The sequence below is a fragment of the Acinonyx jubatus genome, chromosome F2 (assembly GCF_027475565.1).
Source record: "Acinonyx jubatus isolate Ajub_Pintada_27869175 chromosome F2, VMU_Ajub_asm_v1.0, whole genome shotgun sequence".
Taxonomy (NCBI): Eukaryota; Metazoa; Chordata; class Mammalia; order Carnivora; family Felidae; genus Acinonyx; species Acinonyx jubatus.
In genome coordinates this window covers 55,872,007-56,016,185 of record NC_069394.1, presented here as the reverse complement: position 1 = coordinate 56,016,185, position 144,179 = coordinate 55,872,007, and the positions used below count along the sequence as shown (strand labels likewise).

Genomic DNA, 144,179 nt, shown 5'->3' with positions numbered 1-144,179 from the left:
TGCATATGGCTTAGTAGCCTCTCCCGTAGAGAGAAGAAGAGTGGAGTAGACGTCCAACATTCCAGATTTTCAGAATTCTGCTAGAGGCACTGGCTTCTGTCTTACTTGTCTCAGAGCCCAAAGGGAATGCTGCATGCTGTAGATGCTTGGCAGCCAGTGCTATAGACTGAATGTATGTGATCCCCCAAATTCTTATGTTCAAACTTAATCCCCAGTGTGATGGTATTTGGAGGTGGGGCTTTGGGTTATGGTTAGGTAATGAGATGGAGACCATATGAATGGCATTACTGCCCTTACAAAGAGGTGCCAAAGAGATCTTTTACCCTTTTCTTCTTACAAGGACCCAGCAGGAAGGTGGCCATCAGTGAACCAGGAAGAAGGTCTTCAGCAATTGTTCAATCTGTCTTGATCTTATAGACTTCCCAGTCTCCAGAACTGTGAGAGATAAAGTTTGTTGTTTAAGCCGCCCAGTCTCTGGTACTTCTGTCATAGCAGCCTGAACGAACTGTTTAGTTCTTTGTTTAAAGAACAAAATGCTGGGGTGCCTGGGTGGCTCAGTCAGTTAAGCATCCAACTTCTGCCTAGGTCATGATCTCACTGTTCCAAGTTCAAGCCCCGCGTCGAGTTCTGTGCTGACAGCTCAGAGCCTGGAGCCTGTTTCAGATTCTGCGTCTCCCTCTCTCTCTCTGTCCCTCCCCTGCTCATGCTATCTCTTTCTCTCCAAAAAAATAAACAGTAAAAAAAAAAAAATTAAAAAACCCAAAGAACAAAATGCTAAGAACGAAAATGAGTTGAGTGGCATGGTGTTGCTTCAGAGAATTTATGTACAGAAGACAGTTATCAAGAGAACAAGAGATTACACGTTCCTGGAAAACAACAAAATGGCATACACCTCCAGTTAGAAATTTACCGAGAGGGGGAATGGCATACACCTCCAATTAGAAATTTACAGAGTGGCTCAGTCGGTTGAGAATCTGACTTAGGCTCACAGTTTGTGAGTTCAAGACCCACATCCGGCTTGCTGCTCTCGCACAGAACGTGTTTTGGATCTTCTGTCCCCTCCACCCCCCCACCCCCCGTCCCTCCCCTGCTTGTGCTCTCTCTCTCTCTCAAAACTAAATAAGAAAAAACATTAAAAAAAGAAACTTACAGAGAAGATATAGCCATAGAAATGCCTTGAAGAGCCCTCAGAATCTCTAGCAGGGCTGATTTTTTAGGGTCCTTCCTGTATAAAACCAATTTATAAAGACTGGAGGAGGTGGCTGTTTTTTCAAATGTGTGAATATCATCAAAAGTTACAAAAAATACAAAAACAAGAAAAAAAATGACCCTATTAATGGAACAAACTAAATCTCAAACACTGATTCAAAAGAAACAGAGGTATATGCATTACCTGACAAAGAATTTAAAATAATAGTCAAAACGATGCTCAATAAGTTCAGAAAATCAATGCATAAACTAAGAAATAATTTCAAAAAGAGATAGACAATATGAAAAGAACCAAACAGAAATTTTGGGGCTGAAGAATGCAATAACTGAACTAAAAAAACCAAACAAACAAAAAAATCAAAAACACTTGAGGGTTCCTCAGCCCACATTATGAAGCAAAAGAACAAATTGGCAAATTTAAAGACAGTCATTTGAAATTATCCAATTGGAGGAGGAAAAAGAAGAAAGAATGAAAAAGAGGGAATAAAGTCTAAGAGACTTATGGGATACCAATAATATATGCATTATGAGACTCACAGAAGGAGAAGAGAGAGAGATAAAGAAGAAAGCCTATTTAAAAACAATAATGGCAAAGACTTTCCAATTATAGTGAAAGAAAAGGATATCCAGATTCAAGAAGTCTCATAACTACACATAAAATGAAACTAAACTTAAAAGAATTCTGCAGTGAGCTACCTATAATCAAATTTTCAAAAATCTAACACAAAGAGAGAATTTTAAAAGTAACAATAGAAAAGTAACTCATATACGAGGGAACCCCCCCCCATAAGATTGTCAATGGAATTCTTAGCAGAAACCTTGCCAGAAGGGAGTTAGATAATATATTCAAACCTTTGAAAGAAAAAAAATGCCAACTGAGGATACTATATCCAGCAACTGTCCTTCCAAAATTAAGGAGAGATAAAGATTTTCCAGATAAGCAAGGGATGAAGTTTATCATCACTAAATCTGCATGATAAGAAATGTTAAAGAGAGTCCTCTACACTGATACAAAAACAAGGGGTACCTGGGTGGCTCAGTTGGTTAAGCGACCGACTTGGCCCAAGCCATGATCTCGAGGTTCATGTGTCCGAGCCCTGCGTCAGGGTTGCCTGTCAGTACAGAGCCCACTTCAGATCCTCTGTCTCCTTCTCTTTCTGTCCCTTCCTCACTCATGCTCTGACTCTCCTTCAAAATAAATACACATTATAAATAAGTAAGTAAATAAACAAACATGTTACACAGCAACAAAAAAGCCTACAAAAATATAAAGCTTTCTGATAAAAGTAAATATATAAACAAATACAGAATACTGTAATACTGTTACAGCAGTATGTAAATCACTTTTAATATAGTATAGAAGTTAAATGACAAGAGTATAAAAATAACTATGACGATAAAAATATGTCTGTGGATACATTAATAATATAAAGTGGGGCAAGGAGAGGTAAAGTATAGACTTTTTGTACGTGACTAAACCTAAGTTGGTACCATCTTAAAATAGATTGGTATAACTATATGATGTTTTATGTAAGCCCCATTTTAATAACAAAGAAAACACGTATAATATAGACACACATAAACAAACAAACAGATAAGAAATCAAAGCATGTTGCTATAAAAAAAAATCAATGAAACAGGAAAATAACAAGAGAGGAAAAGCAGGGAAAAATAACCACAAGAAAGATGAAAAACAACTGAAGAAATGTCTATAGTAAATCACTATTATAATTACTCTAAGTCGATAATTATTTTAAAAGTAAATGGATTAAACTCCACAATCAAATGACAGAGTAGTTGAATGGGTTAAAATAATAACAAATAAGATCCAACTACATGCTGTCTATAAGGGACTCACTTTTGTTATAAAGACAGGCGTGGGTTGAAATTGAAAGGATATTCCATGTAAATAGCAATCATAAAAGAGCAGGAATGGCCATGCTTCTATCAGACAAATAGGCCTTAACTCAAAAAACTGTCATAAGAAGGACCTTATATAATGACAAAAGGGTCAATTCACCAGCAAGATAAAATAATTATAAGCATATATGCACCCAACACCGGAGGCCTCAAGTCTGTGAAGGAAACATTGATAGAACTAATTAAAATATACAACACAGTAATAGTAGGAGCTTTCAATACTCCACTTCCAATAATGGATAGACTATCCAGACAGAAGATTACAAAGGAAAGAGAAGACTTGAACAGTACTGTATGTTCATAACTGACAAATACATAACATTCTGCCCAACATCAGCAGGATAAATATTCTCCAACACATACAGACCATTCTTCAGTGTGGATCACATGTGAGGTCACAAAACAAGTGTTAACAAATTTAAGAATATTGAAATCATGCCAAGTATCTTCTCAACCACAATGGAAAGAAACTTGAAACCAATAGTAGAAAAAAACTGTAAAATTCACAAATATGTGAAAATAAGACAATATGCTTTTAAATAATCAATGGGACAAAAAATCAGAAGTGTAATTATAAGTATCTTGGGACAAATGAAAATGAAAACATAGCATAGCAAAACTTACGGGATGCAGCAAACACAGTATTAGAAGGGAAGTTGATAGTGATAATTTACATTAATAAAAAAGAAAGGTCTCAAATAAATAACCCAAATATACGCCACAAGAAACTAAAAAGAACAGGCAAGCCCAGAGTTAGCAGGACAGAAAGAATAAAGATTACCGAAGAAATAAACAAAACAGAATAGAAAAACAATAGTGAACAATACTAACCATTGAGTTTTCACAAAGTTGAACAAAATTGACAAACTTTTAGCTAGACGAAGATAAAAAAGAGAGAAGAATCAAATAAACAAAACCAGAAATAAAACATATTACGAGTGATGCTACAGAAATAAAAAGACCATGATGAACAATTATACACCAACAAATTGCATAACTAGAAGAAATAGATAACTCCATAGAGACATCCAACTGAGCAAGACCATATCATGAAGAAGGAAATCTGAGCAGACCTATAACTACTGATTTGATTGAATCAATAATTAACATCCCCTACCACCCAAAAAGGCGGGGACCACAGAGGTTCATTGATGAACTCAACTGAACATTTAGAGAAGAACTCATGCCATTCTTTTTAAAATTGTTCCAAAAACATTTAACTGGAGGGAACCTTTCCAAATATTTTTGTGAAGCCAGCACTACACTGATACCATGGCCAGAAAAAAAGCACTAGAAAAAAGGAAGCTACAGATCAATATCCATAAAGTGAATGCAAAAATTCTTAGCAAAATAATAGCAAACCAAACTCAACAGCATATCAAAAGGATCATATACCCTGTAGGATTTGTGCAGGTGGAATTTATCTTTGGGATGCGAGGATGGTTCAACATCAATCAGTGTGATATACTTCATTAACAGAACAAATGATTAAAACTGCATGATTGGGGCACCTGGGTGGCTCAGTCAGTTAAGCGTCCAACTTCAGCTCAGGTCATGATCTTGCAGTTCATGAGTTCAAGCCCCGCATCGGACTCTGTGCTGATATATCAGAGGCTGGAGCCTGCTCCAGATTCTGTGTCTCCCTTTTCCTCTGGCACTCCCCACTCTCACTCTGTCTCTCTTTCTCTCAAAAATAAATAAACAAAAAAAAATAAAAACAATAAAAACTTATGTAATCATCTCAATAGATGCAGAGAAAGCATCTGACAGACTCAACAGCCTTTCAAAAAACACTCAACAACTAAGAATAAATGAAAATTGCTTCAACATAACAAAGGCCATATATGGAAAGCCAACAGTTAACATCATACTCAATGGTGAGAAACTGAAAATTTTTCCTCTAATATGAGGAACAAAGCAAGGATACTCTCCATCCACTTCTACTCAACATAGTACTGGAAGTCCTAGGCAAATAAAAGAAATAAACACATTCAAATCAGAAAAGAAAAAGTAAAATTATTTCTGTTTGCAGATGACATGATCTTTTATACAGAAAATCCTAAAGATGACTCTCTCTCTCTCTCTCTTGCACACACACACACACACACACACACACACACAGAGTGAGAGAGAGAGAGAGAGAGAGAGAACTATTAGAACTAAGAAATTCAGTAAAATTTCAGGATACAAACCAAGACACAAAAGCCAGTGGCATTCTTAACACTAATAATGAATAATCTGAAAAATATATTTAAAAAATACCATTTATAATAGCTTCAAAAAGAATAAAATACTTAAGAATAAACTAAACCAAGGAGGTGAAATATTTGTACACTGAAAACTACAAAACAATTTAAAAATTGAGAAGACTGAAATAAATGGAAAGATACCCTACATTCATGGATCTGAAGAATCAATAACTTTTTTAACATCCATATTACCCAAGCCATCTACAGATCTAATGTAATCTCAAATCAAACTCCCATTCCAATAGCATTTTTGCAGAATTAGAAAAAGCAGTCCTAAAATTCATATGGAAGCACAAAGGATCCTAAATGGCCAAATAATCTTGAGAAAGAATAACAAAGTAGAGGCATCACATTTCCAAATTTTAAAAACACATTGCAAAGATATAGTAACAAAAATAGTACGGTATTGAAATAAAGACAGATATAGAGACTAACAGAACACTATAAAATGCCAAAAATAAACTCATGCACATGCAGTGCATTGATTTTCCACAGGGTGCCAAAAAATACACAATGAGAAGAGAATAGTTTGTTCAACAAATAGTATTGGGAAAACTGGATATCAATGTGTAAAAGAATTAAATTGAACTGACATCTTATGCCGTACATCAAAACTCTTTCAAAAAGGATTAAGTATATAAATTTAAGACTTGAAACTGTAAAACTCCTAGAAGAACACTCAGTTAAAACTTCATGATGTTGGTCTTGGCAATTATTTCTTGGACATGTCACCAAAAGCACAGGCAATAAAAGCAAAAATATATAAGTTAAGGTTAAATCAAATTAGAAGTTTATGCACAATAAGTTAGACAATCAACAGAGTAAAAAGGCAAACTACAGAATGGAAGAAAAGATTTGCAAACCATGTAGCTGATAAGGAGTTAAATCCAAAATCTATAAGGAACTCATACAACTCAGTAGCAAAACAAAACAAAAAAATAACCTGATTTAAAAATGGGCAAAGAAATTTCTTAAAAGAAGTCAAATGGCCAACAGGTATATGAAAATGTACTCAATATTACTAATCATCAGAGAAATGTAAATCAAAATCACAATAGATATCACCTCACTTTTGTCCAGATAGCCATTATCAAAAGAAACTAAAAATAACAAGTGTTGATGAGGATGTTAAGAAATTGAAACCATTGTGCACCGCTGATGGGAATGTAAAATGATGCAGTTGCTATGGTAAATAATACGGAAGTTTCTAAAACATTAAAATAGACTTCCCATATGATCTCAGCAATCCTTCTCCTAGGTATTCACCCCCACCCCCCAAAAAAACAAAAATGAAATTAGGATCTTGAAGAGATATGTGTACTGTAATGTTCATCTTGTCACTGCTTACAATAGCCAACATGTAAAAACAGGCTAAATGTTCATCTGTGGATGAATGGATAAAGAAAATGTATTATATCATGGTATACACACTCTTTCTTAAAAAAGAAGAAAATCTTGTCACCACAACATAAAAATGGACCTTGCAGACATTATGCTAAGTGAAATAAGACAGTCACAAAAGGACCAATATTGAAGGATTCCACTGATATGAGGTATCTAAAATACTTAAACTCATCAAACCAGGAAGTAGAATGGTAGTTGCCAGGGTTTGGAGGCTTGTGGAAATAGAAGATTGAAGTTCAATGGGAACAAAGTTTCAGCCATGCAAGATAAAAAATTCTAGAGTACTGTTGTGTAACTTTGAGCTTATGGTTAACAAGACCGTACTGTTCACTTAAAATTTTGTTCAGGAGATAGATCTTATATTATGTATTTTTACCACAATTTTAAAGATGTACATTAATTTGAAGTCAGCAGATAACATGTTATTTGTTGGTCATGGCATTGGAAAAAATTAGATCGAAAGATGGGTGATGAGGAAATCGAAGTGAGAGGATTTTCAATAATCATCTCAAAATGGGCAATAAAAAACAATTAGAAGGAAATAAATTATACAAAATACCGTAACTATGCTAAACACAAATCAATCTCTTCATTGTATTTGCAAATCTTGGTTGTTCAAAATTCTTCACGTTTCATTCCAGTATCACTGGTCATCGATCTAAATAGAATACTGTTCAAAATGAATATATATAAAGAATTGGAACATTGTATCTATCACTGGATTGAACATCATTACTTTAAAAAAGAAAACATTTTAGCTCCTATACTATTCTTTCCAAAAAGGAGGTTGGCATGATGCATGTCTAGTGTGGAACCAAATACACAACCTTCAAAAGAAATGTACCAACACGGACTCAGTCTAACATAGACCATGTATAAGTTACTTTTTGTGGAATAGAACTTCAGCCTATTGATGTTGACAGTCTGGTCCTGGTTGGTTTCAGTGTATTCATGCTCTATTAAAGTAGAATCAAGTTAGCATATGAGAACTGCTGCCCCCAGTCAGGTGACCAGATGGCCAAGGGAATACCTTTTCTCTTACCACTGTAGCTTCTCCTGCGTGACTTTTACCTCTTCTCTCCATTCCTCCATCTTCCCAGAAAGATGGTAAGAGAGACTCTGGGCTTGTTGTCACCACCACTGATGAATCCACACGGTGAATCCATAGCTTCTCTTTCTTTTTTTTTTTTTTTCTGGGAACTGATAACATTTTATTTAAACAAAGAAACAACTGAAAAACAGGCACAGTTTCTAATTTAACCTTGACGGCAGGACCCTTTAGGACTTTAAAATTTCTCTATAGCTACAAACTGGATATAACACAAACATCCACACACACCAAATATGAAGAAACAGCCTGAATCCAGAGTGCAAAGGAAATCAAATTGTTAATAATGCTCCTTTTCCCAACCAGTGTTTCAGGTTGTATCATATTTGGCCAGGGTTTGTAGATGCAGAGGATGGGCATCATTTGTAAGTCAAATTGACACTGACCACAGTGTGCCACAGAGGAATATTAAAGATTCTTATGATCACCCTGGCAGTGGCCTCCAAAAGTGAATCCATAGCTTTTCTAACCACATTTCCACTCTTACTTCTCTAATCTTGATGTTCAGCCATATTTCATTTTTCTGTCCCTTCCCCTAAGCAGGCAGTTACTGCTCTAACAGTTACACAGTTAATGCTGTCTCATATTCTTTGGAATAAAGCCACTTTAACTATATACTTTAATTTTGCTTAGTACTTTGGGTATTGCCATAATTACCATTTGCATAGTTACAACTTATCTTTCTCCTCCAACCTGTAGAAGACATAAAATTTAATGTGTTGTGTGTATGGCTGTGTGTGTGTGTGTTGTGTTGTGTCTGTGCATAAAAGGAGAAACAGGGTTGGCACATAATGAATGTCCTGATAAACTGTGACGTGCTACTCTCAAATCCCCAAACATCCCGCTCATTTTTCTTAGGGATTTGTAATAAACTCCCGTACTGTTCACGAAAACAGTAAAAAATATATATACATAAAGAATACATAATTATTTATAGAATTTGGAAGAATAGAACATTTTGGCACAATCATATCAGATTATACTTTTTTTTTACATTTATTTATTTTTGATAGACACAGCAGAAGTGGGGGAGGGGCAGAGAGAGAGGGAGACACAGAATCTGAAGCAGGCTCCAGTCTCAGAGCTGACAGCACAGAGCCCGCCTCAGGGCTCGAACCCACAAACTGCAAGATCATGACCTGAGCTGAAGTCGCACGCTTAACCGACCGAGCCACCCAGGTGCCCCTCAAACAATGCTTTCATCAGAAGTAGTTACCATTTGCCATATTAAAGCAGGTTTGGGGGACTTGTGGGTGGCTCAGTGGGTTGAGCCCTAATTCGAGCTCCATGTCAGAATCTGTGCTGACAGCTCAGAGCCTGGAGCCTCCTTCAGATTCTGTCTCCTTCTCTCTCTACCCCTCCCCCACTCATGCTCTGTCCATCTCTGTCTCAAAAATAAATAAACGTTAAAAAAAAAAAAAGCAGGTTTGGGAGTGACCTTGAAAGCCCTTCTTCAGATTCTACTCACCAGAAACTGCAAGATCATTCCAGGTGCATATCAATAGATATGGAAATAAAATAGGAAACCTACCATTTCTAACTCCTTGGGAATGTAAAAATACAGTAATTGTTTTTTATATCTTCAGCAGTAGAGTTATGTGATTCAATGCAAGCAATTCCAAATAGCTTTGCCTGTCTAAACAAGTTCCTTTGTGCGGAAACAATGATTTACCTGAGCTACATGTGGTTAAATTAAGCTGGAAAAAGGTGGCATTCCTGACAACAAAGCCAGGGAACTGAGACTTTGTAACTTTTTATCCATGCTGAAAAAATTGCCAACATTAGTACACCCTTAGAAAACCAGAGAAAGGATTATTGGTTTATCTCAAGAGCAGAAGCGTATTCTGTGAAGATATTCTTTGCCTCAATAATCCAAACAGAAAATAATCCTGACTGAAAGAAGTTGATAGGAAAGTGGGAAGACTCACTCAATCCTGAGTCTGATTAACGCAATGATAAAAAGGAAAAGGGAAATGCAAGTATGAGAAATTTTCTCAAGTGAGTTGGAATGATGGTAAAGGAGTCAGGTATGGTCCACACCTTTAACATTGAACATTTTGAAGCTTCATACTGAAAAACAATCTACAGATACTTACATGAGACAACTACAAATATGGGAATAAATATGCATTGATACTTTAGGAATCTGTAATTAAAAGAATGTTGTAGTTGCTGGCTAAATTTGGATATGTTTTCATTCCGCTCAACTGGAAGCAATTCACTGTAAAGAATTTATTACACACACACAGGATTTGTGTTCTTTGAAGTAGCTTAGATAACATGTTAGTTACAAAAGTTAATTTTCTACTGATAAATCACAAAATACATAAGCATATACATGTATGAAGGAAAGGCCCAACAATCAATAAGCTGTAAGTATCTGGAGATACGCAATCACTATATGTGCATGTTAAAACCTTCTTTGTTTATATTTCTCTTACATATAGACTTTCTAAGCGCTGCGTTCATATCTCTCCTGGTCACAACCCATCTTACATGCTACCTAAAATACAAATTTTAATTTCCCTATTAACACACTCTCAGTACATCTTCTGTGTACCATATGCCTGCAGGCAGCTCTTAATGTCTTTTACCATCTGGGCTGGGCTGCTGTATCTCAAAGTTTCTCCTCTCCTCTCTTTTTAAGTGACTATGAACAATCTTTTAAAGGCAATGCAGTCAGAATATCACTGGACATGCTACCAGCTGCTTTGTTTCCACTTTAGGCTTCACCTTATCTGAGGCTTCTGCATTATTAAAGCACAGTTTATGGCAAACATGCATGAAATATGTTCCTAATGAACTTGAAAATATGAAATTTTAAAAGCAGTATTGAAACTCAAAATTTAAGAATTAAAACTGGCTACCTGGCACATTCTACTTTGTGGGGAAAAAAAGCCTCAGACGTTTTCATGTGGTTAATGTGAATTCTAGAATACCTCTTCATCATCCTCTTTGTATGCCCATCAACCTAGTTAGATGGTGTGGCGAGGCAACCTGCCAAAACATTTCCCAGAGCATAACTGAAATTAACTACCCAAAGGGTGCTTCTAGTCTAGATCCAGGTTTTGCAAGTCACTGGCTGTGGGCAGGGTTAACTAATCGAGGGCCCATGATCACCACTAACAACAAAACAAAACAAAACAAAACAAAACAAAACAAAACAATGATCAGTGCAGGTCTAGAATACATGAACATTGAACGTCCAATTTCTTCCATGCTCATGGATGGCTGCTAACGGATCTCAGTATTATGTTTGAGTGGGAAATACCGTACTTCTCCAACTGACATTAGAGGGAAAGAAGCATCCAGAGCTCACAGCAGGCAAGTGTCCAAGCTGTTGTGGGTTAGTGAGGACGTGTAGCAGCCCCACCTCTCTTATTGCTGCTTGAAAAATGCGGGGTGACAACTATACCTTCTCCACCCATTTTGAATCACTTTTTGAAAAAGTGTTCTGTGAACTTGTACATTTTTTTAACGTTGCTTCATATAAACCCACACTCTTCACAACTCCCAAGGTAGAGTATTTCTTATTTCTGTACCTCTGCATACCTAACTGATACTGTATATCTTTGTTTAGAAGCTATGGCTTCTATTAAATTTAATTACTTACCCCTGTGGCTTTAAATTGAGGGTGGCTATAAAACAAAGACGGCTTCTATTAAATTTAATTACTTTCCCCTGCGGCTTGCATAGGAAGGGTGGCTTCTATTAAAAACTGCATGGTATAGGTGTGGCTGCTAATCAAAGATGCTTCTAAATGAAGATATACACTCTGTGGCAATAATTAATCAAAGAAGAGGATGTTAGATCTAGAAATAGGATCGCCTGATAAATGCCAATCCAGAAATTTATTACAGGTATTGTAGTTCTGAAAGAATTTTCATAACTTACGTTGTTCTGCTTTTCTTCATTAAAAATATAGGTTACATCTGCACATACTATATAGGATATATTAATGTTTTATTGAGGAAGGTAAATATTTTTAAACATTGCACCCTATCAGGTAAAGAATAAGGCTTTGTGATGCTTTTAGCTGATTTTCCCCTTTTGATAGTAGCTGAATAAAGAAAATGGCTTACAGATTTAGCTATGTATATAGTTTGAAAGTAACAACTGAAAAATGATGTTCATAATCTGAATTGCAATGAAACCAATTATCTGTACTGTGGTTGTTCACATGGGAATTCTCCTAAAGGTTTAGTATTTCTTAAAAGAAATTAAAAACAGCTGTAAAAATACCATAAAACAAAAATAGCAGCTGCAAAAGAGATTAACATTCCTAAATTTCATTTGAACCTGATATGTTATTTTTCCAACAGCAACATATATATTCTGATTTTTAAATCTATCTTTATGAAATTTTACCTTTAAAAAAACAGGACTACTGAATACATTTTTGATATTGCCATCTTTCACATTCACATGAATTTTATAAAATTTTCTCCCTTACGATATTATTATTATTCTTTTTTTTGCTAATCCTCAAATATGAGCTATCATTGTAGAATAATCTAAATTCACTTAAGATTTAAACATCACTAAGTAAACAAATTACAGCAAATTGTGCCTCTCTCCTTTCTCTTTCGTTGTTTAAAGCTGTCAACTGCCTTTCACACTGAACCATGAAGACCAAGGACCTTTTTAAAATTTTATATAGTGTCTGCTTTCCAATTAAGCAAAGAAGCAGAGATAAAAGTATACCTGTTTTTTTTATATATACACATATACACATATATGCATATATATGAAAACTCACTGCAATTTATAAAACAGATCTAGAGGTGGTGACAGTATAAAACAGTTAGTTTTGCTTGCTGTTCAAAACATATGGCAGCAACTTTTCTAGACTCGCGCCAGATGGAGGCCTTTAATCGATCCGGTCTGTTATACCGTATGCTGTTTCTCCATTAAAAGAGGTTCCTCCTTCTCAATTTATAAATAAATTGCTAAATTTTTAAGTGCAAGAAGCAGGACTTTGTAACATAGAAATAATAAATTGAGAATCTCTATTTTTAAAAAGGCAACAAATTATTAAAATTAAAATTCTCTGAAAGTTACATTTGTATTCTTTCAGCAAAACTCTCGTCAGCTGTTAGATTTAACACACATTCAGACCTAGTTGATGAACCTTATTTGTTTGGTTTATTTTTGGTTTAGTACCCAAGTGCTTTCAGACAGGAGTACTATCCTTGACAAACTTTCTAGGAAATATTGCCAATATTTATAAAGTCAACTAATTCAACTCAGTAAAACTTCAGTAATTACTTAGCATTACTAAAAGCAAAAATCACTTTTCAACTGGATCTCTCATTAAAATACCTCCAAATTTTCTATACAACTTTAAGATCTATGTTTCCAAAGAAATAAGTAAATCAGTCCATTGCCATTTTTAAAAACTGGGAAGAAACACGACTTTAGATATAAGGTAAAAAGGTTCTGTGTGTATTAATACCTGAAAGACAAACGTAATAGAAAAGTACTGCTGTTATAACACAAGAATAATTATAGTTTATTTTATCTTAAATATGGTAGCGAAGCCAATTTTCTCCCTCTCACACACACACACACACGTATAATTTAAAAAATATGTGAGGAGCTGAGAAATAAGAATATAACATTTTGGAATAGTTTATTGCTATTGTTCCTTTGTTATAAATATTATTTGTGACATAGGTTCGGATTTTGAAGTAAACTAAGATGTATTCATAACAGAAATCAAATGAAAGCAACTACTCTCTGGAGAAATGTGCAATCCTTTTGTAAAACCCAACTTTAATGTAGACCAGCACTTAACATATTCACAGCTTATAACAACTTATGAAATGGGTAAATGTTGAAACAAAATATCAACCAGATCTATTCTCTTTAGCATGTTTATTTATGACTACTTTCTTTTGAAAGAAACCAGGAGTATGATAATGGTCACACACAGACTAAATAGGCTGCATTTTCATGAGCAGTAATCCCATACAAATACAAGAGAGAAAAGCCATATTTTTCCAATATAATACTACAAGGGCAAATGACAGCCTTACCTGATGGCTGATATCTTTTATAGTACAACTGTGACATATTTTATGCATCACAAAGAATGATCAAAGATGTCTCTAGAGGCTCTCTGTCATGGAATGTGGCCCCACAGGCCCTGCCTGCCTTTAAATCAGGCAATAATGCACCTTTAAAATAAGTTGGGCATGCTTTCCAGAGTGATGATTATTTTGGATATATCTGAGCATGATTTTGATTTCTCTTTCAGTTATGTGATTTCTAAAATTATATGCATGTTTCATTTGGTTGTGAAATGAAAAGTGACTAAAATAAACATGAGGTTGTATATTTTTAAAAGTACATGCTTAACATACAGTTCTGCTTGTTTTTACTAGTTTTGTAATATAATGTAGTTTAGAAAAGAAAATACAATTCAGAAATTAACAGAACCATTTCCATTTGTTTCCCATTAAAATGTTAATAAAATAACTTCAATATACTTTTTGCTCTTACATAGAAAATTTTGCATTATAGCTATTTTTTTACTAAATTTAAATGACTATTTAGATTTTCCATACAAATTGAAAATAAATTGGAAAATTGTGGCAATCACCCAGTTGATTTTAGCACACAGTCACTAATCTTCTAATATCTGGGTGATTTCCAAAAATGTTATTTTCCTAAATACCTTGAAAGGTTTTGATGAAATGTCTTGTTACTCAGTCTTATCTAGGTAATTAAATTCTCTCCTCTGTTTGGAATTTGTCTCCACACAAAACCAAAGACCAAAAGAGAGAGAGAGAGAGAGAGAGAGAGAGAGAGAGAGAGAGAGATGCTTTAATTACATTAAACCCTGCTAGATACTCATAGTGAATATTCTGCCAGGACTACATATTTTTAAACAAACAAATAAGTTATCAGAACCTCGTTATCATTATTAGTTAATGGCCTTTGTTAATGAGAGAAGGCCATCAGTTGCATGAATCAGCCAACTGCATTTTGTTGCAGTGACAGAATTATATTTGCAAAGAAATACCTCTGGCTACATGATAGTACTTTCAATGAGATTTTCATTTAGTGATAGTTCTTGGGGACTGAAGAATTCTATGTCTTGGGTTAAATTGCTTTTAAACCTGTCCTCAAAACAACAAAGTGCCAACCCAGAGATTATGAACTCAGTTAACTGGTCTTATTGGCAAAACTTCTCAAAACAGTGAAGGAGTATCCAAAGAATATCATTTATTTCTAAAAACTGCGCATACCTAATGCTAGTAAATGTGCTCTGCAATCTATTTTTAGATAAAAGATTGTTATCATATTACCTTCCTACCCTTTAAGAACAATTTTTATTACATTAAAATTGTAATTCTATTCACTCTTACCTTAGTTAACTATATAGTTATATTTGAATTGCTTGTAATGTTTGTTGGCATATTAATGGTCTTATACAAAGTCAGTTTCCTTGAAATTAATTGTTAATGAAAATTTATTGTAATTTGTCAGAATATATAATTTTTAACTGTCCCCACTGCACCTGAAACCAATAAAAGGTCATAAAAAAAAGGTAGCAGGAAAAATGTATTTTTATAAGAAACTGTTATTCCTTTGGCTTTTCAGAGACATGAAATGCACATTGGTTCCTGATTTTACAAGATTATCAGCTTATGTGTCCTGACTTTTCTGAGATTTAATTTATCTTCTAGTTAATATTTATAACAATGTTTTATTTTGAACATAGCAGTAACATGTCATTATTCACAGTGCACCTAAAAATACGTTAAAAACTATAAAATATTAAAACCATATATGATTATTTGCATTAGGCAATCATAAAAATATCTTCTTATACCTGAAAAATGCTTTAGCACTGGATAATATTTTTTTTACTGGTCATCTTTCAAAATCTCATTATAATGAATAAAGCTCAAAATAATAATTATGAGATGCTATGTTACTAGGTGAAAATTTTCAGAATCAATATTTTTTATTACAGCATACCTGTTCTGTTTACAAGGAGTCCAGAAGAGCATTGTAAAAAAAAAAAAACCTATTAAAATACTTTTAGTGAACAAATGTTGAGACATTAAACTATTTTTAGGAGAGAAGATGAGAAAGACAAAATAAGTTTCTTCTACAATCTTCACCATTAGCTAGTATGTATATAGTTTCTTTGGTTTTATATATTTTTAGTTTCAACATTCACAAAATGAGATCTTAATAAAATATTTGGGAGACCTCTTCCAGATCTAGAATTGGGAGGCTTTAGTTTGAGAAGGAAACCTAAAGTTCACCCAGCCTTGAACATCACAAGAGTGCATAGTAGTCCTACTACCAAAATATTAAAATATTATATATACTGCATATATTTATAGGTCACAGAATTCTTCAGTATGTTTAATCTCAGCTCATTCATAAAACAGCCCCACCCAAAACAAGTTCCATTATCCTTTTACAAGATGATGACAAATCTTAGATGCACTCTTCTCTCTAATATCTCCAGGAAGTGGCCAAGTGGGAAATAGAAATGAGGTCTATTTCAAATGTGATATTCTTTGCACTGTTCTGCCTTCTATAGGATTACTTAAATACCCCTAGAAAAATAATAACAGCTTTTGAGTGATAAGGAGCTCCTTATAGTATAACTCAGCCTATTTCTTTTCAAGGCTTCCTTGTGATAAAATGCTGTAATAGTTAATAATTACTTCACATTGATCCAAGTATCGCTCCTTGTTAAATGCAGCCATTGTTCTACCTTGCAACTGCACCATGCTGAGAGCTTCTCAAAGTGGGGTTCACCACTTAGGTCTCTGTACCTTCAGTAACATGTACAGTAACTGTAACACAGAAGATGCTCAATAAATACTTGTTGAATATATTGCTTCAGATTTTTGAAAGAGATCATGTCCAAAAACTTATAAGTTTCTGCAAGTGTTATCTCTGCTTGCAGGTGAAACGTCTCCAGCCATTGAAGCATGGATTAAGACAGTGTTGTCCACAGATGTACTGTCAGCACCGGGAACAGTATCTGTACATAGTTGGCATGCACCTATATATATGTACTGCATAAAGGCGGGAATAAATAAACCATAACTCATAAAACTGTTTTCAGACTAGTTTTAGATCCCTCTTAGAAGACATTCAAGCTTGTCAAAGTCCCACTGAAAACTTGCCATTCAACACTAACATATGAGGCACTGTGTGTAGTATAACCTCTCTAAGAATCAGTAAAAGAAGTGATTTTATCTGATGTATGGACTTTGATTAAAAAGAAAATCTAGGGGTGCCTGAGTGGCTCAGTTGGTTGAGCATCTGACTTTAGCTCAGGTCATGATCTTGCTGTTCCTGAGTTCAAGTCTCATGTCAGGCTCTGTGCTGACAGCTCAGAGCCTGGAGCCTGCTTCAGATTCTAGGTCTCCCTCTCTCTCTCTCTGCCCCTCCCCCACTTGCTCTCTCTCTCTCTCTCTCTCTCTCTCTCTGTCTCTCAAAAATAAATAAACATTAAAAAATTTTAAAAAAAGAAAAGAAAATCTAGTCAGAAACTGTTTTGCTTATACAACTTATCTACTTAAATCCAAGACAAGTCTATATTAGAATAGCATAAAAAAAACTGTCATTAAACTAAAACCACTGGGAAACACAGAAACTAGCCAATTAAAGACAAACTAATTCAGATAAATGTATTTTTAGTTTTTTGGGTTTTTTTTTGCTTTAAATTATGCCAAAATTTAAAATAAGCAATTCTGGGCAAGTAAAAATAATTTTATTTGACCACTTAATAACTAATAACATAACCCAAGAGGTTTAACTTCAAAGTAATAAAACTACTCAAATCGCACCTGAAAATTCGACCTGTCTATACCTACTATTTAAAAATTCTTGTATGTGGAGTTATTATAGTGATTATATTTTAATATTATACCTGGAATTAGCCTGCTTAATTAAACATTTTTCTAATAATGCGTACACTATTCTCATTTCATTTTCAAAGTATATTTCAAACATAGTGGCCTTTGTCAAAAGCAAATCATTCAAAGTCTCATATAAGGCCCACAAATGTATTTCTACATCATTTGTTTCAAAAAAACTCAAAAATATATATTTATAAGATACAGTAGTGACCCCTTAGGAGTCATTTTAACTATGGAAGCAATAGTTAAACAGGACATCCTGAATAAATTGAGAATTAGTGCTTAAAGGCAAATTGAAATTACTCTTTTCATAAATAATGAATTAAAATATCACAGCAACTACAATAAACATTCTTATATTTAAGATCATTAAAGGGTGAATTTGAAGAGTGAATAATAAGTTTCACCTCAAATATTGGGTGTATTTGTTGCAACAACTGTGAGTCCCAGTACTTAAATCAAGGCCCAGAATTAGGGGTCCTTGTGCTAGGAAAAAGTGCCTGAATTTAAATTTTTCTACCTGGAACTTAACTGTATTTAGCCAAAGTAAAATGAGAAATGCAGACAATTAGCAAGGTAATGCAATAAAAAGCAAGCACATAAACTAATACATAGAGCCATGTTGAAATATTCACAAAATTTAGGAGGAAAGGTTTTTGTCTTATGTTTAAAAGGAGCATGTTTGCATTTAATAAAATAAAACGAACCATCCAGAAAGGAATGGATTCATGAAACAAGGGGATAAATTCATACAAAGAGATTTATTTCACTTTACAAACCGTATTCAAATTACTCTTTTAGAATATATTTTAGTCTTTAAAAGTAATTTTCCAGACACAGTGGTCCAAGTTTAGTGATTAAGCACCAGAGCTCTTGCCTTGCCCTATCTTTTCCACCTTTCTACCTTCTCGATAAAGGTCATGTATGTATGTATGCATGTATGTATTTATGCATGTATATATACCTTCTCTATAGAAGTCATGTACGTATGTATATGCATGTACTTGTAGAAATTTGAAGGGAAAGTGAAGCATTGTTTGCCCAGAACATTTGCTTACCTAGTGTCTTAAAGGTCTTTCTGAACAAGTAGAAAAACAAAACAAAACAAAAACAGTCAAATTTGACATAATTTGAGGCTTCAGAGACACAGGCACTCACAGATCCTGCTGATGAAATACAACAGTTTGGGTGAATCTCAAAAATATTATGCTGAGTGAAAGAAGCCGATCTCAAAAGGTTACATTTTATATAATTCCATTTTTATGACATTCTTGAAAAGGTAGGGAGGGAGCACAGAGAGCAATGGTTGTCCTGTTAAAGGAGGGAGAGTGTGAGTATGGAGCAGCAGCATGAGGCAGTTATTGGGGGTAATATAACTCATCTGATTCTGAACTTGGAGGCGGGTCCCCACATTTATGCTTTTGTTAAAATTGATAGATCTTTATTGTAAAAAAGTAACATATACTGTTTTTCAATTCAAAAAAGATAAAGTATATTTATATATTGAGGATTTAGTCATGTGTTCATATATTCTTTATCTATACACTGAAAAAAATAAGAAGCTATACTAGAAACCAATTAAAATGATAGGCCTTGGTGGATGGGGATGATTCAGGTCAAGACAGGAGACCAAATGAAATGTCTTAATTTCTTTCTTGTAACATTGTTTTGATTTTGAGCCAGTATTGAGTTACCTATTTTAAAAATACAATTAAAATACAAAAATAAATCAGGTTCTTGTCTCCTTGCTTCCATTTTTTCCTCCAAAGGGAACAAATTATTTGCTTAATACTTTTTAATTACATAGATACCATAAAAGGTAAGTGTTCACAAGTTCCCCTGGATTCTCTCTTTTTTTGAGTATAGCTGACATACAATGCTACATGAGTTTCAAGTGTACAACATAGTGATTCAACATCCTTATATATCTCACCACAAAAAGAACTACCTCCTGTCACCATCAATGCTGTTACAATACCATTGACTATATTCCCCGCGTTGTACCTTTTATTCCCATGACTTATTTTGCCATATCTGCTAGCCTGTACCTCCCACTCACCTTTACTCATTTAGCTCATCCTCCTCCCCTCTGGCAACCATCAGTGTATTCTCTATAGTTAGGGGTCTGTTCTGTTTTTTAATTGTTTGTTCATTTGTTTTGTTTTTTACATTTTACGTATCAGTGAAATCATGTAATATTTGTCTTTCTCTGACTTATTTTACTTAGCATAATTCTCTCTAGGTCCATCCATGTTGTTTCAAGTGGCAAGATCATATTCTTTTTATGGCGGAGTAATATTCTATTGTAAATACCACAACTTCTTCATCTATTCATGTATCAGTGGACACCTAGGTTACTTCCGTAAACTGGATATTGTAAATAATGCTGCAATACACATAAGGGGGTGTATACCTTTTCGAATCAGTGTTTTTGTTATCTTTGGGTAAACACATTGGGCTTAATTTCTTGAGCAGTATTTTTCATTTTACCCTATGTACAGCAGCAGGTGCCGCCCCATGTCTGGGAGGCATTCATGTATCATTCTTTTAGGAAAATTCTGCTATGACTGAGTTAGCTGGTTTGAAATAAAATTGGGGGAAAAAAGAAGAGAATTTATTTGTTAAAACACTAATACACACAACCATATGTTTTGGCTTATTGTCTAAATAGGCTTCTATTCACTGTCTTGTAAAATCATCTTGTGTTTTGTAGTATGTAATACTAACAGGTTACAGAATGAAACAATAACAGTTAAACTGCTTTATCTAGACAATGGGAAATAGATTATTTTCTACTTACTTGATCTCATTGGTTCTTTTAGCCTTGCCTAAACTGTTCAAATGTAAAACTTCTTTAAAAGAACCTATTAATATCCATTGGTAGTCATCTTTTGGTATCTTCTTTGAAAATTAGATAAGTGAATCTCAGAACCTAGATCACTAAAAGCATATTTCCCCATATACTTTGATAATAGGCACTACATTTTGCTCCTTCAGTTTTTAAAACACAGTTTTTGATTGATTGATTAATTGTTTTTGCCAAGGTATTGTTTGAAGGAAGCTGTTGACTCCAAATATATATATATATACACACACACACACATATATATGTATATATATATATACATATATATGTATTTATATATATGTATTTATATATATAGCTTGTGTGCTGCAGCTATATTATTATTTTAGGTTTGGTCTTCAAGCTTTCCAAAGTGGTCTGAAAAAAAAAATTCAGTTTGGAGATTCCTGTGTGTGGCTTTTCTCTTGCTTAGTAAAGATTTGTAAATATCAATACAATTAATGCGCCTGTACAGGAAAAATCAAAACAAAGCACAACACAATGGTGTGGTTCCAGTTTCCAGAGTCCAAATAAGCTACCATTTAAAAACATAAAATAGAATGATTTAAAGACATACTGTATTAAGTTGTCATCAACCATCTTAAACAAGCTGTTTCCACAATATTCTTCATGAGTGGAAACAGGGAGCTAGAGAATTTTCGGCATGATTTTGCAGTCTGTGCATACTACTAATTAATAGCAATACCTTCAGTGTATTATGTTAACAAATCAGAGTAGGCAAGGAAGACACTGAAGAATGATAGGCAAGCGACTCATCAGTATTTTATCATATCAAATCTTGACTCTTTTAAAACCCAAGCTGTCTCCCTCCCTAGCTAGAAAGATAGTATTGTGGTAGATTGTATATGAGGTCTTATTACAAAGATGTCAGTTTGAGTCTGAAACATAAACATGTTTTTATTCATACATTAGTCCTTATAGTGATCAATGATTGTGTATCTAGTATACTAGAATTTGTTTTTGATCAGTAGAAAAGCAATTATTCATAAAACTCAAAATAGAGGCAAAGTTGTGAAAGAAAAGAAAAGAATTATAGGTTTCTTACAGGGAAGGTAATTTTAATATAGACGAGATTGGCCCAAGTTCTGCCATTTGGATTGATAGATTATCTAGCAGAACTATCATTTCAATAATCTCAATGACAGTATAGCACTGGATACTTGGTACAGTATTATAAATTAAATTTACTGCAAATGTTATTGCAGAGAATATGGAAAGAGATCCATTATTTGTGTTTGTGAAAGTTTAGATAGGAAAAATTTAAGATTCTTTGACAAATCATAACAGAAATGATCTATATGATACAGCTATATTGCCAGTTGTCAAAAAATTCACTTTAGCCATTACTTCTTCATCAGTATCCTTGAATTATAGTGACATGATTCCTCTTGTGAGAGAAAATATTATATTAATCAACTTGAATGTTACCCCTGTAAGGTGGTGCTTTGCAGTGTTTGGCAAGGTTGGATGCAGTTAACTTTTTAGAGAAGTGGATTAGCTTCTGTTTATTTTGTCTAATATTGAGACCTTGTAGCTTGTACAACATAAGGTTGTTGGTGATCCCTGCATACTGATAATAAAACTGTAATTATAGCAAATGAGATTTACTTTATTTATGCTGACCAATATTCACATGCACACATATATCTTTACTAACTTATCAACTACTCTTTTATACATATCTCAAAGCCATATACAATATAACTAAAATATATGTCTATCATCTACCTATCTATATTTTTGCTTACCTAGTTAATTACCTAAAATAAAATTAAAATCAGCATGTATTTCTCAGGTATATTTTTTATCATCAGAACATTCATCCTACATCATAATTATTACATTGTATCTATCTTAGCTGATGGCTTCTAAGCCTCATAAGAGGCAAGGACCCTGGGCCTTCAACACACTGCCTGAAACAGGAGAGAATAAATCAAAGATTGTCAAACTATCAATTTCACCTTCCTCTACACCTTCCATTGGATGTGTTCACGTACACCACCCACAAGCCATCTTTTCTACTATGCAACGAAGTAACAAAAGACATGACCACACCATAGTACACGCTAACATTTATTGAGAGCGTATGACATGCCTGGCTCTTTTCCAAGAATTTTAACCTTCCTCACAACCGCATCAGTAGATACTATTATTGTGTCTGTGTTAAGAGGGAGGAAACCGAGACACAGAAACTATGAAATATATCCCAGATAACACAGCTAGGAAGAAGAGCCAGAATTCAATAGCATATTTCAAAGGGATATAGTGGAAAAGAAAGTTGAAATTTAACTCTTCACATCTTAGTTTTCTAAGCATATGAAAGCCTGTGGATGTCATACCATGACATCCCCAGGATCCCTTCCGTACTGATGCCTCTAAGAAACTGTAGTGTGTGCACATCCGAAAGGTTACAAAACAGTTTTCTAGTTGCTAGTATATCTGGCATTTTAGGATGTTGCATAACTTACAATATCCCATGGCAGACTTCAAAACTTAGAATCCATTAGATAACTAGAGGAGTTATCACACTGGAAGATCATCTCAATCAAGTTTTCCTGTTATCACTGTGATGTTTTCCCAAATGTCTCGTAGACTTGGAAGAATGAATCAGTAAAATAGCAGGTTCTACATAACATATTGATGATGTAAGCATGATATAAGCACTTACATCAGAGCATTCCATATACACACAGTGCTACTCGAGGGGAAAAACTCATTTCTCAAATAACAAACACCACATTTCTCTACTACGTTGTTGACTATAAAATCTAAAACACATTCAAGGAAAATAATAATAATTAGGCATCCTTATATAAAATATGTCCCCCAAACTCCTATCCACACCCTCCCCCCACCACACCAGATTGTGGGACAAACCTTGTGATAAAGGAGGAATAGATTTGGAGAAAAGTAGAAAGCCTGGAGATGAGCAGGGCTAAAGATAAGTAGAAGTTAATGGAAATCAAGGAACAGAAAAACAAATCCATTGTTATGAAAGTTCCCGGCATCTTTTCCGCAATACTTGGGAACTGGTGATTTTGGAATTTAGAGTTTTTTAGATTTTAGAACAAAAAATATACAGAAGAGCACAGAGCTCTTAGAGTAGACTCCAGATAGCACCTTCTGATTAAACACCTCAATATATCTACAGTAAATGGTTATTTATATCAAATGAGGCAAAGATGAAGGAGGTAAAGTCAACATTTTGCTCCTAAATGAGTTGTCGCTAAACTTATTAAGCTGTTTAGATTTATAAGTCTTGCTTTATTTTTGATCACAGTCGTGTACAATTTTCCTTTGATAGCCTGCTTTAATTCTATCACTCATGAATCAATGTGTGTCTTTTAACTTTATGATTTTCATGTGTACACTTTCTTCAGGTCAACCTTTAAAATTTACTACATTTGCTGAGAATTCCTTCTTTTTATTCCTTTTAATCTTTTTATCATGAATTACACCCCTTCTCATTTTCTGGGTTCTACTAAATGGATTCATGCATTGTTTCTGTCTGAGAACTTTGTTGACTTCCATTTTCTTTCCCCCTAACATTAATTTTTCCAGGAAGAAAGACTCTCCTAACCAGCATAAAACCAGGGAACTATATATCTTAAATTAAAAGGTGACATTTGGTCAAGGCAATTATGTTATTCAGAGTCCTAATAATGGTGGAATCATAGAAAGGAAAATATAGATCAAAACCGTTTTTAAAAATTGGAGTTTTGTATTCTCTTTTCTTCAGTTGTTTTACTTACAGCAGATCATAATTATGCTTTTGACATATATGCTTTTGAGAATAGTTACTATAAACAAATTTTCTAATTTTCTAAATTTTAATTTAAATCTGAATTTAATGTATTTTTTTTGTGTGTGTATGTGTGTGTATTCTTACCTAACAGTGAAGAAAAAGATGAACGTGAATAGAGTGATATCTATTTTTTTCAAATTTTCATTTAAATTCCAGTTAGTTAACATACAATGCTATATTAATCATTTCTGGAGCTTACAATTTGTATATGAAATAAAATCTCATTTTTTTTTGTAGTGAGAAATTTTAAGGACATGAATGCTTTCTGTTGTTTACCTAAAAAATGTAAAATTTGCTGGTCATTTCTACCCTGTACACCTGACATAGCTGTTAGTCAACCTAAATTCTTCAGCCACATATCCTTCATTCTGTGCTCAAACTAACAACAACAACAACAAAAAGTAAAGCTTTAGATTTCACAACAGTTATAACAACTACCATTTTATAAGTTTAATTATATGTATATATATTATATATATATCATATGAAAGAGTTAATGCACATCAATTTCTAATAACATTTCTCATATGTAAAAAGACACATTTTCCAGTATAAATTAAGATAAAATTGTAAATGCTATGCTCTTCCATTGTGTAAATGTATAGAGTTATAACATAAATCATTATTTCCTCTTAATTCTGACTCTAACACAGACTTTTGAGTATCTAATATCTCAAAACATGTAAAATCTCCAAAAATATTTTGTAAATACATTTCAGTTAGAAAAATATTATGAATATCGTGTGGAGACACTATGTCAAAAATTAGACACATAAAGAGGTGTCAAAGCTTCCTGAATATTGAAAAGCATTAGCTTGGGCATCACTCCAATTCATAAATTGGATAGAAAGTAAATGCACGTTTTATAAAATACCAAGTAGTTCTTTACATGGTGCTCCTACCATGGATGCTAAACAAAACTTACTGGGCAATAATGTAATTTGACTTAGAAAAGAAACAAAGAAGGGTTCTTGGGTGGCTCAGCTGGTTGAGCTTCTGACTTTGGCTCAGGTCATAATCTCCTGGTTCATTTGGGCTCTGCGCTGACAGCTCAGCCTGGAGCCTGCTTTGGATTCTGTGTCTCTCTCTGTCTCTCTGCCCCTCCCCCGCCCCCTCTCTCTCGCTCTCTCACTCTCTCTCTCTCAAAAATAAATAAACATTATAAAATTGGAAAGAAACAGAGTAGTGGTCCATTGGAACAGAAAATTATGAAGACAACTCAAGAAGATTTTAGCTTTTCCACTGAAAATTAAATTATTTAGAAATAATAGCATTTGGCACTTCAAAGACCTGTACTAGTTTTCACGTTACTTTCCACAGCTCTTAAGTTGGAATATTGCCTATAAATTGGATAGAGAAGGGTTATTTTTCCTTTTTCAATTTAAGAAAAAGAAGTACAAAAAATGCCATTGATTATTAAACTAAATGAACAGATGAAGATTGTGGTCAATAGTTTTTTTTTTTTTCTTGGTCTCTTTAGTCTTTCGTATAGCTGGGTCTTAATTCTATTTTGTCAAATATTAACACGGCTATTCTAATTACTTTGTTTTGTTTTTAATGACTTTATTTATTTTTTTAAGAGTAGTTTTAGGTTCCCAGTGAAATTGAGCAGAAAGTACTAAGATTTTTCATAGACTCCCTGCCCTCACATGTGCACAGCTTTTCCTATCAACAACCCCTCCCCCATCCTCAGGAATATTTGCTGACACATATCAGTCACCCAAAATTCATTGTTTACCTTAAGGTTCACTCTTGGTTTTGTCCATTCTCTGGATTTGGACAAATGTCTAATGACATGCACCCATCATTAAAGAGTTTCACGGCCCTAAAAACCCTCTGTGCTATACCTCATTCAATAGCTGTTGATATCAAAGGTCTTGTCCTAGACTAACAAAAAACATTTCATAGGTCACTCATGAACGTAGGAGAATGTTATACAGTTCTAAAATTTGATTTTGAGATAAAAGAAGTGTTTTGAAAAATAAATGCCTGGTTATACTATAGAAACCTCTACCATTGGTAATGGAGAAGGCATCTGAATAAAAGAGTAATTTGTGAAGTAAAGTTGAGGGTAGAGCCTTCAGGAATATTGATTTTAAGTTAATAAATCACAAATCTAGTGTTTGCCTACATTATTGGCCAGTGAATAAGCAGCGTAGAGTTAAATCAATGACCCTGGATCCTGGACTCTGGCAACATCTTTATTAGGCATATGCCTCCAGTTTGTGTGTGAACTTAAAAAGAGTAAATTTTGTCTTTGTTTCTTGGTCCTTTGATTCCGCACAGTGGTAAAGCCCCTTTGTTGTTGGCATGCCTTAATTTAAATGTATAGCTGTTCTCTTTCTGTTTTCACTGCAGGCTCAAATATCTCTCAAATGCCAATCTTGTTAGAAATCATGGGGAGCAGTCTCTTCTTCTGCTTAGTCCTCAAAGTGGTGTCTTTTCAACTTTTAAAAGAATTATCTATTTACTCACTCTTCAAATATTTATCAAGCATCTTCTCAGGCATAGTTCTAATGATTTAAAATGAACTGGTGAACAAGAGTCTCTTGCCCCTACTCTAGCACTTTCCCTCCCTCAGCTCTCCCTTACATCTAGATTCTAAGCAGACTCATTTCCTCACACAGATCCTGTTGTCCCCTATCCTATAACCTTTGCATGCAGCCTTCACTTCCTGTAATGATCTTTCCTTTCTCTCCAACCCCCTCCCCACACCTGTCTTCTGTCCTGGGCTTCTTTCAGATCTCAGCTCAAACATCACTTCCTCAGGGAAATCTTTTCTCATCTTCAACTCTCACAGATTTATGCACTTCTTCTTCTTTTTTTGCAAACTTATTTCAGTGGTAGATTTGTCTTTAGTTGTGTAATGATTCGATTAACAATTATCTCACTCTGCCAGACTGTGAGCCCCACAATGGCAGGGGCTGTGTCTTTTTTGCTCACTGTCATGTTCTCAACTCTTACCACTGTGCCTGGCACAAACCAAGGCTGCAAATAATATATGCTTAAAGTCAGGAGAGTTGATGGTTAAAACAGAAAAATGGAACACTTCCAAGACCAAAAATGAATATTTATGGGACTTGGGACTTCAAAAGTTATTCTTAAGATTTTACCTTTTGTAAAGTTTATTATGAAGACCACTTTTGACTAAGATATTTTTAGGGCTTTTTTTTTTTTGTATTTTACAAAATTTTATTAAGAAATCAGAGGGATATCCTAAATTAATTTGTTGAATTTCTTATTAACATTGTGAATTAATGTGGTTGTCCTCTAATAGAATTTAAAAGATAATACCCTAATTGACTTTGCGATTTTGTTGTTGAACACTGGTAGGATATTCCAGGACAGCCCCAAGTTGTTGAAACGTATTTTTTAAAAAGACTGCATAATTTAATGTATAACTTAACTACATTATTTAATGGTATGTCATTAAAGACTTCATATATATAAAACACTATAATTTTCAATTCTACCAATAAGTATAAAAGTCCCAATTTTGGTTCAGAAGATGTGTTTATTGGGAACACAGAAAAGAATATTGCAAGTTTTAAATATATCCTACAGAAGAGAAGAAGTTAAAAGGAAGGCATGCATATTCGTATTACGGGATATCCACAAGTTTAAATGTTTCAGAGAAGTTATGGAGATTAAAACTGAGAAAAGGCCACGGTGTTTCTCAACAAGTTGCAAGTAACCTTTCAAAGAGCAGTTTCTCATGCAGATATGGGGATAGAAGCAAGATAGTTGGTATTAAGAGAGATGCTACTGAGAAAGTTCAGTCTCTGAGTATAAATGTCAAGGTTCAAGAGTCTGGGAAGCAAGAACAAGTTGAGGATTTGAAAATAGAGTCAAGTAGTTTTATTTGGAATTAAAATTTAAAAAAAACAAACAAACAAAGAAAAACTTTAAGAGGAAAGAAGCATAATTGTCAGTGTAAGGTCCTTGACGAGAGTGAAGCGCGAGGTCTGAGTACAGTAGAGGGTGTAGTTCTCAAGACTTGGGAGAAAGATAAACTGGCAAATGTGAAAACATTTATTTGCTAAAGTGAGGGCACAACTCCATGATACTTAACTGCCTTATCCTCTACAGCTCTCCACTATGGTTTGCTTGCCCTTCTGATTCTTTTCAGTCTCCATTGGCTAACCGTTTCCACATACCTTCATGAATGTGGAACAGAATTAACCAAGGTTTCAAAACTAAATTGAAGCCCTTTCTAACTAACCCTATTACATTTGATATTTTCCTTTCCCAGCACTGTATCCCATTACATTTATTTGCATATTGTTCTAGAGACCGTCAACCATGAACTTCTTCCTACTTTTCACCTCCCAGTGCATAATTTTCTCCTTTCTTTCCATTGTAACAGAAGAATGCATTCTTCCAAGGGATATTGTCTCCACCACGTCTTTGAATCCAATACCTGTTCTTCTGGTCTATTTGTCCTTTTTCTTATAAATTTTCAGTCCCTCACTGACTTGCAGTCTCCTTGCAGATCATACACATCAAAGCCTTTCCAATCTTGTCACTCATGCGTGCTCACAGATGCCATGTGCACCTACACAAGACACACCTTTACACACATTCTTCTGACCCCTGTGTTCTCACCCAGTTGTTCTCTTTCCCTTTAAGCCAATCTCCATGAGAAAGTTCTACATTTGTTGAATCTACTTCCTTAAGTTCACTTACTTTTAAATCAACAGGAATCTAGATATTCTCCCTATCTATCTCCCTATCTATCAATTAGACATGCTTTTTTCAAAAGTAATTTAGTATCTTCTTATTTGTCAAGTATCTTTTGATACTTATTTTCATTAATCTCAAAGCAACAGCTGACTCTATCTTCTGCCATGACAATTTTAAGGCTCTCTCTCCTCTATCACTGTCCCTGAGTCCTCCTTCCATTCACACTCTGCCCTCAACTCTTCTCATTCCTCATGCTATTCCTAACTGATGTTATTTGTACCAAAACTACAATTATGCCTCTCTGCAGAAGACACCACAGGTATGGCCCCAACCTAATTGAGCTATTGGCACATTCTTCAGAATATTTCCCAAGTTCTTCAAATACAAAATTGAAACCTGGATTCATCATCTCACCCTTATCCTCTTAAGGCAGGCCTCTTTCGGTGTTCTCTCAGTGAATTCTCCTCCTTGCAATCAAGACAAAATCTTCACTTCCATTTTATTGCTTTTTTTCCCTCATATTCTTCCCACCCATATGTTTCTCAGCTATAAATCCATCTCCTTGTGCATACTAAATATCTTTAAAATCTCTTTTTAATATAATCTCCTTTTCCTATGTATTTGAAATTTACAAACCATACTCATAACTGACCTTGTCTATGGTATAATTTGTCCTTTATCAATTGCACTGTTTTCAGTTCAGAACTTACTCATCTTCACATAGAATATTTTATTATCGTAGCTAATCTTCCTTTCTCATAGGTGTGGCTTCTCTAAAATACCCTGCTAGGGAAATCTTTTCAATACAAAATTTTGATCATGTAATTTGCTGTTTATAAGTCTTTAAGGGGTACACTAGAGCTGATTAGTCCCTCATCCTGTTGATGAATATTTTTCCCCCTACAATGGAAAGTGTTATGGAGCTATATGAACTGAGGTGAAAATAGGTTCATAATATGCTAACAACAACAAAAAAGAGACTAAAAAATAATATACAGAACATGAATCTATTTTTAAATGCATATTAATATATATATTACAGAAACTGAAATATACAATTTATATATATGTATATATATACATATATATATATATAATTCACATATATGATATATAAACTGGGATACATAAATTTCACTCAAACTTGCAATCACAAAGAGATGCAAGGATCTTTCTCCCATCCATACCAGCAAAGATTGTTCACCAGGTCCTATTGATTCTGCATTCCAAGTACTTTTACAATCAGTCCCTTTGTTTCTATCATGATTTCTAACTTTAACTCAGCTATGCAGGCTTTTTTTTGTCCTTTTCTCCAAAAATAGTCATGTGTTTTCCTGTTTGTCCTCATAAATTCCCAGGGTTTCTTTGTCATATTGCCTATCATAGTCTCTTGGGTTTTAAGTATATACTTTTTGTTTCTCCTTTACTAGATGCAAGGAGTTGACAGCAATGGCCACATCTGATATGGGGCTAAATTCAACACAGTGCTTAGTACATGGAAAGCATTTAACCATCATTTGTAAAATATATTAATAAAACACACAGTACTGGGCACATGACATTGCTTATGGTAATTACATTGACTGAATGTTTTGACAAATGCTTTTTAAGTAAATTCATGATGTGCGATAATTGTGACACATATAAAGCTAAAAAGCTGTGCTTATTTAAAATCTCTTAGCAAGAAAAAAAAGGAAATGTTTGGTATTGCCACTTTATATGGGGACTAGTTGGGTGAGAAGAAATGTGGCTGTATCGCTGAGGAAGAAGGTAGAATTTCAAGTATTAGAACAATCTCGTGCAAATGATGCTGAAGAAGGCCTCGCTGGAAGACATGGAAAATAATATATTGATGACTCTCAGGAGAGTAAGAGTAGATGTAAAGGAATCCATATTTTTACCCTATGGACATATTTCTTTTCTCTCTCTCTCTTACTGGCTTCACCCAATTTGTATCTGTAGTTTCCAAGTTGATATACATAATGTATATTATGGCATTTAGTACTTACTTCAAACAAATAAAGTGTTCTTTTTTTTTTTTTTTGGTCAGGTTTGTAATGAAAAATGCCTGCTCATTGCAAAAAGCAGATCAAATAGATTGACAACACAAGTAAACCAAGGACACTGTCGGTAGAACTGATACATAGATTGAAATAAATAAGGGAAGAAGGAATAGGGTCTTGCTCTGTTCTAATGGAGACCAGAATGTGCTGAGAAGATCAGAGTGATATTCAGAGAGAGGAGTGTTTAGAGGGCTCTAGAACAGGAAGATTCATTCATTCATTCATGCATGCATGCATGCATTGAGTTTCTATTATGTACCACATTATGGTTAGCCTGGGGAGTGAATCAAAGAGGTAAGCAGTGAAACAAAGAGGTAAGACTGCTACCCCTTGTGGGGTCTACACGAATATTGAACTGAAATGTGTGTGTCAGAGGGAAGACTGATCATTTAAAAGTTTACAGGCTCTATGAGTACAAACTTCAAAATTTGCCTGTACCCATTTTTTATTTTAATGTTTATTTTTATTTTAGAGAGAGAGAGACAAAGAGACAGAGAGACAGAGCGTGAGTGGGGAGGGGCAGAGAGAGGAGGGAGACACAGAGTAGGAAGCAGGCTCCAGGCTCTGAGCTGTCAACACAGAGCCCTACACAGGGCTTGAACTAACGAACTGAGAGATCGTGACCTGAGTCAAAGTTGGACACGTAACTGACTGAGCAACCCAGGGGCCCCCACCTATACCCTATATTCATTTTTAATAATATAGACAAAATTGAAACCATAAAAGTGTCTAACAGGTGTAGATTATGAAATGATATTATGTAAATTATGTTGTTAACATATAGTAAAAAAGATAAAATTACAATAAATTTAGAGAAAATTTCATATTAGAAAATAAGGTATGCAGTATGGTCATATTTTGCAGTATGGTCAAATATTCCATTTGCTGTATGGTCAAATTTTAATAACAGTTACAAAATCTATGTATAAAACAAGTGTATATGTTATCTATACACACAGTATATGTCAAAAATGAATTAGAATAAATAATAATTATAAATAATAATAAATAATGTATATTATGGCATTGTGTTATAAACAGTATTTATGTGTAATTATATTTAGGAGAAATTGTAGATCTCACCTCAAAATGTTGCAGTAGGTACTATTTCTGACTTTTCCCTGATGGTTTATCTGGAATTTCATTTTTTTTAAATGAACACATTTTCATTACTCAATAAATTCATTACAAAAATAAATGGGCAGATGACCAAAAAGTTTGTCAGAAATTGGGTGTAACACTGCACTTATGGAAATGGTCCTGCCTTCCAGATAGTTAGAGACTTCTGTAATCGATTCATGATAGTAATCACAGCATTTATCCATGATGTTGCTGAGGATGATTTTTTTTTTTTTAGAATTTGGTAAACAGAAGAATTCATTGGCTCCCATTTAATTTGAGTTCTAGCACCTACTTCCTCCTTATCTATAAAGCACACAGTTTTTCACCTTTTTCTATAATCATGGATAGAAACTAAAAATTGCAAGGATATATCCAAAATTTGTTTGCAAGGCTACTATATGGAAGACGTGAAGGAACTCCAAAAGGACTTTGAGTTACTGAGAAGGAGCTGGCTATATAAGTTCAAAGTGTTTCTTCTTATATTAGGTGGATTTAAAGGAGGAAAATATGGGTTTGGCATGCTCTCCTGAACAATTGTTCAAATGTCTTGGGTTTGGCAAAGTTAAAACTGCGTTTTCCCATTCCCTTTTTTCTCGTAATTTACAAAACCATGTACACTTCAAGGGAAATTTAATCCATATGTTCTGATTCATTTGCACTTAACTTGTCATAATGTTGTTCATGAAAGTCATCCTGTGTCCAAGAACGTTTGTGAGATTATTTTTAATAAGTCCCCTTCTCCCCCTGTCCTAAGGAGCTACATTTTGGCATTAGGTAGCCAAATGGGAACCACAAAAGCATGAAACTTGAAATCTATGAATTTTAAATGGATTCATACTTGGCCAAACTTTTCTCTCCTATTTATTTGTGTGTTGTAACAGGGAAGCTAATAGTATTAAGCTAAAGAAAAGTAGCGAGACTATACAGATTTTGTTGTTTAAAATCAGCTCTGATGAATACCTTTCAGTGTTTTGTATTTAATAAATATGTTCTCCCAAATAAGAAGTGTGACATCTCCACAGAGAAAATATTATGTTTCTACCAAGACAAATTAAAGAGCAGATGCTAGATTTATGAGAACTTTTGTCAGCTATCATTCTTTAGAGCCGAAAGGCAGCCACCAGTAATGAGTCTAACACAAAGGGCAAGAGAACCAAGACTCAAGGAATAGCACCTTCTAAAAGTCATAATTGCTTATCCTGCACAGGATTAGTTTCTATGCCTCTTGGATAAAGATGAAGTCATAAGCCAAGGATAACCTTAAAATATTTGAAGTCAAATTGCACGTGGCCATTTGGACCCTCATGTCAGAACATTTCAGATTTTTTTTAATTAAATAAATTACTAATAACTAGATACTGTCATTTTTATTACCGGTGCTTCTAAGTATTCTTCCAGCAACATAATACAAGACTTGTTCATTGTGGTCAAACAATCCCCAGCACCCCAGGTATTTCAAGGACACATTAGGAATGGTAATGTGAAAAGCAGAATGTACTGCATGCACACTGTTTAGGAGATTGGGATGCCATTAAAATCTCCCCAGGAACAGTGAACTAAGGTCTAATATAAGGCTAAGATTGTGAAAGCTTAAGTTTTAAACCAAACCTAAAATTTCAGCCCACATCTATTTAAATTGATGTTAGACCACCTATCCCCTGGGAGAATGTATGCCTATATTTGCTGTGCTGTGAACTATTTTAGAGCAAAAACATTGTATATTCTCCAGTGAATGTTTATGCGCACATCTGGATATATGCAGAAAACTAATGTAATTAATGGACTATGTAACATAAATTACTGTATTTGAAATATCACTCTTTGATTATGGGTGAGTGAGTTTGTGGTTACAAAATTAGGGTCTCAACAAGACACACATACATTCACAAACACACATACCCCATTCCACAAACCACCAACTTCAGTAATAACTAAGGAATTTAGGCCCTTGGACCAGCTTGAGCCTGTTGATTTATTTCATTTGGTCTGTCATACATATTTCTAAAGGGAGAAACTTATCATGTAGCGTGTGAGGATACTTTCAAAATATTATAGAAACTAGTAATTACAAGAAAGGTAACATTACTACATTCTTCATCATTTATATAACAAGTCAGTTTTATAGATGGAATAGTCTCTCATCTAGCAATTAATCTCCAGATAACTTTGCATGACCATTATTCATTCAATTAATCTATTATCTATCTATCTATCTATCTATCTATCTATCTATCTATCATCCACCTATCATCTATTTATTATATTTTCTTTTTGGAGCACCAATATTGTGTCAGGAATATCATTAGAATTTAAGGTGGAAATGGAACAGGATTCATTTACAAACTGAGCAATCCCAGTCTTGAGATTATGCTGGTAACTCATTCTTTGAGTGCTCCATTTGAACTAAGTTTGGAGCATTGAATGCCTCAACAAATTAAGAACTAACTTTGTCCTGGAATCAGGAAAAGGACTTCATAGAGGAGAGGTTGAATGTGGTGATTTTATTTCATGTTCTGGGTCATTGATTTAACGATGGAAAAATTCTATCTTATTCTCTCATAGAATATTATCTTGACTTAGATTATCCAGTCCCTATATTTGTTGCACCCTTGGAGTATGGGTTATTTTCTGCTACATAATACTAGAAAGAGATTGCCTTCAATGACATTTCATTCTCTGACCTTGGGGACTGGAAAAGAATCCAAAGGCAATGTCTAACTAAAATACTTCCTTTTTTCTTCTAGACACTTTAGATATAGGGATCTCTCTATTATACAACAGATTTTCTAGTACCCATGGGACTGAACGAGTATAACTGCACACGAAACAAGTTCTAGCAAGGCTTCCTCTGTCTGGGTTCCTTTCCTAGAGCACTGACATGCATGGGTGATCCACACTACAAACACCTACATATTTAAATGTATCCATTCCTTTATTTAAGTGGTCAAAAATGAATTTAAATTATCTATCATATGCTTGGTGCTGTGCTAGAATTAAAGACAAAAAGAGGAACTTCCTATAAGTAATATTCCTGTCATCTAGTCTATTATTTTTATATGTACCATATAAACATTAAACCTTATTTTCATAGTTTCATACCAGGAAAGTCTGCTGAAAAAAAAAGTCCCAGATTTATCTTTTTACCAAAAAATATATTACCCCATGTATCTCAAAATGTTCTCTCAAAAGCATGTTGTCTCATAGGTAGATGACTATACTTTCTGAATAATCTGAAAACTCCTTCTTATTCAAGGCTGAATTTTATTTTACTTATTTTTTAAATTTAAGTTCATGTTAGTTAACATATAGTGTAGTATGGTTTCCAGATTAGAATTTACTGATTCATTAACTTACATATAACACCCAGTTTCACCCCAACAAGTGCCTTCTTTAACGCCCTTCACTCATTTAGCCCATCCCCCCACCCACCTCCCTCCATCAACCCTGTTTGTTCTCTATATTTAAGAGTCTCTTATGGTTTACCTCCCTTTCTGTTTTTATCTTATTTTACTTTTCCTTCCTTTCCCTTATGTTCATATGTTTTGTTTCTTAAATTCCATATATGAGGGAAATTGTGATATTTGTCTTTCTGCGATTGACTTATTTCACTTAGCATAATACACTCTAGTTCCATCCATGTCGTTAAAAATGGCAAGATTTCATTCTTTTTAATCATTGAGTAATATTCAATCATATATATACATATATATAGAGAGAGACATATATATGGATATATATGGACATATATATGTATGTATATATATGTATATATGTATGTATACATATATATATGTATGTGTATATATATATATGTGTGTGTGTGTGTATCCACATACATGGATGGATGGATATATATATATACATGTATATATGCATACATATATATACATATATGCATACATATATGTGTATATATATATACATGGATGGATGGATATATATATATATCCATCCAGTGGATGGGTATTTGGACTCTCCATAATTTGGCTATTGCTGATAGTTCAAGGCAGAATTTTAGAGAGCTTGGTGTAAAGTATCATGTTGGTGATAAGAACTAATGGCATGTCTTCAGTATCTATTACAGAAAGTATACAACTGTGTTCATCAAGCTATTATTTCACATCAATGGAATTACTAGTCAAAAATGTATATGAAAAATCATTCAATTAATCACCACCTCTTCTGGACCCTTACTTGCTTCATAAATACTCCTTTTGTAAGAATGTTCACACTGCATTATTGTGAGTCCTTTGTGTGTCTTTTTCTAACTAGCTAGACTGTGAAGATGAGGGTCCTAGCTCTACTTCACCACTGCTTGGTGCAGAGCCCGACACAAGCGCAAACTTACTGAGTCTTGTTAGAACTAGCGCATTGGCTCGTGTCCTCGATTTTATCCGACACTGGCATCAACACTCTCTTGAGCTCCTGCTCATCACTCTATCCTGAAAGTAAAAATGCACATTCAAAATTAGTGACATTCTAGAAGAAGGTCTACAGTTTCCACATTTTGTTTTAACAGTTTCAAATTTTTTGTTTTAACAGTTTCAAATTTAAGTCCCTATTTGTTCAATGTTTAAAATCAATTTGAACATACTCATAGTAAAAAAGCCATCAATAAATTCCATATACTTTACTTCTGGTCTTTGCACAGTGGGTGGGTGGTTTTCAAACTCTGCTGTTATATGTTAGTGGATGGGCTAAAGATAGAATCTTGCTATTAACTCTGAATAGCCAGACTTATGTAACTTAAGCCCACAGTTAAAAGGCATTTAAACTTCGTGCGTGGGTGTGTGTAGATGCGTGCACATGCAAAGGAATTGTGCCCGCTACACAATTGCACATGTAATTCAAGTTCTATGATTTCAGTATGAGTTATAGGAGTATGACACTATAAGAATATTTATGGCTAACAGCTTTTGGTGATTTTTTTTTCTGCCAAAATGTGTTTGCTTGTTCAAATTCCTTTCTAGTGAAGAATAGGGTTATAAATGTAAAGGCAGGGAAATGGAACTAGTGATAAAATAAGCTTAGAGAAAAAAAAGACTTAGAGAGAAATTGGCAGTAGGTCTTTTTAAAAAACAGCTGTATGCTTATTTATTAACTAATACAAACAAAAAAGAAGATTTTAGACTATAATAGGATCAAGTTGGAATTTTTAAAACAATGTGACTGAAGACAACTATCAGCTATTTTATTTGTTTTTGTGTTTCTGCCTAATTTATCAGATTTTAAATTCATTATATATATTTTAAAATACTTTTAAATCTAAGATCTGGCAAACAAAAGGTTTTTGCCTCTGAGAGAGAATGCATATCTGGGAGATCAGAAAGAAACTAACAAAAGTAGACGCTTTAAAGGTACAAGAAATAAAGCAAGGGGATGCATGTTGATACAAAAGATTTTATTAAAACCCAATGTCACTTAAATTTTCCATTTACTAATAGTTCACACCTAATTTTATTAAAAGTACAAACAATACTGGAAAAAAGTTGTAGGACTCTGAATATATCGACTAAAATTTAGGGTTGGTATTAGGTAATTACAGAAAGGTATTGAGGGAAAATGTGAATGCTGGATCCCTGAACACAGGGATTTTGTGTGTTCATTCATGTATTCCTGCATCTACAGCAAAGCCTGGGAGAACAGCACTCAATAAGGAGTTGTTGATAGATAGGTTCCAAAGAGTATCAGGACTAGACAGTGCTTGATCATTAGATATAGCAAAACTATTGAGAATCTATATATTATTACATAGTTCTTTGAATAAATCTGTCTTTACTTCTTTCAAAGCCAAGGTCATAAAAATATTCTCTGAACAGGAAAAGTTCATAGACATGCCAATGAATATTCTTTAGAACTACACTCTCTAATTGCAATTTCCATATTTTTAAAAAAACTTTTTATGGTTTTTTAATTTTATTTTTGAGAGAGAGACACAGAGTGCTAGTGGGGGGAGGGGCAGAGAGAGAACGAGACACAGAATCCAAAGCAGGCTCCAGGCTCTGAGCTATCAGCAGAAAGCCTGATGTGGGGCTCAAACTCACGGACGGTGAGAACATGACCTGAGCTGAAGTCGGACACCCAACTGACTGAGCCACCCAGGCACCCCGCAATTTCCAGATTAATAGAAATGTTCTATAAACTGTTTTGCCCAATACTGTAGCCATCAGCCACAGGAGGCTATGGAGCCCTGGAAATATGGCTAGTGCAACAAAGTGCATTGTTAGTAGTCATCTGCCTGAGGCTATGCCATCAACACAGTTTTAGAAAAACACCTTATGAAAATTTATTTGATTTTACTGCTTGTATTTTTGAGTCCAGCAAGTATGTTACTTTTCTCTTGTCTTTTAATTCTACTTTGGTCAATACGAAGAAAATTATCTGTGCCAAATATTTGTATATAATCTGATTATACCACAGTTCAGGTTAGGTTTTTCTCATATTCACCTCCCTCTACTTATATCTTAGAAAAGCAGAGGGGCACCTGCTTAAGCGTCAGTCGATTAAGCGTCTGACTTCAGTTCAGGTCATGATCTCACGGTTCGGGAGTTCGAGCCCCATGTAGGTGTGCTGTCAGCACAGAGCCCGCTTCAGATCCTCTGCCCACCTCTCTCTGCCCCACTCACTCTCTCTTTCTCTCTGTCTCAAAAATAAATTTAAAAAACATTAAAAAATAAATAAATATGCAGGCAGAGGTAAGGAATAGAAAGAATTATAACAGTCATATCTACCATTACCCATGTTATACATTTTCAAACAGATTTTAGTTATTGAAGACAGACACTCTTGATTTTTTTATTATTTAAAATTCTCAATTTTTCAAAAATAGCCATAACAAGTAATTACTTCAGTAATTATATATCAGGTTTTTCTTCCATGTTTAATGGACGATTTGGCTTTAGAAAAGAGTCTTACAAAGGTTTTAAAAAATAACAAAGACATGCTTTTATTTCTAATGTTCTATTAATCCTATTATGCCATACTTATCACTCTGTTCTTATTAGAAACTTTATGACTGTCATTGCATAGACAATTGGATTTTTAGAGCAAAAGAAAACCATAGTAAGGAAATAGGACTTGTTGCAAACTGCCATTTTTCATTGGACAGACTTAATTGTTCCTAGCCACAATAAACAGAAGGCATTGTTGAATATTATTGGCCAGCTTCTCCTAGAATTTCTTTCACTGGATGGCAAGAATATCATCTTGGACAGAGAATCTTAAACACTTTTACATGTATAAGCACAATGCACTGCCAAGAACACTAGGGTATCTTTCTGTTTTTATTAGCCTGGCTTCTCTAACAAGTCCCTATAAATTCTGTGCCTTTCCAGGGCCACAAAGAACTGGGAAATAGATTACTTTCAGGGTTCGTGTATCTTTATGCAGGCTTTCATGGAGCAGCTGGACAATGATTCTTGAACGGGGCCCATAGTGTAACAATAGCAGAGATGATATTATAAAGAGTCAATTTACTATTCAGCATATAGCTGTCAATAAACTGGACCTATTTTCTGTGGATAAAACTGATTACTCTGCAAGCCAAATAAGGATTTTGCCCCCTGATGTGTTGGTATATGTAGGATTTCTTTGTATTTTAAAGAGATTTGGGGTTGTTTCTATTGTAAACAATATTTGCTCGTATACATTCAAGCTGTTTTTCTCGATTTCTTTTAATGTAATATATTAATAGCTGCTACAGAAAAGGTAAAGAACCACAGTTCTGGAAATCTTATTCACCTACTGTTTTGATCAATGTAACAATGGCTGCAAATAATTCTTTTTAAAAATAATTCTAATTTATAGAGCGGATTGATGAAACCCTGTCCAGTTTTCTTACAGAAAATGAATTTATAAGTGCCCTCAAGTAATACTTTTATAGGTTTTTCACTTTTTTTTGGTCAAATGGAAATCAGAGATTTTTTTTCTTACCAAATTTGTTTCTTACATAGTTTCAAGGTTGTTTCTCAAAGAACCTAATGGATTCTAAATTACAGATACCAAAGTCCTTTGGGGGTGAGGGTAGAATAAGAGAGTTGTGGAACAAGAAGGGGAAAGGAAGACGAGAGAAAGAAAAAAATCTCTGAGCAGTGCACTGTGTATGCTTCATAGGCAATCTTTTCTAGTATTGAGCTACTTTAAAATTATAATAGAATCCATTGAAACATAGCTTTTATTAGCCCAAAGATCTACATGACTCTTAGCCTATTTTGCTGCTTGGTCTTAGTGATTCATAAAAATAGAAGTATTATCAATGAACTGAGAACGTAATAAATGGGAATTTCTTGAGCCATCTATAGCCTTAGACCAAAAGCCCACATATACGAAGGTCATACTCATCATTTTCATCCTTCCAATTCCCAAAAGACTCATCAAGAGTGTCGTATGCTGCTTGTTACTGTATACAATTAAGAACTCGTAAATGTTGTCCATGTTATTTCCACCTGTCTGCTAAGAAGTGCTTAAGGGTGGTTCTCAGCCTTCTCTCCTACCTGAGGTTAACCTCCCATCAATTTTACACCAAAAGGATAAGAAAGTCCCAGGCTGCTGATTCATTCCTGGGCATGATCGTTATAGGGTTTATATGACATATATGCATTTTCTGAACATTATCAGAGGATTCCTGATTTGATTTTCTATTCTCAGAAAAGTTAGCTCTGCTGTGAAAAACACTTATGAAAACAAAAATTTATAAGAAGTATTTGAAAATTTATTTTCTGTGTATATCCATGCAATTTATTACACTTTCACATCTCATTAAAGATCCTAAAAGAGGCTTACCTACAAACAGAAGAATAAGTTATGGTACAGGATAACAGACATTTTAAATTTGAAACAATTATATAGACAGAGAAATATTAGGGGAAAAGTTATGTTTCCTGATGAGATATAAACAAACAGAAATAAAAAGAAATATAATGTTTTTCTGGATGGCTTGAGTGAAAGAACCATATTTATCACAACAGGGTTGAAGTGGTGTGGTGATTATTTGGCAGGTGAATCAACAGCATTCAATCATCTAAATTTACTTTTTGAAGAAAGGAGTAGGGAAAAATGCAAGTGATGGAATTTCAATGTGATATCAGGAAACGTGTGATAATCAATGTTAAGTATTAGCCATACATCTCTGTTTTTTATGTCATCTTCTGTATCTTTGACAGTAACCTTGCTTTGTCAGTCCCCACTTGCCATTCTTGTACCTTCATTTCCCCTTCTTCTGGCTCTGCTTGTCTCTCCTGGGCTATAAACCAAGCCCATGCAGAAGAACCTGGATTCCCACTGGTTTCTGCAGAAGGAGAGAAGATGCTTAATGGAGTTGGGTCAGAATTATCTTCTTATTACTAAATCTGACCTCCTTTTCAAATCCCTCTTTTTTTTCAGAGCTACTAGTCCCCAAATTACATCCAATGGGTTATCCCCAACTTTCAAACTTTACTTTTAGTGTCCTGCTTCTCAATCTTCGCTTTCACCTGCCATGGAATTTTAGTGTGTGAATCAGATCATTAAAGTTTTGGAAGCCTCTCTTTTCATAAGGTAGGCAAGAACAAACAAAAAATTCTTTGACTTATAATGGAAAATTGATAAGATCATAATATTATTGATATTAGTCCTTTCATGCTATAGCATTAACAGGGTTTTTATTTGTTTGTTTGCTCTTTGGTAAGTTTTTCAGAGGTCTATATCCATTATTGCTAGTATCAACCTGTTGCTCTATGTTGTATGTTTGTCCAATTCTGTTCTTACTTATGTTACAAATAATTCTATATTTGATATTTTTGCCTTTAGTCATTGCTCCGAACAATTCTTTTGTAACAATATTTTATAACTTTTTAGCCAGTCATAAATTGTAAAAATTTTCCACTTCATTAAGCATTTTTCATAACATAGTTTGTTTCCATAATAATCACATTTGCAATTTAAATTATTTATTTAGTTGATTTCCAACTGCTGAGCTCAAGTTGTTGCAAGACTTTCTAAAGCATACAATTAATATTCTCTTATGTATTTTATGTACCCTTCTATGTATCTTTATATATTTTCAAAATTTTTAGAAAAAAAGTCACTATAGCAAAGGCTATAAATATACTCTTCAGTTCATATAATGCAAAATTACAATCAAGAAAATCTGTAAGCTATATATGCACATCAATGGGTATAGTGCCTGCCATTTTGCATCCTTAACAACACAAAGAATTAAACTTTAAAAAACTCTTTGGACAAGTTAATAAATAAAATGATATTTTTCTTTAATTGTATTTAAATAATGTTTGTTGCTAATTTGTTTTCTTTTCGGTCTTGCCTATTAATACTCATACCTTTCTACCATTTTCCTGAGTATTGCCCAAGGCTATTTGACTTCATAATTTATTTTGATATTTTCTGAAACTTATGCTTTTAAGTGTAAAATTCTTAGCCTTTACGTTTTTTTCAGTAAACCATTCTTACACTGATCTTAAACATTGTTCTATACTTTTTAAATTTATTTTTCCTAAAATTTAACTTTTGATACAAATGGATATAATTAACTTTGGAAGATTAATATAATTAATTGTGTAAGATTTGCATATTTGCTAATTTGAAGAACTGATCAAAAGTAAAAACAAAAGTAAATTATATTCTCCCAACAGATTTGCATTTCATATTTATAAGATATTAATAATATTAGCAAAATATAATATTTTTAAATCTATAGCATTTTAACACCTGATGTCAGGAAAGGCATATCAAGCATTTTAGTATTTTCTTAGCTATTCTTGCATAATTACCATTTACAGTGAATTTTAGGATAATTTTGGCTAAACTGACCAATTTCCATTTCAAATATTTATTTGTAAGCTATTTGAAGAAAAAGATATCTTGATAACATTTAGTCTTCTCACCCAGCGACAAGGTGTGTCTTTCCTTTTGTTCATCTTTATTTTGCTGCAAGAAAGTTCTTGGTTATCTTCGTTCTGTTCCTAAAAAGTTTCTTTTTGAAATATTTCCTATAAGTAATATAATTTATGCATCTATTATGGGTCAGGACTTTTTCAAGTCAATTACCAGTTAACATTTAAAAATTACTAGTTTTAATATTTTTTTATAAATAGCCATTATACAATATTCTTTTATTAACTGTAATGGCTTTCAGTTGATTCTGTTAGATTTTCCAGGGTAAGGAAATATCACATAAACATAATGATAGTTTTTTCTTCTACATCATTATTACAGTTGCTATTAATTACATATCACAGTTTAATAATAGATTTGAAATAGCGTATCTTTTTCAAAACTTGTTTAATGAGAAATCTTCTAAGGTTCCACCAGTAACTATGATGTGAATGTTTACCGAAATAATTTTTTGCAATGTTGATCATGCATTCTATATTCATTTTACCAACTCTCATCAGAGAACAGATATCAAATGTTTAAGTGCCTTTGATGATGGTGATATAAAATCAAGTGTTAGATTATTGGGTCACTTGATGTTGTGGATGAAAATCATTAATGTAATGTAAATAAAAAAAAACTACAGATACATTGAAACATGCCATATAGTATTGCCAAAATAGGAAATAACTCAATAAGAAATCAGATCCTGGCATTTGAAATGTTTGCCTTTGCAACTCTGGACTAAATTTCCATATGTCAGATCACCATTTATACTGCCCATGAAATCGTAACACCTAGGGTTTGATACTCAAAGGCCAGTCACATGAATCTCCATATGTATTATATTCCTTTAATAAGTGCTTTTTAGCTACAACATACTATTCTTTTATTATAATGCTGCTAAATTTTTCTAGTGTTTTATTTAGACTTTGGGCATTTATATTCATTCGCAGTGTAGGTCGATGTGGCAGTTCATGGCACGTGTTATATACAGCAGATGCTCTATCTAGGGAGAATTTATGTGCAAGGAGTACCATCAGCTGCCAGCCTTCAGTGGCATGGCCTTTGTTTCTCCCTGCAGCATTCACTCCAAAGCCACATTCTTTTGGGCAGCTCTGGTCAATGACTGTGGATACTAGGATTACTAGGCTCTGACCATATCAACCCAATTTCAGAGTTTCCCACGGGCATTCTTCATGTTGGAGCTTCCGATTGAGCTGGACAGAACTTTGTTGGGCTTACACTGCTCTGCAATCTTTTTCCTCAATCTTTTTCTGATCCCTGCCTCCTTCTACATGTATAATACAGGCATCCTAGGCTGAAGAGTTTCCTGTCTATCCCTGCTCCCTCTTCTCTTTCACAGATGTTTCCCCAATTAATATCTGGCACTTAATGGTAACTGCCTCCCATGGGTCCCAAATAGACAGTCTACAAGTTTCCTTATTCTGCTTTTTGGTAAAGACCATTTACCAATGTTATCTTGGCTTCATTAAATACATTTGGTAGCTTTCCACCTTTCTTATGTTTTTAAACAATTTATATAGCATGAGAGTCATATTTTCCTTAGTTTTTAAGAAATAAATATCTTAAAACCTTTGGGGCTTCATTAATTTTGTTGATCATTTTCTGAGAACTTATTTTCCCTTTTTCTATCATGATAGAATTTTGAAAGCTTCACTTTTCTTGGATCAATTTCGAAGGTTTATGTTCAGCTAGAAATTCACTTATTTTCTCAGGCCTTTTTACATAATTTCATTATTTATGATTTTCAGAGATTCTGCAGTTACACTATCCTTCTTAATCCCAATCTTGTATATATGCAGGTTTGTTTTCTTGATTTAAGTGGTGATACACTTAATTTTTAATGCTTTAATTCAATTTCCCCTTTTAAATTTACTTTTCTCTTTCTTATAGTTTTCCTTATATTTATTTCCGCACCATTGTATATAAAGATAAAACTATAGATAACATGAATTATGATTTTTGCTTAGAGCAAAAGAGAGCAAAGAATCCTCATCCTAAGTAGTGGAAAAGACTAGAACTAGATGAATGAATCCATCTTTGGAGGGTCTCTGGGTCAGAATTCTATGGAGACCACACAAGATAGGAAAGAAGGCTCAAGAGAGAAAACCAGAATTCAAAAGTTGACAACAAAAAAGGAACATCGGCTTTAGAGCACTAGTGTTCAATAAAGGATAATGTTTCACAAGATTTATATAATAATGAGTACAGTAAAATCATGCCAATTCTATTTTTTAAAATTTGATTCTTGTTAATTCATATAATAATTAACAACATTATTTAGCATGTTTTTGATTCACTATCATGATCTCAAATGTATTTAGCTTATTTAGCCTGTCCTGAAAGGCAACATTCTTTCACTTATTCATGGAATCCAATGGTAAATTATTTTATTTATCTTGTGTTTTCTGAAGCAAAATCTATACGACTTATGTGAGAAGATTTAAGAAAAATAAATGCTATGAACTGGAAAATTTATCGTGCTTATTTGAAAGTATTTTATAATCAAACAGAATGCATATTTAATGCTACAATTATTTTATTGTAAAGGAACTTATTTCTTTTGTGTTTGTTCCACAAATAGTCTTATTTTTAAAATACAATTTCTGTAAAAACGTAAGAAGGCCAAAAAATACTGACATTCATCTCATAAAGACAGAGACATCCTGTCACTATTTTGGTTTATACATCAGAAAAGGAAGAGTGGAAATAATTATTCCAGAGAACAACTCACCCTTAGCTGGCCTGTGCATTCAAGCTGGCTGAAACTTTTGAAGCTATTTCAAACTGAGTCACACTGGGAGATTCTTTGAGTTTCCTTGTCCTCCTGGATGCCATTTTCCTTTCATTTTACTTTTGTTTCTTTATCCGCGCATTTTAATCCATTTGTGAATATGCCCGTATTCACTTCGTGCTAGTTGTTCATGCTCTCTCCTTAAGCAAAAAAATAAAGATAGTTTGCTCAAATTTTCATTCTTAGCTAGCACATATTTTTCCCAATGCCTCTGCATAGATAGAGCACACATATTCAGGAATATTTACATTTTGAAATATTATTCAACAATTTCATTGTTTCAAATATTATTTTAGGAACGACAACTATATGTTGGGTGTGTGATACAAGACACGTTCTGGGCAGGACAATGCTGTGAGGCGGGAAGTTTTTGAGTGAATAAGCAAGAGCTGGAATCCCTGTTGCCCCACTTCATAACTGTGTGACCTACTGCAAGTCCTTCAAAATTGGTAAACTTCACCTTCTACACAGAGAAAAGAGACATTTTAATGGCATATGACTTACAGATTTTTTTTTTTGAGAATCAAAAGATGGAATACGGGTAAAGTACTCGCCAATCCTGTCCAAGACAGAGACGATTCCCAATAAACTCTAGTTACCATTGTTATTAATATTCACTTTTAAAATGAAGAAATGGATTAATAGATATCAAGTAATTTACCAAAGTTTACACAGCTGATTTGAGATTTTATTAGGGTCTGAGTCTCTCTTAGCCATCAAAAACAAGATGACTTCTCATTTTCTGGATCCTAACCATAATTTCTGGATGAGAAACATAAGGAATTTGGCATATCCAGGGGGCATGGTACAGTCGTTGTCTGAGTTCATGAAAAATGGGTTTCCATAAAGAAAACTTGTATTAATGTTTGCTAGTATATCTTGGGTGTTTGGAGACAGATTATAACATTTCATGTTTCTGAAAAATTATATGGGAATCATTACAGATTCTGGATCTGTACAGATCCTGGACAGATATCATATGAGAAGGCTGAAAAGTTGCAAGCCCACAGGTAACTTTAGTGAAATCTTTTTCAATGCAATGGAACAGAAGCACATTGAAGTGAGTTCAGTTATCAATGAGAGATGAAATGGAGCCTAAGAGTGTATGCAGTTCTTTCAATGAGCTCAATGGTGACTAGAAGAAGAGTTTTAACTTGAGAAAAGTACGTTTATTATTTATAATACTCTCAGGGTAGTGTGTGTGGATTTTTCTTACCCAAAAGACACAGTGGACAGCTGGCTACTACTGTGGTAAAGTGATTCTTTATGGGCAACCGCTCGTAGGCTTACCAAATCAAGTACAAAAACAGATATTTTCTTTCTTTTTGAATTTAAAACAACGAACTGGCAACACACTTTTAATTCTGAAGAAGAGAATCAAAAGGAGACTAATCCAATGCAAAATTTCTTCAGACTTGCCATTTTTAAGTTGTTATAATTAATTTTGTCATGTCAGTTATATGCTTTTCATATAATTTATAAGGTACATATGATTTATAACTTGTTACTTAAATGAATTGCGTTCTCCTCCTCCACTGAAAGGCATTATGATAGTACAGTGGTTTAGTTAAAATGTGTTATAATGTACAGCCAATCATATAAAAAATTGTATAGGTAAAGGATTTTTGTTAACTCTGTTTTCTTTAATCATTTGCTCATTTACAGCATCTGTATTTTACCCTGGCTGAAAGTGATCTAGATTAGTTGGGATACCAAAGGAACTGAGGAACACTGGGAAGAATATGGTATTACACACCAGAAAAAGAGGAATCCTGATCAAATAGCTTATACAGAAGTTGTTTCTATTACTCCAATTTTTTTTTAATGTCTTGTTGTTGTGGGCGAAGGGATGAATTAGTCAATATCCTACTATTTTATTGCTATGATACCAAACTTGTTTTGAATTTTTGTTAACTTGGTACAGTTTTAGGCCTAATAGAACAGTCACATCCTGCACAAAACAGCATTAATGAAAAGATTTTATTTATTTATTTATTTATTTATTTATTTATGCAATGTACCACTAGCTATTGTAACTTTTTCTGCTCATATCCTTGTCAATTTGTTATGGGGATAGTCCCCCTGCATCCTTGGAATGTACTGTAAATCTCTTCAAAGTATACTTTCATTTATGATATAATTCACCGGTTTCCCTAGGATCATAGTGAAGGGTATATTGGACTAAACTTCAGATAACTAAAATTATGTAATACCGGGAAACGGAAGGGTGCCTAGGTGGTTCAGTCGATGGAGTGTCTGACTCTTGATTTTGGCTCAGGTCACGATCTCACCTTCTTGAGGTCTAGCCGCCTACCTGGCTCCACACTGGGTGTGAAGCCTGCTTAAGAATGCCTTTCCCTTTCCCTCTGCCCTTCCCCCACATTCTCTCTCTCTCTCTCTCTCTCTCTCTCTCTCTCTCTCTCAAAATAGAAAATTAGGAAAAAATTGGGAAATTGGAAAAAAAACATTATTTTTCTTATCACCAACTATTTGGTGATACCAAATTTTTGCTTGAGTATATAGTTCTAATTGGACTAATTAGTCCTAATTAGGACTATAGTTCTAATTGGACTATAGTAACTAATTGGGAACCCCATGCACCCTCTATTGGATTCTGTTAAAATTTGTAAAATTCTCCAAAACTTGCTATATTTCTGATTAACCTTCTTTAAGGGTCCCATTCCCCTGAGTAAGGAAAGCTATTCCAGTTCTCAATGAACTCTCCTTCCTTTTTTTTGTCTAGCTTAAAATAGCCTCTTTCAGTTGATTCCTCAAGGATTACCCCTTCTGCTTCTACCTCTTCAGAAAAAGGAAAAGACAGCATATCCTCTAGGTGTTGGTGGAGTGGTATAGTAAACAGCTGTACCTAAGATCCTTGCATGCTCTACCAGTGACCTACATGCTTGTCCTGGTCACCTGGGTCTTCTTTGCTTAACCAGTCCCTAATTTGGCTCTCCCTGGCACTGCCCATCCTTTGAGGTTGGCTCAGACATCCAGTTCTTGCTTTTCCTCTTTTGCTTCTCTTTGTGGTTTCCTCCCCTTCCACCCCCACCCCATGAAGCAGCACCATCAGTTCTTGCAGAATTCAGTACTTAGGGATTCCCTACATTGTTGAACTAGGCATGGGAAATGGGAGACTTTGACTCAGGCCATCTACCTGGGCAGCGCCCTCAGTTATTTCTGCTCTTTAGCAAAGGCACCACACTGGACACATAGGAGTTCTCCAAGTTGTGTATGATCCTTCTAGGCATCTAGGGTTCCCATATTTGGATAATTTTACTACTATTTTTACCATTATCAATCTAAGGTTGAGAAGTGGGGACCCAGAGGAATGAGGACCCTTGCATCTAACCTCTTGTCCTTTGCATCCTGTCTTCTTTCTTCTCCTTCCCTGCTAATTTACTCCATAATCCATTCACTAATGTTTCCCTTTGATATGTTAATATGTAACAACCCCTCCCCCCTCCCACACACACACACCTTGGGCATTCTCACAAAATTTTCCTTATCTCTCAAAAGCCTGACTTTCATCACTATAATCTACTCTTCATTTTAACAAATGCTCATTAGAAACACAAAACCAAGAAATATGTTATTTCCAAATTTTCATTGTTTTGTTTTGTTCTCCTCTCTGGGGTAATCCATCTCAATCTCACAGACTACTTTTAGTGATAGAAAAACTAGGGTGAAAATAAGACTAAATCACTGATAAGAGAAATCAACCCAGGGATGTTTCTAGACACTGTTCTATTATGCAGTAGTTTTAATATTATTTGCCTTAACCTGAACGATTTGTCTAGGCTCTTCATTTTACTTTCACTTACTTGTATTTAACAATATAATGGTGTCAAGTAAGTGAAAAGTTTACTTCAAAATAAGGTATGCAAATAGAACCATATGCATGAAACTCATCTAGGATTTTCTCTGCTTTGGACATTATCCTAAACTCTGGATTTTTTGATAAGTTATGCATATATTTGTTAGACAGAAAAATAAATTGTCTTTTGATAATATTAAGTCATATAGGTTATAAAACTATAGACTTCATTCAAAACCAAAATGTCTCTAGGTAAAAGAACATTTTATTTTTTTCAGGCTAAGGCACTGTCAGATTGAAGTGCAAATGTGCTTCGGAAATATGCCTTTTATTACATATATAAACATACTGAGTGATCATTGATTGAGGATCTCAGTCCTGGTGAATTTACATGATAACTTGTAGTTTTTTGTCCTGAAGAGACGCAGATACTTTCTCTCTGGTAAAAAAAAGACAACTCCAAAAGCTTATGGTTTATTGTCTTATAAGATGTGAACCTGTTGTTTATCTATCTTTTGACTGGCTATTGAAATCCTGATTTCTTAAATTCTCTTTTGAATATGTTTCTGTTGTTTTCATTCATTGATTAGCTTGATAAAGTATTTTACACGTGCTCTATTTATATTTGAGTAACGATAAAACTTTAAAAATCAAATTTAAATATACACTTGATTCTTGTCATTTGCTATTGTTCTATTCTACAAAGTTGCCGTGAATACTAGCTTAGTAAACCACATCTCCTAGGAGAAATAGGAGTTAGGTTCCTTGTGAACTTCTGATCACAATGTTTTCACTAACAGATCAATACATAACTTTGTTTTATGTGTGTTTTCTGTTAAAAGACACCTTATTTAATGTGTATTATAGATTCATTAACATTGAACCCATGCCAACAGAACTGAAACTCATGGCTGAGAGAAACTTATGTAATAAATGTATATTTCCTGTGAAGCACATCATGGACGTCTTGTGCTGGAGACACCAGTCAGCATTTCAGTACTAGAGCTAGGGGCCATTTTAAGAGGGAAATCACCAACAGAACGCACAAAAATGCAAAAAACGTGGCACTAAATAGACCATGAAAAGGACACTGTTTACAGCATGAAAGCTCAAACAAGACAAAGTATTTCCTTGTTTGACCTCAACTGGGAATGTGAGCTGCAGGCAACTAAAATGTTTTGCTTTTCTGTGCATGTCTGTGAATGACCACAGAAGCACCAAGAGTACTGATTTTGGGTTTACAAATGAATTTTAGCAAGTAGGTGAATTCACAAATACAGAATCCACAAATAATGAAGATCAGCTGTCTGGGCATGCACACACACAAACTAATAACTATCACATTCAGTGAAATTATCACATTTATTCTAAAAGAACAAAAGCAAAATAATGAAAAAAAATTAAAGCATATAAAGAGTGTGCCTCTCCAACCAAAAGATGTTACAAAGAATAATTATGTTAGGATAACTTTTTTACTTTTTTAATGTTTCAAAAATATCCATCTCTAAAGGACAAGATGCAAGCATTTTTCTCTCCTGTTCATTTTAATAAGTAATAAAACACAACTATCTATGAAATGAATAAGTAATACTCTGAGTCATTTTATGAACATGATTCTCAGATTAAGTGAGCTTAGCGGTGTTGGTGTATAATAACAAATAGAAATGTTATGGCTTTTTGGTACTGAGTTTTGAAGTATTATTTTTCTGAGGGGTGGAAGAATTATTCTGTTTCTCAACTTGATGAAAAGACTTACATAAAAGTAGAGTGTATTTTGTAACTTCTATTTCTTCGATTCAGATTCAGTTGCAAAATAACTGTTTTTGCAACTACGAACTCATGAACTATCACTGTGATCCTACTCCTGAGAACTTTTATATTCGTTTATATTCAAGTGAAGAAGTTTAATAAGACCTTTTAATGTCCTCAAAACTGAAGGGCCATTTTAAATTTAAATAACCTTACTACTTTTGTGTGTCGTTAAATGGTCCTGTCTTTTGATATTTTTCTTATATTTTTTGCTAGAGATTATTAGCTAATCTCAAATTTCCAAACATGTCATCCTAATTTTGTTGTGGAAAACTGGCCTCCTTACCTCCTTACTTCAGAGCCAGAATATAACGTGAAGACAGAGTTTGTGTGAAAGAGGAACAATAGCTTTATTGCTTTGCCTGGCAAAGGAGGCAGGAGGCGGATGCAAGCTAAGGTCTTCAAAAAACTGCAAGCCTCCCTTGAGGGAAGGCCCTGAGGAGTAATACAGGGAAACACAGGTTCTAGCCAGTTTTGACAGAAATTCTGCCAGCCTCCTTTGCAGGTATTTAGGGTGGTATGGAGTTTCTGAAATAAAGGCTAAGAAAGGAGAAGAGATTTGCGGAAGGGAGGAAAAAGGTTACTGTAAAATTGAGCTTCGCTGAAGCGTTAGTGCAGCCATTTTGATTTTTGTTCCACTTGATGCTTTTAAGCGGTTTCAGTTTTACTCAAAATATGGCCAAGTCTTTTTGAAAAGTCTCTATAAATATTTTCTATATTGCAAAAGTATTTCTTTGATTCTGACTATATTACAACCTCATTTATTGTTTTCATTTCCTGAACTTAAAACTTTGAGTGCCTGGGGCTCAATCCTTGACCCATTATCTTCCCTGCCCATGCACACTCTCTGGGTGATGTCACCCTATTATGGCTTAAATACCATCTATATCGTTGACCTGTCTTTTAAACCCCAGACCCAAATATTAACTGCCTATTTAATACTTCTAATTAATGTGTATTAGTTAGCTCAGCTGTAACTTATCCAAAATTGATCTCCAGCCTACCCCTCCTAAAGTGTTCTGCATTTCAATAAATGACAACTTCTTTCTTCCTGTTGCTCTTGGCAAAAACCATGAAATGATCCTGGACATTTCTCCCTTCTTCTCAGACTCCACAGTAAATCTATCAGCAACCATTGTCACATCTAAATTCAAAATGTTTTCAGAATCGAATCTCTTTTTACTAATTGTATTGCTAACGACCAGGGCTAAGTCTTCAGCACCTCTTGTCTGGATTATTCTAATAACCTCCTCACTGTCCTATCTCCTTTCATTCTTTTCTCTTGTGTGTTTGCAGCAGGGCAGCTAGAATCATCTTACTCCATAATCATGTCACTTCTCTATTCAAAATTCTCTAGCCATTATAATGGCCTATAGGAGATACAAGATTTGCTTCCTTTGACTTAACTTTCCTTACTCCTCTTTCATTCTGTTTCAGCCATGATGCCTTCCTTGTTGTATGAGCCAGTGACAAGACAGAAACACAGACAATTTGTTAGTAACTTACTCCTGCAATCTTGAAGCCTTTTTTTTTTCAAGATCTTATGTTTAAATAATCTCTGTACCTAATGTAGGGCATGAACTGACAACCCTGAGATCAAGAGGCACATGCTTTACCCGCGGAGCCAGCCAGGTACCCTGACCCTTGAAGTCTTTAATTCAATGCAAACTTCTTAGAAATCCCAGGATGATCTTATTTCAAATTGCAAAAAGGTTCCCATTTTCCTATCCCCCATACGTGCTTTATTTTTTTCTTTGTGGCACTGGTCATCCTCTAACTTTATGGGTAGATAAAAGATAAATAGAAAGATAGATATGATAAATAGACATTTATCTTATTATGTTTCTCTCCCTTCCAGAATGTAAGGTCCTTGAGGGCAGGGATTTTTGCTTACCTTTTTCTATTGCCAAAGCCCTAATTTTGAGAGCAGTGTTTCTAGTTTACATTCAATAAATATTCGTTGAGTGAATGAATTAGTAAATGAATGAATACTTGGCAAATGTCAGGAAAAGCAAAACTTCTTCTGCATTTTATTTTCAATATTCTTTCATCATCTTCTAATCAAAAGAAATATTGTGACTGTGTGTGTGCGTGTGTGTATGTATCTTAAGACTTTATTTTGAAGAGCAGTTTTAGGTTTACAACAAAATTAAGAGGAAGGTACAGAGAGTTACTACATACCCCCTCCCTCACACATGCATAGCCTCCCCCATTATCAACATCCTCCACCTGAGTGGAACATTTGGCACAATTGATGACCCTACAACAAACATTGCAACATCCAAAGTCCATAATTTATACTAGGGTTCACTCCAGTGTTATACATTCCGTGGATTTATACAAATACAAATGACATGTGCACATTATTATAGTTTCATACAAAACAATTTCACTACCCTAAAAATCTTCTGTGTTCCATTTATTCATCCTTTTCTGCCCCCTTGAACCTCTGGCAACCTCTGACCTTATTATTCTCTTTATAGTTTTTCCTTTTCCAGAATGTCATCTAGTTGGAATCATATAGTATCTAGTCTATTAAGATTGGCTTCCTTCACCTAGTAATATGCACTTAAGGTCCTTCCATGTCTTTTCATGGCTTGATAGCTTATTTCTTTTAGCATTGAATAATATTCCATTATCTGAGTATACCATAGTTTATTTATCCATTCGTTTACTAAAAGACATCTGGTTGTTTTCAAGTTTTAGCAATTATGAATAAAGCTGCTATAAACTTCCAAGTGCAGGTTTTTGTGGACATGACGTTTTAACTCCTCAGCATGATTGCTGAATCACAAGGTAAGGGTACATTTAGTTTTGTAAGAAACCATGAAACTGTTTTCCAGAGTGGCTGTTCCATTTTACATTCCAACCGGCAATGGATGAGAGTTCCTGCTTCTCCCATCTTCACCAGTACTTGCTGTTGTCAGTGTTTTAGATCTAGGTCATTCTAATAAGTGTGTAGTCATATCTCATTGTAGATTAAGTTTGCGTTTTCCTGATGACATATAATGTGGAGCATCTCTTCATGAGCTTATTTGCATCTGTATATCTTCTTTGCTGAAGAGTCTGTTAAAGTCTTGGCCTATTTTATATTAGGGTTTTTTTAAAGTTTCCTTCCTTGTTGTTGAATATTAAGAGTTCTTTATGTATTTTGGTTAAAAGTTCTTTAGTAAATGTCTTTCATAAGTATTTTCGCCCATACTGTGGCTTCCTTCTCATTCTCTTAAAATTACTGTACTTTACTCTTTCTTAAAATTGTTTTCTTGAGCAGTTTTTAGAAACTCTATTGCACATGGATCTGTTCACTTTTATTTCACTTGAGGTAGTGAGACATTGTTTTTTTTAAGGAATGGAAAAAATGACCTTAATCATTAAATCATTACATTAAATCATTGCTGGGCCATTGTTTATTTTATTTAATTGGATCTACATGGACAAAATGAATCAAACATGAATCAAGTTTAAAATAGTAGCAAACAGAAAAAGTGCTTCACAGTTTACAGACCATTCATGGAAAACTTAAATTTACATTGAACAGCTCCAAAGAGAGAGGAAAAACTGACTGACCTAAATTGGACATTTCTGTTTGATTAGGATCTTGTCTTCCTGTGTAGATACAAGCATAGAACTACTCCTCCCATATATTGTTTTTTTACCACCATTAATTTACATTCAAACACTGACAAACAAAGCAACAAATAAATACCTATCTGCAACATAAGTTCAGATTTTTCACACAACGTCTTCACCATTGGGTTGAATTCAGAATTTAGAACTATTTCCACAGAAACTGACGAACATAATACTTGACAATTTTATTAAGCATTGTAAATATCCTACAGGCTTGCCAACCGTGTTCTTTGGCAAGTCATTCTTGACTGGAGATTGTTAGGACTAGAAAAGGGAATGGAGGCAGCAAAGGTACAGACCCATGTGCTTGGCCTTCCCATTATGGTTTCTTATTTTATCTTTCCTTGGCAGAGAAAAATAGTTTTTGGTTTTGGGGACTTTTTGTTTGTTTTTGTTCTTTTTTTTTTTTAATTCCAGTTAGTTAACATATAGTATTGTATTAGTTTCTGGTGTACAATGTAGTCATTCAACACTTTCATACAACACACAGTGCTCATCACAAGTGCACTCCTTAATCCCCATCACCTATTTAACCCATCCCTCCCCAAACTTCCCTCTGGTATCCATCAGTTTGTTCTCTAGCTAAGAATCTATTTCTTGTTTTGCCTCAGTTTTTCTTTTTCTCCCCTTTGCTCTTTTGTTTTGTTTCTTAAATTCCACATATAAGAGAAATCACTTGGTATTTGTGTTTCTCTGACTTATTTTACTTAGCATGCTTTTTAGCTCCATCCATGTCATTGCAAATGGCAAGATTTCATTCTTTTTTTATGGCCGTGTCCATTGTATGTATATACCGCATCTTCTTTATCCATTCATCAATGAGTGGACACTTAGTCTGTTTCCATATTTGGGTTATTGGAGATAATAGTGCTATAAATATCAGCGTGAGTGTATGTATCTTTTTGAATTACTGTTTTGTATTCTTTGGTTAAATAGCTAGTAGTGTGATTGCTGGATCGTAGGGTTGCTCTATTTTTAACTTTTTGAGTAAACTTCATATTGTTTTCCAGAATGGTTGTAACAGTTTACATTCCCATCAACAGTGCAAAAGAGTTCCCTGAGAAGAGCATTTTAAAAGCAAAAAGTTCATATTGAACTGTGAATTTTCTTAACATATGATGGCATTCAATTGATTTTAATGAGGTTGTTTTTTCTAAAATTGTGGTTATTTAGGGCATTATTTTGAGATTGCTTTTCTCAAGAGTTGTGTCTCTGAAGTTAAAGAGACCTGAAGATATACATGTTTTTGTGTCGAAACCAGACTAAGAACATTCCACAGTGAGAGAGAGTTTAACTGACATGATATACAGGTAATGCATCATGGAAACATGCCTTTTTCTTCCTTTGTGTAAAAACACAAACTGCTTGCCTAAAAACATTTTCACTAAGCCCATGTATCCACTGGGACACTAGCACATCATTTAATTTCAAAATTTTATATTGATTTGTGAAATATTTCTGAACTAGCCATACTAATGAAGAGTAACATGGATTCAGTACAGGTGTTTTTAATACAAGGTATTTTTGAAGGAAATTTCCCAAACCACAATATTCTTGACCACCCAAGATGACTACATGAGTAGTTAGTTAGTTATACCTGACCCCTTACCATACTGCATAGCAAGTTTCCCATAACGCTGTTTTTGAATGAGCAACCAGAGAATTATATTGAGACTAAATAAAAAATGAAAAGAAGACAAGCAACAATTAGTCTAGCATGGCGGAAATATATTTTTCCTTTGCTCATTGTTGGGCCACATCCTAAAAGTGTGTTAAGCCTAGTGAAATTGAAATATGCCCTAAGAGACCACAGAACACTTGATGAGAAGCAGTGGAGTTAGCCACGTGTGAAGTTTTGAGGAATTTTTCAGATTTTATAGTTTCCCAGAAAAAACAATAAAGCTCTTATTAAAGTCCAAACATTTAAATGGAAGGCAAGTGTTGTCTCTTTTGTTCCTAAGATGGCTGTGCTGAGTAGTAAAGAAGTTCTGTGGGTAAGCCCTTGGGAATCAAGAGTCCCATGCAGTTTTGTCTCATGTGCTACCTTATCTTTGCAATCCTGATGCCTAAATGGTGAGTATACAGGAAGCATGATAAAACACCTTCCCTTCTAGAGACCCTTCTTGTTGAGTGTGTATTCTAATTAGAAGCATGAAGTAAAACAGAATAAAGGTGTTCTTGGTCTTAACATCTTAGTATTTAGCTAGCTCTTCCATATCCTCAGACAGGGTTTGACCAAGACTAACAACAACAACAAAGCAATAAAATCATGTTAGGATAATAAATAAAACAAAGTCTATTTAAGCAATGTGAGTTAATGTCACTGTCTTAAAAAAACAACAACACAGAAATATTTATTTCTCAATTCTAATTTTATGCACTGATGTCACAGACCATATTACTTGGGACTTTATAGAGAGATTTGTATATATCTGTATATATTTGTATATCTGATCTCTCTCTTCTCAAAGTTTACAATGTAAGGAACAGGAGAGAGTTAAAGACAGGCAGAGAGAGAGGAGGAAGAGAGAGGCTTATAGCACACACAGTCAGTGTAGTAAAAAGAGAGAGAGAGAGAGAGAGAGAGAGAGAGAGAGAATATTAAGTTCCATCTTTAAACTTAAAAAAGATTAATGAACCCCCCAAATGCTTGTTTGTATTACTAAAGTAATATTCTGTTTTTCTTTTCTTTCCTTATCTCTTTCTTTTCTTCCTTCTCCTCTTTTTTTCTTTCTTAATGTCTTTCTTTTCCCTCCCTCTCTTATTTGTTTCCTCCTGTTTTATATCAACAGAAAGCAGTAGATTAGTGTAGCCATCCCAAATATTACTTTTACAATAAGAAAATAGAAATTTGAAAAGTACTCAAATTACCAAATTAGAATCTAAAAGATAGTAAATTATTGCAACACATACCTGTGAGGAATAAGGATTTATGATAGAGATAGAAAAGATGAGGAGTAACTCCCAAAGTCCAAGAATAATTCATATTTGGTTAATAGCTAATATTTTCTCCATTTTAAAGATGCAATAACAGAGGAAAAAGTGTAAAGAATTTGACTCATCGGTAGTGAATACAGGGAAGGAAGGTTGAAACATTCACCCTTTTTTTTCTTTAATATGAATACTCAACTTGTTGTGACTTTATTCTTACCTTTGCAAGAAAAGGTACTTGCAGGAACCCTTTTTCCTCCTTATTTCCCTTTCTTCCCCCCAATTCCCTTTTCTTTCCCCTTTCTACTATGATTCTTTTTTCTGCATTTTCCTCCTTTGGATTCTGGGGATTGGGTATTTGACAAATATTTATAAATACAAATAATTCAGCTTTCAAAGAAAGAAGACCAAATTTACATTAATAATGATAGTCTACCAAGAAGAAACAAGGTTTTTGGTTAATAGGGACACATGAGAACTAAAACTGAGAACCTGAGATTCAGGGGAAGGGAGAACCAGAGCCTGGAGTGTGGTTCCTGAAGGGAAACTGTTTCTTTCCAAGTATGCAATGGGTAGACAAGAGCTCCTCACATTCCTAAAAGCCTATTTGATCATAATACTCACCACCCAAAAGCTCATGAATAGAACATGACTCCATTCCTTCTAGAGATTGCAAAGAGGCTTTCCTCTTTTGCTATCTTCGTTCTACTTTACTGAGTAGAACAACAAAGACTTCACTGAGCAGTTAGAATAGCCAGAATGAACTCTGGAGGAATGGGAACCACTATGTTCATATTTAGGCAACAGAATAAACTACTAAGGGAACTTCGACATCTCTTTTTACATAAATTTTTCATGTAAGAAATTGAGCTTGTACATGGAGGTATAAGTTGGATAAAACTCAACCTTCCTTTAACTCCATGAAATGTTATGGAAATAGATTTAAAATAAAAACCACTCATTGGAAATACTCAATGTCATGGGGAGCCTGAGTAGCTCAGTCAGTGGAGTGTCCAACTTCAGCTCTCACAGTGTATGAGTTCAAGCCTTGCATTGGGCTCTCTGTTATCAGTACAGAACTAACTTTGGATCTTCTGTCTCCCTCTCTCTCTGCCCCTTCCCTGCTCTCTCTCTCTCTCTCTCAAAATAAATAAAATAAATTAAATAAATTTAAAAAAAATTTTAAAAAGAAATATTCGGTATGCATCAACTAAGGAAATACTCTATTTTGTCCACTCACGAAGCTCTTGACGCCAAATATATTGGTTTTCCACATCAAGAAATTCTCCAGTTCTCTGCAGATACCAACTGAATGTCCTGTCATTCAATCCTGAGACTGGCTACATGAGTAGGCACAGACACTGTACGTTCAGGATTCAGTCCCACAAGACTGTCATGCTCCACTTCAAATGTTAATTGCAAGTCCTAAGTTGTCATCTATACTTCTGAACAACTGTCTATAAATCAAGAGTTCTGGTTACCCAACCAGTGGATTTGATAATTTGCTAGAACAAATCTCAGGAAAGGGCTTTACTTATATTTAGCCTTTATTATAAAGGATACAATTCAGGAACAGCCAAATGGAAGAGATCCAGATAGCAAGGTATCCTCAAGGGGCACAAGGCTTCCATTTCTTCCCCAGACATGCCATTCTCCAACCCTGTCTTTACCAAAATGGAGGCTTTTTGAATTTCATCAGTAAGAATTTTTATAGGGTCATCAGTATATAGGCATGATTGATTAAATGTTGGCCATTGATGATTAAGTCAACCTCCAGCTTTCTGGTCTCTCTCCTCCCCAGAGATTGAAGGTGAGGTTGAAAGTTCCAACTCTGTAATCACTTGGTGGGTTCGTGGCAACTAGTCCCCATCCTCCAAATCTACCTCATTAGTATAAACTCAGGTTTGGTTGAAAGGGGTTTGTTATGAATAATGATACCTGCCTTTCTCATACTGATAACTCAGGAAATGTTTAAGAAGCTAGAAACAAAAATAAAGTATTATAACAAAAGATGCTTCTATTTTTCTTATCTTTTAATAAATTACAAGGGTTTAGGAGCTTTGGCCAGGAGCTGGGGAGGAAGACTAAAATTTATATTTCTTATTATATCACAATATCATAGATGAGTATGAAATCTGTGAGATTGTTGGCCTGTTTTGTCAATTAATTCCAGAACAATTTCCTAAGCCACTAAACTTCAAAAGAAGTATAATGATTCTACTCCCTCATCTTCCTACCTAGTTCTCAGACACTTTTTATGCCCTTTTATATTTGTTAGGTATAACGATAGACTTGAAATAGAGGAAGAGGATAGCATACCAAATGTAAGCAACTCTAAAAAGTAAATGATAAACCATGGGGATACATTTGGGTAGATTCAGCAGGCGAAAAAATAAGTATATTTTGTCATTACAACCCAGGCACCAATTATATGGATATATGCAACTCTGTTGTTGTCTTTTTAAATTTTATTTATGTTGAGAGAGAGAGAGTGTGTGTGAACGCACAAGTGGGGAAGGGTATAGAGAGAGGGAGGGAGGGAGAGAGAGAGAGAGAGAGAGAGAGAGAGAGAATCCCAAGCAGGCTCCACGTTTAGCATGGAGTCTGATGCAGGGATCGATTCCATGATTGTGAGATCATGACCAGAGCCAAAAACAAAAATCAGACTCTGAACCAACTGAACCACTGCCCCAAATGTATTCAACTTGGAAGTCACTTTCCTCAATTGTCAAATAAAGAAATACATCATAAATATCTATATCTTTTATATATTATTTAATTTATAAAATATCTTGAGAGATCTTAGAAATTGATGACTAAAAAATAAATTTTTAGCCTCCAAACTTTATGTTTTCTTTCATTGAATGCATATTTTCTTATTCCAGACACTGTATCTTTGTAAGTGGTTTTATTATAAGAATTTTTAAGTGTTAATTTTTTATAAATAATCTTTTATTTACTCCTGAAATACAGGTATTATTCTCATTACAGTTACTGATGATCAACTGGGAATCAGAACAAGATTGGTCAATATTGTGGGTTGAATTGTGTCCCTCAAAGATATATATTGAAGTCCTAAGCTCTGATACTTGTGTATGTGATCTTATTTGAAAACAGCGTCTTGGGGCACCTGGGTGGCACAGTCGGTTAAGTGTCCAACTTCAGCTTAGGTCATGATCTCATGGTTCCTGAGGTCGAGCCCACGTCGGGCTCTGTGCTGGCAGCTCAAAGCCTGGAGCCCGTTTCGGATTCTGTGTGTGTCTCTCTCTCTGCCCCTACTCTGTTCACACTCTGTCTCTGTCTCTCAAAAAAAGTGAATAAACATTTATTTAAAAAAAAAAAGAAAGAAAAGAAAACAGGGTCTTTGCACATGTAATCAAGTTAACACGAGGTCCTAATGGATTAGAGTGGGCTCTAATCCAATACCACTCATATCCTTATAAGAATAGAACACACACACACACACACACACACACACACACACACAGGAATGTCATGTGAAGATGGAGACAAAAAGTGGAGTGCTGAGTCTACAGGCACAGGAACACTGACGATTTGGGGCAACCACAAAAAGCTAAGAGAGAGGCATAAAACAGTTTCCCCCAGTGTCTCCAGAAGGAACAGTTCTCTTGGCACCTGAACTTCAGACTTGTAGCCTCCAGAACTGTGACAGTAAATTTCTGTTGCCGCAAGCTCCCCAGTTTGTGGTCCTTTGGTACAGCAGCTCTAGGAAACTAAAATACTTATGTAATTAGCTGCAAAGCTAAAGTTTGGATTTTCTTTTTTTTCTTTCAAAGTTTATTCATTTATTTATTTTCAGAGAGAGAGAGAGAGAGAGAGAGAGTACATGCTTGCATGTGGGAAAAGGGTAGGGAGAGAGGAAGAGAGAGAATCCCAAGTAGGCTCTGCGCTGTCAGTGCTGAGCCCAGCTCGGGGCTTAGACTCACAAACCATGAGATGCTGACCTGAGCTGAAATCAAGAGCAGGTACTTATTTAAGTGAGCCACATAGGCACCCCTAAAGTTTGAATTGTCTATGATCTACTGTCTTGCTATGACCAGAGTGATAAAGAAATAAAAACTAATAACACGACTCGGGGGTAGTACATACTTGTATTTTTGTACACTAGTCTGATAAATAATCCTAGCATTGGGCATAAGGGAGGCATTCAGTTTTATTTATCAAATATCATTTAAATTAAACCACTTTCTATATTATGTATTAAATGGAAAAGAAGAAAATTCTGAGTTACTGTCTTTTATTCATTTATTTACATATTTGGTGGCTAATGTAAGGATTTAAGGGTGACTGGGTGGCTCAGTCTGTTAAGCATCCAACTTTGGCTCAGGTCATGATCTCGCCATTTGTGAGTTGGAACTCATGTCGGGTTCTTTGCTGACAGTTCTGAGTCTGGAGCCTGCTTCAGATTCTGTGTTTCCCTCTCTCCATCTCCCTCTCCCTTGCTTGCACTCTATCTATCTTTCCAAAAGTAAATAAACATTAAACATTTTTAAAAAAAATAATAGTAATTTAAGGATTTAGAGCTTTTAAAGTTACCTTGAACATGGCCTTTTAAGCTTAGAAGTTATGATCAATTAAGGTTTTAGCTCTTGCAAAATTGACTTTATTTTTATTTAATTAATTAATTAATTTATTTATTTATTTATTTATTTTGGTGTTTATGTGAACCGTACTCTTAGACTTGAAGAATTTTTAAAAACTGTGTGAAAGAAGAATACATGGGATCAAGTATAAAACCCACTTTTTTTTTTTTTGGATGAGGAAACTGAAACTTCCGATATAGCAAATTGGAAAAGAGATTGAGCCCTACCTCAATGCTTCCCATTATTTACATTACACTTCATTGTTCTGGTTGAATTTCATACACAGAAGATGGAAGCCTCTCGAGTTATCTAGATTTAGTTTGTTAGCACTGGTGAATATAATTTTAATGTCAGATCTAAAACTAAGATGACTATTAGTTATAAATTAGAAAAGAATGCAGTAGGGGCGCCTTGGTGGCTCAGTCGTTTAAGCATCCAACTCCGGCTCAGGTCATGATCTCACGGTTTGTGAGTTCAAGCCCCTTGTGGAGTTCTGTGCTGACAGCTCAGAGCCTGGAGCCTGCTTCGGATTCTGTGTCTCCCTCTCTCTCTGCCCCTCCCCCACTCATGCTCTGTCTCTCTCTGTCTCTCAAAAAATGAATAAATGTTAAAAAAAAAAAAGAAAAGTATTTTAATAAAAATATATGTTTCGTTTTATAGGTATTTTTTTGTTTTGTTCCCCCACCCCCAATTAGTCAAAGTTTTATCAAACGAGCCCCCCCCCCCAAAAAAAAATCCTTTGCCTTGTAGGTTCTGGAAAATAATGGATCTGTCATGTGAGTCATCATGATTTCTAAATTTCTAATTCTTTAAGCAACTCTGAACCTAACAGGAATGCAGATATTTTGAAAAGAATGGAAACCTCTAATTAATGAGTTTGAGGCTTTCCTTATTTAAGACAGTATCTAGACAGCAATACAGACTATATTCCTCATTAAAGTTTGCCCTGAAAAAGTGAATTGTTTTTTAAGTGTTAAAAACAACCTAAAAATATGTTTAACGTATTTGAGGATGTGTCTTATTCATGTTGTTTTAACAAAGGCAACAGAATTCACTTAAGGTCACTTGTTTTGTTTTCACTAGCAATTAACCAGGGGAGAACTAAGCCACCAAAATGACAGCTAAGGAAATTTTGCATATCAGTGAAAGGCCAATAAAAAGATGATTCACATTTTTAGCATGAGGGAAAAGGTATAAATATCCTTATAGAGGATAAGGATATTATATAAGGATATCCTTATAAATATAAAGATTGTTTAATATTAGTGAGTGTATCTGAGTTATTAACATGTTAGGAATTGTAAAGAAAAACTATAATGTTGGTGCAATATTTGATTCCCTAGAAATTGTTTGAGAAAGAATAAAGTGATTTAACAATAAATTTATGATTTCACCCACAAAGTGCTCTTTGTATATTGGTATTACTATGAATTTCAAGATTCATAGTAAGTGTCATCAAGATGTTATCATTTTTCCTTACTTACTTTTAAATATCATATTCCTAAGGGGCAGGATCAGAAGAAGAACATCTTGCATTTCTAATCTTAATATTTTATATAAAAGAAACCACTTTAATTCCCCTCAGAGCACTTAACAGAATAACAAAGAGTATCCTGTATCATCTTTTACTATTGCAGTTTCATGCAATTTATACACAGATGTGTGGGACAAGCCTGTCTTTAAAAAATGAGGAAATATGCCAGAATTCTAAAATATCTAGACAAAACACGGGTTTCATTGTATAGAGCCACAACATTTCTTTGTCTAAAAACCGATGATAGGAGCAAACCTTTATAGTGACTGATCATGAAAAGAAACCCCAGGAGCATAGAGACACTATAAAAAGATCTAGAAGGAAGTCATTATGCTGTTGAGGGAATAAGAAATTTAAGTCAGAGAGTTGTGAAATGTTCTCATTATAGGTCATCTCAGTAATTATCTGACATCTACAGACAGAGTCACTTCTTAATCAAAAGAATGAATCATTACTGATATTGATTCAGACTATGATGTTTGAAATAATGAGTCCGTTAACTCAAGTATAAATTTAGAGGTAATTCCAACAACTTCTTTGCTCAAGTTTTATACTAAATAATAAATATCCTTTTACATTTTTGATGATTATATTAAAATATAGCCATAACTGAGAATAAAACTGTGATAGTGTGATCTGTTTATTAAGATTTAAAAATAATGGAGGTTGCTAATATTTATGATGCCCTTGACATGGATTAATTGGTATCAAGTAGGACACAGAATTACTCTCTACTAAGAATAATATAGAAACTTAATACAGAATATAGAATTTTACTGGACAGTGGAGTAACTTAATGTTTTAAAACTATTTTCAGAATTAAGTGGCTTTATGATAGTAAATGACTAGCTAGTTTGGCAGAGAAATGCAACTAAACCCAAATTATATTTAACTCGATGTAACATCAGTTGAACCCCGATAGGATGCAAAGCTATTATGAACATAATCTGTAGGCAATGCACATTTAGTCAAAACAGACATTAAAGACAAGGAAGAAATGCCATAGATGTAACACATTATTGGGAGAATAAACAGTTAGTCATTAACCTAAAAAAGGGAAACGTAACCAGTGGAGAGCTGCTCTGGGGCATGGATCCAGCCATGGCAAGTGAGTTCCTTCCCATGATATCATTGTTATTGGGGGTGACAGATGAGAAATGGAAGAGGAAAGACCTTCAATAAAACTGAATGATATTACCTCAATCACTTAGGAGTACCTGATAGTATAAGCAACTAAATGGGGGGGGGGGGGGAAAGAAGAAGAAAAAGAAAGAAAAATTAAATGTTGTCCCTCTTCTGAAGCATAAACTGCTCGCTGTTCCACTATACTCAGGATTCAAATTCAACATAAGACAACTGGATTCATTCTCACTAAGAAATTTTCACACACTACATTTGTTTCCAATATCAGAGGAGTAAAAATCTCACTTGGGTTCTTGAAGTCCAAATATCTGTGTTGGAATTCTGTCCTCAACAATGATCGGGTGAGATTGGTAAAATACTTACCTGTGCCCTAATTCCATCCTTAGTATTGTATAGATAACAATTATACTTGTCGTTTGGTTTTTTGAGATGAATACGTGAATCAAGTGGTAGAAAATGTCAAATTATCATCACTAGACATCATTTACCACTTATTTATCTGGGAAGCACTTGATATTCTCTATTATGTGAACTTCTTCAAATTACAGATCACAGAGTAAATCCCATTTGATTTTTTGGTAGTGCTTATAGGAAAACAGTACTAAGTAATGTATAAAAATGAATTTAATGTGTTATTGAAAAAAGAAAGAAGTGCCTTTTTAGTTTGGTTATTTGATCAATTTAAACATTCATCGCGATCATTTGTGTTACACGGTTGATGGCATCCTTTAATGTAACTAATGTATAATTGCTAAATAACCTTGAGATATTTCAGCAAGGCATTTTACTTTAAAATCAGGCCATAGGGAATAAAGAGATGGGCCAGAAACACTTTTGGAAATAAATAGAATGTGATTTTTGTTTTCCACAAACTGATGCCAATATAGTACCCAAAAGGGGTTTTTGAGATTATTTTTGTGACAAAAATGTTTTTAACAGGACTCATACTAGGCAGAATTTTTCCAAAGAAAGCTGTTATGATCTATCAAGTAAACAATGCATAATTAGTGCTGAAACATTTTGTAAATCATTCCATTTCCTGAAGGCTCTTATGTACTGTACTATAAAGTATATTCGGTTACCTATCTTTACTTTTTCTTTCATATTGCTTTTTCCATTGTAGGATTTTTATGAGTCTGGATCATTCCAAACCAAAACTATACATCAGGATGAAATTTGAAAACTCAATCTAATTAACTCCAGAGACATAGTTATCTAAATGTTTCCCTGAAATGCAGATGCTTGTTGTCTTTTAGATAAAACATTGCAAATATAGAGACCTGTTATTTTAATTAAGATATGTTGCACTGGTAGAAACACTCTACAAATTAGAAAACTTAATGAAATTAAAATATTTTTAAAAGGTCAGTAAATATCATTTGGGTGCAAGGCTTGTACTCTTTCCCTGAATTTATTGGAAAAATGGTGGATTTTTAAAGAAATGCAGGGGCGCCTGGGTGGCTCAGTTGGTTAAGCGGCCGACTTCGGCTCAGGTCACGATCTCACACTCCGTGAGTTCGAGCCCCGCGTCGGGCTCTGTGCTGACCGCTCAGAGCCTGGAGCCTGTTTCAGATTCCGTGTCTCCCTCTCTCTCTGACCCTCCCCCGTTCATGCTCTGTCTCTTTCTGTCTCAAAAATAAATAAACATTAAAAAAAAAATTAAAAAAAAAAAAGAAATGCAAAAGTGGTGTAAAAAGATACTCATAAACATCAAAAAGCTAAGAGCTTTTGGGTAGCTTTAAAAGGACACATTTCATAGGTGGAATAATAAGAATTTAAGACCAGGATTGATGTTCTAACTTTCAAATTACACTGCTGTACCTCTAGGGCAAGAGGAGAGGATTTAGGAGTGTGAACACATGAACTTTTTTTTCTTTCCCAATTATGTATATGCTAGTTAAAGAGATCTATGTCCAAAATTTTATCTTAAATTACTTATGGCAGCCTGTGTTTGCTTCTGCGCTTCTGTCTGCTTGTATCCGATGCAGTTAGATAACCAAGATGGACCTTTCACCCAGATTCTGTGTAGCATAATATATTCTCTGACTTTGCTTTCACCCTTAAGCTTTTATTTTCACTTAGAATATATGGAAATATGTTTTTCAGTCTTTCTAATCTTATCAAAGAGATGTAGAATAGAATGTTGTAGAAGAGCAGTCTTTGCAGTCAACATAGCTACAATCTAATCTGAACATGTACCACCTTCACACTGTGGCAAGTTTATTGGTCAAGTTAATATCCCTATGCATCAATTCCCTGTCCTACAATGGGGATGTTAATTTGTAATTTATAGTGTTTTTAGAAGTTTTAAATGAGTTTCTAGATTTCTTTTTTAAAGTGTTCTTTAAGGTTTTTTTTTTTTTTTTTTTGAGAGAGAGACAGAGGGAAACATAGCACAAGTGGGGTAGGAGAAGAGAGAGAGAGGGGAGAGAGAGAATCCCAGGCAGGTTCCACACTGTCATGCTGAGCCTGATGCAGGGTTTGAACTCCTGAACCATGAGATCATGACCTGAGCCAAAATCAAGAGTCTGATGTTTAATGGACTGAGCCACCCATGTACCCCGAAGCTTCTGGATTTCTGGTTGCTAGTCCAATGTGTAGTTGATGAGTTGCTGGAGGCTCAGGGTACACTAACTTGAGAGTTAGAAACTCTGAAGGGCCCAGTCTTGGCTGGACCTCCACACTTTTATAAACTTTCCTCTAAAAGCCCTACCAGCCTCTCATTGTCAAGAACAGAGAAAAATCTCCTTGTGCTTCCAGGAGAGGAAGGAAAAAGTGGTCACACTGAAATATATCCAAAACACTCTGTTCTTAACAAGGCCAGTCCTCAGAAGAAACTGAGACTCAGACTTAATCATAGGAATATAGAACACCCAGGAGACATTTCCAGATCATTGGTTCTGGTGTTCAGTGGCTCTTATGCTGTGACTCCTCAGGATTTTATATGTTTGCATACTTTCAAAAGCTGCTGCCTGAGGTCTGGTTTCCAATCAGCTTGAATCTAGTTGCTGACTGAGATCTTCCCTGCGGGACACTGACATGTCTTGGCACATTTTCACTAATGGAGGTAATAAAAATATATTGGACTGCTTGGACAAACACCAAGGGTTGAGACAAAACCTAGAGCTGGGCAGGGCTGAATAAAAAGTTTTTTTTTCTGTATAAGGCCACTATTTGAGGACTATGAGACATGGGTGTTTTTCCTACTATATAGAAACCAACACAAGGAGTCAAACAAAATGAAGAAACAGAGGGATTCATCCTAAATAGAAGAGCAAAACAAAAGCTCAAAAAAAAAACCTTCATGAAATGGCAATGAGCAATTTACTTAATAAAGAGTTCAAAGTAATGGTCATAAAGATGCGCACTGAACTGGGAAGAAGAATGGATGAACCCAGTGAAAACTTCAACAAGTGATGTAAAAGATAAGGAAATACCAAACAGAAGTCATAGAGTTGAAAAATAAAGTAACTGAACTGAAAAACACTACAGGAATTCAACAGCAGACAAGATGAAGTAGAAGAGTAGATCAGTGAACTTAAAGACAGGGCAATGAAACTTACCCAATCAGAGCATCAAAAGAAAAAAAAGAGAAAATAGCCTCAGGGAAGAACAACATCAAGCATACTAAGATTCTTATTATAAGGGTCCCAGCAGGAGAAGAAAGACAAAAAAGAGCACCAATCTTATTTGAAAAAATAATGGCTGAAAACTTCCCTAACTTGGGGAAGAAAACAAACACCCAGATTCAGGAAATCCAAAGATGACACCCAGTAAAAATTTTCTGCACAGTGGAGGAAACCATCAACAAAATGAAAAGTCAACCTACTGAATGAGATAAAATAGGTGTAAATCATGTATCTGATAAGGGACTAATATCCAAAATATATAAAGAACTCATACATTACAATAGATAGTAAAGAAAGAAAAAAGAAAAGAAAAGAAAAACTGATTTAAAATCGGGCAGAAAATCCTGAATAGACATTTTAGCAAAGAAGCTTTACAGATGGCCAACAGGTAAATGAAAAGAAACTCAACATTATTAATCATTAGGAAAATGCAAATCAAAACCACAATGAGATATCAGCTCACATCTTTTAGAATGACTATTATCAAAAAGATAAGAAATAAAAAGAGTTGATGAGGATGTAGAGAAAAGAGAACACTTGTGCATTGAGAATGCAAATTGGTGCAACCACTGCAGAAAACACAATGAAGATTCCTCAAAACATTAAAAACAGAACTTCTGTGTGATCCAGCAATTCCACTTCTGGGTGTTTATCTGAAGAAAATACTAATTCAAATAGATATATGAACCCCCATGTTTATTTCAGCATTATTTATAATAGCCAAGACATAGAAAAAAACCTACATATAAATCAGTGGATAAATGAATAAAGAAGACATGAATATATATATATTTATATATATTTATATTTATATCTAATGGAACATTATTCTGTCATAAAAAAATAATGAAATCTTGCCATTTGTAACAATACACCGAAAGGATTGAGGGAGTCTTTTTTAGAAAAACACCCACTTCAAATTAGTCACTACCCATTCTATCTACAAACCAATGCTTTATCTGTTGAACAAAATAATTATTTCCTTGATATTCAGTTAGAAAGAGGAATGTCAGATAATGTATTTAATATGTTTTTCTAAATGCCTATATGCTAAGATTTATCAACCAGAAATCTTCTTCGGCAGAAATATTTCAACTTATCTTTATACATTCCAAGTTGTCTATCTTTCTTAGATTTTTAAAATTCATTTGGCAAACATTTACTGAGTATCTTACACGTGTACTCCTATCCTAAGAACTTGCAATATAAACATGTATAAGACATTAAACTTGCTTAGAGAAAAATAATGCATGTGTGTATATGCAATTTATAAGTTAAAACTGGAATCCACTGGGGCGCCTGGGTGGCTCAGTCAGTTGAGCTTCCGACTTCGGCTCAGGTCATGATCTCGCGGTTTGTGTTGGAGCCCCGTGACGGGCTGTGTGCTGACAGCTCAGAGCTTGGAGCCTGCTTCGGATTCTGTGTCTCCCTCCCTCTCTGTCTCCCACCCCCTCACACACTGCCTCTCCCTCCTTCAAAAATAAATAAAAATTAAAAAAAAACCTGTAATCCACTAAAAAGCTTCCACTTTAATCTGGAAAATCAGGGTAATACTCACAAATCTAGTAAAATTTGAATAATAATTAGAAATTTTGCCTTCACAGATAACCACATTAATCCAAGAAACACATTAGAAATGGAATCAACTTTTCCATGTATAACTGGTCTAGATATACTGTACTTTTGGTAACTTTCTTGTTTTATCATTTGAGTACTAATTATGAGCAAGGTAGCCAACTAAATATTCTGAACACTTGCAATATACAAGTTTGTTCAAGACATTTGTAAATGAATAAACAGAATCATTTATTTAATGTGTGAGATAAATATTATTGCCTTCAAATCCAGTTCCCTTTCCATTAAATCAAGTTAATCCACATAGGATGTGGAAAGACATGCTCAATCAAGAGCAATAAATCAATCTGTTTCCGTGAAGAAGCATCTAGATGGCTCAGAGAAATAGGGAGGAGGGGTAGAGGCAATATAATCATGTTTCCTATGTATACATTCTAACTTATTCTGTGTATTATTTTTCTATGCTGTGTAACAAATTACCACACACATAGGGGCTTAAAATAACATACATCAATTAACTCCTAGTTCAGTAGATCAGAAATCCAGACATGACATGACTGTATTCTCTGTTCAGTTTCTTTTCAGTCTGAAATCAAGGTATTGGTTGTACTTTGTTCTTGTCTAGGGCTCTTGGGATAAATCCACTTCCAAGTTCCTTCAGGTTATTGGCAAATTTTTGTTCCTTACGGTTGTAGGGCTGAAGTTTCCATTTACTTGCTGGCTATTTAGTTTGAATTTTTCTCAGTTCACTGAGGCTGCTATGAGATCCTTGCTAAATGACCCTCTCTATTTTAGAAGCTGAAAAAAGAAAACTTTCTTATCACCCCCCCCCCCCCATAATGCTTTTAGTCTCTCTGACTTTCAATTGTTGGCTTCAGTAATACACCAGTCCTTTCTCAGGGCTTACCTGATTAGGTCAGTCCCACTACAGATAATCTCCCTTTATTAAAACGATCTGTGCCAAATGACAACCTAATCCTAGGAATGAAATCCATCATCTTCACAGATCCAGGGATTATGCAGTGCATGTACACCAAGGGATGGGGATCTAAGAGGTCATATTAAAATTCTACTGACCACACCCTATGACTCCATGTAAGTCACTTAAGCCCACAATGCTAATTTTCCTGTAAATATAATGGGAATGCTTCCTTCGTAGGATGGTTGGGAGGGTTCCCACGGGGTGATAAATGAAAGTATTTAACACATTTTCTGCAAAATAATAAGCACCCACTAAAATGCCAGCAATTATTATATTAGTTCGAATGTTCTTTTAATTAGCAAATTAAACAAAAAGCAATGTGATGTTTTAACAGTGAGAATTAACCTGAATATCTTAATACATATATTTTCTGAGTCAAGGAGAAAAAAAGTTGATGCAACTGGCAACTTCTGTTAAAAAATCATTTATATGATTTAACCATCTTAAGCATCTTGATTAGAATGAGAAATAAATAAAAAAATAAAAATTTTTACAGCCACTTTAATCACTCTATTAATGCTCATGAGATTCTAGTCTAAATCTAATTCCATTCATTTTAATTCCTCATTAAACCAAATAGTGTTCTGTGGCATAATTGAACTTATTCTTAATGAGGAAGTAGTAATCGCTGAATCCACCATTTACACACTGAATATGGATTGGATATTATTCTTCATCTTCTCTGCTAACTAATTCTAGGCTACTGTTGATGGGTTGGCTACTCTTGGAAAATTCTGTGGTTAATTTCAAACAAGTCAGTGAAAAAATATGATTATTAAAATGTCCGTATGCTTGTTAAACATTAAAAGGGGGGTATAGAGCATGGTAGATCTTACTCATTAAAAAATTATTATTTTTACATTAGTATAATGTATGGGTGCAGCTTCAGAAGATTTGAACATAATAACAGATGCTTCAACACTGAAATAGGTTCCTGGTGCTAAAAGGTTTACAATTTAATGATGCTGAGTAGAGAGAAAGAATATTTAAATAATTATTAAATAAAGAGATTATTTCTTTATGGCATAAAATGTTAATAGCTTAAAAATTAAACAATCCTGAAAGGAGGATTTTAAAAGAGCTGAAAGCAAAATGGAAAGTAATTTGGGATTCTGCACCTGCTTTTTGACACTTAAGGTAATCAGTTTGTTACCTTTGAAATGGGAACAATTATGTACTTTTCTGCTTTATTTTTGGTGGGGGTGTAGTTTTTCAAACTGAGTAAGGTGGCATCCATAAGGACTCTAAAAGTTATTTATCTGCTTAGGATAGAATTATTTTTAATGGGAATTTTATAGTATATTAATTCCTATGACAGATCAAATATATTATTTGAAGTTTATTTGCTGTTTTAAAAACTGAATTTCAAATGTTGAGTGCAGGTTTCATTTTTCAGGTCTGAGAGTGTCTCTCCTCTAACACAGGTCCTGCCAGACTAACTGTAGCAATGTGACTAATCCTGTAGTTTCTTGGGGTTTCATTTTTTGCATTTACAAATTAATAGCATTAATTCCTGTGCTTTCTTCATAGATAGGTGGGAATCAAAATGAGATAACAACCATGCAAAGGTTTTAAAGACTTTAAGGTGTACACATACACTTTTTCTAATGTGCTAAAACAAAATTATTTTTTGTGTACAACATAGTGATCCAGCTACTCCATATGTTATGCTAGTTCACCACGTGTAGCTGCCATCTGTCACCAGGCAATGTTATTACAGTGCCATTGACTGTATCCCCTAAGCTGTATCTGTAATCCCTGTGACTTATTTAATGAAATAAAAATTATTAGTATGAAAATATTATCAGTATAAAATCGATGTGTCTTAGAGGTAGGCTAGATCTGACCTATAGATAATGAGAATAAGAGGTAATTAGCCTGCATTTTATCTTCCAATAGCCTTAACCTAACTATAATGTATATGTCATAAATATTGTTTCCCTCTTTCTTTCTTCCTGTTCACCTCCTGTTTCTTACTGGAGTGAAAATATAATAGGTGTATAGATGGCTTTAATTTCTCTCCAATGTTTCCAAAAACTAGTTTGAGAGGAAAAAACCAAACATAATTACATAAAATGTGAATGCTAACTTGTATTGCTTTAAAGAGCATGGGTCAAGGATTTCTCAGAGAATCCAAAGAAAAGAAAACCAATGCCAAACAAATTAACACTCTCTAGCTTCATCTTCTTTCTATTATTATAAAACTCTGTGTGCCTCATGTCTTTTTTGAATATATAATTATTGAAATTTTTATGAGAACAAACACGGCTGATTTGAATAATGTAAACAGAAACACTAGATGTTATGTAATAGCATTTGCCTGTATATTGTAAAAAAACAAAAAAACAATGTTTTGTCAATGGAGATGAGCATTTTAAATGGATAAGATGTAACACTACTTAAAATTTAAGAAATACAATCATGGAAGTTTAGAATGAGAAATTGGTGGTACCTCAATCATAACATAATCCAAAACTGACTCAAGATTATTTTCAAGTATGGCAAGAGATATCTTTGACCTCAACAACCTGCTGTGAAAACATTTTGATTTAAACAAGAATTTTACTTGGTGACCAAAATAGGTTTCTATAAAGTTAGTTTTTAATTAAATGGCCTGTGGAATAGATCTATACTGTCACCAGGCTGTCACACCTTGGTTCAAAGAGGAGATGGTATTTCATTAAATACCTAAGATGAGTCTTGCCATCATGTTGTATTTAATGTTGCAGCTCTTACCCTAATCATTCCATTGCAGTTGACAAGCCTGAAGGATGGCTTTGAAAATATGTGCAAGGAAAAAGAGATTCATTTCTCCTGATAGGTTTTCCTGCCCTTCACAAATTGCCTCTACTCTTCCTTTCTTTTTAATAGGATATATTACTTGAAATTTTACTCTATAATGTCCCTGAATAAAGCTGTCTAGGAAACAAAGTTTGCCTTCAGTACTTTCCTCCCTTGTGGTGGGACCCATACGTCCTTAGAAGACATGAGAGCACTCACCAATGTCTAGTTGGATAAGCATAAATAACATACGTTCAGATTATGTTCAGATTAACTAGATTCCTGGCATCTCTCTGCTTTGTGCCTTTAATTTTGGCAAGTTACTTAAACCCTCGGAGCCTCCATTTCCTCACCTACTTGATTGCCTAATTTGTAAAATTGAGACAATTAAGTGAGACACTATATACATTTGGGACATAGTAAATGGTCATTACATTGCAGGTACTCTCAGACATAATCTTAGGCTGCTGTTGTATCCTTTATCCTTCTGTGGTTCCCTGCTACTCAGGGAAGATTGTGGTCATGATTTTTTTCTAACCTTCATAATTTTCATGAATTTACCATACACCAAAAGCATTCTTTTATCCTGCTTCAAACTAACCGATAAATGGGAAAGTATAAGAAAATGATTTCCAGGTTACCTAAATGAAATTCAATAGATTATTTCTGGAGCTAATTCTCCCACTTTGTTAGATAATGTAAATATAATACAAACATCCACAGTTATGGTTTGCTTAGCACGTGCCAATGACTATGTCTAAGGCTTTGCGTACATAGCTTCTTTCATCACTGAAAATAACTTTGAAAGGTAGGTATCATTTTCTTATTTACAGAGGAGAAAATGGAAACACAGAGGCTAAGTAGATTGCTTCAAGTCACAGAAATGGTAAGTATTGTATCCAATATTCAGACTTAAGTTCTTAACAGTAAGTACCCCTTGAATAAAAGATTAAAATGACAAAGATGGCAGTCTCCATAGGAGCGAACAGTTATATATCTACAGTTGGGGACTTTGTAAACTTATAAACTACCATCTCCCAAACTGTGGTCTGAGTTACAAGGTATGCAAGATTATTTATAATTGAGTTATCAATAAAATGTTTAATGCCTTTTAGTACTTATATATTTATTTTAATAGTACATTAAATTCATGATTTCACCTTGAATACTGCTTAGGGCTAGGCTAAGTAAAAATGAATACAACTCAAAAAATTAATTAAATAAATAAATAAACAAACAAAGATAATAGTACAGGTGGTCAACGAGTATTACAAAACTTTGAAGGTAGCACAGAAGTTTCTAAAAATGTAAGAATCACTTCCCCCAATCCACAGTACGAGGGTAAGCACAAGCAGAAATGTTTAGCTGAAAACTTGGTTTTGAATTATCATTTTTTCTTTTCTAACTGTGTCATAAAGGAACACTATTTTGGGTCATGGTAGTGACAGTATTCCTTACTTTTTTTTCTCACAAAAAAGTCACCTGTTTTTATCTGCCTCATATGATTATGCTATACCTTTAAGATGTCTTCGTCTGAACTTACAGCCTGTCCACCTTGGGTCCCTACACATTGTTCAAACAAAACAAAAGGTCGTCTTATTTATCTGGCTTTTCACCTATCTAAACAAAATTAATATTTCTTCATCTCTCTTCTCATAGATCTCAGAAAACACTACCATTTTATCACTTCCTGTCCTGTGTTAGAGTTGTATATATTTTCAGATCTCTCCTGCAATCACATGCCCATTACTGAAAGCCTTTCAAAGCCAAAATTATCTTTCCAACTCTTAATCATTAGACCTGGTACAGTGCCTGGCACATAACAATTTTCTTATCAGAAGAAAATGAACGGGAGACTCTAGTTCAGTCTTAGTATTCCCGGTATACTCAGGCTTGTTTCCTGGATGGGGTGGGACCGGTTTTTAGGGTAAAATTCACGAACAAGAGGAGGAAGGTATAAAAGATAAATTCCAGAGTGAGTCAACATCGAGGCCAAACAGATTTGTCTGTTTGGAAGATAGAAAAATATAAAGCAATGGCAAGAAAAATGGGGAAAGCAGACCGGAAAAGATATGGACTGGAAGTTAGTAAAAGGGACCTGAGTTGGAAATGTTTTGTGTTGGGATTTTGCCTCTTCAATTGTATCAGCAATGGGGCTGTTAAATGTTCCAACAATACGATACCGTAGATGTTTCCTGAAGTGAATTAGTCTACTGTACTCAATTTCACTAATGTACACAGTAGAGGAGGCAATCTTGCTTCATGAAGTATGGGCTGGACAGAAGAATTGTGAACACCAGTACACATTTTTTATGGTATGCTAACGATTGTGTCATTTATTGCATTAAGATATAAGAAATATGCAACAAAACATATTTTATTCTAATAATTTTTGAAACACTCTTTGATGCACTTTAAAAAAAATATTTATTTTTCCGAGAGAGAGAGAGCGCACATGCAGAGGGGGCACAGAAAGAGATGGAGACATAGAATCTGAACCAGGTTCCAGGCTCTGAGCTGTCAGCACAGAGCCCAGCATGGGGTTCGAACTCATGAACCCTGAGATGATGACCTGAGCTGAAGTCTGATGCTGAATCGACTGAGCCACCCAGGCACCCCTCTGTTGGATGTACTTCTGATTGGAGAGAATGAATAAGGAATTAGTCAAGCAGAATCACTCAGTAGGCTGTCTAAACTAGGAATTGAGAGCTACAGTTCTGGTAGTGAAAGTCAGTCTCTGGTTGATTTGGCCTTGGCATTGTGAGACCATAGGATTTTTCCAGTGTTAGAAAGCCACTGTTTTAACTTATTAGACTTCCATAGCCCTTTGCAACAAAGATAACAGAAACAGAAAAATAAGGTTACACTGTACAGGAGAAATCTCCTAATTTGTTTTTTCATGCCAGTAAGAAAAATAATATTCCAGTAGTGCTACTATAGTGTGTGGATCATGGTGGGCAATGCTTTGTTGCACAGAGCAAAAATTCTGCAAATTGAGGTCATGAGCAGACTTTTTCCTCTACTGCTAGGATCTAAACGTTAGTATAAATGCATGTTGTCTTTTGCTAAGTGTGACTTACAGGACATGCCAGTGAATCTACCTAGGAAGCCAGCAAAGAAATCCATTGCAGACTTAGCCTCAAACCTAAGGATAAACCTGGACATCTTTAAGCACAGTCTGAAGCTTGAGGATAGTTGAACTTATTTTGCTCACCTTATGAAACACATGCTTGATTTCTTTTTTTTTTTCATTTTTCTAATTTCACTTTCATCATTTAAAATCTTACTAAATTGCAAGGTAGAAAAAAACTTGCTAAAAATGTTCTGTTCTTTTAAGAGAATCTTTGGCCACTTTTAGGCTTTTTCTACCAAGACTTCAATCTTTTTTGGCTCTATTAACCTTTAAACATTGGCTACACAGACTTATTCTGTACACATGATGGACATTTTCCAAAGCCCTTAATCCCTCGCATTTATCTGCATAGCATCTTCCAGTTTTCAACATGCTTTCAAATCCACTGCTTCATGTTTCCTCACAATAATCTGTATTGTAGGCAGAAGATTTATGGTAATCCTCATTCTATTGGTGAGGAAACTGAGGTTCCATGAGGTCAATTAGCTGGTTATTATCAAAGGAAGGATTTGAATCAAAACAAATTCACTTCTTGTCCATCACTCATACCCTTTGTCCTCTATATACAATTAGACATAAGAAGCTAATAATTAAATATGTAAAGATAAATCAAATTGATCTGGCATTTTGGAAAGCTTTAGAGATGATCTATAGAACAAATTCAAATTATTTGGGGATTCTCTATGGACTAGGAACTGTGGAAAACTTTCTTATATCGACAAGTTGCTATGGGTTTTTTTAACCTGGATAATGCTTTATGTAACTATCTCGAATTGATGATCCACACTACAAGGTGCTATAAATTCAGGTAACACACCAGACTTGACAGACTTTACAATTTCTCGTTGGTAGTTTCATTTGAGACTCTAGTGAGGGTGAGTGTTCCACTTCAATGCCATTTTCTTGGCATCATGAGTATTGTGGGTTATATACTATACCTCAAGAATTCATGTCACCTGACAACTTCTGAGGGTGACTTTATTTGGGACTAAAGTTTTTGCAGACTCAGTTAAAAATCATACTGGATTTAAGATAGACCTTACGCCCAGTGACTGATATCCTTGTGAGGAAAACAGAGAAATGCAAAGGCAGGAGTAAGGTCCTGTGAAGATAGATGCACTGATTAGAGATTGAAACACAAGCCAAGACAGATGAGTATTGCCAGGAGTGCCCAGAGCAAGGAAGAAGGCAGAGAGGATTCTTTCCTAGAGACTTTGGTGGGAGCAGTGAGCTGCTGACACCTTTATTTTGGACTTATAACCTCCGTAACTATGAGAGAATAAATGTGTATGGTTTTAGGCCATCAATTTTGTGATAATTTGTTATGGCAGCCCTAGTAAACTAATATAGTAGGCAAAAACTTCACGGATAGGATAGCCCCCTTTCTGGTTCCTGGTTTTATGTAGAGAGCTCAAGACCAGACTCTTATGATACATAGGATTTACTATGGGCCTTGTCTGGGCATTAAAAGTCCAAACATAGACATATTTGGTCATACATTTCCTATGGGTTGTTTTGGCTTCAACTTATTCACATTACTTTAGGTTTAGGCTCCCCCTTATTTGTGGTACTTTCCAGTTTCATCTCTTTGTTTTAAGACCAGCAATATAGCCCTCTTTTTCTTTGTCATATTCCATCTAGGATCTCTGTGCGTTCAAATGCTGAGACTGTGAGTTACAGGTAAACCTTCTACCAATCCTTCCCCTCCTTGAATTCCTCTAATCAGGCATCCTGGCTAGACAGTCCTAAGTTAAAAAAAAAAAGCCATCTTAGGCAAGAGACTAGACACAATGCAGTTAATATATGAATGTGGCTTAATTGTTCTTGAATAGGAATAAAATGATACTTTCTCAAGAATTGTTTTCTCTTGGTGACTTAAAATGGTTTCCTTTTGCAATGAGATTTCTTAATTTTCACAATGTCTTAAGCCCAATGCTTTTCTTGCCAAGTTGAGCTCATTGTCTCTTTAAAAATGCCCTTATTTGAGAGCTTTGGAACTCCCAAAAGGACTGTAGCATGTGTTTGGGTGGTACTGTAAAAGTGATGATTTTAATGGTAACATTTATGCTATTTGTGTCTTTAGTATTTATTCTTTATGTGCTTTTAAAACACAAGTATCGGTTTTCCTATTTTGGGCTTCTTGAATAAAAGAAGGAATATTTTTGTGTTTTAATACTCCTTTTTCTTTCGCTTTCCCAAGTCTCTTGCCTGTGGGAAGCCAATACAGAATTATTTGAACTAAATATTATAGAGCAGCTGTGTTAATGAAAGCATTTGTTTTCATTTATTTTATGTGCACATACCTAAAGAGTTATGCAACAGCTATACATTTATAAATCTAATGAATGGATATCATAAATAAACACAGGAATAGATTTCAGTTAGAAACCAGAATTTGCAGTTAAAAGAATTATATAAACTACACAAATAGACAGGAAATTCCAACTCTGTGAGATTTCTTGGGGCAACAGTATATCATCACTTACTTTTTGTTTGACACCATTTTCTACTTAATACCTTGTACCTGAACTTCTTCACCATTTGGAAAATACAATTTAGAGTTTATCGATTCATATAGATTTAGAACACGGCCTATGAGCTATGTGAGATATATGAGTTACAGCTGAAAAATACCAATTTAAATATGATATGATATGGTCACATTTATTTAACTTATGGATAGGCAGAGTTAATAAAGTATAAACAATCTTTCATAATACTTGAAAACAGTGAAAATACACAGGGAGTAGAACCAACGCTTATAATTTTGAATAAAACCTATCCCTAAGTTTCATCTCCCAGGATAACTTTTACTTCTATATTTTACAAAAGTTTAAATGTTAGTGGGAACTTCCAGTTTTAGCACTGACATGGAAAGAAAGAACTTTGAACTCATAACTACCATCCTTACAATGAGACAAAGTAGACTACCTGAAAAGCAAGGAATTTTCTTGGATCCATCAGAAACTGAGGTTGCAAGTCAAACTGCCAACTCAAAATTCATAGAGACATACAGAAGCCACTGGAGTCATAGACTGATAAGAGCGCTTAAATATTGATCAATTGGCAAATTGTTGGAGGCTGAGTATTGACTAGCAGAGGAATGAGAAACTCATGGTGGCTAGAGTCTGAGAGAAATCTGTACACTCCTCTGGGTTTTACCTACACTAATCTCATCAGGTTCTTAAAGGTTCTTAAAGGACAAAGAAAGGTCTCCTAGAGGCTTTAGCTGAGAGCAAATACTAATCATTATGAAATACAACCAGAGAATTCTCCATAAGAAAAGCCAACTCTCCAAGAAAAAAAGTCTATACCAGAGTCTTATTCTAACTCAAAGAAAGGCCCTACTGCCACTCCAGTCACACCTGCCTTTCTGTCTCAGCAAAAAGCAGTGGGAATGCCATACCACTGGATAAATATTTGTGAATGCCAATGTATGCACACACAGTCTCGCCAAAAGACTGATATTTAATTTTAAGATTCTAGATCAATCCTCTTCCCCATACCTTACTATCACCCCAAAAGGACTCTAGTACAAAAAAAGATAGATTACAACCTAAAGAGCTGTGAGACACAGAAGCGTAGGAGGAGCTCATTTCCTTAGTATTATAGCACATGAGTTTCTACATTAGGCCTTATCCAGGCCTTAAAAGTTCAGATGTAGACATATCTGATCACACAACTCCCATGTGTTTTTCTTGGTATCAACTCACTCCTACTTTTCTAGGTTTGAATTCCTCTACATTTCTGGCACTGACCAGTTTTATCCCTTTGTTTTGAGACCAGAAAAATATTTATATTTTTTTCCTATATTCTAGCAGAGTCAAGCTCAAGAGCAAGAACAAAAACAGAATCACTATAGGAAAGTAAAGCCTAGTACCTACAGCTGCAGTAAAAATTAAATACAACCAAACTCCTACTCAGGTTATCATAAAAAAAAATAGTGTATTAAATAGAACAGAACTTTCAACAATGGTGGAGTAATTCAGAAAGATATAGTAAGTGTGTAAGAACTTTTCAAAATTAATCACAGATAGAAAACCACAGATTCAGAAAACTGAGAGAACACAAATTGAGGTAAATACCCCACATAATTACATAATTGTTGGCATACATATCTAACTTTCAGAGAACCAAAGACAAAGAGAAAATCTTGAAATAACCTGGGGTAAGGAGGGAATGCTACCATATGGAGGAACAAGATTAGGAATTACAGCAAACTTCTCACCAGTAAACATGACAGCAAGAATAGAGCAGAATTAGAATAATGTGTTGAAAAGGGAAAACCTAGATTTCCTTTCTTTTTTAAGTTATTTATTTATTTTAAGAGAGACAAAGAGAGAACGCAAGTGGGGGAGGTACAGAGAGAGAGGGGGACAGAGGATCTGAAGCAGGCACTGTGCTGACAGCAGAGAGCCTGATGCAGGGCACGAATTGAGATCATGACCTGAGATGAAGTCAGATGCTTAATCAATTGAGCCACCCAGGCATCCCAGCCTAGATTTCCTTAACCAGTGAAATAATCATTTAAAAATAAAGGAAAAATAAAGGCTTTTCCACACAAAGATAGGGACTTTGTTGACAACAGAACTGCCTTGCAAGAAAGGTAAGAATGAATGCTTCAGGAAGAAGGAAAATAAAATAGATTAAAAACTCAGATCTACATAGGAAAAGGAATCATGTTGGAAAAAAGAATAAATAAAACTAAAATAAAAACTTATTTATTTATTCTTAATTGATATAAAATACAACATATGGGTCAGTGAAATGAATAACAGCAATGTCATAAAGAATGGAGGGAAGTAATTACAAATATCTGTTATTAGATCCCTCTACTCCCTGTGAAGAGGTATACTACTACCTGGAGAAAGATGTATGGTACTTAAAAATGTATATGAAAACTCTAAGGCAAACACTAAAAAATGTTTGCTATAGATGCACCTGGGTGGCTCAGGGGGTTAAGCGTCTGACTGGATTTCTGCTCAGGTCGTGATAGTTCAGGTTCATGGTATCACCTCTGTCGGGCTCTACACTGACAGCACAGATCCTGCTTGGGATTCTCTCTCTCCCACTCTGCCCCTCCCCCGCTCACACTCTTTCAAAATAAATAAACTTAAAAAATGTTTGCTATAGTAAGGAAGAAGATTAAAAGTAGTCATGTAACATGCTTAATTAAAAACACAAAAGAAGGAAAAAGTATGAAAAAAGGAAATGAAAACAGATGAAAACAGATAGTAATCCAACTTATCAATATTTACTTTAAATGTGTCTTTTCTATGACATTTTTAAAAAAATATTAAGACATGAAACTAGATAAAAAGAATCTACAAATATAATAAAGATAAAACAAGTGGATTGGCCTAAGAATCCACTTTAAGTTGGGGCATCTGGGTGGCTCAGTCAGTTGAGCCTCCGACTTCAGCTCAGGTCATGAGCTCACAGTTCATGAGTTTGAGCCCCGCGTCAGGCTTTGTGCTGACCACTCGGAGCCTGAAGCCTGCTTCAGATTCTGTGTCTCCCTCTCTCTTTCTGTCCCTAACCCACTCACATTCTGTCTCTGTCTCTCTCAAAAATCAATAAACATTACAAAAAAATTTTTTTAAGAATCCACTTTAAATGTAAAGACTGATAGATTAAAAGTAAAGGATGGATAGAGATCATGCTAAAAATAATGAACAGAAAACTGGAGCATCTATATTAATTTAGGACAAAGTAGACTTCATAACAAAGACATTATCAGGGATAAGTAGTACTTTACCTAAATGATAAAGAGGTCAATCCTCCAGGACAAGGAACTCCTAAACTATTGGGTGTGAAAATATGATCTCCAAACTGCTAAAACTGAAGAGACACAAATCCACTATTATAATTTGAGACTTAAACACCCTCTTTCAGTAATTATAAATTGAGTAAGCAGGGGTGCCTGGGTGGCTCAGTCCATTAAGCTTCGGACTTCAGCTCAGGTATGATCTCACGGTTTGTGATTTCGAGCCCCACGTCGGGCTCTGTGCTGCCAGCTCAGAGCCTGGAGCTGCTTCGGATTCGGTGTCTCCCTCTCTCTCTCTGCCCCGCCCCTGCTCGCACTCTGTCTCTCTCTTTCCCTCCCCTGCTCACACTCTGTCTCTATCTCTCTCTCAAAAATAAATAATAAACATTTAAAAAATTAGAAGAATAAATAAATCGAGTAAGCAGACTATCAGTAAGTATACAGTTAACTTGACAATGATATTAACTTCATCTAGTTTATTTTTATAAAATACTCCATCTGGCACTAGTAGAAGACATATTCTTCTTAAGGTCATATGGTTTTTATCACCAAGATAGACCACATCTTGGATATAAAACACATCTGAACAAATTTAAAAGAATAGAAATCATATAAATTATGTTCTTAAATCACAATGTAATTAAACCACAAATCAATAAAGCAAAGATTTGGAAATCAAATAACACAATTTTAAATAACTCATGAATCAAAGACGTCTTAAGAAAATTTAAAAATTATTTTTCAATTAAGTAAAAATAAAAATGCAAGATTAAAATTTATGGAATTCAGCAAAAGCAGTGCTTAGAGGAGAATTTATAGCATTAAATACACATATTAGCAAAGACTAAATAATCTAAAACCAAACTTAAGCTTCTATTTTAGGAAACTAGAATAAGCCTAAAGCAAGCAGAAGGAAAAAATACTAAAAGAGCAGAAATCAATTAAGTCGAAAAAAAGATAATAGGAAAAAAAAAAACTTGTTCTTTGAAAAGACAAGTAAAATTAACAAATTTCTACACAGGTTAACAAAGAGAGAGAGAATGCTAGTTGCTAATGTCATAAAGAAGGAGGAGTTATCAATATTGATCCCATGGACATCAAAAGGATAACAAAATGTTAAGAGAGTGAGTGTGTTCAATGGATTGCAGTTTTAGTCATAGACTTACAAAGTCTGCTTCAAATGTTCATTCAAGCAAATTCAGGCATTGACAAAGAAGTGTGGAAGTGATCCTGCAGGAGTCAATTCAGAATGGGCGATGAGGAGACTTTCAGAAAGGAAAACATCTTAAAGGAAGATAGAATGATTGTTTAAGTCAATAATAAAGTGGCAGTTGTAAAGGAAAAAAAAAAAGGGTCCTGACTACAGTTTAGATTCTGTTAAATACAGCTGCCCTTAACACATAGAGATAAGTGAGAGATAAGAGAGAGAGAGAGAGAGAGAGAGAGAGAGAGAGAGAGGAGAGGAAGGTAGGAAGAAAGAGGATAGGTGAGAAGAGAAAATAAGAGAAAAGAAGGGAAGTGGAAAGGAGAAATATATGAGTGAAAATACTGTAGCTCTATCTTGTTGAACTCTAGTCTTTGGTGCATAAGCAACATACGCCAAGAATGTGCAGAGGAAGACATAAAGGAAGGGAATAATCATCTCTAAGACAACCATGTGGTTTTGATACCACTAAGCAAAGAATGTTTATGGGGGAGAAAGAAAATGGTAATTCACTCACAATATGGATGTTGATAGAGGTTAATGTATCACTTCAGTTGAAATGCTCACTTTTTTACCTCCTACTCTCTTTTCTACCACTGAAACCACTCTTGTCATTGTTGCCAACAGTCTTTGTTGTCAAATCCAATATTTTAGTCTCAGTATTCATCTTACTCCACTCTACAGAAGCAATTGATGAAATTGATCACATTTTCTTCTCAAAACTTCTTTGAATGACTTGTAGAACAGTATATTTATTTGCATTTTATTCTACCTCCACCTATGCCTTCTCCATCTTCATTTGGTAATTTTCATATTTTCTCCCATTTCTCCCCTGAGCTTTGGTCAAATACATCCAACTAAGTGTTCAATGTATTTCTACTAGAATGCTTAATAAGGGTTTCAAATTTAACGTGTCTGCAACATCATGATTTTCTCTTTCTACCCCTTTTTCTACCTCAGTAAATGGCATCACTATTAGCTCCATCACTAAGGCCACAAACACTATGACCATCATTGGGTTTTTTGTTTGTTTTTGTTTTTTTGCAAACTGCTGGAATTTATTTTAGTTATTTGAATTCAAATAGAACACTTGAACACTACCTCAAAGATAATAATGGACAGAGCATAGTTGGAACTGGAGGGAAACCAGAATAAAAATACTGTGTACTTGAGATACCATGTAAACAAAGTGACATAAAAGGCAATGTTGGCCTCTTAGAAGCTAAAGAGAGACAATTCAATACATATGATAACTTGTTCAACAAAACTCTAGAGGAAAATATCCTAATTCAATTAGCAATTTAACAATATTGTTCCTTAAAAGAAAGTTTACAAAAGGTTACAAGGCATTCTGAAATACAATTTTTTTAATCCCTTGCAGGTCATATCATTTGTAAATCCTATTATCTCTATTTTCAAAAAGGATCCAAAATGCAACCAGTTCTTACCACCTATACTGATTAATTCTTGTCCGACCCACATTATTTTTCCTTAGTGAGGTAGTCGTCTTTTTACTGTTCTCCCTCCTTCTGTTATAGTGGCCAACTAAATATTCTTCAGAAAGCAGTAGATATTTTAGGTCATAAATAGAGAGTATGTCTCTTTTCTCTTCAAAATTCTCAATGGGGTTTCTGGTTCCACAGGTAAGGAGTTTGGAAAGCACAACTGCATTCTTACAACAAGTAAAGGCTGAGCAGACTGAAAAACCACTCTTCTTGAATCCATAAAAGGAAGGCAGACACAGGACAAATCACTGTCCTCCAAGTGGAGAGAAAAGTGAATACAAACCATCACAGCTTGCCTGAAGAGAGACTCACAAGCAGAAACCACTGTGGGACCAGTGCTAGGGTAGGTAACCCAAACTGTTACTAACAAATTACTGGAGTCTCAGTAGGACAACTCCGAATATTAATAACACTAGGGGGACCCAATCATAAGGACCCCCTACCCAATAATCTGAGATTTACCTTCAGGAGCTCAACCAGGCTCCAATAGTAAATAGTGAAGTAAAATCCCTTTGTATTTTTAAAGAAGGAGGGGAAGAACAATTTTAAAATACACCATAGGAGCCCAAATGTCCATCAGTTGATGAATGGATAAAGAAGACGTAGTTTGGGGCGCCTGGGTGGCTCAGTCGGTTGAGCGTCCGACTTCGGCTCAGGTCATGATCTTGTAGTCTGTGAGTTCGAGCCCCGCGTCAGGCTCTGTGCTGACAGCTCAGAGCCTGGAGCCTGCTTTGGATGCTGTGTCTCCCTCTCTCTCTCTGCCCCTCCCCTGCTCATGCTCTGTCTCTCTCTGTCTCAAAAATAAAAAAAAATAAAAAAAACATTAAAAAAATTAAAAAAATTAAAAAAAAAAAGAAGACGTAGTTTATATATACAATGGAATACTAATTGGCAATGAGAAAAAATGAAATCTAATCATTTGCAACAATATGGATGGAACTGGAGGGTATTATACTAAGTGAAATATGTCACTCAGAGAAAGACAGATGTCATGTTTTTACTCATATTTGGAGTTTGAGAAACTTAACAAAAAAGAATGGGGGAAAGGAAGGGGAAAAAAATAGCTTCAGAGAGGGAGGCGAACCATAAGAGACTCTTAAATACAGAGAACAAACTGAGGGCTGATGGAAGGGGTGCAGGGGAGAAGGGGAAATGGGTGATGGGCAATGAGGAGGGCACTTATTGGGATGAGCACTGGGTGTTGTATGTAAGCGATGAATCATGGGAATCTACTCCCGAAGCCAAGAACACACTGTATACACCCTTATGTTACCTAACTTGACAATAAATTATATTTAAAAAAAAATAAAAATAAAAAGATTTTTTTGTTAGCATAAATGGATTAAGTAAAAATTAACTTGTACTAGATGCAATAAAGTTTGATTTGGTAAAAAAATAAAAAAAAATAAAATAAAATACACTGTAGGACTCTCTTGTTAACAAGGTGTACCTCAAGGGAAGCTAAGTAACCAAACCAAAACTGATTCGATTTTATCAGAATTTAACTGACCTGGGAGAAGGAATATAGCAATAGCAACTCCAGCTAGTTGGAGTCATCCTGTCCCACCTTAAGGGAGAGAAAAAAAAAACTGAGAAACTCTTGTGAAATTCACAGTCCAGAGGCATAAGCTCAGTACAAGACTGAACCCTAATCATAGAACCATAGAATGCTTTCCCTTCCACCAAACTTGACCACACATTACTAAGACGTATTTATAGCAGTTAATTTTATCCAGTATATTATGTCCAACTTTAAGCAAAATTGCAGGGTATATCAAAAAATACAAAAAAAAAAAAACAAAGGTTGAAGAGATGAAACAAATACCAGAACCAGACATGGCAAAGATATTGAAATTATCATATGGGAAATTTAAAGCAATTATGATTAATACACCAAGGACTCTAATGGATAAAGTAGACAGCATACAAGACCAGATAAGCAATGTAAGCAAAGAGATGGAAATCCTAAGAGAGAACCAAAAAGCAATGCTAAAAATAAAAAATAAAAATAAAAAAATAAAAACATTGTAACAAAGAATGACTTTGAGAGGCATATTATTAGACTGGACACAGCTGAAGAAAGAATCTCAGAGCTAGATGATATAGCAATAGAATCATGGAAAACTGAAGCAAAGAGAATAAAATAGGAAAAAGACAATGTATAAGAATGGAGAGACAAATGCAAAAGATGTAACATATTTAATGGGAATATCAGGAGGAGAAAATAAAACGGAAGAAATATTTGAAGTAATAATGACTGGGAATTTCTGTAAATTAGTGTCAGACACCAATTCACGGATCCACCAATTTACAACAAACAGGATAAGTGCCAAAATAAACAAACAAACAAACAACAAACAGAAAATACTATGCCTAGGTATATTATTTTCAAATTACAACTATAGATAAAAAAAATCCTGAAAGACGTCAAAGGCAAGGAACACCTTACCTGTAGAGGAGCTAAGATGTGAATTATATCGAAATGATTCTCAAAAACCATGCAAACAAGAAGAGATTGGAGTGAAATATTTAAAGTGTTGAGAGAGAAAAAAGTTACCAAGCTAGAATTCTATACCTTACAAAATTATCCTTCAAAAGTGAAAAGGAAATACACTTTCTCAGGCAAACAAAATTTGAGGGAATTTGCTGCCAATATGCCTGCCTTGTAAAAAAATGTTTAAAGAAGTTCTTTTTTTTAAATGTTTTTATTTTATTGTTGAGACAGAGAGAGACAGAGCATGAGCAGGGGAGGGGCAGAGAGAGAGAGAGAGAGGGAGACACAGAATCTGAAGCAGGCTCCAGGCTCTGAGCTGTCAGCACAGAGCCTGACATGGGGCTTCAACTCATGGACTATGAAATCATGACCTGAGCTGAAGTTGTACGTTTAACCGACTGAGCCACCCAGGTGCCCCAAGAAGTTCTTTAGGGAGAAGAAAAATTATATAGATCAAAAACTGAGACTTACATAAAATAAGAAGAGTACTGAAGAAGGAATCAGTGAAAGTAAAATAGTTTTTTTTAATTTTTCTTTTTCTTAATTTATCTAACAGATAACTGTTTATTCAAAAGGGTACCCTTTATCTGATATGTCATTTGCAAATATCTTCTTCTCTCATTCTGTTGGTTGCCTTTTAGTTTTGTTGATTGTTTCCTTCACTGTGAAGAAGCTTTTTATCTTAAGGATGTCCCAATAGCTCATTTTTACTTTTGTTTCCCTTGTGTCTGGAGATATGTCTAGTTAGAAGTTGCTGCTGCTAAGTCAAAGAGGTTGCTGCCTGTGTTCTCCTGTAGGATTTTGATGGTTTCCAGTCTCACATTTAAGTCTTTCACCCAATTTGAATTTATTTTTATGTATGGTGTAGGAAAATTGTCCAGTTTCATTCTTCTGTATGTGGCTGTCAGGTTTTCCTGGCACCATTTGCTGAAGAAACTGTCTTTTTTTCCACTGGATATTCTTTCCTGTTTTGTCAAAGATTAATTAGCTGGGCTATACATTTGTGGGTCCATTTTCTGAGCTCTCTGTTCTGTTCTGTTGATCCATGTGTCTGTTTTTGAGGATTAGTATCCAAAATCTATAAAGAAATTATCAAACTCAACACCCAAAAAACAGATAATTCAGTGAAGAAATGGGCAAAAGGCATGAATAGACACTTTTCCAAAGAAGACATCCAGATGGCTAATAGACACATGAAAAGATGCTCAACATCACTCATCATCAGAAAAATACAAATTAAAACCACAAGGAGGTAAGACCTCATCCCTGTCAGAATGGATAAAATGGACAACTCAGGAAATAACAGGTGTTGGTGAGGATGCAGCAAAAGAGGAACACTTTTGCACCGTTGATTGAAATTAAAACTGGTATAGCCACTCTGGAAAACAGTATGGATATTCCAAATTAAAAATAGAACTACCCTACAACCCAGCAATTGCACTGCTAAGTATTTATCTAAACGATACAAAAATGCTGATTCAGAAGGGCACATGCACGCCAACATTTATAGCAGTACTGTCAACAATAACCAAATTATAGCAAGAGCCCAAATACCCATTGACTGATGAATGAATAAAGATGTGGTATATATACCCCATGGAATATTACTTGGTGATCAAAAAGACTGAAAACTTGCCATTTGCAACAACGTGAATAGAACTAGCTAAGCGAAAGAAGTCAGAGAAAGAAAAAGACCACATCATTTCACTCATATGTGGAATTGAAGAAACAAAACAGAAGACCATGGCGGGGGCGGGGAGGAGGGAAAGGCAAACCAGAACACAGACTCTTAACTATAGAGAACAAACTGAGGGTTGTGGGATGGGAGGTGGGAGGGATAATAGACTAAATTGGTGAGGGGCATTAAAGAGGGCACTATGATGAGCACCAGGTATGATATGTAAGTGACAAATCACTGGGTTTTACTCCTGAAACTAATACTACACTGTATGTTAACTAACTTCAATTTAAATAAAAGCAAAAATAGTACAAATAATGAATTTAATGATATATGTTTATCTATCTATCCATCCATCCATATACATATGCTTATAAATGCTTATTAAAAACAAATGACACTAAAATGATATTAAAAATGAATGACAGCAATGATAAAAACTACAGAAAAGGAATTAGGTATTTAGTTAATATAAAATATGAAAAAATAATTTGTGATAGCTGATATTTTGTGTGTGTTGCAAACTCTAGAACATTCTCCCCCCCCAAAAAGGAAAAAAAAAGAATTATAATTGATATACTGATAAACACACTGATATGCTATAAAAGGAGAGAAAATGAAATAATATAAAATCCTCAATTAGAATGAGGCAGGAAAATAGTGGAGGACAAAAGAGAAACAAAGAACCAGGGCAGCAAATAGAAAACAGTAATGAATATGGTAATATTAATCCAAAGAGATCAAAATCATTCTGAATGTCAATAGTCTAAATGTACCAATTAAAAGACAGAGTGGATTAAAAATTAATAACTACATATTGTCTACAAGAAACCCACTTAAAGTAAAAGACATATATAGATTAAAGGTAATTGGATAAAGAAAAATTTACTATGCTGACATTTATCAAAAGAAAACAGGAATGGATTTGTTAATTTCAGACTTCAAAGCAAGAAAATTTTAAAGAGCATTACATAATAATAAAGGGCTTATTTTAAAGAAAACATAACATCCTTAATGTGTATGCACCTAAGAACAGAGTGCCAAACTATGTGAGGCTAAAAATATTAGAATTTCAGAAGAAATAGATGAATCCACTTTCATAGTTGGAGAGACTTCAACACCCCTCTGTCAGAAATACACAGATACTGGAGGCAGAAAATCAGTATAAACATAGTTGAACTCAATGATTTACCTCTATACACCTATTAGAATTGTCAAAATGCAAAACATTGACAACACTAATGGCTGGAGAAGATGTGCAGGAACAAGATGTTTCATTTGTTGTTGATAGGAATGAAATATGGTGCAGCCATTTTGAAAGACAGTTTCATGGATTCTTAAAAAACTAAATCTACTTGTATATGATCTAGCAACCATGCTCCTTGTTATTTACCCTAAGGAGTTCAAAACATATTTACACAAAAACCTGCACAGGGATATTTGTAGCATTTTTATTCATAATTGCCCAAAGTTGGAAGCAATCAAGACATCCCTCAGTAGGTGAATGAATAAAAAAATCTGGAGAATATCCAGACAATGGACTTATTAGTGAAAGGCATGAACTACTAAGCCATGAAAAGATATGGACAAACCTTAAGTGCATATTATTTAGTGAAAGTAGCTGATCTTAAAAAGGCCTATATTATATGATCCAACTATATGACATTATGGAAAAGGCAAAACTATGGAGACAGTAAAAAAAAAAAATAACTGGTTGCCTAGTGCTGGGGGCAGATGAAGGATGAATAGATGGAGCATAAAGATATCTAGAGCAGTCTACGTACTCTTTTGGTACGTAATGATGGTTACATGTCATTTTACATTTACTCCATTCTATGGAACGTACACCAAGCGTGAACCCTGGTATAAACTATGGAGTTTGGGTGATTATGGTGTGTCAATGTAGGTTCATTAGTGTGACAACTGTACCAATTTGGTGAGGGATGTTAATAATAGGAGAGGCTATATACAGATGGTCCCCAACTTATGGTACTTTGATGATTTTTTGTGCGAAAGCATACACATTCACTAGAAACCATACTTTGAATTTTGTATTTGGATCTTTTCCCAGGCTAGGCAGTATAATCTCTTATGATGCTAGGCAGCGTCAGGCAGCTGTGGCTCCCAGCCCACCATGCCATCCCAAGGGTAAACAGATGATACATTTATGACCATCCTATACCCAGACAACTGTTCTGTTGTTCACTCTCAGTGCAGTGTTCAATAACGTACGTGAGTTTTCAGCACTTTATTATAAAATAGGCTTTATGTTACATGATTTTGTCCAACCGTAGGCTAATGTAAATGTTCTGAGCACATTTAAGGCAGGCTAGGCTAAGATATGATGTTTGGTAGGTGAGACATACTAAATACATTTTTTACGTACAAATTTGCTAATTTATGATTTTTTTTTTGGTACATAACCCATCATAAGGTGAGGAAGATCAGTATGTGTGGCGAGGGAGTACATGGGAAACTCTGTACCTTCCTTTTAATTTTGCTGTGGACCTTACACTGCTCCAAAAAAATAAAACAATAAAATTAAAGAAAAATAGAACAACAAAACCTCTCCAGTGGCTTCTCACCATACTAAAAATAACACTTAAACCCCTGACCACTGTCTCTGAGGCCTTGCAAGATCAATTCCTGGTTTAATTTTGGCTCCTATAATTATCCCTCTCACTTGCTCTTTTTCACCTATATTGATCATATATTTCAAATTCAGTGAGCATTTTCACTTAGAACTGAATAAGCAGGACAAATATTCTGGGTTCTGTGCTGGAGATAGCCTCTGTTGGCCGTTTTCTGGTCACACACCACTTCAAAGGGCCAGGAGTCCCTGGTGCACTCACCTCTTCTAGACTATGTTCTGTGTATCAGACCTGGAATTGTCTGTCCTGTTTGGGCCTATTTGCCAGATCTGTCCTCCAGAGGAAAAACTGCCCTGCGCGTGTTGCTACCACACTCCAGGTGTGTACATGTACATCCATGGACTGGTGATGGCCAACGAGTTGCTGTTCTGGATTGGGGGTGTAAACAACCCTTCGATATGCAGACTTTGGTGTTCATAAGGAGAGCATAAGGTCCTTCACAGTGCAAATGTGAGCCAGGAGCGGAAGGGGGATGGGAAGGGAGGCAGGTTGTGGACCTAAGGTCTGGGACCAGGGTCTAGCTCTCTCTGCATAGGCACATTCATACATGGTAATGCAAGATGCCTAGAACTTTAATGTGACCATCCAGGTTTTCATGGAGGTGTATTTGTCAAAGATATAGATGGAACGTTTTTATTTAATTATTGTTTAGTTTAATTTAGTGTTGTTTTGAAAATAACTTATATTAGATATAAATGCTTTGAAAATACATAAAGTATATCAGTTAGTGAAATGAATACCTGACTGGCTCTTAAACATTGCTTTTTCTCTTTTACATTGTCAGAAGAATCACTCATTACTATTAATTTCTTGAGAGAATTCTTATTATTTTATATTGTTAGAAATATGTATGAATTATGAAAGTACTACTGCATATAATTTCTTTATTCTTTTAGTTGGCCAAAAGTGCTATAAATTCACAAGAAGTTGATTTTTAAAAATGAGAAGCTAAGAAAAATTATGGAATGTTTAGTAATAAAGTGTGACCATTTGGGGAGTTAGTCATTTCTTTTGTGTACAGACATTAAACTGAGTGAACACTGTTGAAATTCATAAAAACAAACAAAGAAAATTGGCCAAATGAGAAATATATTGTAGACCATTTTCCACACCTGTATGGAATATTTTCTCCATGTCCTCATTATATATTGTAACCTTATTTTGAGAAATTTGCTGACTTTAAGATAAATGACCTTATGCTACTTAATAGTGAACATCAGAAATTGTGTGTACTAATGTTCACCTTTTAATATTTTTGACTCTGGGTAAAATTATAATCCATGAGCTTTTCTAATTTCCCTATAAGTATAACCATGCAATTTTTTTTCTTAAGGAAAATTAACCCTAACAATTGATAAAGTGCTCACAACCAAAATAATATATCCATAAACTGTTATGCTGTCATTTCTTTATGGCTATTTAGATTTGCATACACAAAACCAATGTTTTGGTAACAGCACCAAGTGTTTCATATGTAAGACATTATTCACAGTATGTTTCCTGTTACTTTGCATAGCATTATACTTTGTGAAAATAACGCTTTGGCCTCAGGAGGAATATTGCAATTGAATGAATACACAGCAATATATTTTTGGTATGGAGCCATGGTAACTATGGTTTAATTTTTTTAAAATTACCTTGGCAGACAAGTCAAGAGAGCTAAGGTATGAGAGAGACTCAGAGAGAGGGAGAAAGGAGAAGTGGGGAATAAATTATAGGGAACATAAACAATTTAATTTAATTCTTAAATCTGACAGTCAATTTGTTAATAGATATAAGAAACTTCTTTTTTAAAAAAATATTACTTAGCCTTCTAAGTAGCATGTATCTTTTACATAAATTACCTGTAGTTTATATTGAAATTGTAGAGTAACTATAAAATGGATGGTGACAGTAAAATGATTGCTTCTTTGTGAGATGATTCCACCTTTGTGGTATATATTGTTGTGAATTTAATGGTAGGAACTTTAGAATTCCTGTCAGTTCTTTCCAAATCTTGATTTTTGTTTAGAGAAAGAAACTTGTCATGGTCAGTAAAGAAGTTATAAGCTACTATTTTACTTTTCCCAGTCCCAAACATGTAAGTTTCACAAATATTTACATTAATGTGCATATTTATATTTAGGTGCTGCAGAACTCTTCTCTGTTCATAATCACCTTTCTGTCCCACTGTTCATGTGTTCCCATAGTCTCTGGTAAATGCCTGTGTTCAGTAATAATGGAATAATGGAAAATGTATTTGTTGAACAAACATGTATCAGGCCAAAGAGTCAAAATCCTTTAAATAATTAAACTGGCTTAAATGACAAAATAGTTTACGTATGTCTGATTGTGCATATGGACAGAAATCTGGCAAAATTATTCTTTATAAAAATGTTAGCTGTCTCAAGATCTTGATCTATTTCAACAAGTAAGCAATGAATGTGTTTCTACTTTCACTTTATGTCAAAATGACATGGGTACATTGGCTTGTTGTAAAGATAAATAGTTCCTGGATGCATTTTTATAAAATTTGCAGTAACAATTTCAACTTGTTTATGAAAGGATACATTTCCATAATGGACGTTTTATACATTTGCAAATATCCACTGAATATAGGGTCCACCATCTCTCCCAACATATTTGCAGTATCTGCATTTTCTTTGGGTTCAGTTCTTAACCCAGTCCTATTGCTTCCACGTGAAATGCTTTCTTTGAAGTCAATGGAAGCTCTGCATGTGGGAGAGATTCATGGTGTGTGGAGAGAGATGAGAATTGCAAATGCGGTTCTGAAACATAAAAAACATACTTATTCAAAAATTTAAACAGCTAAGCTTATAGTTGATATATAATGTCAATGCATTTATATTCCAAAACCTCAAACATGACTTGATTCTTTGTTTTGCTTGCAGTTATTATTTCTAATACCTTTAGAATATAAAATTGTAAACGCCAGCAACAACCTCAGTGAGTTTTTCTGGCCTCCTTATTTATGAGGCTGCACAAGCAGCAATATTTTAGCAGCATCACACACACATCAAACCTATCATACCTCCAAATATCTAAGCTTTGCTTTTTAGACCCTTCAATTTTTCCTCTCTATGGTGTATTGTTATTGCTCCTTACCAAACATTCTACCCTCGCCCATCTTAACAGTTATCTCTCCATTTATCTTCCTTTTACAGACAACCTCCTTGAAGATACCTCTGAAGCCTCTCCTCCCGTGTTCTGGAACCCACTCCAATCAGACTGTCATCCCCACTAATCCACTTGTCATTAACAAAATCTTCAGTTTACTTGGTCTTCATTTCATTAATATCGATCACACATTCTTTCTCGAAACACTTTCTTATTTGGCTTTTTTTTTTACCATTTTTTTCACCACTCTGGCCACTCTGGCCACTCTCCCTGTGCTGTTTCTTTCTTACCTCTCTGTTCTCAATGTATTGTGCCTTAGGACTCAGCCCTTAGTTTTCCTCTTCTTCTTTCCATCTACATTTGTTCTCTGGTGGATCTCGTACTGTCTTCTACTTTTATGTTCCTTGAGGCAGATTTGTCCCAAATTTTATTTTCAGCTCCAATCTCTCCAGATTTATATGGCTGACTGTCAAACAGACATTTCAACCTGAACAGCTCAAATATGCACTCCTTGTCTTCATCTTAACCACCCCTTAAAAATATGTTTTTCTCTTCTTTTCCCCAAATCAGGAAGATAACACTGTTCTTTCAAATGTTCCAGCCCTAAATCTTAAGAACCATCGTGAACTCCTTTTCTCCAACTCCCTATTCTATCCCTGAACCACATGAGACCTTAACCTTCATGATATATTTATAAAGTGACTACTTCAAACCTCCTCCACTGCTATCAATCTGTCCCAAAACAGCACTGCCTCTTGCTTGGATTTCTATCATTGCCTTTTTGCTATTCTTCCTGATTCCATGACCACCACCCTTCAGTCTATTCTCCACACAGCCACCACAACCATCTCATTAAAATAAAATAAAGGAAACCTATCATCTCTGTCATCAAACTCCCCAGCATTTCACATCTTCACAAGGGCCTACCAGTTTCCACATGATCTGTTCATTCAGTTCCCTCTGAGACCTGATATCCCATCATTCTTTGCTCACTCCCTCCAGTCAGTCAGGCCCCCTGGGAGCTTGTTGAACATGACTGCCACGCCCCAGCTTCAGGACTATTTCCTCTGCCTGAAATAGTTTTCCCCATGATTTGTACACAGTTCACTTCCTCACTTCTTTTAGTGATTCATTTATATATCTCCTTGGCAAGGCCTTTCTTGGCACCTTAGTTAAGTTGTATCCTCTCCCCTTCCCCCATCATGATATCTCAACATTACCCGTTCCTGTTTTGTTTTTCCTTAGCACATAGCCTCCCCTTATCCACGGGGGCATGTGCCAAGATACCTGGTGGATGCCTGAAACCATGGATCATACCAAACCCTATATATACTATGTTTTTGCCTATACATGCATACCTATGCTAAAGTTTAATTTATAAATTAGGTATAGCAAAAGATTAAAAACATAATTAAAAATAAAATAGACTGAATATAAATGTAGTAAAACTTATGTGAGTGTGATCTTTCCCTCTCAAAATATCTTACTGTACTATACTCACCCTTCTTGTGATGATGTGAGATGATAAAATGCCTACATGATGAGATGAAGTGTGAGGAGTAACAAACATCGTGACGTAGGCATTTGGCTGCTACTGATCTTCTGACCATATTTTGGAAAGAGGATCATCTACTTCTAGACTGGGGTTGACCACAGGTAAGTGAAACCTCAGAAAGACCACTAGGTCACTGCAGGGGGACTACTGTACTCATCAGCATTTGCTATTATATATAAGATTTCCCATATAATACATAGTTTAGTATATGAATATATCTATAACAGTCTCTCCACATCAGGTCTAAGTTATATGAGAGCAGACAGAGATTTTTGTTGGTCTTCTTCCCAGCTGTATTCTCATCACACAGAACAGTGCCTGATACATATTTGTGGAACGAATAAAAAGACCTCCAATTAGATCAAATTCCCCAGTAGATAACTTTATTTTGTAAACTACTTGATTGAAAACCATGGAGCAATAAAGTGCTTGTTTTTGAAAATATTCTTTCACTAACCTATGATTTCAGCCATTTTACCCTTGCTTTTTGACAACATTTTCTTTATGTTGGGAATAATCTTTTTTTTTTTGGAAGCCCTTTTGTGTCTCAGAGTGATTTGTAGAAATTGTAGTCTTCCCAGGTTGTGCAAGGAATGTAGCCTATTACATTCTCCACAGTAGCTCTTTTCATATTCAAAATTCCACATGATGACACAGATTCTCATAAAACCAAAAAAATAATTTTTGGGAATTTAGATGAAGACACAAGCGTCTGTAGGTTTCTGAACAAGTTTCTTTAAGCAAATATTAAAAGTTTAAAATCAGTATAGCTATCAATATCACTATGAAGGATTATTTTTCCCAGAATATTATTTGAAATTAATACATAACTTGGAATCAAACATATTTTGGTTAAAACTCTGTGTTAGCCACTTAATACCTGTGGAGTTTAGATATTTAAAATGAATATCAGGTAGTTTATCAACTATGTGTGCAATTTGCGCCTACAGAAAACTGCATATTTATAAATTCACATTTCAAGATTTAGGATATCACTATGATCCCAGAAGACCCATGTCTCTCCTTCTAATATCTAGCCCCATGGATTCTCCAATAGTATCTGATATCCTGAATCTTACACCATAGATTCGTATTGTCTATATTTGAATTTTAATGGAAATTGAGTCATATGAAAAACTGTAGATTGTTTTTTGTCTGGATTTTTTCACTCCGTATTATGTTTCTGAGATTTATAGATGTAGCAATTTTGACTTGCAGTTTATTTAGTTAATTGCTACATATAGTTTGTCATTGTAAGACTAGGTTACAATTTATTTAATCACTTTATTGTTAGTGGCCATTTGGGTTATTTTCATATCAGGCCTACCATAACAATTGTTGTCAGAAAGCTTTTATACATGACTCTCAGCTATATACATTTCTACTGACTTATAACTAAGACTTAAAGTAAGTTTAGAATGTGTGTGTGTGTGTGTGTGTGTGTGAGTGTGTGTATGTGTGTGTGGAGTTAAATATGACAGTAGAGTTGTTTCACCTCCTCTTCAACACTTGTTCTCTTCAGACTTTTAAAAGTGTCACCGCAGGCACCTAAGTGGCTCAGTTGGTTAAGCAGCTGACTTTGGCTCTGGTCATGATCCCACAGTTGACGAGTTCGAGCCCCACTTCGGGCTCTGTGCTGCAGCTTGGAGCCTGCAGTCTGCTTTGGATTCTGTGTCTCCCTCTCTCTCTGCCCCTCCACCACTCATGTTTGGTGTCTCTCTCTCTCTCTTAAAAATAAATAAAAATTAAAAAACAAAATAGAAGTGTCACCATTCTACCCTGCAGCTACTAGTATTGATGTGCATCTCCTTGATTGCTAATGAGCACATTTTCGTGTTGTTGGTTTTTTGTGAAATGCCTGTTGAGGTGGTTTGCCCATCTAAAATACTGAATTGCCGGGGCGCCTGGGTGGCTCAATTGGTTGAATGCCCAACTCTTGATTTTGGATTAGGTCATGATCTCACAGTCTTAGGATTGAGCCCTGTGTTAGGCTCCATGCTCAACATGGAGCCTGCATGGGATTCTCTCTCCCTCTGCCCCTCTCCCCCACTTGCACTTTCTCTCTCTAAAATAAAGTAAAATTAAATTTTAAAAATATTGAATTTCTGGTGTTAATGTTGATTGGTAGGAGTTATTAGTACACTTAGGATGTCAATTGCTTGCTCGATAAATGTATTTGAAATACCTTCTTACATTCAGTGGCTTGCATTTTCATGTTAATGTTGCCCTTGGATAAATAAAAATTCTAAATTTTAATATTTTACAATTAAAAATTATTTTCCCTTGACAGCATGGAAGGTTTTTGTGTGTCTCACATCCATGAAATACAGCCAGACCAACACTAAACCATCCTACACACCTAGAAAACTGATAGGAGGATCAACACAATCTGCACAACCTGAACCACAGAATTTAGCAGGTACATGGCACAGAGAGGTGAACTTGGGGAGAGAGAATCCGGTGGCGGGCAGGGAGCTGCCTTTGCAGGCAGAGAGAGGATGGAGACTGGGGCGGGGGGAGAATACAGGAAAAGCACACTTCCCCAAAAGCAGCTGGAGAGAAAGTGGAAAATTGGAAACAGCCACAGGGACTAAACTAAAAAGGGAGAAAGGAGAGGGTTTAAATTCCATTAACACTGTAAACAAGGGGAGTGCAAAGGCTACAACTCTGCAGCTCAATACCTGGTGGTGCTCTGGTGGGAAGGGAGAATCCTCAGGAACAGAGTGGGGTCCGGGAAGTTCTCGGGCCACACGGGGAAAAGTGGTTCCACTGCTGGAAAGACATTTGGTAGAGACTATTGAAGCCACCTCGTCCCAGAAGACCCCAGAGGACGACCACAATCACTGGTGCTGGAACAAGGTCCTTAAGGCTGAAGCCTGGTGCCAGATGTGTGTTGTGATTTTCCAGAATCCCTGAAAAGCTGCTGCTGCACTATCATGTGAACTTTTTCTGGGGCGGGCTGGCCACCTGGCTGCAGTCTTGGGGCACCAGCAGCATCAGGTTCCAGCAGGCGTTCCTGGATGCAGCCAGCCTTCAGCCATTGCTCAGTGAGACCCTCCCACAGAGGGGAGGAACGGGTCAAAGCTGCAGCCTTTCAGAAGTAAGGGGCTGGGGAAAACAGCCTCATCTGAGACAAAACTCGGGAGACAGATACTGCCTGGGGCCTGATCATGGAGATGAAAAAGCAGGGAGTGGACAAAAGCTGAAGACAGTGGATGGGTGCGCAACTGAGAATCGGAGACAACAGAGTTTGCATGCTAGAGACTGGGTAGCTGGGTGATGCCATTTTCACTGCTCCCGCACATGCGCATACACACCTAGGAGCTCTGCAACCCTCCACCTCAGTAGGTTGGCAGCGCCATCTATTGGAGAACAGAGACATTACACTGAGCCCCGCCCAACTGGGCTAACCTCCCTCTTCAAAAACACAAGTCTCACCTCCTACTTAGTTTATGGACTGTAAAATGCTACATAGTCTGACTTCTAGGGGAAAATGAAGTAATTTCAGTCCTATTTCAATTTGTTAGCAGGTCCATCTATTCACTTTTCTTTCTTTTTTCTTCCTTTTTTTCTCTTTTACATTATTCTTTTCCTTGAACACAGAAAGAGAAAAAAATTCATTTTTACTTTCAATTTTTACTAAAAATATTTTTCTTTAATTTTTTTTACTATATATTTTTTATTTTGTGTAATTTTTTTCAAATTCTATCTTACTTCCATCATGTCTACTTCAGTGTATTCACTTTTTCAAATTTTCAAACTATTTCCTAGTTTTCTTTCTTTCTTTTTTCTCTTTTTCCTTTCTTTTCTTTTTCTTGAATGCAGAAAGTGAAAAACTTCATTTTTACTTTCAATTTCTATTAAAAATATTTTTTCTTTATTTTTTTCTATAGTTTTTGATTTTATGGAATTTTTTTCAAATTTTATTTTACTTCCATCATTTTATTTTACTTCCATCATTTTATTTTAGTCAACTACAGTGTATTCACTCCTTTAAATTTTCAAATGATTTCTTTTTTTTCCTATTTTTTCTCTTATTCATTTCTTTTCTTTTTCTTGAATACAGAGAGAAAAATTCATTTTTTTAAATTTTTATTAAAAACATTTTTCTCTAATTTTTTCCTACTATATTCTTTACTTTTGTGAAAATTTTTTCAAGTTCCATTTTACTCCCCTCATTTCATTTTAGTCTACTTCAGTGTATTCATTTTTTCAAATTCTCAAATGATTTCCTTCCCCCCCCCCGTTTTTCTCTAAACTGTCAAACCACTTTCAACACCCAGACCAAAACTCACCTAGGATCTAGCATCATTTATTAGATTTTCTTTTGTGTGTCTGTGTGTTTGTTAATTTTTTAATTATAATATTTTTTTAATTTTATATTTTAATTTTAATTTTTCTACCTCATTAATTCCTTTTCTCCCTTCAAAATGACAAAACGAAGGAATTCACCCCAAAAGGAAGAGCATGAAGAAACAACAGCCAGGGATTTAACCAACACAGATACAAGCAAGATGTCTGAACCAGAATTTAGAATCATGACAGTAAGAATACTAGCTGGTGTCAAAAATAGATTAGAATCCCTTTCTGCAGAGATAAAAGAAGTAAAAAATAGTCAGAATGAAATAAAAAATGCTATAACTGAGCTGCAATCACAGATGGATACAGCGGTGGTAAGGATGGATGAGGCATAACAGAGAATCAACGATATAGAGAATAATGAAGCAGAAAAAAAGGGAGATTATGGCAAAAGAGCACGATTTAAGAATTAGAGAAATCAGTGACTCATTAAAAAGGAAGAACATCAGAATCATAGGGGTCCCAGAAGAGAAAGAGAGAGAAATAGGGGTTGAAGGGTTATGGGAGCCAATCATAGCGGAAAACTTTCCTAACCTGGGGAAAGACACAGACATCAAAATCCAAGAAGCACAGAGGACCCCCATCAGATTCAATAAAAACTGACCATCAACAAAGCATATGATAATCAAATTCACAAAATACTCAGGCAAGGGGAGAATCATGAAAGCAGCAAGGGAAAAAAGTCCCTAACATACAAGGGAAGACAGATCAGGTGTGCAGCAGACCTATCTACAGAAACTTGGCAGGCCAGAAGGGAGTGGTGGGATATATTCAGTGTGCTGAATCAGAAAAACATGCAGCCAAGAATTCTTTACCCATCAAGGTTTTCATTGAAAATATAAGGAGAGGGGCACCTGGGAGGCGCAGTCGGTTAGGCGTCCGACTTCAGCCAGGTCACGATCTCACGGTCCGTGAGTTCGAGCCCCGCGTCGGGCTCTGGGCTGATGGCTCGGAGCCTGGAGCCTGTTTCCGATTCTGCGTCTCTCTCTCTGCCCCTCCCCCGTTCATGCTCTGTCTCTCTCTGTCCCAAAAAAAATAAATAAAAAAACGTTGAAAAAAAAAAAGAAAATATAAGGAGAGATAAAATGTTTTCCAGACAAACAAAAATTAAAGGAGCTTGTGTCCACTAAACCAGCCTTGCAAGAAATTTTAAGTGGTACCCTCTGAGGGGAGAAAAGATGAAACTATATATATATATATATATATATATATATATATATGTGTGTGTGTGTGTGTGTGTGTGTGTGTGTATACATATATATATATATACACATACATACATACATACATACATACATAAATACATACATACCAAAAGCAACAAAGATTAGAAAGGAGCAGAGAAAATCACCAGAAACTCCAACTCTACAAGCATCATAATGGCAATAAATTCATATCTTTCAGTGCTCACTCTAAACATCAATGGACTCAATGCTCCAATCAAAAGACAGGGTAACAGAATGGATACGAAAACAAGATCCATCTATATGCTGTTTACGAGAGACCCACTTTAGACCTGAAGACACTTTCAGATTGAAAATGAGAACATGGAGAACCATCTATCATGCTAATAGTCAACAAAAGAAAGCCAGAGTAGCCATACTTGTACCAGACAATCTAGAATTTAAAATAAAGACAGTATCAACAGACGCAGAAGGGCATTATATCATAATCAAGGGGTCTATCCACCAAGAAGATCTAACAATTGCAAACATTTATGCAACAAATATGGCAGCACCCAAATATGTAAATCAATTATTCACAAACATAAAGAAACTCCTCGATAGTAATACCATCATAGTAGGAGACTTCAACACCCCACTCACAGCAATGGAAAGATCATCTAAGCAAAAAATCAACAAGGAAACAATGGCTTGAATGACATACTGGACCAGATGGACTTAACAGATATATTCAGAACATTTCATCCTAAAGCAGCAGAATATACATTCTTCTCCAGTGCACATGGAACGTTCTCCAGAATAGACCATATACTGGGACACAAATGAGCCCTAAGTAAGTACAAACCAATAGAGATCATAGTGTGCATATTTTCAGACCATAGTGCTATGAAACTTGAAATCAACCACAAGAAAAAATTTGGAAAGGTAACAAATACTTGGAGACTGAAGAACATCCTACTAAAGAATGAATGGGCCAACCAAGCAGTTAAAGAGAATAATAAAAAGTAAATGGAAGTCAATGAAAATGATAACACCACAACCCAAAACCTGTGGGACGCAGCAAAGGCGGTCATAAGAGGAAAGTCTATAGCAATCTAGGCCTTCCTAAAGAAGGAACAAAGATCACAGATACACAACCTAACCTTACGCCTTAAGGAGCTGGAAGAAGAACAGCAAATAAAACCCAAAACCAGCAGAAGACAGGAAATAATAAAGATTAGAGGAGAAATTAATGCTATCGAAACCAAAACAAACAAACAAACAAACAAACAAACAAAACCCCACAGTAGAATAGATTAATGAAACCAGAAGCGGGTTCTTTGAAAGAATTAACAAAAGGGATAAATCACTAGCCAGTGTGATCCAAAAGAAAAAGGAAAGGACCCAAATGAATAAAATCAAGAATGAAAGAGGAGAGATCACAACCAACACAGCAGAAATAAAAACAATAATAAGAGAATATTATGAGCAATTATATGCCAATAAAATGGGCAATCTGGAAGAAATGGACAAATTCCTAGAAATATATAAACTACCAAAACTGAAACAGGAAGAAATAGAAAATGTGGACAGACCCATAACCAGTAAGGAAATCAAAATAGTAATAAAAAATCTGCCAAAAAACAAGAGTCCAGGGTCAGACGGCTTTCCAGCGCAATTCTACCAAACATTTAAGGAAGAGTTAACACCTATTCTCTTGAAGCTGTTCCAAAAAAGAGAAATGAAGGAAAACTTCCAAATTCTTTCTATGAAGCCAGCATTAACTTGATCCTAAAATCAGACAGAGACCCCACTAAAAAGGGGAACTATAGACCAATTTCCCTGATGAACATGGATGTAAAAATCCTCAACAGGATACTAGCCAAACGGCTCCAACAATACATTAAAAAAATTATTCACCACGACCAAGTTGATTTATACCTGGGATGTAGGGCTGGTTCAACATCTGCAAAACAATTAACGTGATTCATCACATCAATAAAAGAAAGGACAGGAACCATATGATCCTCTCAATAGATGCAGAGAAAACATTTGACAAAATACAATATTCCTTCTTGATAAAAACCCTCAAGAAAGTAGGGATAGAAGGAGCATACCTCAAGATCATAAAAGCCATATATGAACAACACAACGCTAATATCATCTTCAATGGGGAAAACTGAGAGCTTTCTCCCTAAGGTCAGGAACAAGATAGGGATGTCCACTCTCTCCACTGTTCTTCAACATAGTAATGGAAGTCTTAGCTTCTGTAATCAGACAACACAAAGAAGTAAAAGGCATCCAAATAGGCCAGGAGGAGGTCAAACTTTCACTCTTCACAGATGACATGATACTCTATATGGAAAACCCAAAAGATTCCACCAAAAAACTGCTAGAATTGATTCATGAATTCAGCAAAGTTGCAGGATATAGAATCAACCCACAGAAATCGGTTGCATTCCTATACACCAACAATGAAGTGACAGAAAGAGAAATCAAGGAATTGATTCTATTTACAGTTGCACAAAAAAACATAAAATAAGTAGGAAGAAATCTAACCACAGAGGTGAAAAATGTATACACTGAAAACTATAAAAAGCTTATGAAAGAAATTGAAGAAGACACAAAAAATTGGAAAAAATTCCATGCTCCTGGATGGGAAGAACTAATATTGTTAAAATGTCGATACTAGCCAAAGCAATCTACATATGCAATGCAATCCCTATCAAAATAACACTGGCATTTTTCATGGTACTAGAACAAATTATCCTAAAATTTGTATGGAACCAGAAAAGACCTTGAATAGCCAAAGCAATCTTGAAAAAGAAAACCAAAGCAGAAGGCATCACAATCCCAGACTTCAAGCTATACTACAAAGCTCTAATCATCAAGACAGTATGGTATTGGCACAAGGACAGACACTCAGATCAATGGAACAGAATAGAGAACCCAGAAATGGACCCACTAACATATGGCCACCTAATCTTTGACAAAGCAGGAAAGAGTATCCAATGGGATAAAGACAATCTCTTCAGCAAGTGGTGCTGAGAAAACTGGACAGCAACATGCAGAAGAATGAACCTGGACCACTTTCTTACACCATACACAAAAATAACCTCAAAATGGATGAAAGACCTAAATGTAAGACAGGAAGCCATCAAAATCCTCAAGGAGAAAGCAGGCAAAAATCTCTTTGATCTTGGCTGCAGCAACTTCTTACTTAACACATCTCTGGAGGCAAGGGAAACAGAAGCAAAAATGAACTACTAGGACATCATCAAAATAAAAGCTTCTGCACAGCGAAGGAAACAATCAGCAAAACTAAAAGGCAACTGAAAGAATGGGAGAGGATATTTGCAAATGACATACTAGATAAAGGGTTAGTATCCAAAATCTATAAAGAATTTATCAAACTCAACACCCAAAAGACAAATAATCCAGTGAAGAAATGGGCAACAGACATGAATAGACACTTCTCCAAAGAAGACATCCAGATGGCCAACCAACACATGAAAAAATGCTCAACATCACTGATTACCAGAGAAATACAAATCAAAACCACAATGAGATACCACCTTACACCTGTCAGAATGGTTCACATTAACAACTCAGGCCACAACAGATGTTGGCAAGGATGCGGAGAGAGAGGATCTCTTTTGCATTGTTGGTGGGAATGCAAGCTGGTGCAGCCACTCTGGAAAACAGTATGGAGGTTCCTCAAAAAACTAAAAATAGAACTACCCTACGACTCAGCAATTGCACTAGTAGTCATTTATCCATGGGATACAGTTGTGCTGTTTTGAAGGGACACATGCACCCGCATGTTTATAACAGCACTATCAACAATAGCCACAGTATGCAAAGAGCCCAAATGTCCATCAATGGATGAATGGATAAAGAAGTGGTATATATATATACACAATGGATTATTAGTCGGCAGTCAAAAAGAAGGAAATCTTGCCATTTGCAACTACGTGGTTGGAACTGGAGGGTATTATGCTAAGTGAAATTAGTCAGAGAAAGACAAAAATCATATGATTTCACTCATATGAGGACTTTAAGAGACAAAACAGATGAACATAAGGGAAGGGAAAAAAATAACATAAAAACAGGGAGGGGGACAAAACAGAAGAGACTCATAAATATGGAGAACAAACTGAGGGTTATGGGAGGGGTTGTGGGAGGGGAGATGGGCTAAATGGGTAAGGGGCACAAAGGAATCTACTCCTGAAATCATTGTTGCACTATATGCTAACTAATTTGGATGTAAAATTAAAAAAAATAAAAAATAAAACAAGTTAATAAAAAACTTATTTTGCTTATGGTTAGTATTGTGTATTCTGTTAATAAAATCTTTGTTAACTTTAAAGTTAGTATGATTTGCTATGATTCATTCTGGAAGGTTTTATTTGGATTTTATTTATTTTTATTTTTATATTCAAATCCAAAATGCACCTGGATTCTTTATCTTATCTATGATATGTGGTAAAGGTCAATATTGGGTTTTGTTGTTTTGTTTGTTTTGTTTTGTTTGGTTTTGTTTTGTTTTGTTTTCCACATAGTATTCAATGAGTTCAGGTTTTTTTTTCACATAAGTATTCAATGAGTTCAGAACATATTATTGTGAAGATCTGAACACTACCTTTTCTGTAAATCAGATGTCTATGTATGAGTCTTTATGCATAATCTCTTCTGTTCCACTGACCTTCTTTTCTGTCTTATCACCAATGTCATGTTCTCTTAATAGCTCTAACATTTAATAAATCGTTATAGCAGGTAGGATTTATCCTCTTGTGTTCTTGAAGTCTTAAGGAGTGTCTTAACTATCCATAACCATATTTATTTCTGCATACATTTATATATCATTTTTCTTTCAGTTTCAGATCCCATATGACATCCATGTACCATGGTAAATAGGTACTAGGATGGTCAAGGCTATTTATTGCGCTATATATAAACCTAGCCTTGTTTGCAGTAGGACACATCAGCATATTGATAACAGGTGAAACCATGAGTCTAGAAGAATGGGGTATGTGTCAGGGAAAAGAAGCAAGATGTATGTAGGATGTAAGAATCTGTTGATTACTAACATTTAAGAGGCAGGAAGAAAATCCTCAATGTGCATCCAGAGAGGTAGAAGTAAAAGCAGGAGCCAGAACTGTCACTGAAAATGAAGACAGAACATTTAAGAAGAGAATTGTCATACTCTGCATGTGATAAATATCACATTAGATAAATATTGCAAGTGTAATTGGTGTTCTTGGCAAAAGCAATGCCCATAGCTGCTGGACTACAATGGGTTTTGCAGTAAGTGGGAGAGAATAGTCTGGAGTCAATGAACGTGAACAAATGTAACAAAATATAGGGCAATTAGATTAGATACTCAGTGCTGAATAGATCGTGGTATTTGCAATACATGCTTTTAGGATGTGTGAAAGACCTATCCTTTAAAACATTTTTATGTATAGTTTTTTAAAAAGTTTTTCTTTTTTAATTTTAGAGATTAGCAGTGCCATCCAAACAATTCTTGAAGTTCCAGAAAAAATATCATGATATTGTTGGGGCAGTAGTCAGACCTAAAAAAAGGTCAATTAAAGCAGATAAACATAAAAAAACTGATTTAAAAAATGATACATGTATACATTAAACAGCTTCAATTTAAAACATGGATATATGTATTTATTTATCAATCTTTTGATATAAGGCCAGTGTTCTTTAGTCTAGTTCTGGCTTATACTCATTTCTGAGCTGTTGCTCTCGCATAAACTATAAATGATGCATTAACTATGAGTATTATTATCAGTTTCTTTTTTTTTTAGTTTTTTTTTAAAGTTTTTATTTAAGTTAAAGTTAGTTAGAATATAGTGTAGGGGTGCCTGGGTGGCTCAGTCAGTTGAGGGTCTAACTTCGGCTCAGGTCATGATCTCACGGTTCATGGGTTTGAGCCCAGCGTCACATCAAGCTCTGTGCTGACAGCTCGGAGCCTGGAGCCTGCTTCAGATTCTGTGTCTCCCTCTTTCTCTGCCCCTCTTCCACTCATGCTCTCTCTTTGTCTCAAAAATAAATATAAACATTAAATCGTTTCAGGAGAAGAATTTAGTAATTCATCACTTATATACAACACCCAGTGCTCATCACAAGTGCCCTCCTTCGTAGTTGTCATCCATTTAACCCATCCTTCTGCCCACCTCCCTCTCTGTCAACCCTTAGTTTGTTCTCTATTGTTAAGAACCTCTTATAGTTTGTTTCCTTATCTCTCTCTTTTTTTCTCCCTTCCCATATGTCCCTCTGTTTTGCTTCTTAAATTCCGCATATAGTGGAATCTTACGGTATTTGTCTTTCTCTGACGGACTTATTTCACTTAGCATAATACATTCTAGTCCCATCCATGTTGTTGCAAATGAAAGATTTCATTACTTTTGATGGCTGAGTAATAGTCAATTGTATATATCCAGCACACCTTCTTTATCCATTCATTAGCTGATGGACATTTGGTCTCTCTTTAATGTGGAACAAGAATTTAGACACCTGTAAAGCAATTTTAGTTCTTTACTATGTATCAGTTTTTATTACTTTTTTGTCCACATCTAATTTAACAGTAATAATTTTTGAGTTAATAACCTACATTGAATTATTTCAAGCCATTAAATTTAAATTTCAAATATCCAATTCTAAGGGACCCTGGGTAGTTCATTTGGTTAAGCATCCAACTATGGCTTAGGTCATGATCTCACCATTTGTGAGTACAGGCCCCACATCGGGCTCTGTGCCTACAGCTCAGAGCCTGGAGCCTGGTTTGGATTCTGTGTCTCCCTCTCTCTCTGCCCCATTCCTGCTTGCTCTCTGTCTCTCAAAAATGAATAAATGTCAACAAAAGTTATAAAAAAACATCCAAATCTTATTTCATATTTATGTAGCGTTATTCTATTAAACATTAGATTTCATCTAATTTAAATCAATTAGATTGTTATAGATAACTACTAAAACTGTCAGAAGAAAAATTTTTTAAAAAGTATAACCAAATTTTACTAAGCATTAAGTTTTAGGTTGCCCAGGAAAACAAGAAAGTAGCCAACTTGTTGTCAACATGAAGCATGCCTAGACCATGAGTCCATATATACATATGTTCCACAAAATGGGAACAGAGAATATTTGGTGATCTAGTCAGTCTATTTGAAGGGAGTACAGATGAATGACCATTTCTTTAAAGTAATTAACATGTATATCTTTATTATTTGACAATGTACTTATTTTTATTCTATTTATTAGAACAAAAGGGAAGCTTACTGTGGTGCAGTGTGGTGTGTTTAAAGAAACAGAGAATAGGAAAAGAATATATCAGAGCTATGAGCTCTCTGCACAATGTTTGATGACTGAGTGGTAAATCCAACCCTGGAAGAGAGTCAAAAATAATTGCTGTAATGCCAATGACATCCAAGTCTTTATCTCTCAGTCCTAACCTATCTCTGGAACACCCAATCTATACATTCAACTATGTTTTTGATATTCTCTCTGCATGATCTCTAACAGGTATATCAAAAGCAATGAGATCAAAAGAGAACTTCTGAATTCTTTTCTATCCCAAACCAACTATCTCATTGGAAGTCCTATTGACTTAGTTTTTCCATGCTTTTACTATATTCACTCTTCCACAAACCTCAATAACTGTATCATCAAAATAGTTATAAGCCCACTTCTTATTTTCGTTGCTACCACACTAGTTTAAGCACCATCTTCTACAGCCTAATTTAGGAGATGTATTATTTCCCTAAGTCCTTTAATGGATTCCTTTCACAATAAAACCAACTCCTTATTATCCATAAAAAGCCCACAGGATCTGGCTCTTCACTCTCAAATTCACTCCTTTTCCTTCCTTATTGGTCATTATGCTTCAGCCACTTTAGCTTTATTTTATGCAGATATTTTGTTTATTGTATAAATAAGGTATTCATTTTCTACTGGTTAACTAACAAACCAAGTCACTTTCTAAAGTCAATCACCAAATTCGTATTTATTGTATAAGAGAAACCAGAACAGAATGGGCAAGATAATAGGACTGTCACAGAGTCTAAATTGTTCTCTTAGTCTTGATTTCAAAGGGAGTATAACTCTATAAAGGTCTATATTTCATGAACCATGAAAATAAAATCAGTTCTTCTACATAGGGGCCAACTGCCAGATACACAATGAGAATCTACAGGGAAATATAAAACAGGAGGTGGATTCAAAGTTGTCCATAGGTAGGGAAACCATGTGATTGATCACCCTAAAAAGGACATTTGAGATTGAAAGAAAGAACCATTAATAATCACACTGGTATAAACTAGAACTGTTACAGACCAACCTGTCCTAGGTTGTAACGTACCAGAAAGATTTATATTCTGCCCTTGTTTGCATCAGCAATAATGCAAATTGTACTCTTGGCTATTTGTGCTATTTATTTGCTTTATATTTCATCTTTTATAAATTCTGTGCTTAACCAGCTCCTTGGAAGAAGAAGCTGAGAATCCATGGGGTTTAGTCTCTGGTGATCATAGCAATCCAAGCTAGAAAATCTCAAGGGGAATATGAATTTCCAAGGGAAGAAAGCAAAAGCTGACAGAGCTGTTTACTTTTCTCCTGTGTGGGCAATGTATTTCCAATGTTAAATACTTGAAAGTGTGTTTATTTTTATAAGTAAGAGTGATAATTTCTTCACAGCTCAATTGGGAATAATTGATAAAAAACAAATTCATTAACAAAATCTAAATATCTGGAAATTAAACATGAAATCTCAAGTTTTAGTATAATTTCCATAACACCAGCCTGCATCTACAAAATAAAATCACTGTGCAATTATCAGTGTATATGTAAACATTTTCTGTATCATCTACATGAGCAGAACATAAATTATATGTTGGCTTACCTTTCGAGGCCATTGTCTTCAGGATTCAGTGATTCTACTGATGCTGGATGTACACAAGAAGAAAAGCCAAGATAAGGAGAAACGTTACTAGGGAACTCAAGTATAAAGAATACTACCTGTATGAAAATATAAGCTTCAAAGTGCATCCTTCCATTCATTTCAGTGTTTGTCAAAGTGTCTTTCAAGTGACATCCATTATAATCACATATGGACTCTTTTGTTTAATGTTATTTATTTTTGAGAGAGAGAGAGAGAGAGAACATGCGAGTGGGGTAGGGGTAGAGAGAAAGAGACAGAGAACATTCTTGTGCATCTGCACTTGTGAGTAGAGGAGGGGCAGAGAGAGAAGGAAGGAGAGAATCCCGAGAAGGCTCTGCAATGACAGCACAGGGCTTGATCCCAGTAACTGGGAGATCATGACCTGAGCCAAAATCAAGAGTTGGCCACTTAACAGACTAAGCCACCCAGATGTCCCAAAATCACATATGTAAAAAAAGATCCCATTTACCCCCCTCAAATTAGAATCATCAGGAAGTAGATCTAAATTTGGCATTTTTAAAGAAGCTACCCAGATTATTTTTATGGAAAGGAATTCTAAAAATTTTGATTCAGTGATCCAGGTCCAAGGACTAAACACACTATAACACAAAAGACACTTTGGGGAAATAAAAACACAGAAAGAGGTGTTTTTTTCTATCACTGCAACTTGGAAGCCTATATGTACCAATAATGTGAATCTCTTTTCCTTACGTGGAAAGTTAGAAAAATTCTGGGGTGCCTGAGTGGCTCAGTCTGTTGAGCATCTATCTGACTTTGACTCAGGTCATGATCTCGTGGTCTGTGAATTTGAGCCCCGCATTGGGCTCTGTGCTGACAGCTCAGAGCCTGGAGCCTGCTTCGGGTTCTGTGTCTCCTCTCTCTCTGCCCCTCCCCCACTCAAGCTCTGTCTCTCTCTTTGTCAAAAATAAATAAACGGTAAAAAATTTTTTTAAAAAGCTAGAAAAATTCTTTTCTTTTTAATTTTATTTTTTTTCATTTACATCCAAATTAGCTAGCGTGTAGTGCAACAATGATTTCAGGAGTAGATTCCTTAATGCCCCTTACCCATTTAGCCCATCCCTCCTCCCACAACCCCTCCAGCAACCCTCTGTTTGTTCTCCATATTTATGAGTCTCTTATGCTTTGTCTCCCTCCTTGTTTTTATATTATTTTTCTTTCCCTTTCCTTATGTTCATCTGTTTTATAAAATTCTTCATCCTTCATGAAAGAGATATGACTTAGCAGAGGCTTACAGGGGAAGATGCCAGGGAAAATAACCAGCTGAAAAGAATTTAAGCATTTTTCAAAGTGAAATTCGATGGAATGGAAAGATTTTAATTAAATATGCTAATGTGTAAATAAATTAGGTGATTTTAATGAACAAAACAATAGTGATATGCTTTTAACTGTACTGCCACAGGAAACATTAGAAAAATAGGAAAATAAGAAAAAACAAATATTAGTACTGAAATATCTATGTACATGTTAGTGTTTAGCATATACATTTTTTCTAGCATGTCTTGAGGGAAAACAACTATGTAGATTACAAAGTAAAACAATAACGAAAAAAATGTCATGAAAATGGGAGAAAAGACAAATAGGCTGTGAGGATTCTTGGAAAAGAGATTTCAAAGTTATGGGAATGAACTAAGAATAGTCAATGAAAAGAATGTATCAACCAAAATGTGGCAGTTAATTTATATACACAGGAGGCTTTACATGCAAAAAAAAAAAGGAATAGTAAAAAGACATATAACCATGAAAAAAAAAGTGGAGAAATTTTATACTTTGCATCGTTTGGTTTCTAGCTATACCAGTCAGTATTAAGTTCCTAAATTATTGCCTTGAACTCTTCTAATACTAAAGAATAAAAACATACATTAGAGATTTTTACATCTCCATATCAAACTCCCAAAGTATTTTTCAAGATTTTTTAAAAGCATTGAAGTGATGAAAATGAATTCCATATGGTATGCTTACATATGCTAAAAGAAAACTTTATTTTTCTAATCTAAGGGAACATCTGTACTTTATAACACATTTTTGGTTGTGTGTGATAGTCTGTTTTTCATGCAAAACGGTTAGGCCACCATTATGCACTTTTTTCTTCCATGGCAGGAGTGCATTTTCAGCTACTTTGTTTTAATTAGCCTAAAATTGATAGCTTTGTTTTTAATTCTTTTCATGCTTATGCCTAACTTTTTTTTCCAATAATACTTGAAGATCATCACGCATCAATAGGTGTATCGCAACAGAGGACTAGAGGAAATTAGCTGTCACCCACAGCCCAGGATTCTATGTTCTTATAAGCAGAAAAGGCTAAGTGTTCTTTTATGTTGATCATGCATGCAGATCATGTCATTTCTTAAAAATTAGACATTTTACATATATCTTTTCATATTGATAAAGAAATCCAAATTAACTTGCATTTTACCAGTATACAAAACTTCCATTTTGTGTTAGTTAAATAAGAGAATTATGATAAACTGTGATGGAATCAAAGTACTGTCTTAAATAATTAAACATTTTTTACTTAATTTTATTTGATATAATTAATCTTCCATTTTGGTAAATCTTTTCTAATTAGAAATATTGTGCATTTTGCTGTGCTAATGAAAAGATATTTGTTTTAAAAAGCATTTTCATTAATCGCTGTTGTCCTTGGTACTGATGTAATAGTTTTTAGAAGGAGATTATAACACTGTTACTGAGAAAATCTCCACACTTACTTTATTATTTTAATAGCAAGAATGTCCTTAAAGTTTCAGGGAGTATAGTGGGGCTCACAGATTTGAGTCCATTGCACTGCAAAAATATTGTCTGTGCTTCTCCAAACAAAACAGAATCGATAAATGCAAGATGACTTCAAATTTACCCTGTCTTTTGTTGATGTGGTTGCTTGGCTTTTGGTCTTGATTTTCCCATAGAGTTGTCTCTGGAAGGCAATTGATTATGTTGTCAGTAGTTGGTGGTTTAAAAAACAATAGCATTTAAATTTTAATTTGGTTTCGTATGTATCTGTTTCAAAAACAATATTATGTTTCTATGCGTTAAAGCTTCTATCCATTTACCCAAAAATTGTAAGGAACAAAAACGAACCAAATAGAGTATGGAAATTGTGTGTGTGTGTGTGTGTGTGTGTGTGTGTGTGTGTGTGCACATATGTAAGTGTGATAGAAAGTTCATTGCTACTAATGTCTGTCTGTCTCTGTCTCTGTCTCTGGTCTCTTTCTCTGTCTTTCATTCTCTCTCTCTCTCTTTCTCTCTCTCTCTCTCTCTCTCTCTCACACACACACACACACACACACACACACACACACACACACACTTAAATGTCACAGATTAGGCTAGGGGATAGGACCCAATATGGCCAGGTATCATAAGTGATTAAGTCTTTCCACTTTATGTAACAAGGCTCAATCACATTATTACATTCTACCTTGAGGTTGTGGCACTCACTTTAGGTGTGATGAAAATAAGCATTTATATTTAGCTAATTTTTGCAAGAGGAGAGGAAGGCAACATTTTACATTAAAATAGAAAAAAGCTATTTCCATGATACATCCATTCCTAAGCTATGAGTCATGGCACTGCATTTAATTGTTTTATTGACTTCCACGATGGAAGCCTGCAACATTTTCTTTTCCTGCTTATCACTTTAGCAGATTGCTAGATTACTTTCCACTGATTAAAAATGGCTATTTCTTACACAACTTGCTTCTTATAGTGTCAGTCGATATTTTAAAGCAATAGGTAATCCATCTCCCTTTTCTAGTTTACATAATGTTTGAAATTTTTGCATTATTTTTTCTGGGCAAAAATCCTGTTTCTTCACCATACCTTCTTGTTTCCAGGCTTTTGTGTTGAGTACTCATCAGCTTTAAGAGAATAAAGAGACTTGCACTGTAGCCCTTCCTTTACTAGTCCACCAAAAAAACTACTTCTTGGTATCTACACCTTTTCTTTACTTTTTTTTTTGTAAGTTTTAAGGGGCTTAATTGGACTCATGATCATGGCCAAGAAAAAGCAATGATACTACCCAAGACTATGATCTGGGAAAATTTAGAATTAAATACATCAACTCTTAGTATTCCTTATACCTGTGATTTTGAAAAATATATACATTTTTCACTAAATTTTTGATGCTAAAGTTACAACTGATTTATAAAATGTTATTTGAATAATTATGAATTTCATAGTGTATGCATGACAAAATAATGAAAACTGCAAACTCATAATTATATTTCCTGGAAAAAAAAGTGCACGTTTAAGTACTTTAGTCCAGGAGGAATAAATTTCAAACAATATTAAAGATGATGGTCACCTTTCATCTGAAGTCACATTTTGAGGATTTTGATGACAATAATTGTGCATATATTCATGCAGTAAACACACAGATGCAAGCAAAAAACTAAAGGTGGCAAGGCATCACAGGTCCAGAGAATAACCTGTATAAATGCCAAAGAAATATTATTTTAAATCTCTTAAATTAATTCTTTATGAAACCACTACTGTGAAAATTAATATGCTTGAGAAGATACTGGAGTTAAGAAACATCTGAAACCACTTGCCAAACTATGTATATTTATGTGTGAATGCAACACGATGAATGGAAAAATGAAAACCTGGGCAGAGGAATAAACAATATGATATTTGGCATCTGACAATAAGAGAGTATATAATACCCTTACAAATCTATGAAAAAACAAGGACTCACAGAGGAAACCTGAAGAACAAAGTAAAACCTACTGAGTTAGAACATACCTGATCAGGGAAAATCCTGAGGATTAAAAATAAATACAACCAAAAATATACTAAAGCTGATTTAGACTTTTGGCACACTGTCTTGTTAATTTGGGAGTCTTTACAAATGGGATAAAGTTCCCATTAGATCATGGAGGGAAGTCCCAAGGATGAGCTACCTAAGTGGTCATTTATGTGATCTTTAAGGATGAAATATCAATAGAGATGAACAATTGACAAATCTAGATAAAAACATTCCCCTATGGTGCTCTTGAACAAACTAAGAGGTTCAGGGAAAGCTGGGGGATCCAAAAGAATTTCCTTGGTGTGGAGAAATATCTACAACCACGGGAGTTGTAGACGTTGGCTTATTTGCTTTTGATGAAAGCACTGATTATCTTGATGTATATAAGAGAATCATGTTAAAATGAAATGATTATTGTTATCATTATTGCTATTTTTACATACTCCTGTGTGTATTGCTATGAGTATATGGTATAAGCTAAGTGCCAACACTTATTATTTTAATTTTCACAATAACTGTACAATTAATTGAAGTAATGAATTAGTGTTGATAAGAATGATGAGGAGAGGCCCAGTGGGGCGTTGTGAACAGAGAAAAAAAAAGTGTGCTAAGACAGAGAGTAAGTAACAGCATAGCATATTCAGAAAATTCTGAGAAATTCAGAATTGAGACATCATAAAATAACAGAAGAGTGTGTGAAGGGGAGGGTGCAGAGACAAAGGGCAAAGTTGTCCAAAGGTTAAATCACAAAGAACGCTGTAGATGTGTCACAGAAGTTAACCACTATCCTATGCTTAATATACATCTACTGAATAATACTGAGCAAACAGAAGCAAGATCATATTTATCTTCATAACATTAACTCTAATAGTGTGGGAGGAGGATGGAATGGTAGGAACGGAAGTAGACAGAACAATTAAAATATCATTAACGTAGTTAAGCTGACCAGATCTTGAATTAAGTTAGTGCTAATGGAGACAGATAGAAGAGAAAAAAGAAAGCGTATTTTAAAACAATGGAATCTGCAGATTTGACCCTTGATTAAACGTGAAAACACAGGGGAAAAATGAGGCCTAGGATGGTTTCTAGTTGTGAAACCATTTGTGGAGACTAAAACCCGGTAAATATTATTTGAGCTAAATTTGAGTTTTATAAATACACCTTCCTATAATAAAAGCAAATGAAAAGGAAAAGAGAAAAAAAAAAGAAAAGGAAAAGGCTTCCTTTTTCTCAGTGTGATGTATAGCAGGTGTAGGCAAAATGTTGGCTCATCCTGAAACTCAAAGGTTTTCATCAGGATCAGAGACTATTTACTTCGATCCCGCCTCCTCGTCTGTTTCTGCTCTGGCAAGAGAAGTAGCTCTCACCATCAATTGGCTAAGGCATGTTATTTGTAAATTATGCTAGTTCAGAAACATTGAAAATGGTTATCACTCAAGAAGAGAATCAACACTGCAGTTTCCACCACACAGACATCTTGCTCCCAAAGGCCATAGCTTTTAGTAACTTTCCAATGGAGGATGGAGAGTTGCAAAGTGAATCGAAGATCCTCACCTTAGACTACAAATCTACTTTTGTAATACCAGAGACAGAAACAACTAGAATTACAGAACTGAGCCACTTCTGGGGAACTAGCATCACATAAGAACCTGTGTCTCTCCCAAGGAGAATGGAACTAACAGAGGACTCCAGTGCAGAAGCTTTGATTGTGCATTAGATGGTTCCTTCCCCATGGGTTGCCACAGGAGATGTGTATGTGCTTATTCATGACCAAAACTGAGTGTGCGTTTGTGTGTGTGTGTGTGCGTATATATGGTATGTTTTGTGTATGGGGCAAATAGGATGGTTGTTAGAATTAACATTTTGACAGCTTGCATCATATTGGAAGCACATTATTATCCATAGTCTCCTAAACGTTATTCATACCTTATAGGATCCACCTTTCAGTTTAACAATAAAAAAGGTTGTATAGTATTGAAATTATGACACACTTATTAGAATACAATCAGATTTTGTTTTGAAAGCTATTGATTTTCTTTTCTCTTGAAAACAGATTGTAAAAACCAGTAACATCTTAAGGTTAAAGTGCATTCCTGTGGAAAAATATTCCAAATCAATTAGGTTATTTTGGCTTGGGTTAAAAATAATAAGATGGTGGGGCACCTGGGTGGCTCAGTCAGTTGAGCATCCGACTTCGGCTCAGGTCATGAACTGGCTGATCGTGGGTTCAAGCCCTGCATCAGGATCTGTGCTGACAGCTCAGAGCCTGGAGCCTGCTTTGGATCCTGTGTCTCCTTCTCTCTCTGTTCCTCTCCCACTTTCTCTCTCTCTCTCTCTCTCAAAAAATAAAGATTAAAAAATTAAAAAAAATAATAAGATGGTATACAGATTGAAATATAATTGAAATAAGTCTAACATTGAAAGACTTGAATTATATACATACTACCCATAGTGTGTATGCATTTAGAAATGTTTTGCTCAAACATAACTCTGATTTGAATTAGAATTCAACTACAGCTTTTTGGAATATGAGTATCCGTGATAGTACTATATATTTCAGTGAAAAGTTGGAAGGATTCAACAAATCTAGAAATGATTAAGCTTCCTTTAGGAGCTCACATTTCAAAGTTTTATGGACTGAGAGAAAATAAGCCTTGTGCGGGCAGGAACTGTGTCTTACTCATATTTAAATCTCCAGATCTGAACACAGAGTCTGGCTGAATCAAAATGAAAAACAAACAAAACAAAACAGATGAATGATTAAATTAGGGCTAAATGTATGGGTGTGTATATATGTGCTTCATTTAATCACATAAATATACATATATATTAGCTTGTAGAAGCACACACATTTATTAAGCTCCAACTATGTCCTACACATTATGGGAGACATTTTTATATAATAATTTATCACATATTATGCATAGAATGTGCCCATCATTGTGTTAGGCACTACAGGAGATATAAGTGTATTTACAAGAGAAAACAAAAATTATTTTTCCTATCTTATAGTTTACAAATATGATGAACACATGAAATGTACAATGATAAAAAAGTTAGGGGACAAAAGAGTTTGTTGGAAAGCACTGACAGAGGAGAAGTAAATTATATGTGGCAGAGATGGCTGTCCACCACAATTAATATTTCCCTTTCCATTGAATAGAGCTGTCATTCATCAGCTCAGGGAACACAGACAGGGAACTATATTTAATAGCAACTAAATCTTTCAATCCACTAAGAACAGAAGTGAATGTGTGCGCATTCTGGGATAAGAAGCTGAAATGTGAGAGTGTCTTATTGATGATCTTTTTCCCATCTGGCTAGTTGCAACACAGACGATCACCAGAGCCACATTTTAAATCCCCAGGTGAAGATGTTAGACTTTCTATCAGCATGGATCCCTGATTGATTCTGTGGATAATGGCTGACTTGCAAACCTGGACATTTATTCAGTATAGTTACATGAGCAAGATATAAGCTTACATTGAGTTTGATCCATTATACCATGCTGGGGCTATTTGTTATAGCAGTTAAGTTAAACTGCCCTAACATTTGACATTTGCATAATAGATTGGTGGTGATAGTAGACAGAATGGTGGGTGAACTCATAAAGAAAGTCTTATGAGATAAAGTGATGTTAGACATTAAAGGACATATTTCATTAGACAAAAAGAGAAAGTATGGTAGTGAAATGGGAATAAGACAGTGTGTGTGTGTGTGTGTGTGTGTGTGTGTGCGCGCGCGTGTGTGTGTGTGTGCGCGTGTGTGTGTGCGCGTGTGTGTGTGACTTTGATTGAGAAAGAAGTTGTGCAGATTCTCCACTGTCACTCACTAGGAAAGGATTATGGAAGAATGTGAACATCAATCTGGATGATATGTATGCTATAAAATGGGAAATTATCATAAGCATTTGAGCAAAAGAATTACATGAAAAAGACAATATTTAATGGGGCGTCTGGGTGTCTCAGTCATTAAGCATCTGACTCATGATTTCAGCTCAGGTCCTGATCTCACCGTTCATGGGATTAAGCCCCATGTCAGGCTCCACACTGATAACATGGAACCTGCTTGGGATTCTCTCTTCCCTCTCTCTCTGCCCCTACCTTTTTTGCGTGTTCTTTCTCTCTCAAAATAAATAAATTTAAAAAAAGGAAAAAGCCAATATTTTAGGAGGGTTAATTTCTCAATATTGTTAAAAAAGACTTAAAGCAGGACAAAAATAATTAAATAAAGAGAATAAACTTTAACCATAAAGTAGGCGCTGGCAGGAACACCTTTAAATCCAAGAGTGGCTGCTGCAAATTCCTTTAGTGCCCAGGCAAGTAATGTAATTGTGTAGTATGAGACAATAGACACTGAATAGGAAATAGAATTATCCTCAACTGGGAGAGTATTTGTCCTGCTAAAGATGGTCTAATACAATTAAGAGAAATTTGCCTGCAGGGCCCATAATCCATCAGTTTTGCCACCTGCTTTAATAAATATAATAATTATATTCATACATATTGATGAATGAGAGAAAGAGTGGAGAATCTATTTGTGCCAAGACCTATAAAGTATGAAGAGTATGAATGGGACTGTATATACATATGACATAATGATGTATATAAATGTTTGTGATTTGTGTACATATATATATAATTATATACTTTGAACTCTTAATTTTCCATGACAAAACTAAAGATTAGAAAGGTGAAAAGGCTTTGGTACAGTTATGCAGTAAGTAAGGAATAGGTTTAGAAGTAAAATGTACATCTCCTTTCCGAAGTCCATCATCCCTTTACATGCTATGATAATGTTGTGACACAGATGTCATTTGCCATAGCAAAGTATGTGATTGAGCTTAATATCAACAGACACGAAAGTAGACTTCACTCTTGACAAGTCCATAGTAAAGGTGTGGATACAGGGAGAGGTGAAGTATTGAAGCCAATTATGCAACCTATCACTCCATTTATTCAAAATTACGATTTAGAATGTCAGTGACATTTTATATAAAATGACTTGGAGAAACGGATAGGAAAATTAATTTGCTTCTTGCAACAGGTTTAGTTTAGTCACAAAACATACATACTTAAATATTTAGAGATAAATCCTTTGATATTTTATTTTATTTTTAAAAATCTTTTAAATGTTTATTTTTGAGAGAGACAGAGACAGAGACAGACAGAGTGTGAACAGAGGAGGAGCAGAGAGAAAGGGAGACACAGAATCTGAAGCAGGCTCCAGGCTCTAAACTGTCAACACAGAGCATGATGCAGGCCTCGAATTCACCAACTGAGAGATCACGAAACTAGCTGAAGTTGGATGCTTAACCAACTGAGCCACCCAGGAGTCCGGCTTTGATATTTTAATTCATGAAAATCCTATTATGTCAAATAGAACATTTTCTCACCACACTCCATTATCCTTCCTTTATTTCTTTTCTTCTTTCGTCTTTATTTGCCTTTCCCTTTTTCTCTTCCCAGAAAAATTTTAAGCATTTAGTGGTTAAGAATGCAGACTATGGAGGGGCACCTCCATTTCAGCTCAGGTAATGATCTCACAGTTTGTGAGTTAGAGCCCCGCATGGGGCTCTGTGCTGACAGTTCAGAGCCTGGAGCCTGCTTTGGATTCTGTGTCTCCCTTTCTCTCTGCCCCTCCCCTGCTCACGCCTCTGTCTCTCTCTCTCTCTCTCTCTCTCTCTCTCTCAAAAGTAAATAAACAGAAAAAAAATTAAAAAAAACAAAAAGAGTGCAGACTATGGGGTCAGATTACCCAGGTAAAAATTATGACAGCTTACCCAAGTAAAAATTTTACCCAGAAAAAAATTGATTTGGGGCACATAATTTATTATATCTAAGCCATATTTCCTTTAGGGAAATAGGGATAAATGACACCTTACAAATTTGTTGCAAGGAACAGATGAGGTAAAGCAGGTAAATCACTTAGCAAAGTACCTGACCCATCATAAGTGCTCAATAAATGTTAATGATTATTGATTGTAGAAAGAAGAATTTACAAAATTCTCAAAAATAAGTATAGAAAAAGTAGGCCTACCTTACTTTCTCAGAAACAATTTTTCCTTTGGTAAAAAAAATCAAAATAATTGTCTATTTCTTAAAAGGACTTTTGACCAGTAATAGATAATTGAATAGGACTTTCTCCTCTTGTGATGTGAAAATATATCTAGGTCAAAAAAGTGTCAATTTTTTTCTACATAGCCGACGAAAATTGCTTCATATTTGTCATGAAAACAAATGCTGTGGCAATGATCACACAGGAAGGATTATTATCCATACTGTTCTCCATTCAAAGATCAATTTTGTTATCATTTGAAATGATCCTCAATTTAAATGAGGTTGAGTATGATGTACATAGTGTCTTAAAACACTCTAATTTGAGTATTTATGATATATTTGTACATATTTGTGGTTAAAAATATAACAGTGCTTTTTAATCAAATCAAAACATCTCAAGGATTATGTTCTATCTTCAACTGGTTAAAGGCTATTCCAAGTCATAAAGATTCCATTGTCTATGTGTATTTTATAAGGTGATAGGCTTAAATCATAAGAAATATTGGCTGGAAAACTAAGTTCACAAATGTTCTTGTTTTGTGTTAAAAACCATCTATAACCCACTTTATTTTTCAGATTCTTAAAAAAAAATGAAAAAAAAAACAGTACTTTAGCAAGTTACTGCAGAGAAAATATTTGATAATATCATAAGATGATAACCCCCAAGAGAATATACAAGGACTCATTGTATTGATGCATTTCACGATTTCCTCTAATATTGAAATCACATGTTTTAAACTGAAAATTATCATTTTCTCAAAGCTAAATAAAAGTGGCTACTGTGTAATAAGAGCTACAGAAAGGATAAAACCTTTCACGGAAAAAGAAATCATATTTTATTCAGTGACTAACAAATTTAGAGAATTTTTATTCTCCCAAAAGGGAGAATAGAAAATGGCAGACTAACCTCATATTAAAAAGTCTATACAGGGGGCCTGGTTGGCTCAGTCCTTTGAGCATCCGACTTTTGATTTAGCCTCAGGTCATGATCCCAGGGTTTGGGATTGAGTCCTGAGTCCCAAGTTGGGCTCCATTCTGGGTATGGAGCCTACTTAAGATTCTCTCTTTAGGTCTCTCTCTCTGTCTCCCTCTACAAAAAAAAAAAAAAAAAAAAAAAAAGTTTTACACAAATGTATAATCAACAAGTCTTTATAGGGTGCCTATCACAGAATCTTCTCAAAACATACGTATTTTTTAATGTTTGTTTATTTTTGAGAGAAAGAGAGACAGAGTGCAAGCAGGGGAGGGGCAGGGACAAAGGGAGACACAGAATTGGAAGCAGTCTCCAGGCTCTGAGCTGTCAGCACACATCCAGATGTGGGGCTCGTACTCACAGACCATGAGATAATGAACTGAGCCAAAGTTTGACCACTGAGCCACCTAGGCGCCCCTCTCAAAACATATGTATTACAAAGAGTTGCTGACAGTGGGCCTTCAGTCCTTGATCCCAAACAAAGTTCAGTGGTCAAGCTGAGCTGTTACATATTTGGAAAGCCCTAAGGCTGTTCTCCACCATCCTTCCCTACTGATCTCTCCCTAGCCACAGGTACCTTCCTTCTTCTTGTCCTCCTGAACCTCCTCTTCTTTCTCCTTCTCCTCCTTATTATAATTGAAACATACAAACATGGACCCACAAGTGGAGAAAGAGAAGTTACTATTGTTGTCAATTTCTTACTCTACTGAAGACTGTTAAATGAGAGTAATTCAGAGGAAACCGAAATTCAGTTTTCAATCTGTGCCATAGGGGAAAATGACACTTTCAAGACAAAGAGTAAATGTGAAATCAATGCCGAGAGGAAAAATTGGGGGGATCAGGAAGCAAACGCAGGAGACATGGCACATTATTTGGCCTTCGAAGAATGAAGAAGTGCTTGCCAATGTCAGAAGGGCAACCCAGGAAGGAGGAACTTTGTGTGTAGATACATGCTCACCTTGAAACCACGAAATGCCTGAGGTGTAAATAACTCTGAAGCCAGCAAGTAGAAGATAGCATGCTGCCTAGGAACATCTTGGGTCAATACTATCTTCAGATTTTCCCAGTATCGGGGGTCACTCGATTTTAAATATGTTCAATATTTGCTATAATGATGCCTTATTCTCTTTCCTTTCACAACTTGCTGTTGCGGTCCCTCAGAATTTGAGGCACATTTGGTCTTGAGGCTTGAGTCAAATGATTGTGCTAGAACATTTTGCCCCCACTCTACCACTACAGGCACTAGTGTTAGCATGTATACTGTGTATGTAAATACACACACTTAGTCATAGGCTGGTAATTTGCTGGAAATAAGTGGGTGTGTACGTTGAGACCAAGGAAACATGAAAATGCAAATATTTGCCCAGTTACTCCAAGTTGGAGAAAAAAGGGGCAGAGGTTTCTGGAAGGGGTGAAAGTAATGCTGTATCTTTGCTAAATATCTACATCACAAGCACACAGAGGGGTAATACTTCCTTTTGTAAAGTTACTCTGATCCTATCATTTTATGTTAATCTTTTTACTTAGAGCCCATTTGGTGTTTTTATCTTATGTTTATTTATTTATTTTGAGAGAGAGAGAGAGAGAGAGAGAGAGAGAGAGAGTGTGTGTGTGTGTGTGTGTGTGTGTGTGTGTGAGTGGAGGAAGGACAGAGAGAGAGGGAGAAGAGAGAATCCCAAGCAGGCTCCTCACTGTCAGCACAGAGCCCAATGCCTGGGTTTGATCTCACAAGTGGGAACCTGACCTGAGCTGAAATCAAGAGCTGGACCTTAACTGACTGAGCCACCCAGGTGCTCCTAGAGCCTATTCATTTGCAATGTACCCTGCCACTGATCTGTATTGACCCCAGTCAGCCTTTCACCACCTTGATAACTATCAATAGTCAATAAAATACTTAAGGTAAATTATTATGTAATGGCTAGTAAATCTCTGTGCTCACTTTTCTTGTTTTCCTAATTAATTTGAAATATATAAACTTTGGCAACAAAATCTAGTCTAGTCTCTATTCTTAGAACTATTCATAAATCAAAGAAATAAAACTTGAATGTGAAGAGATTTATTGTGAACATTTAAGGGACCCAGCATTCCTCTCAGGCGTTCTGGGTTCTTCAGGCCTGGCATTCATAAATGTGCCAGGGAGAGAAGCTGGAACCCCTGAGGAGCAACAGGGTTAGATTGTTAGAGGAAGTAGGGTGGGGGAGTGTTAGAGGAAGTAGATTGTTAGAGGAAGTAGGGTGGGGGAGTGAAGAAGATCAGGGTTTAGGTGGGGTGAGGAAGGGAAAGAACATGCACAACTTTGGAAGAATGGGTTTAATAGGGGGCTTGAGCAATGAACACGATATTGACAAGTGCAGAAGAGTAAGACAGGATGTGTAAAGGTCAGGAATAACGTGAATAAAGAATCCAAGGTAGGGATGCATGGCTGTTAGGAGAGGAGTAATTTCTGTGTGACCCTAACTTTTGCAGATTTGTGCATTAAAATGCTGGCTTGAATTCTGATGGAATATTCTCCCCAATTTTCCTGTTCATCAGTCTTATATTTATATCTTTGACTATGGAATACTAGTGAGCTTTTATTTATCTTTCTCTTGGTAGACTCGGCCTTTTAAAGAATGTGGTCTCTGCTAAGAATAGAAATAACTGGCACAGCTATAATAGTAGCTGTTTGTCTCTTAGAAATGCTGTGACATTAAAAAATCAATTTCCTTATTTTACTGAGTTGTAACCAAATGATAATGATTTTGTCATTTTACCTATCAGCATTCTGTCCTAACACAACTACCTGCATTTTGTAGGATAAATTTCTTGAACTTTTTTCTACTAGCCGATCCACTTTTGACCAATGTGCTAAATTTTAAAAAGTTTGCTATATATTATTTACAACACTTTATTCCCCAAACTAAGTTCATATAGCAAAATAATAGTGGAATGAGGGGGCAGGAAGCAAGAATGAAAAGGAATAATCAAGATAGAATTTCTCTTATTAAAAAAAAAGTGATAAGCCTTCACGCCAAAAATTACTCGAAAGTTGGGAGGCAGAGATCCTCACATCGCCTATTGTTTTAGCACTGCACATAGCTTCAGCAGTATTTAGTATCCGCATAATCCATTTTATACCAATTCTCTGACTGTGTGGATACCTGAGCTTTCAGTACCTTAGAAATTATAAATTGCTGGAAATTAAATATTGAAATTTTATTTTAAAAACCAACCACATACAAATCTTTGCTTCTACGTGGCCACATCTCTCGGCCGCATTATGCACTACAGAAGAGAGAATGGTTTGTTATTGTAACACACTGGACTGCACAGCACAGGATACGTTTTATGTTCTATACATTCCTAGCCTTTGCGGAACTATACTTTCCAATTTATAACAGGAAATCCAATTCTATAAAAATCTAATTATTTCATATGGTGGACTCAGCATGACTCTCCCCCTCTACTCCTTCCCCCTCTCTTTGGCTGGGTGATGAGTGTATTTCCTCTAGGGTTTATATTTTTCAACCCTGCTACATTTTGAGAACACACACACAAAAAGGGATTTGGCACACGTCTTTTCCCATCTCTTCTCAGTAATTATAGTTAATGAAATTACATGTGTTTTTTCACTTGTGTGGTCTTCTGGAAAATAAGAGTTTGTTTTATTCCAAAAAATGTCATTTCAGTATTTTGGTTGGTTCAGTATTATTATCTTTTGTCAAGGGTAGCAAGAAGATTCATTCCAAAAATATGTTAATAATTATGGTATTAACCAAGGAAGAAATTGCTGTACTTCAAAATTAAAATTCATCTTCTGTTGCTCTGTTCTGTAATAACTAGGTCATCAGTTTGGGTGTGCCTGCTTAACATGCATTTACTATCCATATGTATTCCCTCACCTAGAGGCCTGATATTTTTAATGAGATTATATCAAAGGATGAGAAGGCTGGAGAGTAGTAACATCATTTTACAGGGTAATTCCCAGAACTCTGATCCATTTCAGTGAGGCAATTAAGACTGCTAACTACAATAAATGATACTAAGAGATTATAGAGGTTTTTCTGCATGAGTGCATAGTTTAAAAAATAATTTAGGTTTACTTAACATAAAAAACACTTCCAGAGGGGAAAATAGTGGGCTTTTTTTTTTTTTTTCATTTTTCAATTTAGCTGAATGCAAAGAAGCGATTTTCTCTCACTGTGCCTGTGTGGCACTTACACGGACTCTAATGATGAATGATTTCTTTGAGGTGTACTGCTAAAAGAAGTAAATTTTAATTGTACACTCTTCCTGCATGTCACTACTGCCTATAATGTTCATTAGCATTACAGCTACTAGGTTGTTTAGCTGGGAAGACTAATAAGCCTAAATATTATTTTCACGAAGAGCTGTGTGCATTTTGCCTCTTTCTTCCTCTTTGGCTTATTACTGCCATCGCCTCCAAAACAATAGGAGTGTTCCTAAAAACAAACACGGGGAAATCAAAGTTTGTTGTCTTGAAGAGTTAATTCTGACAGAGAGGTGACCTTTATCCCTACATACTCACTTTTTTTTTATTTTATTTTATTTTTTTATCAAGCCTCTCCAAAGGGACTCATCATATGCAGGGCTCTATGAAGAGAAAAAGAAGAGCATTGTCCTTATCACCTCCTTCCAGAAAGTGGCAGAGTAATAGGACTTTGTAAGGCGAAATGAAGCCCGGTCTGATGGCTGCTGATTAAAAATTGACTCTGCCACATCAAAGAGGAGTTGAAGGTGAAAATGATGATCACTTCCCTCTCCCAGGGACCCTGCACCATTTCTTTTATTCAACCTTGAAAGGTTCTTTCTGAATAAGATAATATCCCTCGAGTCCATTCTGCCTTGGCAGCATGGAAAAATGTAGATCAGTATGCCTATTCTTTATGAAAAAAAATGGGATTTTGTTAATGACATAGCACTTTAAAGTGATGGCTTGTATGTGGTAAATGCTGAGAAATTAATTATAAAATGCTCCTTAGACTGCAGATCAAATTAATTGCTGGTATGAGCTACTAAAAAGACCACTGTAAACCTGAACAGCCTTTACTGCTTTTCCCTGATTATTTTCACCCTTAGACCCAATATGGTTACCTGTGCTTTGTATTTTCGCCACATTTTAGAAACACTGACTTCTCAGAAAGGTTGTCATCTGTAGTATAATATCCTTATGCATAAAAGGCAAAGTGTCGCTTTTTTTTGTCAACATGCATTACAGTTCTGTATTTCCTGAATGTCTTGTGCTACCCATTTGGAGATACAGTCCCCAGAGTATCTAAATATACATGTATATATAACTATAGATATATATGTGCATATAACTGTAGATATAGTCTAACTAGACAAACGCATGAATATAGTAGAGTTAAAATATCTGTTAAGGAAGATTTTAGAAAACATTTATGCACTTATAGACAAATACAGAATATGAATCAACACAAAAACATCAAAGAGATGAAGAAAACATTTTATCCTACTTGGAAAAAAATAAACAGTCTTATGTACAGAATTCATAAAGATCTGATACTTAGAAAAAGTTCTCATACATTCATTTTAGATTTTCCTATTCTTCACTTGTCATTAGAGCAGACAACATTTCCAAGCAGGCCATCCCTAACTTTTTCAATTCTATCTATAATTATATAATTAGGAAATTTCTCATGGATTACCATAGAAATCAAAAACACACTACAAAAATTGAAGAGTAATTGAAGTTCTTTACAATCACTTAAATTCTTAATATATAAGTTGAAAATGAATAAAATAGAAGCCACGTGTTTGGGTAAATGAAATACCTTGAAATAATAGTTGTCTAAATAAATTTCCTTGTGAAAAATAGATTATCACTGAGGTAACACTATCCAGTTTATAGGCCTCGTTTGTCCATGTCTATGCATTGCCACAATGTTTACACACAGGAGATATTTTTAAATCTCAGAATGAATTCAGACACACGAGATGATGTTCTTTTACATTCAGCATATATAATCAAATCTATTATAATTTTTCTATTATATTTTCTTATAACATTTAAATAAAATTTTACAGTCTTGCTAACAACTAAGGGGAAAAAATCCTCTTTTTGACATGAAAGAAACTGTGATACACAATTATACCAGAAAACAGAAAATAAACTACTAAAGCCATAACATTTAAGAATAAAAATATTATTCTTATTACTTTGATGCTCTTTAATTCACTTATAATGGGAAGTACATTATTTAGTCAACTTTCACCTACAATATCTGTTCACTTGTTTGCTTTCTCATACCCAGTTTTCAAAATTACTTCAGTTTATTGTTAATGCAGGTCTCTGAAGACAACCCCTCCAAATTACAAAGTACATTATCAGAAAATGGCCTTCAGAGTAAAATAAAGTTTAATATCATTTCATCACTGGCTTTCATTACACAGTAATATATTTCATATTAAAATGTGACAATAAATGCAGTGAAGATATTTAAAGTTTAATCCATTCTTATTCCTTATTATATTAATTATATTTCCATGAAAGTTATAGGATTATTAATGTAAGAATATGGCCTTTTAAATGTGTTTTTACCTTTCTACAAAATTTTTCAATATTCCCAATCAAATTAAAATGAATTTTTGCTCTGGTACTTATAGCTAGAACCTGAGTTTCACCCAAGGCATGTATTCTTTTATCCACAAAACAATAACTTAGGAGTGAAAGGTAAATTAATCCTGTCTTTTATTGTTTCTATTTCTTCAAATAATCCTTATTTTTCAATTCTTTCCATCTCTAACCTTTTTGAAAGCAGAGGCCATTTTTGTTCATTGGTTTCATCAACCTAAAATCTTTTTAATGCCTGGTACATAAAAAGCTTTCAAGAACACTTTTTTATGAAGATTTCTAATTGGTAAACATTTTCAAAATATCAGAGTCACAAAAAACTTGTGTCAAAATGGTCAGATCAATTGTTGCTTAGTTAATGGTTCTCTAGGACTATCATAAACCTAGCTGAATTAATTTATCAAGGATCTTGTCAGTACCTACAGGAAAGAGACACAATGATTTATATTTGTTATTACAGTCAAGATACAATGTATCAGCAATTTTATTCTAATTAGAGTGTCTGTTTTGAGATGGCAACCAAATCATTCCCCTAGCATACCTAACTCATACTGTCCATATTGCTGGTGCATCACTCATATGGATCTGGGTAAAGTTTCATAAATTGTTGCTTTAATCCAAAATTTCTCCACCTTGGCACTGACCTTTGAGTCAGAGCCTTCTTTGTTGTGAGGGTGTGTCCTGTACATGATAGGATATATAGCTGCATCCAGGGCCTCTACTTATTTGATGCGAGTAGTGCTCCTCCCCCAACCTCTGGCCAGCTGAGAGAACCAAGAATGTCTCCAGACATTGCCAAATATTCCCTAGAGAGCCCTGGTCCTCTCAACCCCCACATCAGCCCGTTTGAGAACCCCAGTTCTCATCCTACAGAGCAGGTGATTGACCTGGTGCTTCCATCTGCAAAGACCAAAAGTCGATCCTAAAATGATTCTGTGGCTTGAATTTGGTATGTTTCTGGAGTTCTCAATTAGGCTTTGTGTATTATGACCATGGAAAAATCTTGTGGTATATCCTATTTACATTTTTTATTATTCTGTCTAGTAATTTTCAGTAGCAGCTTCTAAGTTATACATAATTGTTTGGTTACCTGTCTTGTCAGCTGAATTACAACAATGTAACATGGTAGATGGTGTCACTTTTCTTTGCCACTTTACCCCAATCCCTGCTTTCAACTCTGTCAAACTCTATTTTTCCTCTGGGTCTGGGTGTGATTACCAAGATTTCACAATTGTTCAATGACTAATACAATTTCACTCCATTAATTAAAATTTATTTTAGTTTGTTTCAAAGTTGAGGATCAAACTCAATTCAAAATTGTCCTCTTTTGAACTACTATCGCTTGAATAAAGAAAGGAGTGGTACGTTCAGTTTCTAAGACCTCTCCCCCAACCCTCGTACTTTTTTCCAGGTGCAATCTCTTCAGGGGTTAGGGATAACAAAAAAAGAATAAAACAATCATGGGTCTCCTCATCTGAATGTCCAGGTGTCATTCAGTAATCCAGTAGGATGGATTACTAGCCTTGTTCAGGTTTAGCCTATCTTTCTTTTCGTACTGCTGTGGAACTCTGCTCTTTTGGTGGTTCTAAGTAAATAGTGCGCGCGCGCGCGTGTGTGTGTGTGTGTGTGTGTGTGTGTGTTCTGCTAGATTGTATTCAGCATTCTCCAGCCTGCACAAAAAGAACTCTTCTAAGAAACATAATCCCTTGCCTTGACTTTTCCAGGTGTAGATGACCCTAACACTTTCTAGGTATTCCATGTTTTTCACTTGACTCAGCAGCATCTACAGAGTACCACTGATCCTGCCTCTTCAAAAAATATTATGTTTATTTATTTTTGAGAAGGGGAGAGAGAGAGAGAGAGAGAGAGAGAGAGAGAGAGAGAGAGAGAGAGAACATGAGCAGATGAGCAGGGGAGGGACGGAGAGAGAGGGAGATACAGAATCTGAAGCAGGCTCCAGGCTCTGAGCGGTCAGCACAGAGCCCAATGCAGAACTTGAACTCACAAACCAGGAGATCATGCCCTGAGCCAAAGCTGAATGCTTAACCGTCTGAACCACCCAGGCACCCCTGACCCTGCCTCTTTTTTAACCTACACTTTTGTTCTTGTGGAACCACTGGGACTAACGGGATCCTCTACTGTCTTCTCATGGAGTTGCAAAGTTGCAGACTGAAGTGAGAGTTACGTAGATCATGTTCCAGGTGTACTGCAGCACACCCTGCAGAGCCCGACTGGGACTGGCTACTCTGTAGAGTCCTTGTCTCCAGCTCCCTGAAAGACCACAGCCATATTTGGGACCAGTCCTTATTTAGGAATGCCCTCACATCTCAGAGAAAAGTATTAAATATGCCTCTCTTCTTCCCCATATTTTCCTCTGGGATCCCATATTTGCGAAGTGGGACAAAAAATGAACATGTTAATGATTTAAGCTTCCAGAACAATCTCTATATAACTCCCTTCTTACGCACTCTGTTGTGCTGGAGGTAAAAGAAGGGGTTTGACAGTCACACAGCTGAGACATGAATGGAAGGTTTCCTTCACACATACACCATTAAACTTTAGAACTTACTTTGGGAATTCTACTCACTTGGATTGGGGGAGAGAAAAATTATCACCTTGAATAAAATACTCTGTGATAGACTGACTACTCTCACACTCATAGTTCTCTGATAGCCCTGTGGGGAAGTGATTTTCTCTATCTGATGACTGCCCTCTTTGATGCCTATTTTCCCCAGCTTAGGGTCAGAATTTTTAGAATGAAGGGTCAGAATTCCACATGATATCCTGTTTTCTTTGCAGTATTATTAAATGTTCCTTCTTCTCCTTTAGGATTTACATTAAGGAGGAGTGATTTGTTCCTTAATTTGATTGTGACAAGAAAGAAAAATTTGACCTTACATTTTAATGATTGTGATGGTTCATTTTATTCATCAACGTGGAGGGTGTTTTGAATGACATTAACATTTAAATGTGTGAACTTCGGGTACAGGAGATTGCCTCATGTAATAAGATGGTCCTCATCCAATAGAACAAAATGTCCAACCACCCTGACAAGAGGAAATTCTCCAGAAGACTGACTTCCAACTTCATCTACACCATCAGGAGCTTCTGAGTATCTGCCAGTCAGCATTTGTACTAAATTGCACAATTAAGTCTCCTAGGTCTCTACAGCAGAGATCCACCCAACTATCCCACACTGCAGATTTTGGACTTTCCAGCCTCTAATCATGTGAGCCAATATATATAAAATTGGTTCTGTTTCTCTGGAGAACTCTGACTAATATAATAATTAAGAAAAAAGGGGCTCAACTATATTGCATCTTATAGTCATTAAAATATACAATGGATCTAAATTAATTTTTCAGATTAAAATTACTTTCCATTTCCAAAGTATTCTTATAATAGAGTGCTGAAATTCTAATTAGTGCTTCTCTTTAATTGGCAAGGGTGTCAGGGCATAAGTTCAGTTTCTGCGTGTGCCTTTTGACACATGGTAACCTTAGACAGAAAGTATATCAAATATTTTTTAAGGAGTGTATTCTAGTTCTCTTTGTGAAATGGAAATATATATGTATTCCATACACACACACACACACACACACACACACATACATACATACACATATAGGTGTTAGTACATATAAACACACTACATATATTTTCACTCTAGTCTCAAGTCTTAGTTCAAATGGAATTCCATTACAAGCAAAAACCTTTTATAAGACTTGACTGCTTTTGGTTCTGTCTTCAGAAAATCAGTTTCCTGTTGCAAAATTAATTTTTTTTAAATTGTCATCAGTGGTGAAATTTTCATCTATGATTATGCCAAAAATGAAATGGAGAGCAATGTTAGTTGAGGTTTTCATTTGTGTAATTTCCAACAGCCTTGTAATTAATACTATTATTTTCCAATTTCCTTTTCTTTCCAAATTGTTCCAGTAGGAGTGGGCACTTTTTCTCTGAAACTGGTATATTAATGCATTTAAATATGGTAATGTCCTAATCTAAGACTCCTACTCTGAGCTGAGAGGTGATTTAAAATTCTTAATAAAGCCTTAAGCATTTAAGATTTACTACAGGGCTCGATACCTCTCAAGAGATAGAATGCTTGAAAACAAATATGATAACAAGGTGAAGTAATATATTGGGGGATTTTATGTTTGGTGTTAGAGCAAGAATGAAGGGCAATCCCACACTGTTTTATGGTGTTATCTTCTGGGCAAATATTTATTACAACATAAAAAGCTAGATAACTTTCTTTTAAAAAGGCACACAGGTGATTTGTAATTGGAATATAAATTGTTTTAAAGTAAATTCCTGGTACTATGTCCATAATCTCTGCCTTTGACTCATTCAAACTTTTCATGAGCAAGTTGAAACAAGATAGGTGACCTAAAGTTACATAAGGAATAAGATGGATATATAGTCATTAATTTGGGTGACCTACTGGGCTGGTAGGCCAATGCCAGCACAAAAAAATTATAATAGGAATGCATAAAAAAGCCCTCTGGAATTTTTTCTGCATTCAAAAAAAGCATAAAGGGAGAAGTGGCAGTTTTTCAATAATCTGCATGAGCCAAGCTGTAATGAAAGTTTTGTGTTCAGGCTTAAGAAATATAAATCCAAATTAGTATGTTTTGTGGATTCACTTGTGTCCCTCAAAAAGATATGTTCATGTTCTAATCCTGGTGTCTGTGAATGTCACCTTTTTTCAAAGTAGGGTCTCTGCAGCTGTAACAAAATTAAGACAAGGTCATCCTACATTGAGATGAGCTCTACAGGTGTCATTAGAAGAAGAGGGTGCTTTGGACACAGACATAAATGGAAAGGAGAATGCCATGTGAATACACATAAAGACACACAGGCAAAATCAGGTACAAATGAAGACAGAGATTGGAGTGGTGCATTTACAAGCAAGGAAACAAAAAAATATTGTCAATAACCACCGGAAGCTAAGAAGAGGCAATCAAGGATTCTCCCCTAGGACCTTCAGAGACATCCTGGCCCTACCAACATTTTGATGTGGACTTCTAGCCTCCAGAACACTGAAAGGATTTCAAACCATCCAGTTTGTATTGGCTATCACAGTCCTAGGAAAGTAATACAGCATATGTTTAAGGAAAAAAAAAAGGACCAAGATTTTGCTATGTGTAGAGCAGATGAATGCAATAGTTATAGTTAATCTGGAAAGAAGTAACTAAACAGATACATGACAACTCTTCATTTCAAATTTGGAAAGAACATGCATATTCTAATGGTGCCAGTAAGTGGAACAAAGATCAATGAACTGCAGGTATGTTAAGAAAGATTATAGGTTGGTACCAGAACTTATGCATATTTAGGATTGCAGAATCTAGTATGACTCTTTTTTAGTGGAAATACATTTCTAATCATGTGAACTTGGTAAGAATACTTAGTAAGCTGATTGGAGACTGCTTGATATTTGAGGTCCTTTCCATTCTTAAAATTCTATGATTCAGAAAATTGAGATAACAATACATTATCTTAAATATTTAAGCATTTCATTCACAGTCTTGTTTCTACCATGAATTCTAATCATTTGATCTTTTCCAGAATTTAGTAAATGCTTATTGAATGCCTACATGCACTGTGCTTTTTGGTGAATATATGAGAGAGAAAAATGGTTAGGGAGCCCACTCACAGTATATAGTCAGGATGAAATTAGACATATTTAAATAAACAATTAATGTGCATTTTAATGTTATATATACTAGAGAAATATTTGCCTTCTCTTGGGAGCCCAAAATGAATAAAACTATTTGTTTGTAGAAGGATTCATTTAAAAAGGGGTTAAATTACATAACTTCCATACGAGTATAGATATGCATCATCGCTTCTCTGCCTTTTGGCTAAGATCAAGTGCAGATGTGCATTAAGGTGCTAAAAGGAAAGGAACATTCTAGGACAAGGAAACAAGATTAATTAATGTGCAGAGGTAAGAAAGAACATGAGATAGTTAGAAACTGTGGTGTAGCATTTGGGGAGATAATAGAAAATGACATTGAAAAAAAAGTGATGATAAGTTTGATTGGTGTTCTAAAGGCTATCTCAATAACAACAAATGTCAGTGGAACATGTGATACAACCCATTCCCTTCCAAACTTCTCAGATCAGAATTGTGCAAAGCATGATGGAAATTCCACTGCAAGTAGGTGTTGCCAAGAAGATGAGACTCACTGTCCTATGAGCTCTCAGTCTAAGAACCATGGCATCTTACTGGGAGAAGCAGGCCACCAGTATTTTTCATCTCCTCTCCCCCAGCTACTTTGTGCAGAGGTTAAATTCCTGGTTAGTGCAGTCAGGAGTTTGGAAGTATACTTCTTCCTCCCAACACCCAGTCTGGGAGAACATGCTCTACTCAGCATGATAGGTTGAAAATTTTGAAATAATTATTGCCATTCCCCACTTGCTATCAGGTGGAGAATCCATACTGAGAGATGCAAGGAGAGGAGACCAGGGACTATCACCCACATCCAGAAACTTAAACATGAGTAGCGGGCACTGTTACTATCCCTAGCTTTGGAGCAGTAGCTCAGAGATATATTCTTTTAAGTTTATTTATCTATTTTGAGACACAGAGACAGAGACAGAGAGTATGAGCAGGAGAGGGGCAGAGAGAGAGAAAGAGAATCCAAACCAACCTCTGCACTGTCAGCACAGAGTCCAATGTAGGGCTTGAACTCACAAACCATGAGATCATGACCTGAGCCAAAACCAAGAGTTAGATGCTTAACTGACAGAGCCACCCAGGAACCCACTCAGAGATATATTTTCAGGGGAATGTGAAGGTTATAAAAACAGATAATCTACTTTAAATTTACACTATCGTAATGCCTTAACACATTGGAAAGAGAAACTAAACTTTAAGAAAACAAATGGAACACAATTTAAAAAATGGTTAGAGTGGAAATTATTGAAATAGAGAATAGAATATAGAGTAAATCAACAGCATCAAAAATGTGGTCTATGAAAATATAAATAAAATTGTCAAATTTATTTGAGTAATTGTGGGTTATTTGTATAATTTTATGGGGGCAATTGTGAAGATGTAATATTAGGGCTCCCAGGGAAAGTGGGTCATTACACCCATCTTTTTGTTCACATAATTTTTGCATACTCTCTTCTCTTTCTCTCTAAATTATTAAAAACAGAGCAAAGTGTTATCCCAGTATTTATTTTAACACTACACAAACTAAGAAATGAAAAACCCCTTCTTATCTCCTGGTCTCAGTCTCTAGGGAAAAAAACAAAACAAAACTGTTTCAGGTAATGGTTTGGTTCATGACCCTCTTAATTCTTCTCTGTGCTTATTCAGGCAGATCTAGATAATTCTTTTTCAGCCAAAAAGTCCTATTTTGTTATGTGGCTTTGGGCTGAACCTTACTTTTTCAATTATCAATATGCAAAGGTTATCTTTCCAGATTAGCACATATAGATTTACATGATTTTTCTTCATTTAACAAGTGCCTTATTGATGAATATTTAGGTGGTTTGCATGTTTTTGCCATTACAAACAGTGCTGCAATGAACATTCTCCAGATATCCTTGTACACTCTTCTTACAAGTGAGATTCTTAATTCATAGGATTTTCTAATAGATACTGCTGAATTATGTCCCATCTCTTTTCAGTTTGGATTAGAGCCACCTCAAGCTATCCGATGTCAAGTTAGCAAGAAGTCCGTTATTTTCCACCTGGGGCCTCTTCCTTGTCATTAGTTACCCAAGATCCCATGAGTTCTGCTAAAGCAGGGAGACCAGTTCTGCGTCCAGAGAAAAAGCTGGAAGATATGGTCAGGCCACTAGTGAAACCTATTTCAGCCATCTTTTCTCTCATTGCTACCATATGTTATCAATGCTGAAAACAAGTCCCCAGCAATGTGATATGCTCCTGTGCATTGCTGCTTTCATCTACCCACTGGGGAGATGACCCTGATGTGCCATAGCATTTCTTTCGAGAGGTGATTTCTGGAAGGTGTATGGCTATGGGTCCACTAAGCCTGAGCTCTTGGGGGCACCACTATTTACCCTGCACTCAGGGCGAGTCCACAAAACATGTCCTCTAAGCTAGTGTGGCTGAGTGGGATGGACTTCCCACCACCTCTATGGACATCTTTCTTTTCCTCACCCTCCCTCTTTCTCACCTCTCCTCCCAAATTTCTCCTATCCTCCAAATTTTGACAAATTTAAAGTAGACTAACCAAAAAATTAGAAAGTAAACTCAAATCACTAAAATGAGGAAAGAAAAAAGGAAAATTATTACCAAACTGATTCAATAAGGAATATAAAATATGAGAGCACCTGTAACAAAGAAAACAATTGAATTGGTTGTTTAAAAACTATACTAGAAACTTCTAAGCCCAGTTGACTTCAGTGTAAATCTATCAAACTTTTCATTAAGAAGCAGCATCAGTCAGTTATTCACAAACACTTCCAAAAACAAACAAACAAAAAACAAAAACAGAAAAAGAAAGAAAATTTCATAACTCTTTCCATGAGGCCAGTATCACCCAGAGAAGACAAAAGATGAAAATCATAAAAACCAGCCAACCAAACAAATATGTCCAATATATCATGAATATAGATGGAAAAACCCTCAGTAAACTACTAGCAAATAGAATCCAGCAACATATGAAAGGGATTAGATGCTATGATTAAATATAATTTATGCTAGGAATGCAAGGTTGGGCTTACATTAAAAACTCAATTAATAGACCACCTTATCAATAAATAGATGACAAAAACCATATGATCATCTCAACAGACACTGAATAAACATCTGACAGAATTCTATCCACTCAAAAAAAGCGGTAAATTAGGAATACAATGCAATAATAAAATGTCAAATAGTCTATTTTAGAAATAACCTGAACACACATTTTTCCAAAGAAGATATATAAGTGCCCAAAAGTGCAGGAGAGGATGTACAACATCATTAGACATAAGGGTATGCAAATCAATGAGATTTACGTCTCACCCCTAGGATGGCTAGGATTTAAAAGATAAACATAATAAGCATCGATGAGGACGTGGGGAAACTGAAACCCTAATGCATTGCTGATGGAACAGAAAATGGTATAGTCACTTTGGAAACAATTTGTCAGTTCTTCAAACACATACATAGAATTGTCATATGATCCAGCAAATGTTCTCCTAGGAATATTGTCAAGATAAATGAAATGTATGCCTACAGAAGAACTTGTACAGGATTGTTAGAGCAGAATTATTCATAATACCCACAAAATGGAAATGATCCAAATGCTCCTCAACTAATGAATGAATACATTCAGAAAATTAATATTTATTTAATATATTTGATAATCATGTCACATATAAATTTTTAGTGTACTTTTACAATGGAATGTTATTCAGCAATAAAAAAGAATGAAGTGTTGTGAGATGCTAAAACATGTATAAATCTGGAATATTTGCTAAAGAAAGACTCAAGTAATCAAGGCCAACTTTTTGTACGAATCTATTAATAGGATATATATGGAATAGACATATCTATAGATACAGATAGATTAGTGTTCAGGTCAGGGGCTGTTGGGAAGAAATAAGGAATGACTGCTATTGTGTATAAGATTTCCACTCAGTGTGAAGAAAATATTCTACAGTTGATTGTGATGATGGCTACACAATTCTGAGTATGAAAAAAAAATCATTGAGTTGTAAACTTTAAATGTTTGAATTGTATGCTATGTAAATTATATGTGAATAAAGCTGTTATATTTTAAAAATGAGAGAAAAAGATGGTTTTCACAAATATTTTGATTATAGAACCTAATGGAACATAGTCGACATTAAACTGAAGAATTAGGTATGGAAAATTCTAGTATACATCCTAGTATAGAGACATTCTCAAAAATTGGAATGGAAAATTCAGAAATAATAAGTTGGGAGGAGGTTTATTAAAAGATTCACCTTGGGCAGATTGAATTGGAGGGAGCATAAAATAATTGTATAAAGGGAGAGAGAAACGGGGAGAGGTGTGTGGGGCAAATGTAAATTTTCTTGAAGAAAGAAACAAGAGAGATCCAGAGATTTAAGGAATTCTAGCATAGCAGAGTATAGATAGTAGGTGATGGGAAGTAGTTTAATATGAAAATAAAGTGGTGATATGGTATCTCAGACACCATGTTAAAGGCATTGAAGGATTTTCAGAATAGGATTGATGTGATCAGAATTACATTTAAGATCATTTTGGCTGCAAGTGAAGGATGGATTAGGTCATGAAACTGAAGGTACATCAATTAGAAGGTTGCTGTAATAATACATGAGAGATTATGGTGGCCTGAAGTAGAATATTGCAGTGGAGCTGGAAGGAGTAATAAACAGTCAAGAAACATTTGTGAGGGTGAATCGGAGACCTCAGTGATATGTTAGATACAACTGGTAAGAACTAGTAAGAAATCTGGTGTCACTCATAGGTTTCAGTCTTTTCTGCAGACGAATAGTGGACCAAAGAAACACTTGAAAAGAACACCCAAAGAGGAACAAATTTAGGGTTTAAGGATAAAATTTCACTCAGATCTCTACCCTTTGAGTTTAAAATACCTGTCAGATATTTAAGTAGGAATTACCCAGGACCTTGGACCAAACTGTTATCCGAAAGTATCAGGATTACTTGTGGATATGTTAGAAAAGTAGAATCTCAAACAATGTTCCAGTACTACTGGGTCAGAATCTGGTGATTTGTATGCACCATTAAAGTTTGAGAAGTATTGCTCTAGTAGGATGTTGGATATATGGGACCATATTTCAGCAGGAAAGTTTGAGTTGGAATTAAGGACATGGAAGTCAGTATCACATTATTGTAAATAAAACCATAAGTAATGGTGAAACTGTGTATCTTCAAAGAATGAAAAGTTGACCATCCATTCCACTATGGTATTATGATTGATTGCATTTAATACCGATCATTTTAATTTTCAATATTTATAATCCCTGATTGCCTACTAAAAAGTACAAGGTTATAAAAAAGTCAATTTCATCAGAAGTATAATTATTTTCTTGATTATTGTTTCTCCCCACAATGTATGACACACTATATCTAAGCATGGTTTGCTATTGTAAGCCAGGGCACCTAAAAATTCTCTTCCTACAAATCTGTTTTAGCACAAATTTACACCTGGCAGATAATTCACACAGAAAGTCAATGTTTAGAAAATTTATATATTTTAGAAGCATATCTTTTCTATAGGCCTAATTTATTCCTTTCTATAAATAATTTACTCCAGTGTGGTTTCACCCTTATATAGCCAATTTGTCAACCAAGACCTCATACCAGGCAGACACATTCAAAAAGCTGTGTCTAAACTTGTCTGCATTGTGTTTTCCAGCTTGATTCCAACATTTCAACCCAGGATGTTCACTCTGCCCTGAACAGTGTGAGTGCATTTAATTACAATCTGACATGTGTATTTGAGAGAAACAAAAGGCTGTGAACCAAGGGTGATGATTAACTGTTCTACTGGATAATTGCTTAAACTACTACTTATATTATGCTGCATTATCTCTTTTGAACAAAGTGATTATTGGCCTTTTGTGTAGCGATTATCCAATGTAAGTGTAATCTTGCTGTTTTAACTCTTGTCAGAGTTTGTGTTTAATGCACTTCCATTACAATGAGGGTGCAACTTTAGGTATTCTTTCTTCAGTTGGGAGCCCTCCCAGAATCAGTCTCTTGTAGCTTTGTTTCTCTACTTGAAATATGCAACCTCTTTTGGTATTCTCGAAGAAGGGAATTAAAGATGTAATGATACAGTATCCAGGAAGAAGATATAACTTTTATATGCATACCCACAGATGGCAAACACCTCCAATATTATGATTTATACACACACACAAAATCAGCAAACTGAAACCAGGCTCTGAAAAGCTCTGAGAACAAAACTGATGTAAATAAATAAATAAATAAATAAATAAATAAATAAATAAATAAATAAATAAATAAAAGTAGTTTACTTTTTGACCTGGACAGTACTTACAAGCCAGATTTCATTCACGTTTGTGAATGAAAAGTATGCACAGTGGTTTCATGATGAGCACCTATCTTCGTTATAAGAAAAAAAAATTTAAATCTCATCCTTTCAAAGTTTTAATATGTGTTTAGGTAATTATCAGCCTATAGAACTTTATTCCTCTCCAAAAAACTTCTCACCTTTCAAGCTTACACTTTCTCAGAAAAAAACTTCCATGATCCCATTCCAGGCAATTGATTTGAGTCTACTCAAAGATTTGCATAATTTCCATGAGAACTGCCTCTGATGAGACCTGAGAACATGCTATTTTAATGTTTTCCTTGAAGTATAGTTGATATACAATAAACTACACATATATGAAATGTATAACTCGGTTTTTCAGTAAGTATCCATCCTGGAAACATCTCCCCAATTAAGATGAACATTTCACTTGTGTCTTAAAGTTTTCTTGTGCCTCTTGGTCATTCCTCCCTTGTGCTCTTTCTTGAAACCCTCCGCTCCAATTCCAGACACACACTGCTCTGCTTTCTAACACTGTAATTTCCATCCTTTTGACAATTATGTGTAAATGGAATGGTAAAATGTGTACTCCATCTGGCTTCTTTCGCTCTGCATAATTTCGGGGGGATTCATACATATTGTGTGTATCTATGTTTTATTCCTTTTATTGTTCATTAGTGTCCCATTGTGTGGATATACCACATTTGTGTCCTTATTACCTGTTGGTGGAGCATCTCTGTTATTTAAAGTTTGTATCTATTGCGAATAAAGCTGCTATGAACATTTGTTTACAAGTGTGTACTGACAAGTGATTTCTTTTAGGTAAATACCTAAGACTGAGATAATTGGATCATATGGTAGATATATGTAGATGGTTTTTAAAAACTGGCAAACCCTTTATGAAGGGGTTGTACCATTTTACAATCCCAGCAGTTGCATATGTTGCTGCCAACTTCAAAACAGCTAGATGACAAGGGTTGAAGCAAAAATGTCAGTAGTATAATAGAAGTGATGAAATGATTTGCCTTTTCCATATTTGGAGACCAAGTTCCATTACAGTCTACTACTTCATTGGATCATACAAATATCCACCCAGTCTCGCCATAGTATATTTTGTATGGGAAATGTTACTATTCATATAATAACTTTGTATGATGACAAATGTTAACTAGACTTATCATAGGGGTTATTTTGTAATGTTTAAAATTATTGAACTTGGTGCCTGGGTGGCTCAGTTGGTTAAGTGTCTACTCTCGATTTCAGCTCAGGTCATGATCTCATGGATCTTTGTGAGACAGAGCCCTGTTTTGGGCTCTGTGCTTATAGCGCAGAGCTTGCTTGGGATTCTCTCTCTCTCTCTCTCTCTCTCTCTCTCTCTCTCTCTCAAAATAAATAAACATCAAAAAAAGATATTGAATTGCTATGAAGTATACCTTAAATAAATAGGCTGTTGTATGCCAATTATACTTCAATAAAAAAGCTGTTTTCAACACACACACCCACATACACACAAATCACCTTCTATATTGGTGAAAAATTATTTCCAAATCAAAAACTATCTCAAACTTGCTCTGACTAATTAAACCAGGGAAATAAATGTGCAGATTTGGTAGCACCCATTGATCTTTAACCAAAATTCCAAAGTCATTTGTTCTTTCACAAATTCTATAAATTACAAATCTTTACATGATTTATTAAAATGTCTCCATATACTTAAGAGTAAGTGTCCATTCCAATTTAATGTATGGCTTCTGTCCATGAC

At 35.1% G+C, this 144,179-nt stretch overlaps 1 long non-coding RNA gene across 2 annotated transcripts; it reads right to left on the bottom strand.

Moving 5' to 3' along the window:
- Positions 1 to 36,269: 36,269 nt before the first annotated feature.
- On the bottom strand, positions 36,270 to 112,882 carry LOC128312832 (uncharacterized). Of its 2 annotated transcripts, XR_008292636.1 has the most exons (4): positions 111,982 to 112,882; positions 45,956 to 46,155; positions 41,529 to 41,614; positions 36,270 to 36,770 (listed from the first exon to the last, which is right to left on the bottom strand). It is a non-coding gene; the product is annotated as an uncharacterized LOC128312832 (long non-coding RNA). The 2 variants fall into 2 exon arrangements; XR_008292635.1 differs by lacking the exon at positions 111,982 to 112,882 and having other exon boundaries at positions 45,956 to 46,408.
- Between the last annotated feature and the right edge of the window lie 31,297 nt (positions 112,883 to 144,179).